The sequence below is a fragment of the Manihot esculenta genome, chromosome 10 (genome assembly GCF_001659605.2).
Source record: "Manihot esculenta cultivar AM560-2 chromosome 10, M.esculenta_v8, whole genome shotgun sequence".
NCBI classification, from domain to species: domain Eukaryota; kingdom Viridiplantae; phylum Streptophyta; class Magnoliopsida; order Malpighiales; family Euphorbiaceae; genus Manihot; species Manihot esculenta.
The window spans coordinates 27,619,549-27,763,727 of record NC_035170.2 but is presented as its reverse complement, the minus strand read 5'-3'; the positions used below and the strand labels follow the sequence as shown (position 1 = coordinate 27,763,727).

Sequence of the window (144,179 nt, the reverse complement as noted above, 5' to 3'; positions counted from 1 at the left end):
ACTACTGGTAAACCCACTACAAAATCCATGGCTATGTTCTCCCATTTCCACTCTGGAATCGGTAATGGGTTAAGCATTCCTGCTGGTTTCTGATGCTCTAATTTCACCCTCTGACAAACCTCACAGGCTGTCACGAACTGTGCCACTTCTTTCTTCATGGCTGGCCACCAATAGACCCTTTTCAGATCCTGATACATCTTGGTGGTTCCTGGGTGAACACTATACCTCGCATTATGAGCTTCCCTCATAATGTCTTCCTTCACACTGCCCCTATCTGGTACACAAAGTCGACTCCCATAGCGAAGGATCCCTTTGCTGTCAAATCTGAACTCTGCACTATTGCCTGACTGAACAGTCCTGGCAATTTTCATCAACTCAGGGTCCTCATGCTGTCTCTGAGCTATCTGCTCCAGAAACACAGGTGTCACTCTCATCTGTGCTATCAACGCACCTGTACCAGACAACTCTAGCTGTAATCCCTCGTCAAAGAGCTTATAAAGCTCCATCACAACTGGTCTCCGCTCTGCTGCTATATGGGATAAACTGCCTAGTGACTTCCGGCTTAGGGCGTCTGCGACAACATTCGCCTTACCCGGATGATACTGGATTTTACAATCATAATCACTGAGCAATTCAACCCACCTTCTCTGCCGCAAATTCAGCTCTTTCTGACTTAAGATGTACTGTAAACTCTTGTGATCGGTGAAGATCTCGCATTTAACTCCGTAGAGGTAATGTCGCCACATCTTAAGTGCAAAGATAACTGCTGCCATCTCTAGGTCATGGGTAGGGTAATTCAACTCGTGCTTCTTCAACTGTCTAGAAGCATAAGCTATTACTCTATCATTCTGCATCAATACACAACCCAATCCCACTCGAGATGCATCACAGAATACTGTGAAGTCCTCATTACTCACAGGCAGAGCTAACACTGGTGCTGTGGTCAATCTCCTTTTGAGCTCCTCAAAGCTCTCTTCACACTGGTCTGACCAGATAAACTTCTGGTTTTTCTGAGTCAATTTGGTCATAGGAGCGGCTATCTTTGAGAAGTTCTGAACGAACCTCCTATAGTAACCTGCCAGTCCCAGAAAGCTTTTAATCTCAGTCACTGTCGTGGGTCTGGGCCAGTTAGCTACAGCCTCTATCTTCTTGGGGTCTACCTCAATACCCTCTGCTGATACCACATGTCCCAAGAAGGCAATGCTCCGTAACCAAAACTCGCACTTCGAGAACTTGGCATATAAACCATGCTCTCTCAGTGTCTGCAACACAATCCTCAGATGCTGGGCATGCTCTTCTGCATCTCTGGAATACACTAAGATATCATCGATAAACACAATGACAAAGTGATCCAGAAACTCACTGAATACCCTGTTCATGAGATCCATAAATGCTGCAGGGGCGTTAGTCAACCCGAACGGCATCACTAAGAACTCATAATGCCCATACCTGGTCCGGAAAGCTGTCTTAGGCACATCTGCCTCTCTGACTCTCAACTGATGATACCCAGATCTCAGATCTATTTTCGAGAAACAACCTGCTCCAGCTAGCTGGTCAAATAGATCATCAATCCGTGGTAAGGGATACCTATTCTTGATAGTGACCTTGTTCAACTGTCTGTAGTCGATACAAAGTCTAAGGGATCCATCCTTCTTTCTGACAAAGAGCACTGGAGCACCCCAAGGTGAGGTACTAGGGCGGATGAAACCCTTATCTACCAAGTCCTGCAACTGTTCTTTCAACTCTGTTAACTCAGCTGGCGCCATCCTGTAGGGAGGAATAGAGATAGGTCTGGTACCTGGCAGTAATTCAATTTCAAACCCTATCTCCCTATCAGGTGGTAGTCCTGGCAAATCGTCTGGGAACACATCGAGAAACTCTCGGACTACTGGTACTGTGGCTGGTTCCCTCACCTGACTGTCTAGCTCTCTCACATGAGCTAGAAACCCCTGACAACCCCTCATAAGCAAACGACGAGCCTGAAGGGCTGAAATCATACCTCTAGGTGTACCTCTCCTGTCTCCTCTGAAGACACACTCTGACCCATCCTGGTCTCTGAGACTCACTAGCTTCTCTCGACAGTCCAACGTAGCACTATATGCAGATAGCCAATCCATCCCTAGAATGACATCAAAATCTGTCAAATCTAGAACCACAAGGTCAGCTGGAAGGCATCTACCCTCTATGAATACTGGACTGAATCGACAGACTGACACTGCCACTGATGGGTCACATCTAGGTCCACTGACCCAGAGAGGATACTCTAACTCAGAACTGATCAAACCCAATCTCTCTATGGCTCTCGAAGCAATAAAGGAATGAGAAGCACCGGGGTCCATCAAAGCATACACATCTGAACACCCAATGATGAGATTACCTGACACCACTGTGTTCGACGTGTTAGCCTCCTCCTGTGTCACTGTGAAAATCCGTGCTGGGGCTACCGGATTTCCACCTCGGGAACCTGCTGCTGAAGTAGAGGCTACCCCTCTACCTCTGCCTCTGCCACTAGTCTGAGGCATGACTGGAGCTGCTGGCCGTACAACTGGCTGTACCACACTGCCTGAACTCATCTGCTGGGATGGTACAAAAGTCATCTGCGGACAATCCCGAGCAATATGCCCTTCCTGTCCACATCGAAAACAAGCTGTAGATCCCAACCGACAAACTCCTCCATGTGGTTTTCCGCATCGTCTGCAGACTGGAGCTGTGCCAGAGCTTGAGCCATTACCTATTCCCAGACCTGACTTGACTTTACTCCAGAACTTACTCTTTGTTCCTTTTGCTCTATCCCATCTTTTACCGCTTGGTGTGGGGGCTTTAGAACCCGAAGCCTGTGCCTTTGACTGTTTCTGAATATTGGCACTAGCTTCCATCTTCCTGGCTGCGTCTACTATTGTATGGAAACTCTCCTTTTCTGCTGGAAGAATCAAGGAAGCATACCTGGGATGCAGTCTCATAGTATATCTCCTTGCTTTCTTCTGATCAGTATCATAGGCTTGACCCACATACTGAAGCAGATCCAAGAACTTATCTGTAAATTCATCAACACTCATCTCATCTGTCTGTCTTAACTGTTCAAATTCAATTACTTTCATCTCCCTCGAACTGTCAGGAAAAGCCCACCCTGCAAACTCATTGGCGAACTCTCCCCATGACATGCTGTCCATTCTAGGCTCCACATAATTCTTAAACCATTCTCTGGCTTTCTTGCATTTTATTGTGAAACCTGCCATCTCAATGGCTCTCCTATCATCGGCTCCCAATTCACTGGTGATCATCCTAACTGCTCTGAGGTAATCAAATGGATCATCTCCCGTATTATATTTAGGAGCATCCAATTTCAAGTACTCCATCATTTGGACTTTACCTCCAGATGAGCTAGGGTCATGTCTGTCAACAATAGGGGCTACTGGTTCTGGTGGTAGTACTAGTTCATTTGGTTCATTTGGCTCTAGGTGTGCTGCACTTGGATGTATAGGGGAAGAGGGATACATAGGATATGGTGGATATGATGGGTAATAGTGAGGATATGGCATATATGGCATGTATGTAGGATATGGGTCAAATCGAGAGTACTCCGACATCCCCTCCATCGGATACTCTGGCTCCTGAAACAAGGATGGATAGCCAAAACCTGAGGCCTGAGCACCTCCCTGCGACTCTCCCATACCTTCCTCAAAACTGCCTATACCCATGCTGTCATCTCTCGACTGATCAATCTCCATAGCTTCCCTCCTTTCCTCTGATCTTCCTCCCCTAACTGTTCCTCTTCTGCTCTCGTCGACAGACCTTCTAGGGTCTATTGACGTACCTTCCCTGCTAGATCTCTGAGACCTTGCCCTTGGCAATGCAGGAGGACGAGCAGCTGGTCTCTCACTCTCTGGTGGGACTCCAGTCAATCGAGCTGATCGACGAGTTCCTCGCATCTTTACTCTCTGGAAACACAACATATAACATACCACTTTAGCACATAGCACATAAATATCACATATCACTCATACACATGCAACACTCATGGCATATCATAGCAGATAGGACTCAAGACCCTATCCTAGTGGACATGATTTTTCCTATTGTGCTTGACCACTTCTACCCTGTCTGAGCCCAACACTGACTCTCTAGGTCCGATCATGTGAACCAGGCTCTGATACCAATCTGTAACGACCCCAAAAGGACCGTCACCGGCGCTAGGATTCAGGTCGGCTTAAGGCCGCCAGAACCCGTAGCAAGCCTGCTATACTCTCTGTGTACCTGTAAATCTCATACATGATCATACATTTTCTGTGAAAATAAAACTCTTTTCTGAACCAAGGCTTAACCTGTGCATGCACTATCTCTGTACTCTGTACTCATGTACTCTGTACTCTGTATCCCTGACTAGAGCTTGCTCTAGATGGGTTAACTCATACCTGTTAAGCCTGGTTTTCACATACAAGAAAACATATATACATATACAGATCATGTACAATACATACATCACTAGGTCAAGCAACAACTATTACATCTCGTTAATATTACATGTCCACTCTAAGCTATTACAGATCTCTTTACTTTTCTTGTACTCTACTGGACTGTCCCTGTACACTGTACACTGAATACTGAACCTGCAAAACTGGGGTTAAGGGAATGGGATGAGCTCTATAGCCCAGTGAGTAGAACAGTAAAACATCTCAGTAAAATATGATCTCATGGAATGCACCATATCACAGACAAGCCACATCAAGAGTAAACCTGTCACCACATAGTCCCAGTAACTCTGTGCCAGGGCGTAGAATCGAGCACCTGGTCTTCCTGTCATATATGTATATGTGTATATAACACCTGTGTACTTACCATTGCCAGGGCGTAGTCAAAGGCTCCTGGACTTTGCTATACCTGCCAGGGCGTAGTCAAAGGCTCCTGGACTTTGCTATACGTGCCAGGGCGTAGTCAAAGGCTCCTGGACTTCCTGTCTGAGACTATTGGATCATTCAGCATTCACTCACATCACCAAATAACAATGCAATGCAACATATTCGTGTATACTAATGCAATCAACCTATGGCTTAATCATGATGCATGAGATATGCGAAAAACAGTTTATGGTTCAATTAAAAGTCATAAGTTTAGTTCCACTCACCTCTGGCTATCTGGACTGACTGACTCTGCAGGCTCTGAAACTCTGGAGCAGTACTCACTGCTGCTCTCTCTGGTTCCTCTGGTCTGTACCTATACAGATAGACTCAAATGAGGGACCAAACTAACTGATTAATACCTCTATTAAACTCCCCAAGAATCCCCTGACACTCACTTAACTATCCATGCAAAGCATGCAAAAGAAAGCTGGACAGGACACTTTCGGCGGCAGGTTCGGCGGCCGAATGTCCTCTCCAGAGACGAAACTCAAGCACCTTCGGCGGCACCTTCGGCGGCCGAATCCCCCAAACAGAGCCGAACATGCAAAAACACTCGGGGGCAAGCTGTGGCAATCAAGCCACCATGCAGGAGGTTCGGCGGCCGAATGAACTTTCGGCTGCCGAACCTGAGTTCATCCAGAACTCAGCTTCAACGGCAAACCATCTCCTCCTTCCCTTCAATAACTCCAAACAGGCATATACCAACTCCTCAACACACATATACACATAAGTATATGATCACAGGGGTCCAAAACTAACTAATAACCCCAAACAACAAATCAAACATAACACATAAACATGTAGACATGCATAACTCATCAAAACTATCATTAAGAACCTAAACATGCATCTCCTTCCACAAATCCCCCTAAAACCTTCAGAAAACATATTCAAGAACATCACTTACCTCCTGTAGTAAGAAGCTACACACTCTGAACAAGGGAAAACGGATCACCTCCTCTCACACTCTCAAACTCTCTCAAACTCACTTTTTGCTTCACAACCGTTCAAAACTTGGTGAATGAGCAAACTCCTGCATGAGCTGCTCAAAACACTTGCAGATGAGTCATAGAAGACGTGGCTAATTCATGGCAAGAATCTGAGGCCAACATCTGTCAAAAGCCATGACTCAGCTGGCTGGCCAACTCATCGTCGGCTGCCCAATCACATGCAAGACCATGCAACGTTCGGGGGCCGAACTTACCTTTGGAAGCCGAACACTTTCGGCGGCCGAACTTACCTTCGGCGGCCGAACTTGGCTCAACTGCCTTAGGTCATTTCAACTCAAAACTCACTTCAAGTATTCTACCACATCAACACAAATCACACTACTTGAGTAAAACATAACTCCTACCCTTAGATAGAGTCCCAACACCCCGAATTCCACCAGACAATAGGAATTCCGGTGCCGGATTCTAGCCGGGTATTACAATCTCTGTACTCTGTACTCATGTACTCTGTACTCTGTATCCCTGACTAGAGCTTGCTCTAGATGGGTTAACTCATACCTGTTAAGCCTGGTTTTCACATACAGGAAAACATATATACATATACAGATCATGTACAAAACATACATCTCTAGGTCAAGCAACAACTATTACATCTCTTTAATATTACATGTCCACTCTAAGCTATTACAGATCTCTTTACTCTTCCTGTACTCTGCTGGACTGTCCCTGTACACTGTACACTGAACCTGCAAAACTGGGGTTAAGGGAGTGGGATGAGCTCTATAGCCCAGTGAGTAGAACAGTAAAACATCTCAGTAAAATATGATCTCATGGAATGCACCATATCACAGACAAGCCACATCAAGAGTAAACCTGTCACCACATAGTCCCAGTAACTCTGTGCCAGGGCGTAGAATCGAGCACCTGGTCTTCCTGTCATATATGTATATGTGTATATAACACCTGTGTACTTACCATGGCCAGGGCGTAGTCAAAGGCTCCTGGACTTTGCTATACCTGCCAGGGCGTAGTCAAAGGCTCCTGGACTTCTCTATACCTGCCAGGGCGTAGTCAAAGGCTCCTGGACTTCCTGTCTGAGACTATTGGATCATTCAGCATTCACTCACATCACCAAATAACGATGCAATGCAACAGATTCGTGAATACTAATGCAAGCAACCTATGGCATAAACATGATGCATGAGATATGCTAAAAGCAGTTTGTGGTTCAATTAAAAGTCATAAATTTAGTTCCACTCACCTCTGGCTATCTGGACTGACTGACTCTGCAGGCTCTGAACCTCTGGAGCAGTACTCACTACTGCTCTCTCTGGTTCCTCTGGTCTGTACCTATACAGATGGACTCAAATGAGGGACCAAACAAGCGTAGAAATAACTCTCTTAAACTTCCCCAAGAATCCCCTTAAACTCACTCAACTATCCATGCAAAGCATGCAAAAGAAAGCTGGATAGAACACTTTCGGCGGCAGGTTCGGCGGCCGAATGTCCTCTCCAGAGACGAAACTCAAGCACCTTCGGCGGCACCTTCGGCGGCCGAATCCCCTAAACAGAGCCGAACATGCAAAAACACTCGGGGGCAAGCTGTGGCAACCAAGCCACCATGCAGGAGGTTCGGCGGCCGAATGAACTTTCGGCTGCCGAACCTGAGTTCATCCAGAACTCAGTTTCAACGGCAAACCATTTCCTTCTTCCCTTCCACTTCTCCAAACATGCATATTTCAACTCCTCACCACACATATACTCAAGTATATGGTTACAGGGGTCCAAAACCATCTAATAACCCCAAACAACAAAGCAAACAGAACACATAAACATGTAGCCATGCATAAATCTGTAAAACGACCATTAATACCCTAAGCATGCATCTCCTTCCTTTATCCCCATAACAACCGTCAGAAAACAAAAACACATATTCAAGACCATCACTTACCTCCTGGAACAAGAAGATGAGTGATCGAAACAAAGGAAAACGGCTCAACTCTTCTTCACCCTCACTAACTCTCCAAAGCTCACTTTTTGCTTCAAACCATTCAAACCCTTGTGAAAGATCAAAACACTCTGCATGAGCTGCTCAAACCGAACAAATAAAGCATAGAAGACGTGGCCAAACTTCTGGCAACAAGTTGGACATAACACCTGTCCACAATGCTGACTCAGGATTGCTCAAAAGCTGGCTGACCAACTCAGCTTCGGCTGCCGAATCGCATGCAAAACCATGCAACATTCGGGGGCCGAACTTGAACTTCGGAAGCCGAACATTGGGCACTTTCGGCGGCCGAACTTATCTTCGGCGGCCGAACTTGGCTCCTCTGCCTTGGTTCATTTCAACTCAAAACTATAGAACTGTAACACCATAAAACACCTCATAACCCTTAGAAAACATAACTCCTACCCTTATATAGAATCCCAACACCCCGGATTCCGCCAGACAATAGGAATTCCGGTGCCGGATTCTAGCCGGGTATTACATTCTCCCCTCCTTAAGAACATTCGTCCTCGAAGGTTCCTAAAACACACAATTAACAAATGAAACGGAGAAAACTAACCTCAAAACAAATGTGGATACTGCTGGAGCATAGAGTCTCGCGTCTCCCACGTGCACTCTTCTAAGTTATGGTGGTTCCATAACACTTTCACCATCGGAATCTCCTTGTTCCTTAGCTGTCTGATCTGCGTGTCCAGAATCCGCACTGGCTGCTCTATATAGGTGAGATCCGTATGAATCTCCACCTCAGGCTCACTCAGAACCTGATTCGGATCTGACACAAACTGTCGTAGCATAGAAACATGAAATACCGGGTGAATTCTCTCCATCGAAGCAGGTAAATCCAGCTTATACGACACATTTCCGATCCTCTGCAACACCTCAAAGGGTCCAATGTACCGTGGAGCCAATTTACCTTTCTTTCCAAAACGAACCACTCCTTTCATTGGAGACACTTTTAGCAATACCCAATTACCCTCTTGAAACTCTAACTGCTTTCTGCGAACGTCTGCATAACTTTTCTGTCTACTCTGAGCTGTTCTGATTCTCTCTCTGATCATGGGCACCATTCTACTGGTAAGGTCTACTAACTCTGGCCCTGCAAGAGCCTTCTCTCCTACCTCTTCCCAGCAAACAGGGGATCTGCACTTCCTCCCATATAATGCTTCATAAGGAGCCATCCCAATGCTAGCATGATGACTGTTATTGTAGGCAAACTCCACCAAAGGTAGATGCTGCCTCCAAGAACCGCCAAAGTCTAATACACATAGTCGAAGCATATCCTCGATGGTCTGGATGGTCCTTTCTGACTGTCCATCAGTCTGTGGGTGGAAAGCAGTACTAAACTCTAATCTCGTGCCCATCGCACTTTGCAGACTCCGCCAAAAGCGGGAGGTAAACTGAGGTCCTCTGTCTGAAACTATAGACACTGGAACTCCATGTAATCTCACTATCTCATCCAGATAGACCTGTGCCAACTTATCCACAGAATAGTTACTCCGTACTGGAAGAAAATGAGCAGATTTCGTGAGTCTGTCCACAATCACCCATATCGAGTCTATCCTGTTGGACGCTACTGGTAAACCCACTACAAAATCCATGGCGATATTCTCCCATTTCCACTCTGGAATCGGTAATGGGTTAAGCATTCCAGCTGGTTTCTGATGCTCTAATTTCACCCTCTGACAAACCTCACAGGCTGTCACGAACTGCGCCACTTCTTTCTTCATGGCTGGCCACCAATAGACCCTTTTCAGATCCTGATACATCTTGGTGGCTCCTGGGTGAACACTATACCTCGCATTATGAGCTTCCCTCATAATGTCTTCCTTCACATTGCCCCTATCTGGTACACAAAGTCGACTCCCATAGCGAAGGATCCCTTTGCTGTCAAATTTGAACTCTACACTATTGCCTGACTGAACAGTCCTGGCAATTTTCATCAACTCAGGGTCCTCATGCTGTCTCTGAGCTATCTGCTCCAGAAATACAGGTGTCACTCTCATCTGTGCTATCAACGCACCTGTACCAGACAACTCTAGCTGTAATCCCTCATCAAAGAGCTTATAAAGCTCCATCACAACTGGTCTCCGCTCTGCTGCTATATGGGATAAACTGCCTAGTGACTTCCGGCTTAGGGCGTCTGCGACAACATTCGCCTTACCCGGATGATACTGGATTTTACAATCATAATCACTGAGCAATTCGACCCACCTTCTCTGCCGCAAATTCAGCTCTCTCTGACTTAAGATGTACTGTAAACTCTTGTGATCGGTGAAGATCTCGCATTTAACCCCATAGAGGTAATGCCGCCACATCTTAAGTGCAAAGATAACTGCTGCCATCTCTAGGTCATGGGTAGGGTAATTCACCTCGTGCTTCTTCAACTGTCTAGAAGCATAAGCTATTACTGTATCACTCTGCATCAATACACAACCCAATCCCACTCGAGATGCATCACAGAACACTGTGAACTCTTCATTACTGACAGGCAGAGCTAACACTGGTGCTGTTGTCAATCTCCTCTTGAGCTCCTCAAAGCTCTCTTCACACTGGTCTGACCAGATAAATTTCTGGTTCTTCTGAGTCAATTTGGTCATAGGAGTTGCTATTTTTGAGAAGTTCTGAACGAACCTCCTGTAGTAACCTGCCAGTCCCAGAAAGCTTTTAATCTCAGTCACTGTCGTGGGTCTGGGCCAGTTAGCTACAGCCTCTATCTTCTTGGGGTCTACCTCAATACCCTCTGCTGATACCACATGTCCCAAGAAGGCCATGCTCCGTAACCAAAACTCACACTTTGAGAACTTGGCATATAAACCATGCTCTCTCAGTGTCTGCAAAATGATCCTCAGATGTTGGGCATGCTCCTCTGCATCTCTGGAATACACTAAGATATCATCGATAAACACAATGACAAAGTGATCCAGAAACTCACTGAATACCCTGTTCATGAGATCCATAAATGCTGCAGGGGCGTTAGTCAACCCGAACGGCATCACTAAGAACTCATAATGCCCATATCTGGTCTGGAAAGCTGTCTTAGGCACATCTGCCTCTCTGACTCTCAACTGATGATACCCAGATCTCAGATCTATTTTCGAGAAACAACCTGCTCCAGCTAGCTGGTCAAATAGATCATCAATCCGTGGTAAGGGATATCTATTCTTGATAGTGACCTTGTTCAACTGTCTGTAGTCGATACAAAGTCTGAGGGATCCATCCTTCTTTCTGACAAAGAGCACTGGAGCACCCCAAGGTGAGGTACTAGGGCGGATGAAACCCTTATCTACCAAGTCCTGCAACTGTTCTTTCAACTCTGTTAACTCAGCTGGTGCCATCCTGTAGGGAGGAATAGAGATAGGTCTGGTACCTGGCAGTAATTCAATTTCAAACCCTATCTCCCTATCAGGTGGTAGTCCTGGCAAATCGTCTGGGAACACATCGAGAAACTCTCGGACTACTGGTACTGTGGCTGGTTCCCTCACCTGACTATCTAGCTCTCTCACAAGAGCTAGAAACCCCTGACAACCCCTCCTAAGCAAACGACGAGCCTGAAGGGCTGAAATCATACCTCTGGGTGTACCTCTCCTGTCTCCTCTGAAGACACACTCTGACCCATCCTGGTCTCTGAGACTCACTAGCTTCTCTCGACAGTCCAACGTAGCACTATATGTAGATAACCAATCCATCCCTAGAATGACATCAAAATCTGTCAAATCTAGAACCACAAGGTCAGCTGGAAGGTATCTACCCTCGATAAACACTGGACTGAAACGACAGACTGACACTGCCACTGATGGGTCACATCTAGGTCCACTGACCCAGAGAGGATACTCTAACTCAGAACTGATCAAACCCAATCGCTCTATGGCTCTCGAAGCAATAAAGGAATGAGAAGCACCGGGGTCCATCAACGCATACACATCTGAACACCCAATGATGAGATTACCTGACACCACTGTGTTCGACGTGTTAGCCTCCTCCTGTGTCACTGTGAAAATCCGTGCTGGGGCTACCGGATTTCCACCTTGGGAACCTGCTGCTGAAGTAGAGGCTACCCCTCTCCCTCTACCTCTGCCACTAGTCTGAGGCATGACTGGAGCTGCTGGCCGTACAACTGGCTGTACCACACTGCCTGAACTCATCTGCTGGGATGGTGCAAAAGTCATCTGCGGACAATCCCAAGCAATATGCCCTTCCTGTCCACATCGAAAACAAGCTGTAGATCCCAACCGACAAACTCCTCCATGTGGTTTTCCGCATCGTCTGCAGACTGGAGCTGTGCCAGAGCTTGAGCCACTACCTATTCCCAGACCTGACTTGACTTTACTCCAGAACCCTTTCCTTGTTCCTCTCGCTCTATCCCATCTTTTACCGCTTGGTGTGGGGGCTTTAGAACCCGAAGCCTGTGCCTTTGTCTGTTTCTGAATATTGGCACTAGCTTCCATTTTTCTGGCTGCGTCGACGATGGTATGGAAACTCTCCTTTTCTGCTGGAAGAATCAAGGAAGCATACCTGGGATGCAGTCTCATAGTATATCTCCTTGCTTTCTTCTGATCAGTATCATAGGCTTGACCCACGTACTGAAGCAGATCCAGGAACTTATCTGTGAATTCATCAACACTCATCTCCTCTGTCTGTCTCAACTGTTCAAATTCAATTACTTTCATCTCCCTCGAACTGTCAGGAAAAGCCCACCCTGCAAACTCATTGGCGAACTCTTCCCATGACATGCTGTCCATTCTAGGCTCCACATAATTCTTAAACCATTCTCTGGCTTTCTTGCATTTGAATGTGAAACCTGCCATCTCAATGGCTCTCCTATCATCTGCTCCCAATTCACTGGTTATCATCCTAACTGCTCTGAGGTAATCAAATGGATCATCTCCCGTGTTGTATTTAGGAGCATCCAATTTCAAGTACTCCGTCATTTGGACTTTACCTCCAGATGAGCTAGGTTCATGTTTGTCAACAATGGGGGCTACTGGTTCTGGTGGTAGTACTGGTTCATTTGGCTCTAGGTGTGCTGCACTTGGATGGGTAGGGGAAGAGGGATACATAGGATATGGGGGATAGTAAGGATAAGGCATATACGGCATATAAGGAGGATATGGCACAAAACTCGAGTACTCCGACATACCTCCCATCGGATACTCTGGATAGCCAAAACCTGAGGTCTGAGCACCTCCCTGCGACTCTCCCATACCTTCCTCAAAACTGCCTATACCCATGCTGTCATCTCTAGACTGATCAATCTCCATAGCTTCCCTCCTTTCCTCTGATCTTCCTCCCCTAGCTGTTCCTCTTCTGCTCTCGTCGACAGACCTTCTAGGGTCTATTGACGTACCTTCCCTGCTAGATCTCTGAGACCTTGCCCTTGGCAATGCAGGAGGACGAGCAGCTGGTCTCTCATTCTCTGGTGGGACTCCAGTCAATCGAGCTGATCGACGAGTTCCTCGCATCTTTACTCTGGAAACACAACATATAACATACCACTTTAGCACATAAACATCACATATCAAGCATACACATACAACACTCATGGCATATCATAGCAGATAGGACTCAAAACCCTATCCTAGTGGACATGATTTCCTATTGTGCTTGACCATTTCTAACCTGTCTGAGCCCAACACTGTCTCTATAGGTCCGATCATGTGAACCTAGGGCTCTGATACCAATCTGTAACGACCCCAAAATGGACTGTCACCGGCGCTAGGATTCAGGTCGGCTTAAGGCCGCCAGAACCCGTAGCAAACCTGCTATACTCTCTGTGTACCTGTAAACCTCATACATGATCATACATTTTCTGTGAAAATAAAACTCTTTTCTGAACCAAGGCTTAACCTGTGCATGCACTATCTCTGTACTCTGTACTCATGTACTCTGTACTCTGTATCCCTGACTAGAGCTTGCTCTAGATGGGTTAACTCATACCTGTTAAGCCTGGTTTTCACATACAGGAAAACATATATACATATACAGATCATGTACAAAACATACATCTCTAGGTCAAGCAACAACTATTACATCTCTTTAATATTACATGTCCACTCTAAGCTATTACAGATCTCTTTACTCTTCCTGTACTCTGCTGGACTGTCCCTGTACACTGTACACTGAACCTGCAAAACTGGGGTTAAGGGAGTGGGATGAGCTCTATAGCCCAGTGAGTAGAACAGTAAAACATCTCAGTAAAATATGATCTCATGGAATGCACCATATCACAGACAAGCCACATCAAGAGTAAACCTGTCACCACATAGTCCCAGTAACTCTGTGCCAGGGCGTAAAATCGAGCACCTGGTCTTCCTGTCATATATGTATATGTGTATATAACACCTGTGTACTTACCATGGCCAGGGCGTAGTCAAAGGCTCCTGGACTTTGCTATACCTGCCAGGGCGTAGTCAAAGGCTCCTGGACTTCTCTATACCTGCCAGGGCGTAGTCAAAGGCTCCTGGACTTCCTGTCTGAGACTATTGGATCATTCAGCATTCACTCACATCACCAAATAACGATGCAATGCAACAGATTCGTGAATACTAATGCAAGCAACCTATGGCATAAACATGATGCATGAGATATGCTAAAAGCAGTTTGTGGTTCAATTAAAAGTCATAAATTTAGTTCCACTCACCTCTGGCTATCTGGACTGACTGACTCTGCAGGCTCTGAACCTCTGGAGCAGTACTCACTGCTGCTCTCTCTGGTTCCTCTGGTCTGTACCTATACAGATGGACTCAAATGAGGGACCAAACAAGCGTAGAAATAACTCTCTTAAACTTCCCCAAGAATCCCCTTAAACTCACTCAACTATCCATGCAAAGCATGCAAAAGAAAGCTGGATAGAACACTTTCGGCGGCAGGTTCGGCGGCCGAATGTCCTCTCCAGAGACGAAACTCAAGCACCTTCGGCGGCACCTTCGGCGACCGAATCCCCTAAACAGAGCCGAACATGCAAAAACACTCGGGGGCAAGCTGTGGCAACCAAGCCACCATGCAGGAGGTTCGGCGGCCGAATGAACTTTCGGCTGCCGAACCTGAGTTCATCCAGAACTCAGTTTCAACGGCAAACCATTTCCTTCTTCCCTTCCACTTCTCCAAACATGCATATTTCAACTCCTCACCACACATATACTCAAGTATATGGTTACAGGGGTCCAAAACCATCTAATAACCCCAAACAACAAAGCAAACAGAACACATAAACATGTAGCCATGCATAAATCTGTAAAACGACCATTAATACCCTAAGCATGCATCTCCTTCCTTTATCCCCATAACAACCGTCAGAAAACAAAAACACATATTCAAGACCATCACTTACCTCCTGGAACAAGAAGATGAGTGATCGAAACAAAGGAAAACGGCTCAACTCTTCTTCACCCTCACTAACTCTCCAAAGCTCACTTTTTGCTTCAAACCATTCAAACCCTTGTGAAAGATCAAAACACTCTGCATGAGCTGCTCAAACCGAACAAATAAAGCATAGAAGACGTGGCCAAACTTCTGGCAACAAGTTGGACATAACACCTGTCCACAATGCTGACTCAGGATTGCTCAAAAGCTGGCTGACCAACTCAGCTTCGGCTGCCGAATCGCATGCAAAACCATGCAACATTCGGGGGCCGAACTTGAACTTCGGAAGCCGAACATTGGGCACTTTCGGCGGCCAAACTTATCTTCGGCGGCCGAACTTGGCTCCTCTGCCTTGGTTCATTTCAACTCAAAACTATAGAACTGTAACACCATAAAACACCTCATAACCCTTAGAAAACATAACTCCTACCCTTATATAGAATCCCAACACCCCGGATTCCGCCAGACAATAGGAATTCCGGTGCCGGATTCTAGCCGGGTATTACAGGAGAGATTCTGTAATACCCGGCTAGACCCCGGTATCGAAATTCCTACGTTCCGGCGGATTTTCCGTTGGAAGTCGGGATTCGAGGATGTCGGAGCTTGCCCTAAGGGTATAAGAAAGGTTTTTAAGATGTTTTTAAGTGTTTTTATCATGTTTGCATGTTTTGAGTTAAGAAAATTGAGTTTTGAAATGAAAAGGCCAAGGGGACAAAAGCCAGGTTCGGCCGCCGAAGGTGAAGTTCGGCCGCCGAAAGTTGCATGGTTTCGCATGCACGTTAGGCCGCCGAAGGAAGGGTCGGTTGGCCACTACAAAAGCCCCTTTTGCCCGAGACTTGAGTGTTAAACACTCTGTTTTTGGGTCAAAGGTAGGTTCAAGCTCTCCTTGGTGTGATTTCTCATGTTTTCCTCAAATCTTGCATGTTTTAACTTGATTTGAGCTTTGTTTTAGAGATTTGAGCAAAAGGAAGCAAAGTTGAGCACTTGGAGAGTTTGAGTGAGTTTTTCCCCATCTCCAAGCTTGGATCATCAATCCTCTAGTTCTGCAAGAGGTAAGCATGGATCCTCACCTCCCCTTATGTTTAAAGCAAGTTTTAGAAGTTTTGGAGAGGTTTATGGCATGTTTTGGGGTATAAGCATGAGTTTGAGCATATGTTGCTCATATGCGTTTTGTTGTGGTTTTTGGGGCTTGAACTAGTTTTTAGGCCTCTATATGCATGAGTTATGTTATATGTTAGTTGAGAAGTGTTGGTATGCATGTTATGGGTGTTTGCTAGGAGTTTGGAGGCTGAGAGCATGAGTTGTGCTCGGATTCTACCTTTCTGGAGAATCCAGGTTCGGCCGCCGAAGCAAGGTTCGGCCGCCGAACCCCTTGTGGAGGCAGTTTCGGCTGCCAAACCTTGCCCCCGAAAGCTAGGCTTTTGGGTGAGAAAGAGACTTTCGGCCGCCGAAAGAGGAAGTTCGGCCGCCGAAAGTGCATGAGTTTCGTCTCTGGATGAGACTTTCGGCCGCCGAAGGTGCCGCCGAACATGCATGAGTTTCGTCTCTGGAGGGAGGTTTCGGCCGCCGAACCAGCCGCCGAAAGTGCCCAGTCCAGCCTTCTTTTGCCCATTTTTCCATGCATGCCTATGATGTTGTAGAGGGGTTTTGGGGAGATAATAAGAGTTATGTTTAAGTAAGTTTGGTCCTCATTTGAGTCCACCTGTGTAGGTACGGACCCGAGAGACCAAGGAGGCCCACAGAGTTAGGGTTTCAGAGACTGCTCAGCAGTTGACAGAGGTGAGTGGAACAGAACTTTATTTTAAAAGTTAAGCACTGTTTAAGCATGATTCATGCATCATTAATGCCATGTTTATGTAGGATGTTTTGCATTAGTATACACCAAGTTGATGTATTGCATTATTACTTGTATATGTGGATTGGACCGAGGCGATCTCAATAGCCCATAAGTCTGTCATTCTTGTATGACCTGTGTGAGCTCCTTTGGGGCCGGGCATTTACCTTGGATGAGTCCTGTGTGAGCCCTTATAGGGTCGGGCACCATGAGTAGTTAGTGAAAGACCTGTGTGAGCTCCTTTGGGGGCCGGGCACTGACAGAGGGAGTTTTGGGATCATGTCCAATCCGAGATGTGAAATGTTTGTGCAGTGATCGCATCATATGACAGCATGTTTTAAATGTGATTTTTTATAGATTCCGCTCACTGGGCTTTAGCAGCTCATCCCTCTCCCTAACCCCATTTTACAGGGCCTCAGAGAAGAGAAAGAGAAAGAGATAGCAAGGGTAAAAGGCATATGTAATAGTATAGAGTAGTGGACATGATAATGATGTACAGTACAGAGTTTATGTTATGCAGAGAAATGATGTAATAGTAAGTTATGTACTGAGTTATAGAATTGTGCTTGGCCCTAGTGCTTGTTATTCCTTTATACATGATCCTTTTATGTTATGTATGTTTGAGATAATGATGTTATGAGAGCTAGGCTTGGTGCATGGTAGTATCTCTATCTCTGTAGTTACTGTATGGTACCATAGCAGGTATCACTCTTCGAGTGCATACAGACAGAGCATGCATAGTCCAGGCTTAGTCGATTCAGTGGTACAGATAGTCAAGCAAAGAAAAAAAATACAAGAGAAGAGTAAGTAACAGTTTTAAGCTTAAGTTTGATCATGTATGGGATTTATCAGGTACTTAGAGTTGACAGTAGGCTTACTACGGGTCCCGGCGGCCTTAAGCCGATCTGGATCCTAGTGCCGGTGATGGTCCGGTAAGCGGGCTGTTACAGATTGGTATCAGAGCATAGGGCCTCTAAAGTACGGTGTGCTGAGCTAAGATGCTCAGGGATTAGAGATATCTCACATCGGAAAGAGGTTGTTTTAGAGGGCAAGCACAATAGGAGGATCATGTCCACTAGGATAGGATGTTGAGTCCTGTCTTGCTGTGTTATGCCATGACTTTATGCATGTGCATTTAATGATATGCTATGATATGTTATGTTATGAGTTGCGGGTTCATGTTGTTACATGGATCCTATGATGCTAAAGTTTATGTTATGTTTTCAGAAGCTAAGATGAGAGGAACCCGTCGATCAGCTAGATTGACTGGAGCTCCGCCCGAGAATGAGGGTATGGAAGGGCGTCCCCCTGCTTTGCCAAGAGCTATGTCCCAAAGGGCAGGCAGAGAAAGATCATCAAGGGACCCTAGAAGGTCTTTTGATGAAAGCAGGAGGGAGACAGAACAGAGAAGAAGATCTAGTGATACAAGGGAAGAGATGGATGTGGATCCAAGAAGGGATGGAGGGTTAGGTGTTGGCACTATGGAGGAGGATGTGGGATCATCACAGGGAGGCGGTCAGGCCTCGGGGTATGGTTATCCACCCCACTATCAGCCCTACCCACAGGGCCCAGGATATTCGATGGGAGGTACATCGGATTATCCTAGTTTTCACCCATATTCCACATATATGCCTTATCCACCGTATTACCCCCCATATCCACCATATCCCATGTATCCACCCTCGCCTTTTTACCCCAGTCCAGCATACTCTACACCAGAAAGTGCTGCACCTCCCCCACCACCACCAGTGGTACAACCAGAAGCCCCAGTTATCCAAACACCTCAACCTGGCCCATCTGTGAGGAGCAAGGTAAAGATGACTGATTACCTAAAGTTAGATGCTCCTAAGTATCAATCAGGAGATGATCCGTTTGAGTACATTAAAGCAGTCAAGATGATAGCAGATGAGCTAGGGGCAGATGATACCAGAGCCATTCAGATGGCAGGGTTCACGTTAAAATGTAAGAAGGCGAAGGAATGGTTTGGCGTCTATGTGGACCCTAGGTTGGATAACATGTCTTGGGAGGAGTTTGCTAATGAGTTTGCCGGATGGGCATTTCCAGATAGTTCGAAAGAGCTAAAGATGATAGAGTTTGAGCAGCTCAAGCAGACAGAGGATATGAGTATTGATGAGTTTACTGACAGGTTTCTGGAGTTGCTGCGGTATGCAGGACAGGCCTATGATACGGAACAGAAAAAGGCTAGGAGGTATGCTATGAAACTGCATTCCAGGTATTCCTCTTTGATCCATGCAGCCGAGAGGGAGAGTTTCCACACCGTGGTGGATTTAGCACGAAGAATGGAGGCTAGTGCCATTATACAGGGTACAGTGAAACAGCAGCCGGCACAGTCTTCTGGTTCTAAGACCCCAGGTAGGGGTAAGTCAGATCCCTCTTCACAGGGTGCAGCAACTTCCAGTGGTAAGAAGTGGAGTGGTTCCACGCAGAAGTCGAAGAAAAATAAGTTCTGGAATAAGATTAAAGCAGGTCTGGGATTAGGCAGTGGCATGAGTTCAGGTTCAGAGGTTCCAGTGTGTAATAGGTGCGGGAAAGCGCACAGAGGAGTTTGTCGCTTTGGGATTACAGGATGTTACAGGTGTGGCCAGGAGGGACACATGGCTCGTGAGTGCCCTCAGGCATCTTTCACGGCACCATCCCATCAGACAGCTCCAGCTAGCATGCCACAGCCACCAGTTTCAGGTATGACACAGGGCAGAGGCAGAGGGAGAGGGTCAGCCTCTTCATCTGCGGGTCCCAGAGGTGGAGGTCCGTCAGCTCCGGCGCGGATTTTCACGATGACACAGCAGGAGGCAAACACTTCTAACACCGTGGTGTCAGGTAACCTTCTCATTGGGTGTTCTGAGGTGTATGCTTTGTTAGACCCTGGTGCTTCGCATTCCTTTGTTGCTCCCAGAGCCATAGAGAGAGTGGGTTTGATGACGTCTGGGTTAGAGTGTCCCCTATGGGTCAGTGGCCCTAAGTGTGATCCATCGTTGGCAGAGACAGTCTGTCGACATAGTCCAGTATTTATAGATGGTAGATGCCTTCCAGCTGACCTTGTGGTTCTAGAGTTGACAGATTTTGACGTCATTCTAGGGATGGATTGGCTATCTGCATATGGTGCTACCTTGGACTGCAGAGACAAGGTAGTGAGATTCAGAGATGAGGATGGATCTGAGTTTGTCTTCAGAGGAGACAGGAGGGGCACGCCTAGAGGTCTGATATCAGCCCTACAGGCTCGTAGGTTGCTCAGGAGGGGATGTCAGGGGTATCTAGTTCATGTGAGAGAGCTAGACAGTCAGGTTAGGGACCCCAGTTCAGTGCCCGTAGTCAGAGAGTTCCCAGATGTGTTTCCAGATGAGCTTCCAGGACTACCACCTGATAGGGAAATAGAGTTCGAGATCGAGTTAGTGCCTGGTACCAGACCGATCTCTATTCCTCCCTACAGGATGGCACCAGCAGAGCTTAAGGAGTTGAAAGAGCAGCTACAGGAGTTGGTAGATAAGGGTTTCATCCGTCCAAGTACCTCACCCTGGGGTGCTCCAGTGTTGTTTGTCAAGAAAAAGGATGGATCCCTTAGACTTTGTATCGACTACAGGCAGTTGAACAAAGTCACTACCAAGAATAAGTATCCTCTACCCAGGATCGATGATCTATTCGACCAGCTAGCAGGAGCAGGTTGTTTTTCTAAGATAGATCTGAGATCGGGCTATCATCAGCTGAGAATCAGGGAAGAGGATGTACCTAAGACAGCTTTCAGGACCAGATATGGGCATTATGAGTTCTTAGTGATGCCGTTCGGGTTGACTAACGCCCCTGCAGCATTCATGGATCTCATGAACCGAGTTTTCAGAGAATACCTGGATCACTTTGTTATTGTCTTCATAGATGATATCTTGGTGTATTCCAGGAATGCAGAGGAGCATGCCCATCATCTGAGGATAGTCCTGCAGACCTTGAGAGAGCATGGTTTATATGCCAAGTTCTCCAAGTGTGAGTTCTGGCTAAGGAGCATTTCATTCTTGGGGCATGTAGTGTCAGATCAAGGTATAGCAGTGGACCCCAAGAAGATAGAAGCTGTAGCCAATTGGCCTAGACCCACCACAGTGACAGAGGTCAAGAGTTTCTTGGGTTTGGCAGGCTACTACAGGAGGTTCGTTCAGGACTTCTCTAAGATAGCGGCTCCTATGACCAGATTAACTAGAAAGAACCAGAGAGTCACATGGTCTGACCAATGTGAAGAGAGCTTTGAAGAGTTAAAGAGAAGATTAACTTCAGCACCGGTGTTAGCTCTGCCTACTAGTGATGAAGACTTCACAGTGTTCTGTGATGCGTCCCGAGTGGGATTGGGTTGTGTGTTAATGCAGAATGACAGAGTAATAGCTTATGCTTCTAGACAGCTGAAGAAGCACGAGCTGAACTATCCAACACACGATCTTGAGATGGCAGCTGTTATATTTGCACTCAAGATGTGGAGGCATTACCTCTATGGGGTGAAATGTGAGATCTTTACCGATCATAAGAGCCTACAGCACATCCTGAGTCAGAGAGAGTTAAACTTGAGGCAGAGACGGTGGGTAGAATTGCTTAGTGATTATGATTGCAGGATCCAGTATCATCCGGGAAAGGCAAATGTTGTAGCCGATGCCTTAAGCCGGAAATCACTAGGCAGTTTATCTCACATTACCGCAGAAAGGAGGCCGGTGGTGAAGGACTTCTACAGGTTAGTTGAGGAAGGGCTACAGTTAGAGTTAACTGGTACAGGTGTTTTGATTGCACAGATGAAAGTTACACCCGTGTTTCTGGAGCAAGTGGCTCAGAAACAACATGAGGATCCAGCGTTGATCAAGATTGCCAGGACTGTTCAGTCAGGCAAGAGCGAAGAGTTCAGATTCGACGACCAAGGGATTCTCCGATACGGGCATAGACTATGTGTACCAGACGACATCAGTTTGAAAGGAGACATTATGAGGGAAGCTCATAATGCGAGATATAGCATTCACCCTGGAGCCACCAAGATGTATCAAGATTTGAAGAAAGTGTATTGGTGGCCAGCAATGAAGAGAGAAGTGGCACAGTTTGTGTCAGCCTGCGAGATATGTCAAAGAGTGAAGCTAGAGCACCAGAAGCCGGCTGGAATGCTTAACCCACTGCCGATTCCAGAATGGAAATGGGAGAATATAGCCATGGATTTTGTAGTGGGGTTACCGGCGACGTCCAACAGACTAGACTCTATATGGGTGATTGTGGATAGACTGACTAAATCTGCTCACTTCATTCCTGTCAGGAGTGGCTACTCTGTGGACAAGCTAGCGCAGGTATATGTTGAGGAAGTTGTGAGGTTACATGGGGCTCCTGTTTCTATAGTGTCTGACAGAGGACCCCAGTTTACCTCCAGGTTTTGGCGAAGTCTGCAAGAGGCTATGGGCACAAGATTAGACTTTAGCACTGCTTTCCATCCACAGACTGACGGACAGTCAGAGAGGACCATCCAGACCATAGAAGATATGCTTCGAATGTGTGTGCTAGATTTTGGCGGATCTTGGAGGCAACATCTACCCTTAGTGGAGTTTGCCTACAACAATAGTCATCATGCTAGCATAGGGATGGCCCCATATGAAGCTCTGTATGGGAGGAAGTGCAGGTCACCAGTTTGTTGGGAAGAGGTTGGAGAAGGGTCCCTAGCAGGGCCTGAGTTAGTAGAGATCACGAACCGGGTGGTGCCCATCATCAGAGAGAGGCTCAAGACTGCTGTTAGTCGGCAGAAGAGCTATGCAGACATGCGCAGAAAGCACATAGAGTTTGAGGAGGGGGATCTGGTCTTGTTGAAGGTGTCTCCAATGAAAGGGGTGGTTCGTTTTGGGAGGAAAGGTAAACTGGCTCCGCGGTACATTGGACCTTTTGAGATTTTGCAGAAGGTCGGAAATGTGTCGTATAAGCTTGATTTGCCTAGGTCTATGGAAAGAATCCATCCAGTCTTCCATGTTTCGATGCTAAGAAAGTTTGTGTCAGATCCGAATAAGGTTCTCAGCGAACCAGATGTGGAGATCCTAGGTGATCTCACGTATGTAGAACAACCAGTGCGGATCATTGACACCCAGATCAGAAAGCTAAGGAACAAGGAGATCCCGATGGTAAAAGTCCTCTGGAACCACCATAATATCGAAGAGTGCACCTGGGAGACAAGGGAGTCTATGCTCCGACAGTACCCCCATCTCTTTTGAGGTTAGTTCGAGTTTCTTTTGTTCTTCATGTACCTTATGTTATGTTTGGAGTATGTTTGAGTTCGAGAGGAACATTCGGGGACGAATGTTCTTAAGGGGGGGAGAATGTAATACCCGGCTAGACCCCGGTATCGGAATTCCTACGTTCCGGCGGATTTTCCGTTGGAAGTCGGGATTCGAGGATGTCGGAGCTTGCCCTAAGGGTATAAGAAAGGTTTTTAAGATGTTTTTAAGTGTTTTTATCATGTTTGCATGTTTTGAGTTAAGAAAATTGAGTTTTGAAATGAAAAGGCCAAGGGGACAAAAGCCAGGTTCGGCCGCCGAAGGTGAAGTTCGGCCGCCGAAAGTTGCATGGTTTCGCATGCACGTTAGGCCGCCGAAGGAAGGGTCGGTTGGCCACTACAAAAGCCCCTTTTGCCCGAGACTTGAGTGTTAAACACTCTGTTTTTGGGTCAAAGGTAGGTTCAAGCTCTCCTTGGTGTGATTTCTCATGTTTTCCTCAAATCTTGCATGTTTTAACTTGATTTGAGCTTTGTTTTAGAGATTTGAGCAAAAGGAAGCAAAGTTGAGCACTTGGAGAGTTTGAGTGAGTTTTTCCCCATCTCCAAGCTTGGATCATCAATCCTCTAGTTCTGCAAGAGGTAAGCATGGATCCTCACCTCCCCTTATGTTTAAAGCAAGTTTTAGAAGTTTTGGAGAGGTTTATGGCATGTTTTGGGGTATAAGCATGAGTTTGAGCATATGTTGCTCATATGCGTTTTGTTGTGGTTTTTGGGGCTTGAACTAGTTTTTAGGCCTCTATATGCATGAGTTATGTTATATGTTAGTTGAGAAGTGTTGGTATGCATGTTATGGGTGTTTGCTAGGAGTTTGGAGGCTGAGAGCATGAGTTGTGCTCGGATTCTACCTTTCTGGAGAATCCAGGTTCGGCCGCCGAAGCAAGGTTCGGCCGCCGAACCCCTTGTGGAGGCAGTTTCGGCTGCCAAACCTTGCCCCCGAAAGCTAGGCTTTTGGGTGAGAAAGAGACTTTCGGCCGCCGAAAGAGGAAGTTCGGCCGCCGAAAGTGCATGAGTTTCGTCTCTGGATGAGACTTTCGGCCGCCGAAGGTGCCGCCGAACATGCATGAGTTTCGTCTCTGGAGGGAGGTTTCGGCCGCCGAACCAGCCGCCGAAAGTGCCCAGTCCAGCCTTCTTTTGCCCATTTTTCCATGCATGCCTATGATGTTGTAGAGGGGTTTTGGGGAGATAATAAGAGTTATGTTTAAGTAAGTTTGGTCCTCATTTGAGTCCACCTGTGTAGGTACGGACCCGAGAGACCAAGGAGGCCCACAGAGTTAGGGTTTCAGAGACTGCTCAGCAGTTGACAGAGGTGAGTGGAACAGAACTTTATTTTAAAAGTTAAGCACTGTTTAAGCATGATTCATGCATCATTAATGCCATGTTTATGTAGGATGTTTTGCATTAGTATACACCAAGTTGATGTATTGCATTATTACTTGTATATGTGGATTGGACCGAGGCGATCTCAATAGCCCATAAGTCTGTCATTCTTGTATGACCTGTGTGAGCTCCTTTGGGGCCGGGCATTTACCTTGGATGAGTCCTGTGTGAGCCCTTATAGGGTCGGGCACCATGAGTAGTTAGTGAAAGACCTGTGTGAGCTCCTTTGGGGGCCGGGCACTGACAGAGGGAGTTTTGGGATCATGTCCAATCCGAGATGTGAAATGTTTGTGCAGTGATCGCATCATATGACAGCATGTTTTAAATGTGATTTTTTATAGATTCCGCTCACTGGGCTTTAGCAGCTCATCCCTCTCCCTAACCCCATTTTACAGGGCCTCAGAGAAGAGAAAGAGAAAGAGATAGCAAGGGTAAAAGGCATATGTAATAGTATAGAGTAGTGGACATGATAATGATGTACAGTACAGAGTTTATGTTATGCAGAGAAATGATGTAATAGTAAGTTATGTACTGAGTTATAGAATTGTGCTTGGCCCTAGTGCTTGTTATTCCTTTATACATGATCCTTTTATGTTATGTATGTTTGAGATAATGATGTTATGAGAGCTAGGCTTGGTGCATGGTAGTATCTCTATCTCTGTAGTTACTGTATGGTACCATAGCAGGTATCACTCTTCGAGTGCATACAGACAGAGCATGCATAGTCCAGGCTTAGTCGATTCAGTGGTACAGATAGTCAAGCAAAGAAAAAAAATACAAGAGAAGAGTAAGTAACAGTTTTAAGCTTAAGTTTGATCATGTATGGGATTTATCAGGTACTTAGAGTTGACAGTAGGCTTACTACGGGTCCCGGCGGCCTTAAGCCGATCTGGATCCTAGTGCCGGTGATGGTCCGGTAAGCGGGCTGTTACAGATTCACATCACTTGTCCCTGCAAGTTTGGCACTCGCTTCTCTCTTCTGTGCCATATCGACTATATCATGGAACCTCTTCCTTGCGCTCTCTGGAAAAGCCCCTTCGGCAAACGCTGTTGCAAACTGCTCCCAGGATAAGCTTTCTACCCTCGGGTTCACATACTGGTTGAACCATTCCCTTGCCTTTTCACATTTCAATGTGACCCCTGCCATCTGAATGGCTCTACTCTCACTGGCTCCCAACTCATCAGTTATCAGCTTGACCGTTCTGAGATACTCAAAAGGGTCATCACCAGTCTCAAACTTGGGAACATCTAATCGCAAATAGTCTGTCATCTGTACCCTACTTCCTCCAGGTGAACTAGGCTTCGGTATTTGGACAATTGGGGCTACTGGTTCTCTTGGTGGTGGAGGAGGTGCAACATTCCCTGAGGTAGGGTTTGCTAAACTTGGATAACCAAAGAAGGGTGGAAACATGGTATACTGTGGATGTGGCAGTGGATATGGTGGACAAAAGGAAGGATAGGGCATAAAGGTGGGATATGGGGGATAACTAGGAAACTCTGATGTACCTCTCATCGGGTACTCTGCCCCCCACTGGTAGGGCGGATACTGAGGTGGAACAAATCTCGAGGCCTGAGTGCCTCCTTGTGACTCACCCATATCTCCTCCTAACCTACTCCTGCCAAAGCTACCATCTCTGCTCTGCACATCCTCCTCTACGACTCTCATAAACCCTGACATACCACTCTGCACAACTCCCCTTCTACTCTCATCACTAGACCTTCTAGGGTCCCTTGATGTACCGTCTCTGCTGAAACTATCTGATGTTGCCTTTTGCAGAACTGGGAGTTGGGCATCCATGCCCTCATTCTCCGGCGGAGCTCCAGTTAATCGAGCAGATCGACGAGTTCCTCTCATCCTGCCTCTGACAAGCACAACATCACACAAAAATATCATCAAATGATCCATGTGAGAACACATGAATCCGCAGCACATATCAAACATAACAATAATGCACATGCAGCTCATCATGGCATTTCACATCATCATGCAAAACAGGACTCCACATCCTATACTCGTGGACATGATTTTACCTATTGTGCTTCCCTTCCTATACCAGACAACACCTCTTTCCGATGTGGAATATCTCTAGTCCTTGAGCAAAGATGCTCAGCACACCGTACTCTTGAGGCCCTAAGCTCTGATACCAATCTGTAACGACCCGGAAACCGGTACCCCTTAGTAACGGTCCGAACCATCACTGGCACTAGGATCCAGATCGGCTTAAGGCCGCCGGGACCCGTAGTCAGCCAACTATACTCTCTGTGTACCTGATAAATCCCATACATGATACAAAACGACTCAACAATCCTGTAAAACTCTGTAGGCTTAACTGCTGCGACTCAGATATGTCAATCTGAAATGGCCCTCAGGGCCTATACCAGGGACTACTATCTGCTGTGGATCAAGGGATTGAAACCCTTTTAATCTGTAACACATCCCATTGGTATCTCATCAAAGCCATACGTTAAGCCCAACTCACACATTTCTCATCAAGAAACGTAAAACAGGATGCCTGTACCAAGGGAGAAATCATACATCACACTATGGCAAAGACACTAGAGAAAGCACAAGTCTATCCCGTAAATGACAGTACATATCGCTACATTACATGACAACTAATCTTTTAATTACATCATGTCCACTATGCTATTACAAACATACATTCATGCATCAATGTTCTCTGTACTCTTGCTGACTTTGACTTCCCATAGCTATCTCAGAACCTGCAAAACTGGGGTTAAGGGAGTGGGATGAGCTACTACAGCCCAGTGAGAAGGAACAGTAAACAGTTCATTAATTACATGCGTTCATGAAATGTATCACATCACAAACATATCACCTCAAGGATGAACTTGTCACCAATAGCCCTTTACTGTATACATATAACAATATGTCCAACTTGCCAGGGGCGATTAGGCCTCACCTGGACTTCTCTTTCCTGACTTTATCACAAGGCCAACTGTGCCAGGGGCGATTAGGCCTCACCTGGACTTCTCTATCCGAGTCAGGTCAAACTGTCTATCTCATAGTACCAGGAGCGACCTGGACTATCCAGGAGCGACCTGGTATGGCTACCTCATGCCATAACTCTGTATCTGTACTCTGTGCTCTATCAAGGGCTAAGGATCATCCAACATTCATCCATACAAATATCATCTTATGCAATGCATCAAATTCGTGAAACGAATGCAATACAACCTAATATAAAACATGGCATTTTATGATGCATGGAACATGCTAGAAGCGTGTCATTTCTGAATTGAACATATACAGATTAGTTCCACTCACCTGTAGCCTCTGCTTGGCTAACTCTGGGCTAACTAGCTCTGGACCAACTCTAACTCTGAAGACTGCTAAACACCTCGTTTTCTCGGGTCCAATCCTACAATGGAGGACTTAAATGAGGTACCAAACATACTCTAGTCAACAGATAAACATCTCTTAGACAACTTCCCAAAACCCCTCTAAACCATCTCAAAACATGCATGCAAAACAAGCAAAGGAAGGCTGGACAGGGCACCTTCGGCAGCACCTTCGGCGGCCGAATGTCTCCTCCAGAGATGAAAGTCAGGCATGTTCGGCGGCCTAACTTGGACTTTCAGCGGCCGAACCTGAGTTCATCCAGAACTCAGTTTCGTGCACAAGGACGCCTGCCAGTCCCTCCATCATCTGCTCAGCCCTCAATACATGCATTTAACCCCTCTAAAACATGCATAAACACTTGAACAAGCATAAAGGAGCTTAAAACAACGTAAACTCCAACAAAACAAGCTCACAAGGCACACATCAAACATAAAGGATTCATACACTCTATTATGCCCATCTCATGCAAACTCATGCCTAGCTCCCTTTTCCCTTTACAAAACTCATATAAACCATCATAAAAACCATGGATCAACACTTACCTTTTGAAGAACAAAGGCTGGTATGATTCCAACTCAAAGATATGGAGAAACCAAGCTTCAAATGCATCAAACTCCAAAACCTTGTTTAAAGCTCATCACTTTTCAAAACAAGGGGAAAACTCATTAAAACCTTGAAAGAGGTGAAGAAAAAACCATGAAAACACTTCAAGGAGATCAAGAACTTACCTAGGCCAGAAGGAGAGAAGAAGTCTCCCCCTTTTTCTACCACTCGGTGCCCTTATAGATGAGCAACCGCCTCAAGTTCGGCGGCCAAACCTGCATGCAAAACCATGCAACGTTCGGCGGCCAAACATTGCCTTCGGGGGCCGAAACTAGGGGACTTTCGGCGGCCGAACTTTAACTTTCGGGGGCCGAACCTGCATTCTGCCTCCTTGGCCTTTTCTCTTCAAAACTCAATCATTTTCACTCTACACCTTTAAAATACTTGAAAATATTTTAGAAAACCTTTCTCTTACCCTTTTAGAACCCTCTGACATCCTCGAATTCCACCGGACGGTAGAAATGCCGATGTCTGAATCTGCCGGGTATTACAGGTGCCATCCTGTAGGGAGAAATAGAGATCGGTCTGGTACCAGGCATCAACTCTATCTCGAACTCTATTTCCCTATCAGGTGGAAGTCCTGGAAGCTCTTCTGGAAACATGTCTGGGAATTCTCTAACCACTGGTACTGAGGACGGTTCCCTAACCCGACTATCTAGCTCTCTCACATGAGCTAGGAACCCCTGACAACCCCTCCTCAACAACCTACGAGCCTGGAGGGCTGATATCATACCTCTAGGTGTCCCCCTCCTGTCTCCTCTGAAGACACACTCTAAACCATCCTGGTCTCTGAAACTGACTACCTTGTCCCTGCAGTTCAAGGTAGCATCCCATGTAGATAACCAATCCATCCCTAGAATGACATCAAAATCTGTCAACTCTGGAACCACAGGGTCAGCTGGAAGGTATCTACTCTCTATGCACACTGGACTGAACCGACAGACTGACTCTGCCAACGATGGGTCACATCTGGGTCCACTAACCCAAAGAGGACACTCTAACTCGGAAACTATCAAACCCAACCTCTCTGCGGCTCTAGAAGCAATAAAAGAGTGAGAAGCACCGGGGTCCATCAAAGCATACACCTCTGAACACCCAATGATGAGATTACCTGACACCACGGTGTTAGACGTGTCTGCCTCCTGCTGAGTCATGGTGAAAATCCGTGCTGGGGCTGACGGACCTGCACCTCGGGAACCCATCCCTGATGAAGAGGCTGCCCCTCTTCCTCTTCCCCTGCCACTGCTCTTTGGTACGGCCGAAGCTGCTGGCTGTGCAACACTGCCTGAGGTCATCTGCTGGGATGGTGCAACCAAAGTCGCCTGAGGACATTCCCGCGCATAATGTCCCTCCTGCCCACATCTGTAGCAAGCTGTAGATCCCATCAGACAAGCTCCTTTATGCAGTCTCCCACACCTCTTGCAAACTGGATTATCTGTGCTAGAACTGGAGCCGCTACCCATTCCCAGACTAGATCTGATCTTGTTCCAGAACTTGCCCTTTTTACCCCTCACTTTATCCCATCTCCTCTTGCCCATACCTGCTGTACTCTATGAGGAAGAAGCTGGCTTAGAACCAGAAGACTGTGCCTTAGGCTGTTTAACTATTCCCTGTATAATGGCACTGGCCTCCATCTTCCGAGCTGCATCCACAATTGAGTGGAAACTCTCCTTCTCTGCTGGAAGGATCAAGGAGAAATACCTGGGGTGTAGTATGGTGGCATATCTCCTTGCCTTCTTCTGATCCGTGTCATACGCCTGACCCACGTATGGCAGCAATTCCAGGAACTTATCTGTATATTCATCAACTGTCATCTCCTCTGTTTGTCTCAACTGTTCGAACTCCACAACCTTCATTTCCTTGGAACTGTCAGGAAAAGCCCACCCTGCGAACTCATTGGCGAACTCTTCCCATGTCTTACTGTCTATTCTGGGGTCCACATAGTTTTTAAACCATTCTCTGGCTTTCTTGTACTTCAATGTGAACCCTGCCATTTCAATGGCCCTGCTATCATCCGCTCCCAACTCACTTGTTATCATTCTAACCGCACTGAGATACTCAAAGGGATCATCTCCTGTATTGAATTTAGGAGCATCCAACTTTAAGTACTCTGTCATCTTCATCTTATGTCCCCCTGAAGAACTGGGTTGCTGTGCTTCAACAACAGGGGCTACAGGTTCAGGTGGTGGTGGTGGAGGTACTGTTTCTCTAGGTTCTGGTTGTGCTGGACTTTGTTGAGAAGGTGGGGGTGGATACATGTGGTAAGGTGGATAAAAGGAAGGATAAGGCATATAAGGCATATATGGAGGATATGGGGCAAAGCTGGAGAAATCTGACGTACCTCCCATCGGATACCCCGGGCCCTGTGGAAAGGGTGGATAGCTATACCCCGAGGCCTGTGCGCCTCCCTGGGACTCCCCCATACCTTCTTCAGACCTTCCCACACCCATACTTTCATCCCTGTTCTGACTAACATCCATAGCTTCTCTCGTTTCTTCTGATCTTCCTCCTCTATCCATTCCCCTTCTGCTCTCATTAGAAGACCTTCTAGGGTCTCGTGATGTTCCCTCCCTGCCTGACCTGTGAGATCTTGCCCTTGGTAATGCAGGAGGACGAGCAGCTGTACCCTCACTTTTAGGTGGGACTCCAGTCAATCTTACGGATCGACGAGTTCCTCGCATCTTAACTCTCTGGAAAACAGCACATAACATAACACATCAGCACATATAGTCCATGTGGAAACACATGAACCTCAAGCATACATCACATATAAAAGAATGCACATGCATGAATCATGGCATTTCACATCATCATAAAGACAGGACTGACAATCCTATCCTAGTGGACATGTTTTCCTATGGTGCTTGACTTACTAGAACCTCTATGAGCCCGACTCTACCTCTATAGGTCCGATCATATGAACCTAGGGCTCTGATACCAATCTGTAACAGCCCGGAAACCGAACTGCTACCGGCACTAGGATCCAGATCGACTTAAGGTCACTGGGACCCGTAGTAAGCCTCCTATGAACTCTGTGTACCTGTGAAATCCCATACATGATCATACATTTTCTGTAAAAATTTAAAACTTTCTCTTGTACCAAGGCTTAACCTGTGCATACTCTATCTCTGAACTGTAAACCCCTACTAGAGCTCTCATCTATGCTCTAGGCGGGTCATAAACATATAATGTCAAGCCTGGTTTTATCATACATAAACATCATAAAATTATTTTCATAAAAGACCATGTATAAACAAAAGGGATTACAACTCTTATAAATCAAGCACCAATCTATACACCGTACATAACATTATCTCTTTACAAATACATGTCCACTCTATCTATTACAAGCCCTTCTCCTCATCTGTACCCTGCTGACACCTCTGGACTCTGAAGACTGAACCTGCAAAACTGGGGTTAAGGGAGAGGGATGAGCTATACTAGCCCAGTGAGCAGAACTATAAAACAGGTCATCAAATCATGATCTCATGGAATGCATCACATCACAAGTAAATCATAGCAAGGATGTAATACCCGGCTAGTTCAGACATCGGAATTCCTACCGTCCGGTGGAGTTTTGAATGTCGGAGTGTCCTAGAAGGGTATAACATGGGTAAAACTATGTTTTAACAAAGGTTTTAAGATGTATTTTATGTGTTTTAATGGTTTTGAAAGGAAAAGGATTTGAGTTTTGAAGAGAAAAGGCCAAGGAGAGTTTTGCCAGGTTCGGCCGCCGACGTGAAGTTCGGCCGCCGAAGGTGCTTTAGGTTTGGCTTTCGAAACTCCAAGTTTGGCCGCCGAACGTTGCATGGTTTCGCATGCAGGTTAGGCTGCCGAAGGTGAGGCGGTTGGCCACCTATAAAAGGCCCGTTGACAGGAAATTTAGGGAGTTTTCTCTCTCTTTTCTGGCCTAGGTGAGTTTATGCTCTCCTTTGGTGATTTTATGAATGTTTCTCCAAATCTTCCAAGGTTTTCATGAGTTTTGCTTTGTTTTGAAGAGTTTTGGGTTTTAAGCAAGGTTTTGGAGCTTGGAGTTTGTAAAGCTTGGATCTCCATATTTTGAAGCTAGGATCACATCAACTCTAGTTCTTCAAGAGGTAAGTGTTGATCCCTATGTTTTATGATGTTTTAAGCAAGTTTTATGAAGTGTTTTGGGAGTTTAGAGGTTGAGTTGCATGGATGTGCATGAAGGGGTTTATGCACCCTTTTTGCCTTTGAGGTTATTTGATGTTGAGTGTTGTAGTTTAAGGTTGTTTTTAGGCTCTTTTATGCATGTTTAAGGGTTTATGCATTGTTTCAAGAGGTTATATGCATGTTAGAAGGGTTTAGAAGGTTTAGGAGGCTTGTTTGTGCATGAATCTGGGTTCTGGAGGAACTCAGGTTCGGCCGCCGAAAGGGTTTTCGGCCGCCGAACCCCTTGTGGAGGTAGTTTCGGCTGCCTAAGCCTGCTTCCGAAAATTGGGACTTTCGTCTCTGGAGGCAAGGTTCGACCGCCGAAAGTGCCGCCGAAGGTTGAGTTTCGTCTCTGGACGAGACTTTCGGCTGCCGAAGGTGCTGCCGAACATGCATGAGTTTCGTCTCTGGAGAGGACTTTCGGCCGCCGAACCTGCCACCGAAAGTGCCATGTCCAGCCTTCCTTTGCATGTTTTTCCATGCATGTCTATGATGTTTTAGAGGGTTTATGGGGAGATGTTTTAGGACTATGCTAGGGTTGTTTGGCACCTCATGTACGTCCACCTGTGTAGGATCAGACCAGAGGCGAGGTGTTTAGCTCCAGTGTTAGTCGGCCCAACAGTGTAAGTCGAGCAGTGCTTCAGGTGAGTGGAACTAACTATGCATGTTTTAAAGTTAATGACTAAAGGAAATGAATGTATGAGCATGAGACATGCATCATGAATGCCATGTTGTACTAGGATTTATTGCATTAGATATCACGAATATGTTGCATTGCATTGCATATTTATTGTTGATGGGATGGACCAAGGCGCTTCCAGTAGCCCGCGAATCTATTATGCCTAGGTAAGACCTGTGAGAGCTCCATAGAAGGGAGTCGGGCACTAGAGCATGTAAGTGACCTTGTGAGCTCCTCAGGGGGCCGGACACCGGCAGAGGGAATCCTGGGATCATGTCCAATCCGAATTGTGTATTGTTTGTGCTGTGACGCATTCCATGAAAGCATGCTATGAATGAATGAATTGTTTTTATGGTTCCTACTCACTGGGCTTTATAGCTCACCCCCCTCCCTCATCACTCAGTTTTGCAGGGCCAGAGTTCTGTTAGAGCGAGCTATGGGATAAGCAGGATCTAAGCATGGATTGCTATGTTTGATGTAATAGTATAGTTTGAGTTATGTTTGAACAATATGTATATGTATGAGAGTATCTTGAGGTGTATGTATGAAAGTGATGTAAAGTTTAAAGAGATGTTATGTTTGTTATGTATGCTTGTATAGTATAGTTGTGGACATGATATATGGACATGATGTAAGAATAATGTTTAATGAAATGATGAAAGGATATGATGATATATGGAAATGATGCATAGCAAGGTATAATGTAATGAGTTTGAGGTGTTGATGTATAGATATGGTGATGATGTAAAAATATGATGTTACAGATTATATGTTGAGGTTATGTATGATATGAGTATGTAAAAAGAGATAGAGTAAAGTTAAGAAATATATGAGATAAGGTATAGAGGTGTGCTTTGCCTAAGGTTGGCTAATCCCTTTGTTTTACATGATCAAATGCTTTTAAGATAAATGTTTTCATCTTTGTATGAAATGTTTTCATGATGTTTTATGTTAACCAAGCTTATATGTTCATGTACCCCAAAAGGGCGGGTTGTGGGAAGAGAGGGTTTCATTCCCTTGACTCACAGAAGGAGACCGTGAGGGGTTGACGCTGGGCGTAACCCTAAGAACGGTTAGGTAAGCTTGGTAATCTGGAGAGAAAAGAAGTCTTTTCAGTTACAGTTTTTATGAACAGTCGATCATGTATGGGATTAGACCAGATGTCTAGAGAGTATAGAGGCTTACTACGGGTCCCGGCGGCCTTAAGCCGATCTGGATCCTAGTGCCGGTGGCAGTTTGGGCCGTTACAGAAGGGTACCGGTTCCGGGCTGTTACAGAGTGGTATCAGAGCAGTTGGTTCATATGATCGGACCTATAGGGTATGGAGAGCCCTAGGTTGTGATCGGACCTACAGAGTGGTATCAGAGCATAGGGCCTCATGAGTACGGTGTGTTGAGCAAGGTATCTCACATCGGAATGAGGTTGCTTTAGTAAGGCAAGCACAATAAGAAAGATCAAGAGTAAGATTAAGAATGAGATCAAGAGTAAGATAAGGGATAAGAAAGATCAAGAGTAAGATCATGTCCACTAGGATAGGATGAGGAGTCTTGTTTTGCATGATGATGTGTAATGACATGTTTGATGCATGTGCATTTATGTTGTATTATGGATGTTGACTGATCCCTTAGTTCTCAATATGCTATGTTATGATATGAGATGAGCTGAGAGACCAGGTATAGCCTTTAGCACAGTTAGTCATGGCATGTTATGCTAGGTTGAGGACTTTTGGTGACAGGTTTATCCATGATACATATGTTATGCATGAGGTTCACGTGTTTGTCACATGGACCATATGATATGATGCTATGCTATGTGTTGTGAGTTCATGTGTTTTTCATGGACCACATGATATGATGTGATGCTTATGTGTGCCTGTTGTGTTTCAAAAAGCTGAGATGCAAGGTGCTAGTAGCTCGGTAGAGTCAGACCCCTCTGAGTGGGAAGGTACAGATACCTTGTCCCCTGTTCTGCCAGGAGTGCAGCCAGGCAGAGTTGAGTCTTTTGAGGTAAGCAGAGAGAGGATGGATCTGAGAAGGTCTGAGGATGTAAGAGATATGGAGGTAGATGCCCGGAGGAGGGATGTTGGTGTGCAAGTGAACATGGATGAAGAAAGCATGGGAAGGTCTCAAGATGACGCCCAGGCTAAGGATTCTAAGATTTCAAGTTCAGGAGAAGTTGATCCCTCCATTTTGAGTACAGCTGCCAAGAGAGGTAAGCAGAAGGTTAGAGGCCTTAGAAGGTCGAAGAAGGGCAAGTTTTGGCAGAGGCTGAAGGCTGGTCTAGATGCTGGTGGTGGCCCGAGTTCTGGCTTAGGCCTTACAAGATGTATGAGGTGCGGGAGGTCGCACAAAGGAGTTAGTCTGCATGGGACTACGGTTTGTTTTAGGTGTGGACAGGAAGGGCACTTTGCACGTGAGTGTCCTACTGCGCCCAGGGTAGTACGATCCCAGCAGTTGGCTGCAAGGAATGTGGCTCAGGCAAGTCATCAAGGGAGGAGAGGAGCAGACACATCGGACACAGTGATGCCAGGTACGCTCACTTGTTCATGTTCTGTTGTTTTGTGAGCTTTAGTGTTTCTTTTTCTTTGGTTGCTCTAGGAGTCTTTGAGAGGTTGAGTTGATAGCTTCTGGGCTTAGAGTGTTCTCTTTGAGTTAGTAGACCCGGGTAGGATTCATCTGAGCAGAGATCAGTCCAGTGTCATTGAGGGTAGATGCTTTCCACCCAATTCTGAGGTCCTAGACTTGAGTGTCTGGATGTCTTTCGGGGAATGGATTGGCTTTCTCCTTATGGTGCTGGTGCTACCTGCGTCTGCAGCGTAAGGTAGTCAGGATCGGAGTTCACGATGGATCCGAGGTAGATTTCAGAGAGGACGGAATAGGTTGCCTTGAAGCTGGATGTCAGCCCATTAGGCTCGTATGGTGCATAGGTGAGGTTGTAAGGAGTTGTGGCTCGGGTTTGACAGGTTAGCAGGCAGGTCAGGGAACTAGCCTTTGTGCCCGATGCTACTAGAGAGAGGTGTTTAGAGGTGTCGCAGGTTAGTGTCAGGTTTACCATCGGTCAGGAAGATAGAGTTTGGTTTAGAAGTGGTACGCGGTACCAGAACCATTTCTATCTTTCCTCACAAGATGGCACCTGCGGAGTTATAAGTGATAGGAAGAGTGGTAAGAGCGTAGGAGTGTAAGAGTTATAGGAAGGATGGAGTTCTTGATAGACAAGGGTTTTATCCGACCTAGTACTTCACCCTGGAATGCTCCAGTGTGGTGCGGGAAAAGTAGGATGGATCCTTGAGCCTTGTAACGACTGTAAGCAGTTGTCCAAAGTCACTATCAGGAATAGGTAACCTCTACCGTGGATTGAAGATCTACCGGATCAGCTAGCGGAAGCCAGTTGTTTCCTAGGATAGATCGGAGATTCGGGTTCAGGTAATGAAAGGCTAGAGCAGAGGTTAGATTAGTACAGAGGGTAGTAAAGAGTAAGAGTAGAAAAGAAGGCAGGAGAAGATATGTAAGTGACCCAGAACCAAGAGTAAAAGAAGGAGTATGGTAGGCTAGAACAGAATGAAAGAGAAAAAGAAGAGTTTTTTAGAGTGGGCTACAGAAGCCTGATGAGAGTTAGAGAAGAAGTCAAGATAGATAAGATGAAGAGAGAAGGGCAAGGATCAGAGTAGCGCAGCAGAAGCCTGCGAAGTTCAGGAGTAAGTTTGAGGTTTATGTGTTTGTTTGTTTGTTGTTGAACATTCGGGGACGAATGTTCTATAAGGGGCGTAGAATGTAATACCCGGCTAGTTCAGACATCGGAATTCCTACCGTCCGGTGGAGTTTCGAATGTCGGAGTGTCCTAGAAGGGTATAACATGGGTAAAACTATGTTTTAACAAAGGTTTTAAGATGTATTTTATGTGTTTTAATGGTTTTGAAAGGAAAAGGATTTGAGTTTTGAAGAGAAAAGGCCAAGGAGAGTTTTGCCAGGTTCGGCCGCCGAAGTGAAGTTCGGCCACCGAAGGTGCTTTAGGTTTGGCTTCCGAAACTCCAAGTTTGGCCACCAAACGTTGCATGGTTTCGCATGCAGGTTAGGCTGCCGAAGTGAGGCGGTTGGCCACCTATAAAAGGCCCGTTGACCGGAAATTTGGGGAGTTTTCTCTCTCTTTTCTGGCCTAGGTGAGTTTATGCTCTCATTTGGTGATTTTATGAATGTTTCTCCAAATCTTCCAAGGTTTTCATGAGTTTTGCTTTGTTTTGAAGAGTTTTGGGTTTTAAGCAAGGTTTTGGAGCTTGGAGTTTGTAAAGCTTGGATCTCCATATTTTGAAGCTAGGATCACATCAACTCTAGTTCTTCAAGAGGTAAGTGTTGATCCCTATGTTTTATGATGTTTTAAGCAAGTTTTATGAAGTGTTTTGGGAGTTTAGAGGTTGAGTTGCATGGTTGTGCATGAAGGGGTTTATGCACCCTTTTTGCCTTTGAGGTTATTTGATGTTGAGTGTTGTAGTTTAAGGTTGATTTTAGGCTCTTTTATGCATGTTTAAGGGTTTATGCATTGTTTTAAGAGGTTATATGCATATTAGAAGGGTTTGGAAGGTTTAGGAGGCTTGTTTGTGCATGAATCTGGGTTCTGGAGGAACTCAGGTTCGGCCGCCGAACCCCTTGTGGAGGTAGTTTCGGTTGCCTAAGCCTGCTTCCGAAAATTGGGACTTTCGTCTCTGGAGGCAAGGTTCGGCCGCCGAAAGTGCCGCCGAAGGTTGAGTTTCGTCTCTGGACGAGACTTTCGGCTGCCGAAGGTGCTGCCGAACATGCATGAGTTTCATCTCTGGAGAGGACTTTCGGCCGCCGAACCTGCCGCCGAAAGTGCCCTGTCCAGCCTTCCTTTGCATGTTTTTCCATGCATGTCTATGATGTTTTAGAGGGTTTATGGGGAGATGTTTTAGGACTATGCTAGAGTTGTTTGGCACCTCATGTACGTCCACCTGTGTAAGATCGGACCAGAGGCGAGGTGTTTAGCTCCAGTGTTAGTCGGCCCAACAGTGTAAGTCGAGCAGTGCTTCAGGTGAGTGGAACTAACTATGCATGTTTTAAAGTTAATGACTAAAGGAAATGAATGTATGAGCATGAGACATGCATCATGAATGCCATGTTGTACTAGGATTTATTGCATTAGAGATCACGAATATGTTGCATTGCATTGCATATTTATTGTTGATGGGATGGACCAAGGCGCTCCCAGTAGCCCGCGAATCTGTTATGCCTAGATAAGACCTGTGAGAGCTCCATAGAAGGGAGTCGGGCACTAGAGCATGTAAGTGACCTTGTGAGCTCCTCAGGGGGCCGGACACCGGCAGAGGGAATCCTGGGATCATGTCCAATCCGAATTGTGTATTGTTTGTGCTGTGACGCATTCCATGAAAGCATGCTATGAATGAATGAATTGTTTTTATGGTTCCTACTCACTGGGCTTTATAGCTCACCCCCCTCCCTCATCACTCAGTTTTGCAGGGCCAGAGTTCTGTTAGAGCGAGCTATGGGATAAGCAGGGTCTAAGCATGGATTGCTATGTTTGATGTAATAGTATAGTTTGAGTTATGTTTGAACAATATGTATATGTATGAGAGTATCTTGAGGTGTATGTATGAAAGTGATGTAAAGTTTAAAGAGATGTTATGTTTGTTATGTATGATTGTATAGTATAGTTGTGGACATGATATATGGACATGATGTAAGAATAATGTTTAATGAAATGATGAAAGGATATGATGATATATGGAAATGATGCATAGCAAGGTATAATGTAATGAGTTTGAGGTGTTGATGTATAGATATGGTGATGATGTAAAAATATGATGTTACAGATTATATGTTGAGGTTATGTATGATATGAGTATGTAAAAAGAGATAGAGTAAAGTTAAGAAATATATGAGATAAGGTATAGAGGTGTGCTTTGCCTAAGGTTGGCTAATCCCTTTGTTTTACATGATCAAATGCTTTTAAGATAAATGTGTTCATCTTTGTATGAAATGTTTTCATGATGTTTTATGTTAACCAAGCTTATATGTTCATGTACCACAAAAGGGCGGGTTGTGGGAAGAGAGGGTTTCATTCCCTTGACTCACAGGAGACCGTGAGGGGTTGACGCTGGGCGTAACCCTAAGAACGGTTAGGTAAGCTTGGTAATCTGGAGAGAAAAGAAGTCTTTTCAGTTACAGTTTTTATGAACAGTCGATCATGTATGGGATTAGACCAGATGTCTAGAGAGTATAGAGGCTTACTACGGGTCCCGGCGGCCTTAAGCCGATCTGGATCCTAGTGCCGGTGGCAGTTTGGGCCGTTATAGAAGGGTACCGGTTCCGGGCTGTTACAAAGGATAGTATTGTCACTAATAGTCCTCAAACTCTCCAATAGTGCCAGGGGCGTAGAATGGGTCTCGACCTGGTCTTTCTCTTCCATAACATAACATAACATAACCTGTGCCAGGGGCGTAGAATGGGCCTCGACCTGGACTTCTGTACCGTATCATCATATCTCATGAAAACTATTAGATCATTCAATAACCATCCACAACAACATCATAAAATGCAATGCAACATCTTCGTGAGGACTAATGTACTAATGCACACATCCTATAACATAATCATGATGCGTGGAACATGCTAAAAATATTTAAGTTCTCATATTAAAATATTAAGTTTAGTTCCACTCACCTCTGGCTGACTCTGTGCTAACTCTGCAGGTTCTGAAGCAGTGCTCGCTGCTGACTTCCCTGATTCCTCTGGTCCGTTCCTACACAGGTGGACACAAATGAGGGACCAAACTAACTCAAAAACATCTCTAAAAACTCCCCCAAAAGCCCTCTAAAAGATCCTAAAACTATCACATAAAACATGCAAAAGAAGGCTGGACAGGGCACTTTCGGCGGCAGGTTCGGCGGCCGAAACCCCCCTCCAGAGACGAAACTCATGCATGTTCGGCGGCACCTTCGGCAGCCGAAAGTCTCGTCCAGAGACGAAACTCAAACCTTCGGCGGCACTTTCGGCGGCCGAACCTTGCCTCCAGAGACGAAAGTCCAAATTTTCGGAAGCAAGCTTTGGCAGCCGAAACTGCCTCCACAAGGGGTTCGGCGGCCGAACCTTCCTTCGGCGGCCGAACCTGGCTTTGCCCGTTGGGCAGAAGCCTGTTTTGTTTCATGCAAAACTCACCCAAAACTTACCCAACATGCATATCAACTACTCCCAACTAGCACATGCCATATAACATGCACAAAGGGGTCTAAAACTAACCTATAACCCCAACAAACATAGCAAACAACACTTAAACATGCATAAACACACAAATCACCAAAAACCTCCATAAAACCTAATCATGCATACTACCCATAAAACTCCCTTAAAACCTTCAAAAATCAAGAAAGGAAGTTCAGGATCTTCACTTACCTCTATCAAACAAGAGTATGAACGATCCTAACGTGGAGTTATGAAGAAATCTCTCACAAAACCTCCAAGCTTCCAAACTTGCTCTTTTTGCTCAAAACCTTCAAAACCCCATGAAAACCATTCAAAACCATGAAAGATTTGAGAAAACACATGAATCACTCAAGGAGGATCAGGTCTCACCTCAGCTCGTGGAAATGGAAAGGAAACCTTATCCATTTGACCGACCTAGGGCCTTTTATAGGTGGCTGGCCAGACCACCTTCGGCGGCCAAACGTGAAACCCGAAAGCCATGCAAGTTCGGCGGCCGAAAGTGACCTTCGGCGGCCGAACCTTGGCTGTTCTGCCTTGGTGCATTTCTTTCAAAAACTCACTCCTTTAAAACACTTTAAAACCTTAAAACTTGTTGAAAACATATAAAAACATACCCCGGACCCTTCTAGGGCATTCTGACATCAGAATCCACCGGACTACAGGAATTTCGACGCCGTACTCTAGCCGGGTATTACAAGAAGCTTCAACAAGTGTTGTTTGGACAGCAACTGGTGCAGCTTCAAGTGCAGTGGCGATTTGTGCAGCAGACTCAACAGCTTGTTCTGTTTCTTAGGAACTTTCGTCATCATCCCATAGATCTTGAAGCTCTTCCTCTCTTCTTAATATGTACGTGTTCACTGAGACCGCTTGATCCACTTGCTGTTGGAGAATTTTTCCAGAAATTTCCAACCTCCTCACCATCTCTTCAAGTTGCATATTGGAGTTTTGAGGTGTTGCTTGCGCTTGATAGTTTTGGTAGTAGTTGGCCCTTGCATTGCCATAATTCGGATGGTCCCTCCAACATGAATTGTAGGTATCAAGGTAGGGATCATGTCTTGGCTGGCTATTGAATCCTCCAACGAAATGTACTTGCTGGTAATCCTCATAAAGTGTAGGACATCGATCAGTTGGATGTCCTACATATGTGCAAATCCCGCATGGTCTGATTCGCTGAAGTTGTTGAACTTGTTGAGCTTGACCTATACCATAATTTCTCACAATATAGGTTAGTTCAGAAATTTGAGAAGAGAGAAAAGACATACTTACCGTACCCATGCTTGTAAGGTCTTGGCAGTGCGTTCAATTTTAGGATCGTAAAGAAGAGCTTCTTTACGATCAGCCCTGGTCATAAAAAGGAAAATACGTTAGTTAGATCAAATCCCCGGCAACGGCGCCAATTTTTGATAGCGGTTGTCGAAGCCGTTAAAAATAAACCTATTAAACAATCAACAATTAACTTGTAGATAGTGGCAATAGGGTCGAACCACAGGGATTTGACACCAAAGATCTTCCTAATAATGACTAAGGCAAACAATTAACAAATAAATAAAAGAGGGGGGTTTTGTTTCGAAGATGTACTAAAGCTAATTAACAATAGAAAGCAAATAATTTAAAGATGAGTAAATCAATAAGAGAAAAGCTTCTAGTTGAAGTATGGATCTATTTCAGATTGTTTAGAATTGATCATTGATTCTTTAACACTCCTATTTATTTCAATAAATTAGTTTAGGATGTGGAAGACGCTTCTCACAATCCAAATTCCTCCTTAGTTCTAGTTTGATTAGGAAACGTTCGCTAATCAAACACTAGTTAACAAGTTGCCCAGGAACGTCCTTGGGGCTTTTAGCATCGAACAACTGTTAATTGCATTAAGACTTAGAGAAACCTAATTCTAACCTTGTCAACCGCGTGGTCAAGTTTAGATTATGCAACTTGATTAAATGTGTGTTTAAATAATCTAAGCAATTACGGACCCAAATTATTCAAACAATTGTTACTCAAGCAATTAAAAGCAATAGGCCTAAATTGATTCTAAAAGCAAAGCAACAATTATAGAAAGATCAAATTGCATAAATATTGAAAATAAATAGAAGTTTAACAATGGAGATTTAAATCTCCCAATTCATCACAAATATGAATTTTCCAACTTCAACTAGAAAAGATGGAAATTAGCCACTCATGGTGGACAAAATCACAAAAGAAAGAAGAAAGAAAAGAAGGAGACAAGCTGCTGTGTTTTCTGCAGAATTGCTAAAGATGAGATGCCCCTGCTGGTTTAGATGTAGTCCCCTTTTATAGCTGGAGAATTTTAATCCCATTAGGGTTTGAAAATCCCCATCTTGACTTGGTCTTTTGTGGTCTTTGATTCTCCTTTTGCCTTTAAATTTTGTTGTAGATTGAATTCTTTTGGTAGAAGGACATCCTTGTGACTTTTGGAATTGAGTTGGTGGTGTTTGAAGTGGATTTGGACATCTTTTCTTTGAATTTGGATTTTCTGCTCCTTTCCCGCCTCTGCTGTCAATTTCTTCTATCAATGTGATTGGGGCGGTGATTTGGGCAGATCGCTACCCCAATCGCTTTCTGTGAGTCAGTCTAGTTTTTAGCTTTCTGACTCTGCTTCCTCCGCTTGATTTGGGCAGTGATTTGGGCAAATCGTCATGCCCAAATCATTTCTGCGTGTTGCCTCCGGGTTTCTATTTCTGCGGGTGACTTGGCCAATTCATTGACCCAATCAGTCTCCTGTGAGATAGTTCAGGTTTCTGCTTTAGCTTGATCTGGGCAGTGATTTGGCCAAGTTACTGACCCAATCACTTTTCTATCATTTTCTGCATTTTTTCTCCAGTTTTCTAATTTCTTCATTTTCTGTAAAAACAAGTTAAAAACCATAAATTAAGCTAAAAAATGTGTAAATAAACAATAATAAAGATAATAAAAATGTGGCTAATTTATGTTTGATCACTTAGACACAAAACAAACTTTTGTTAATAGAGATGTTCTTTTTCATGAATCCACTTTCCCTTTTCGACATAATCCCTCTCAGGAGTCTTCCTTTTCAAATATTATTCTTCCTGTTAATTTAGTTGATGACGAATCAAGCTCTTCCTCTAATGTTCAGGTTCCACCACATCTGGGTTCTGTTTCCCAATCACATTCCCAGGAACAGGTCTCTTTTCCCACTCTTCCTTTAAGAAAGAGTACCAGAATTCATAGTAAACCCACTTGGATGCAAGATTTTGTTGTAAATCATCTATCCACTGCTCCTAACATCGGTTTGTCTGTTTGCTTTATACCTTCACATCACATTTATGTTAATACAATTTCTCACATTCATAAACCCTGCACTTACACTCAAGCCTCCAATGACCCTAATTGGATTGAAGCCATGGACCATGAACTTTCATCTCTTGAAAAAAATGGAACATGGATTCTCACTGATCTTCCAAAAGAAAAAAAGGCCATTGGTTCTAAATGGGTATACAAGGTTAAAACCAAGCCCAATAGGGAAGTTGATAGATATAAAGTTCGTTTAGTGGCTAAAGGATATAATCAAATAGAGGGATTAGATTTTAAAGATCGGTTTTCTCCTGTAGCTAAAGTCGTCACCATTCGGATCTTTATTGCCTTAGCTACTTCTAAAAACTGGCCTATCTTTCAAATTGACATTAATAATGCCTTTTTACATGGTTTCTTGGAAGAAGAAGTATACATGCATCCTCCTGCAAGTTACTCCAAAGCTAGTCCGGGACAAGTTTGTTTGTTAAAACGATCACTCTATGGTTTAAGGCAGGCTTCTCAGCAATGGAACTTGGAGTTCACATCTTTTATACAGTTCTTGGGCTTTGTTCGGTCAGTACATGATAATTTTCTTTTCACACGGGATGACAATGGGTACATTCACTATCCTGCTAATCTATGTAGATGATGTCATTATAAGTGGTAATTCTGTACCTACCATTGATCAGATTAAAAGTGTCTTACATTGCAAATTTACTATTAAAGATCTTGGTCATTTGAAATATTTCCTTAGTTTAGAAATTGCTAGATCTGCTTCTGGTACTCTCATCAGTCAAAGGAAATTTATCTCTGATGTTTTAGGTGACACCGGCATGTTACATGCTAAGAATGCTTCTATTCCTCTACCCAAAGGTTTGAATCTTGATCCTTCTACTGGTGATTTGCTTTCTGAGCCTGATAAATATAGGCGGCTAATTGGTAGGTTGTTATACATTAACATTACTAGACCTGACATTAGCTTTGCAGTTCATTATCTCAATCAGTATATGTCAAATCCTAGAAAGCCCCATTGGGACGCCGCCTGCCATGTCTTAAGATATCTTAAGACTTACCCAGCTAAGGGATTATATTTTTCTGCTACGTCCGACTTGTCTAATCTTTCCGCTTATTGTGATGCAAATTAGGCCACTTGTTCTTTCTCTAGGAAATCTGTTACTAGTTTTTGTATTTTTTTAGGAGATTCTCTTATCAGCTGGAAAACCAAGAAACAGAAGACAGTTTTCAAATCCTCTGCCGAAGCTGAATATCGAAGCATGGGAGCTATCGTGTGTGAGCTTTTATGGATTTCATAGATATTAAAAGACTTACAAGTTAATGTGCAATTTTCTGTTTCTTTGCAGTGTGATAATCAAGCAGCCATTCATATAGCTAACAATCCCGTTTTTCATGAAAGAACAACGCATCTTGACATAGATTGTCATCTGGTCAAGGAACAACTCCAAAAAGGCTTTGTTGCTCCTATTCACGTGTCATCCACTTCTCAGCTTGCGGATGTCTTTACTAAACCATTGGCCACTCCACAGCACCATTTTTTTGTCTCCAAGTTGCATCTGGTTGCTTTGCCTCCTGATCCAACTTGAGGGGGGATGATAGTATAGAGATTTTTCTAGTAGGTTCTAGTAGGTTCTTGTATTTTCTAGTAAATACCTTGTAGACTTGGATCACCTATAAATAGGTGAGGTATGTATACTGGAAAGATACTTCAGAATATACAATACCATTACATGTCAAGATACTATCATCAAGATACTATCATTTAATCAAGAGAAAGATCTTGGATTCCTCTAAAGAGAAAATCTTCGATTTGAACCTTTCAGGAAGGGTCACTATAACTTTTTCCATAATTTTGCTATCAGGAAAATCCACACCCATCATCTAAATTTGGTTAATAATTAAAGAAATTCGATTGAAGGATTTGATGATGGATTCATCTTCTTTCATGCTTAGGGTGTCAAAGTCTCTTTTCAGATTTAATTGCATTTAACGAGTTCAAAATTCTACCTTCAATCTGTCTCAAGCTTCTTTAGCCTTCTTCCAAGCTATGATTTGAAGGAAAATTGAATCTGATACAAAATTTTGAATAACAGTCTTGGCTTTAGATCACTTGGCCTTTTCTTTATTATGTTTTCTGATTTGTGCCACGGTAGGATTTGTTGGGAGTGGAAGCATAGGCCTGTCTTCATCAATGATCTCCTAAAGATCAAATGCTTCCAAATAAGACTGCATTTTGACAAACCAGATTTGATAATTTTCTCCCATACAAGTTTGTGGCACTTACAAGGAAGGGCTAATGTTGGTTGATACTTTTGAGTTTAAAAGTATGAACTTCTATTGATTTTTTCCACAAATCGTCAAAGACCAATTGTGGCTCTTATACAACTTGTTGGATCAAAACACAAATGGAAAAGATGTAGAGAGTGTCAAGACTAGCTATCAAGTTTATAATTATTGTAAACATATTACTTTCATTTAATATGATCTGTTGTAATTAGAGAATGATTTGTTGTCCAAATTAAAGAGATGAATTTGTTGTAATTAAGGGATATTATATTGTACCATTAGTATATATTTACAGAGAATAGAAGCCAAAGGACACACAAGTTTTACTGCAAAATATTCTTGTTTTGTTATAGTATCAGAGCCTAATTGATTATTTTATTTTTTTTATTCTTGTTCTTCTTTCTGTTTGAATTCTTAGTTCATCAACTGTGAGAGATTTTGACACTTTATGGCTTTCTACTTATGAAAAAAATCAGAAATGGCTTGTATAAACTTTTCAGGCAAGAATTATTTTGCTTGGGAATTCCAATTCCAAATTTATGTTCAGGGAAACGAATTATGCAGAATTGTGGATGGCACAGACAATAAGCCTACGGATCAGATCAAAGCTATTGAGTGGGAAACAAAGGATGCTCGTGCGGAAAGTTGGCTACTCCAAACAATGGATCCTTCCATTCTTGTCAATCTAAGACCATACAAAACAACAAAAGCAATGTGGGATTATCTCAAGAAAGTGTATGATTAGAACAGTTTCGCCCAACAGTTTCAACTTGAATACAAGATGTCGAATTACACACAAGAAAATTTGTCAATCCAGGAGTATAACACAGGTTTTGTTTTATTATGGACCGAGTATACTAACATCATATATGCTTCTGTTCCTGATACATCTTTAGAAGCCGTTATAACTCTTTATCAAACCAGACAAAACATCAATTTTTTATGAAACTTAGACCTGAATTTAAGGTTGTCAAATCAAATTTGTTGGCAAGGACTCCTTCTCCATCCTTATATGATTGTTTGAATGAACTTATCAGGAAAGAGCAACGCCACATGATGCAAAAAATCTTAGAGCAATAAGGAATCCTCCAATGTTCTCAACATTGTATACGCTGCACAAGGCAAACCAAGAAATAACCTTCAATGCTATAGTTGCAAAGGATTTGGCCATATCGCAAGTCAATGTTCTAAAAAATTTTGCAACTATTGCAAAATTACGGGCCATATCATTTCTGAATGTAGAAAGTGTCCACAAAATCGTAATCCTCGTGCTTTTCACGCCTCAATATGTAACATCCTCAAACCCATAGGTAGAGTAGTGCCATCTTTAGGCTATTTCATTCCTAGAGTAAGTGGCATTAGGGGAGGTGCTAGCTTAACTCTAATATGCTAATAACTGAATCATATAAAACTCAAATAAAGAAACAAACATATCCAGAAATAAAGCAGACAGTGTGATTAGCGAGTCGGGAACGAGTCACTTACGGGAGGTGCTTAGGGTTTCCCGACGTGCTTGCTTGAGGTGCTTGTTCACATCCGTCATGCTTGCTTAAGTGAAAAGGACTTTTAAAGGCTAAATGTATAGTTTAGTAGGTCAATCTATGAATATTGAAAGTTTGAAAACTAAATTGAAACAGGGTAAAGAGTTTAGTAGGTCAAAGTATAAATATGGAAAGTTAAAGGATGATGTGTCACCTAATTATGCATGAAAGAATGACAAAGCAAAATAGAAAAAGTGGCTGTCTTCTTTCTTCCTTCCCATTGCCGTAGGTCATCCATTTTGTTAAAAGAAAATGCTTTGCTTTTCTTTCTCCCACCAAAGCTAAGCTAAACCTCACCAAAGCCAAACCAAACCTCACCAAATCAGCTTCTTTCTTTAACCAAAATTCATCCTAAGATTAAGAGCTAAAGGAACAGCCATATAGTGAAAGAATTGAAGAAGAAAAGTTTAGGGTTCCATATGCACCAAGCTTGAAAATCAAAGGTGAGCTTAGAAATGAGTAGGAAATAGCATCATCTCATTTCTTCATGCATGAATTTGAATTATAAAGCTTTAATTTACAATTTATTCAATCCTTCCCTAAGATATAAATTGGCATAGGTGAAGGAACATCAAAGGGAAAGGAGATAGCTAGAGATTAGAAGAGGAAAAGAAAAGAAGAATTCAAGAAAGGTTTGGTGTTTTAATGATTTTCTGTTTTCCTTTGATTCTGCCATGAATAAGTGAAATTAGGGGTTGATTTTACTTGCTGGAAATGTTGATTTGATTGTATAAATATGTTATATGAATGTTAAAATGATGTTTGAAAGGCTTAGAGTAAAGAAATTTAACATGGGAGCTAAAAGTGTAAATCTGGCAGAATAGGTTGTAACAGGACAGCTTGTGTTACTAACTTCATAACTTATTGTGTATATATTGAAATTAGGCCTAAGATATACCAAATGAAAGCTAAGACAAATATCTAAAACTTTCATGAATTGACAAAATTCTGAATCTGTAGTTAAAATGATGAAAATTGCAAGTGAACCTAAAATGGACACAGTGGTAGTGCATCCGGAACAGAGTCTATTGATTATACCATAACTAATTACATACTCAGTGAAATTTGTTAAGATCAGTGCCAAATGAATCTTAAGAAGTATACCTAAAACTTTTTAGAAGACACTTAAGCTTGAATTTGTATGGAAATGCATGAATCTGATAAGTTTTGTGATACTATAAACAAGTACCAATACTGGACTGATTAAGACCTTATTGAGCAGTTTGTAAAGAAAAATTCATAACTTAAGCTAGGATGATCAGATTTGCATGAACCATACCTTGTTGGAAAGATAAGACATAAATGTATATTTCTTATGAAGAAACTGAAGTCAAATTGTAACTCTAAACTGCTTGAAAAGTTTATGCACTATATGGCAGAATGTAGTTTTCTATATTGAAATGCTAAGTCAATAAAGTTTTGCACTATTTGCCATGAGTTTTCCATATTGTAAACCTTGGCATATGATATATGTACTTTGGAAACAGAAATCAAATAGCTTCAAATGACATGCATTTATATTGATACATTGAGTTAATGATACTTGGCCCTGGTAAACGTAATAGGAGTCGAGGTTAGCTTAAGGGTATGGCATGCCATATAAACATACAGAGTGCGCAGTACTGCTACCGATACATGATCTATATTAGAGGTTACATATTTGGTACCTCATAAGCATGGCCACAAAGCCCTGCTATCACAGTTTTGGCCTCTGAGCCTACCGTTCGGCACCCTGTGCCTACCGTTATAACTCCTTATCTACCTAGTCGATCCTACTATGTGGTTATAAGGGCTAAGATCTTAATTAAGATTAATACTTGATTTTGTGAACTTATTGGTGAATGTTAACATGTTTACATCTACTAGCTTGTAATTGTTTACTTGATTATCTATTTATGCGAGCTTGTTTGTTTTACTCTGTTATTTGTTGTTATCACCTACTGAGCATTAGCTCAGCGTGTTGGTTTTTACCTCACGCAGGCTGTAGATAACGTAGGCACGTGAAGTTCATCAGAGATCTACATCAGATACCAAGGCCATTATCATAGCTGGTTGTTTTGAGTCTCTGAGTCATAGTGCAGTTATATTTTGGCATGTACATATTTAATAGAGTGAGTTGTAACGGTTATGTTGTAAAGGTTATGTAATCAAAGAATAGTAAGATGTCAAATATCAGTTGATAATTTTTCATGTGTGTTTTTCATGTGCTACAGTTTGAAATATTAATGAAACAGATGAGACTCTGTTAACTTTTTGGTTTAAAATCTCACATTTATTTGATGAAATTTACATGCATTACCTTAAAACTTGGTATTTACAGATAAAGGTAATTGATTAGTTGTGATATATCTAAAAAGGTATAGTTTGTGACATTCCTTGCTCTGTCTACTCTTTGATAGGGTAAGGGGTGTTACAATTAGTGGTATCAGAGCATAGGTTGAGGCGGTTCTAGGTCATAGTATGTATGTGTATATGCATAGTATATGTACATGCCAAAATGAGTTACAGCTATGATATGGTTCTGATGTAAATCTCTTCTTTTTGTGTTTAGGTCGTCTATAAGATGTCATCTGACTCACAGAGAGCAATAGATGAGGAGGTAGAGAGTCATGCTCCCTCTGAGGCAGCTGCACCTGCTGCTATTCCTCCACTTGCTGCTGCTGGCGGACTAGGGCAGGATGCATTATTTCAGCAAATAGCTGAGTTGCTTAGGAGGGTTACACAAAATGTACCAGAGGTACCACCACCACCACCTGTAGCAGTCCAGGTTCCCCCACCTGTGGTAGCTAGGCCTCCAATAGAAAAACTCAGAAAGTATGGTGCAACAGATTTTAGAGGTAAAAAGGAAGATGATCCTTCAGCTGCAGAATTCTGGTTAGAAAGTACAGAAAGGGTTTTACAGCAGCTACAGTGTTCACCAGTAGATAGCTTGATGTGTGCAGTATCATTGCTAAAAGATGAAGCGTATCGATGGTGGACAACTTTAACACAGATGGTTCGACCAGAGCGCCAGACTTGGGAATTCTTTTTGTCAGAGTTTAAGAAGAAGTATGTTGGGGCCTTATATATAGAGGAGAGAAGGAGGGAGTTCTTATACCTCAGACAGGGCAGGCTTACAGTAACTGAGTACGAGCGAGAATTTGTCAGACTTAGTAAGTATGCCACAAAGATAGTTCCTACAGAGGAAGAAAGATGTAAACGCTTTGAGCAGGGATTACATGCTGATATCAGGATGTACCTCACAGCTATGCATATCAGGGAACTTTCAGTTTTAGTAGAGACGGCCCACAGCCTGGAGCGAATTAAAGAAGAAGAGCAAAGTAGAAGGCAGAAAGGGCAGCAGAAGAGGAGTCAGAGCCAGTATCAGGGACAATCCTCTGCATCTCAGACAAGTAGTAAAAGACAGAGGGAATTTCAGCAGACAGGGCAGAGAGGACCACCTAGGCAGATTCAGAGACCTGGGCAGAGTTCAGTAGTAAGGTCTGGACAGCAGACTACCTCAGTATCCAGTACAGGAGGACCAGGCAGAGGGTTGCCACCAGTATGTGAGCATTGTGGCAGGAGACATGGTGGAGTATGTAGGAGATTAACTGGGGCTTGCTACTTATGTGGAAGCTCAGACCACTTTATGAGGGATTGTCCTAGAGGCCAGTCAGTGCAGCCTATGCAGACAGAGAGATCCATGCCGATAGGGTCTAGAGGCAGAGGTAGAGGTAGAGGTGAATCTAGTAGTGCTCAGAGTCACAGAGTATCAGAGACAGTAGATAGACCAGACACTAGAGCACCTGCCAGAGCATATGCCATTCGTGCAAAGGAAGACCAGGACAAACCCGATGTTATTGCTGGTAAATTTTCTATCTTTGGCAAATATGTTTATGCATTAATTGATCCTGGTTCCACACATTCATACATCAGCATACCCATCAGTAATGAGAAGGGAATTCAAGTAGAACCCTTAGAACATGACATAGCAGTGACCAATCCCTTAGGACATCTTGTGATTGTGAATAGAGTTTATAGAGATTGTCCTATATGTGTGCAAGGTCATACCTTTTTAGGTGACTTAATAGAGTTACCTTTTAGAGAGTTTGATGTGATTTTGGGTATGGATTGGTTGTCTAGACATCATGTCATAGTTGACTGTAAGTTAAAACGAGTTACACTCAAAACATTAGAGGGTTCTGAGGTTATAGTTGTGGGCGAGAGGTCAGATTACCTCTCTAATGTCATATCTGCTACTACAGCTAGGAGGTTGATTAGAAAAGGCTGTACAGCCTATCTGGCTAGTGTAACTGAAACTAAGAAGGAAGGGCCTAATGTGTCAAACCTACCCACAGTATGTCATTTTCCAGATGTATTCCCTGAAGAGTTGCCAGGGTTACCTCCAGAAAGGGAAGTGGATTTTGCTATAGAAGTTGTGCCAGGCACCGCACCTATTTCAATTGCTCCTTACAGAATGGCTCCTACAGAATTGAAAGAGTTGAAAATACAGTTGCAAGAGTTACTTGATAAGGGCTTTATTCGACCTAGTGTTTCACCATGGGGTGCACCAGTGTTGTTCGTGAAAAAGAAAGATGGATCTCTTCGATTGTGCATTGATTACAAACAGTTGAATAAGGTAACTATAAAGAATAAATATCCACTGCCCAGAATAGATGATTTGTTTGATCAGTTAAAAGGGGCCAGCATTTTCTCTAAAATAGATTTGAGATCGGGTTACCATCAGTTGAGAGTTAAAGGGGCAGATGTGCCTAAGACTGCATTCCGGACACGATATGGACATTATGAGTTTTTAGTTATGCCATTTGGGTTAACAAATGCACCTGCATCATTCATGGATCTCATGAACCGTATCTTCCATCCATATTTAGACCAGTTTGTTGTAGTATTCATTGATGATATTCTGATATACTCTAAAACTAGGGAAGACCATGACAGACATCTGAGGGTAGTATTGCAGACTCTGAGAGAAAAGCAACTTTATGCCAAGTTCAGTAAATGTGATTTTTGGCTCAATGAAATAGCATTTTTGGGACATGTTGTATCAGCAGAGGGAATCAGGGTAGATCCTCAGAAGATTAATGCTGTTCTGGAATGGAAGCCACCAAAGCATGTTGCAGAGGTCAGAAGTTTCTTGGGTCTAGCTGGGTACTACAGACGGTTTGTGAAAGGGTTTTCACTTATAGCAGCTCCATTGACTAAATTACTACATAAGGATGTTAAGTATGTTTGGGATGATAGATGTCAAGCAAGCTTTGATAGATTGAAGACTATGCTCACTGAAGCACCTATACTTACACAACCTGTTTCTGGCAAGGAATTTGTGATATACAGTGATGCTTCTCACAATGGACTTGGGTGTGTTTTGATGCAAGAAGGTAAAGTGATTGCCTATGCTTCCAGACAATTGAAGCCACACGAGAAGAACTATCCTACCCATGATCTAGAGTTGGCGGCCATAGTTTTTGCACTAAAGATATGGAGACATTACTTATATGGTGAGAAATGTTACATCTATACAGATCATAAAAGCCTGAAATACTTGCCCACACAAAAGGAGCTAAACCTGAGACAGAGAAGATGGATGGAGTTACTGAAAGATTATGATTGCATTATAGATTATCACCCAGGCAAAGCTAATCTGGTAGCAGATGCACTCAGCAGGAAATCCTTATTTGCATTAAGAGCAATGAATGCGCAGTTGACTATAGCAGATGATGGAGCTATCGTAGCAGAATTGAAAGTTAGACCCAACTTACTGCAACAAATTAAAGAAGCACAGAAAGAAGATACAGAGATAGCCTTATGGACTAGACAGGTACAAGAGGGGAAGAAGCAGAAGCATGTGATAAGTGATGATGGTTACTTGTACTATGGTAACAGAGTATGTGTACCTAACATTGGAGAGTTGAAACAGAGTATTCTTACAGAGGCACACAATAGTCCATATGTTATGCATCCAGGTAGCACTAAGATGTATCAAGATCTGAAGATGCACTATTGGTGGCCAGGTATGAAAAGAGATATAGCTGAATTTGTAACAAAATGTTTGACATGTCAACGGGTAAAAGCAGAGCATCAGGTTCCATCAGGGTTATTGCAGCCTATCGCTATACCAGAATGGAAATGGGATAGAATTACCATGGATTTTGTGACAGGATTGCCACTCACACCAAGGAAGAAAGATGCCATATGGGTAATAGTTGATAAGTTAACTAAATCAGTGCATTTCTTGCCAATCAGAATGGATTATACATTGGAAAAGTATGCAGAATTGTACATTGATGAAATTGTGAGACTACATGGTGTCCCTATCTCTATCATCTCAGACAGAGACCCAAGATTCACATCCAGATTTTGGGAAAAACTACATGAAGCTTTAGGGACAAGATTGAATTTTAGTACAGCTTTTCATCCTCAAACAGATGGCCAGTCAGAGAGAGTAATTCAAGTTTTGGAAGATATGCTCAGAAGTTGTGTAATTGAATTTGAAGGAAGCTGGGAAAGATATCTCCCACTAGTGGAATTTGCTTACAACAACAGTTATCAGGCTAGTATTAAAATGGCCCCTTATGAAGCATTGTACGGCAGAAAATGTAGAACCCCATTGTGCTGGACAGAACTCAGTGAAGCTAAACTTGTAGGTCCAGAGTTGATAAGACAGACTGAGGAGAAAGTGAAGATTATCAAAGAAAGATTGAAAGCTGCAACAGATAGGCAAAAATCATATGCAGATTTGAAAAGAAAAGATATAGAATTTGCTATTGGGGATAAAGTGTTTTTGAAAGTTTCTCCGTGGAAGAAAGTGCTAAGATTTGGCAAGAAAGGTAAGCTAAGCCCTCGGTTTATTGGTCCATATGAAATAGTTGAGCGTGTGGGTCCAGTAGCCTATAGGCTAGCTTTACCTCCAGAGTTAGACAGAATACACAATGTCTTCCATGTATCCATGTTAAGAAGATACAGATCTGATCCTTCACATGTCATTCCAACTGAAACCATTGATGTACAATCTGACCTAACTTATGAAGAGGAACCAGTGAAAATTTTAGCAAGGGAAATGAAAGAGTTAAGAAATAAGAAGATTCCCTTAGTGAAAGTGTTGTGGAGAGATCACAAGGCAGAAGAAGCTACATGGGAAAGTGAAGAAGTGATGAAGCAACAATATCCCCAGCTATTTACAGCAGGTAAAATTTCGAGGTCGAAATTTCTTAAGAGGGGAAGAGTTGTAACATCCTCAAACCCATAGGTAGAGTAGTGCCATCTTTAGGCTATTTCATTCCTAGAGTAAGTGGCATTAGGGGAGGTGCTAGCTTAACTCTAATATGCTAATAACTGAATCATATAAAACTCAAATAAAGAAACAAACATATCCAGAAATAAAGCAGACAGTGTGATTAGCGAGTCGGGAACGAGTCACTTACGGGAGGTGCTTAGGGTTTCCCGACGTGCTTGCTTGAGGTGCTTGTTCACATCCGTCATGCTTGCTTAAGTGAAAAGGACTTTTAAAGGCTAAATGTATAGTTTAGTAGGTCAATCTATGAATATTGAAAGTTTGAAAACTAAATTGAAACAGGGTAAAGAGTTTAGTAGGTCAAAGTATAAATATGGAAAGTTAAAGGATGATGTGTCACCTAATTATGCATGAAAGAATGACAAAGCAAAATAGAAAAAGTGGCTGTCTTCTTTCTTCCTTCCCATTGCCGTAGGTCATCCATTTTGTTAAAAGAAAATGCTTTGCTTTTCTTTCTCCCACCAAAGCTAAGCTAAACCTCACCAAAGCCAAACCAAACCTCACCAAATCAGCTTCTTTCTTTAACCAAAATTCATCCTAAGATTAAGAGCTAAAGGAACAGCCATATAGTGAAAGAATTGAAGAAGAAAAGTTTAGGGTTCCATATGCACCAAGCTTGAAAATCAAAGGTGAGCTTAGAAATGAGTAGGAAATAGCATCATCTCATTTCTTCATGCATGAATTTGAATTATAAAGCTTTAATTTACAATTTATTCAATCCTTCCCTAAGATATAAATTGGCATAGGTGAAGGAACATCAAAGGGAAAGGAGATAGCTAGAGATTAGAAGAGGAAAAGAAAAGAAGAATTCAAGAAAGGTTTGGTGTTTTAATGATTTTCTGTTTTCCTTTGATTCTGCCATGAATAAGTGAAATTAGGGGTTGATTTTACTTGCTGGAAATGTTGCTTTGATTGTATAAATATGTTATATGAATGTTAAAATGATGTTTGAAAGGCTTAGAGTAAAGAAATTTAACATGGGAGCTAAAAGTGTAAATCTGGCAGAATAGGTTGTAACAGGACAGCTTGTGTTACTAACTTCATAACTTATTGTGTATATATTGAAATTAGGCCTAAGATATACCAAATGAAAGCTAAGACAAATATCTAAAACTTTCATGAATTGACAAAATTCTGAATCTGTAGTTAAAATGATGAAAATTGCAAGTGAACCTAAAATGGACACAGTGGTAGTGCATCCGGAACAGAGTCTATTGATTATACCATAACTAATTACATACTCAGTGAAATTTGTTAAGATCAGTGCCAAATGAATCTTAAGAAGTATACCTAAAACTTTTTAGAAGACACTTAAGCTTGAATTTGTATGGAAATGCATGAATCTGATAAGTTTTGTGATACTATAAACAAGTACCAATACTGGACTGATTAAGACCTTATTGAGCAGTTTGTAAAGAAAAATTCATAACTTAAGCTAGGATGATCAGATTTGCATGAACCATACCTTGTTGGAAAGATAAGACATAAATGTATATTTCTTATGAAGAAACTGAAGTCAAATTGTAACTCTAAACTGCTTGAAAAGTTTATGCACTATATGGCAGAATGTAGTTTTCTATATTGAAATGCTAAGTCAATAAAGTTTTGCACTATTTGCCATGAGTTTTCCATATTGTAAACCTTGGCATATGATATATGTACTTTGGAAACAGAAATCAAATAGCTTCAAATGACATGCATTTATATTGATACATTGAGTTAATGATACTTGGCCCTGGTAAACGTAATAGGAGTCGAGGTTAGCTTAAGGGTATGGCATGCCATATAAACATACAGAGTGCGCAGTACTGCTACCGATACATGATCTATATTAGAGGTTACATATTTGGTACCTCATAAGCATGGCCACAAAGCCCTGCTATCACAGTTTTGGCCTCTGAGCCTACCGTTCGGCACCCTGTGCCTACCGTTATAACTCCTTATCTACCTAGTCGATCCTACTATGTGGTTATAAGGGCTAAGATCTTAATTAAGATTAATACTTGATTTTGTGAACTTATTGGTGAATGTTAACATGTTTACATCTACTAGCTTGTAATTGTTTACTTGATTATCTATTTATGCGAGCTTGTTTGTTTTACTCTGTTATTTGTTGTTATCACCCACTGAGCATTAGCTCAGCGTGTTGGTTTTTACCTCACGCAGGCTGTAGATAACGTAGGCACGTGAAGTTCATCAGAGATCTACATCAGATACCAAGGCCATTATCATAGCTGGTTGTTTTGAGTCTCTGAGTCATAGTGCAGTTATATTTTGGCATGTACATATTTAATAGAGTGAGTTGTAACGGTTATGTTGTAAAGGTTATGTAATCAAAGAATAGTAAGATGTCAAATATCAGTTGATAATTTTTCATGTGTGTTTTTCATGTGCTACAGTTTGAAATATTAATGAAACAGATGAGACTCTGTTAACTTTTTGGTTTAAAATCTCACATTTATTTGATGAAATTTACATGCATTACCTTAAAACTTGGTATTTACAGATAAAGGTAATTGATTAGTTGTGATATATCTAAAAAGGTATAGTTTGTGACATTCCTTGCTCTGTCTACTCTTTGATAGGGTAAGGGGTGTTACACAATAACTAATGTTGTGACTGAATCAACTTTAGTTATTGCTCCTCAACAAGCAGCCCTAGCACTAAATCTAGAGACTGTTCAACAAATAGTTCTCTTTCAGCTCTTTCTATACTCGGTATTACTGGTAAAAACAAAGCCTTTTCTAAAATTTGGCCTTTTGACTCAACTACTTCAAATCATATGACTCCATCATTTGATAATCTTCATAATGTTAAAAAATATGATAGGAACTTGAAAATTGAGACTGCTAGTGGGAATCATATTCCTATTGTCACTACTGGTGATATTTCTTCCTCTCCATCTATGAAAAATGCTTTTATTGCTTCTGATATCACTGCTAATTTATTATCGATTGGACAAATGGTTGAAAATAATTGCCAAGTTATTTTCTCTTCTTCTGGTTGTGTTGTGCGGGAGGTGGTGACAAGGAAGACGGTGGCAAAGGGACCTAAATGGGGCATACTTTTTCCCCTTTAACTTAATAAACCAGAACAATCTTCAGAGTGTGTCTTCATTTTTTACCACTTCTTTTTGGGATGAATATAGGTTATGGCATATGAAGTTAGGTCACCCAAATAATAGGACTCTTTCATCTTTGTTAAAATCTAGTATGTCGGGACATAAAATTTCATCTAAAGATGTCAGTTTTGATTGTTCTAGTTGCAAAATGTGTAAAAGCAATACTTTACATTTTCCTTCTCATGCTACTCATGCCTCTCATTGTTTTGATTTAATCCACGGTGATGTTTAGGAAATTTCACCTGTTATTTCTCATGCTCAATATAAATATTTTATAACCTTCATTGACGATCATAGCCATTTCACTTGGATTTATTTTTTGCACTGCAAATCTGAAGTTTTTGATGCTTTTCAAAAATTTTTAGTCTTGGTCGAAAATCAATATTCTAAAACTATCAAAATTTTACGATCAAATTTTGGTGGGAAATACATGCCTAAAAAATTTCAAGTTTTCCTTCAAACCAATGGTATTCTCTCTCAAAGGAGTTGTCCATATACTCTCCAGTAAAATAGTGTTGCTGAGCACAAAAATTGCCACCTACTTGATGTGGTGCAATCTTTACTCATTGAATCATTTGTTCCACCAAAATTCTAGGTTGAAGATTTTTCCACTATTGTCCACCTCATAAATCGTCTCCCTCCACCTCATAAATCATCTCCCTTCACCTACACTCAATAACCAAACACCATATTTTATGCTTCATTACAATCCACCTAGTTATAATCATTTGCATCCTTTTAGGTGTGTGTTTTATTTTTCCTCCTCGTCAAGAACGCACCAAACTTTCTCCATAATCACTAAAATGTGCTTTCGCTATGCATAAAATCAAAAGGATTTTATGTGTTTTGATCCTACTGCCCAACGGATTTGTATTTCTCGTAATGTTATTTTTATTGATCACCAGAATTTTTACCTTTCTTCCACTGTTACTTCTAATGAATCCTATCATTCTCTTCTGCCAACCTTTGTGGAAACATCCATTAGTTCTCCACCAAACACTTCTACTCAAATCACACAGTTTCGATCGAATATTTTTTATATAGGACGAAGTAGTGATGATGGGCAAAGCCAGCAACATGTGGTTCATCCCTCTCTACTTGACGCTCCTGAAATTGGTACTCTTTCTTAGTCTTCTTTGCCACCGGCCCCTGACATTGCACCTCCACCACTCAGACAGTTTGCTCGCATCTCTAAAGACCCAGACAGGTATGGTTAATCTCTTGACAGATTTGATATTCACACATCTATGGTTGCTACATTATCCTCTATTACTATACCTAAATCATATTTAGAAGCTATAAAATATGATTGTTGGAAGCAGCCATTGCAGATGAACTTGATGCTCTCAGAGTAAATCACACTTGGCAACTTGAACCATGCCCATCGGATATTACGTTGGCTGTATGGGTTTTTATTGTTAAACTAAAAGCTGATGGGTCATTTGACTGTTATAAAGCTTGCTTGGTTGCTCTTGGAAATCAACAAGAATATGGGATCGACTATGAGGAGACATTTGCCCCAGTTGCTTAAATGATCATAGTTCACACAATCTTGGCTATTGCACCCTTTCAAGATTGGCATATTCATCAAATGGATGTTAAAAATACATTTTTTCATAGAGATCTTAAAGAGAATGTTTATATGCGCCCACCACCGGATTTGCAAACTAGTCTTAATGAGGCATGTAGGGATTTGCAAACTAGTCTTAATGAGGCATGTCATCTACAATGCTCTTTATATGAGCTAAAACAAGCTCCTCGTGCTTGTACAAATACTGGTTAATTTATCATTCCAATAAAGTCAGTATGATCCTTCATTGTTTTTGTACAAAACTTCTCAGGGCATAGTTTTGTTACATGTGTATGTAGATGACATTTTAATCACTGGTAGTGACAACGGCTGTCTTAAGGAACTCAAAGCATATTTACTTGATTCTTTCCATATGAAAGATCTGGGGTCTCTTACTTATTTTTTGGGCTTGGAAGTTCATAGAAGCAACAAAGGCATTTTTGTTAATCAACACAATTACATCACTGACATAATCCAATTAGCAAGATTGTAAAACACTATGCCTCTCAATACTCCTATGGAAACCAATGTCAAATTCCGGAGGGAGGAGCGTGAACTTCTTCCAGACTCCACCCTATATCGGCGCCTATTAGAGAGTCGTATTTACTTGACAGTTACAAGACCTGATATATCTTTTGTTGTCAATTTGATGAGCCAATTCATGGCATCCCCAAGGCTCTTACATATGACTGTTGTAAAATACATTATATGGTATCTTTATGGTACTCCTCACCATTGTAATACCCGGCTAGAATCCGGCACCGGAATTCCTATTGTCTGGTGGAATTCGGGGTGTTGGGACTCTATCTAAGGGTAGGAGTTATGTTTTACTCAAGTAGTGTGATTTGTGTTGATGTGGTAGAATACTTGAAGTGAGTTTTGAGTTGAAATGACCTAAGGCAGTTGAGCCAAGTTCGGCCGCCGAAGGTAAGTTCGGCCGCCGAAAGTGTTCGGCTTCCAAAGGTAAGTTCGGCCCCCGAACGTTGCATGGTCTTGCATGTGATTGGGCAGCCGAAGCTGAGTTGGCTAGTGAGCTGAGTCATGTTTGTTTTGACAGATGTTGGCCTCAGATTCTTGCCATGAATTAGCCACGTCTTCTATGACTCATCTGCAAGTGTTTTGAGCAGCTCATGCAGGAGTTTGCTCATTCACCAAGTTTTGAACGGTTGTGAAGCAAAAAGTGAGTTTGAGAGAGTTTGAGAGTGTGAGAGGAGGTGATCCGTTTTCCCTTGTTCAGAGTGTGTAGCTTCTTACTACAGGAGGTAAGTGATGTTCTTGAATATGTTTTCTGAAGGTTTTAGGGGGATTTGTGGAAGGAGATGCATGTTTAGGTTCTTAATGATAGTTTTGATGAGTTATGCATGTCTACATGTTTATGTGTTATGTTTGATTTGTTGTTTGGGGTTATTAGATAGTTTTGGACCCCTGTGATCATATACTTATGTATATGTGTGTTGAGGAGTTGGTATATGCATGTTTGGAGTTATTGAAGGGAAGGAGAAGATGGTTTGCCATTGAAGCTGAGTTCTGGATGAACTCAGGTTCGGCAGCCGAAAGTTCATTCGGCCGCCGAACCTCTTGCATGGTAGCTTAGGCTGCCACAGCTTGCCCCCGCGAGCTTTGCATGTTCGGCTCTGTTTGGGGGATTCGGCCGCCGAAGGTGCCGCCGAAGGTGCTTGAGTTTCGTCTCTGGAGAGGACATTCGGCCGCCGAACCTGCCGCCGAAAGTGTCCTGTTCAGCTTTCTTTTGCATGCTTTGCATGGATAGTTAAGTGAGTGTCAGGGGATTCTTGGGGAGTTTAATAGAGGTATTAATAAGTTAGTTTGGTCCCTCATTTGAGTCTATCTGTATAGGTACAGACTAGAGGAACCAGAGAGAGCAGCAGTGAGTACTGCTCCAGAGTTTCAGAGCCTGCAGAGTCAGTCAGTCCAGATAGCCAGAGGTGAGTGGAACTAAATTTATGACTTTTAATTGACCCACAAACTGCTTTTAGCATATCTCATGCATCATGTTTATGCCATAGGTTGATTGCATTAGTATTCACGAATATGTTGCATTGCATCGTTATTTGGTGATGTGAGTGAATGCTGAATGATCCAATAGTCTCAGACAGGAAGTCCAGGAGCCTTTGACTACGCCCTGGCACGTATAGCAAAGTCCAGGAGCCTTTGACTACGCCCTGGCAATGGTAAGTTCACAGGTGTTATATACACATATACATATATGACAGGAAGACCAGGTGCTCGATTCTACGCCCTGGCACAGAGTTACTGGGACTATGTGGTGACAGGTTTACTCTTGATGTGGCTTGTCTGTGATATGGTGCATTCCATGAGATCATATTTTACTGAGATGTTTTACTGTTCTACTCACTGGGCTATAGAGCTCATCCCACTCCCTTAACCCCAGTTTTGCAGGTTCAGTATTCAGTGTACAGTGTACAGGGACAGTCCAGCAGAGTACAAGAAAAGTAAAGAGATCTGTAATAGCTTAGAGTGGACATGTAATATTAACGAGATGTAATAGTTGTTGCTTGACCTAGTGATGTATGTGTTGTACATGATCTGTATATGTATATATGTTTTCCTGTATGTGAAAACCAGGCTTAATAGGTATGAGTTAACCCATCTAGAGCAAGCTCTAGTCAGGGATACAGAGTACAGAGTACATGAGTACAGAGTACAGAGATAGTGCATGCACAGGTTAAGCCTTGGTTCAGAAAAGAGTTTTATTTTCACAGAAAATGTATGATCATGTATGAGATTTACAGGTACACAGAGAGTATAGCAGGCTTGCTACGGGTTCTGGCGGCCTTAAGCCGACCTGAATCCTAGCGCCGGTGACGGTCCTTTTTGGGGTCGTTACAGATTGGTATCAGAGCCCTAGGTTCACATGATCGGACCTATAGAGTCAGTGTTGGGCTCAGACAGGCTAGAAGTGGTCAAGCACAATAGGAAATTATGTCCACTAGGATAGGGTCTTGAGTCCTATCTGCTATGATATGCCATGAGTGTTGCATGTGTATGAGTGAGATGTGATGTTTATGTGCTAAAGTGGTATGTTATATGTTGTGTTTCCAGAGTAAAGATGCGAGGAACTCGTCGATCAGCTCGATTGACTGGAGTCCCACCAGAGAGTGAGAGACCAGCTGCTCGTCCTCCTGCATTGCCTAGGGCAAGGTCTCAGAGATCTAGCAGGGAAGGTACGTCAATAGACCCAAGAAGGTCTGTCGACGAGAGCAGAAGAGGAACAGTTAGGGGAGGAAGATCAGAGGAGAGGAGGGAAGCTATGGAGATTGATCAGTCTAGAGATGACAGCATGGGTATAGGCAGTTTTGAGGAAGGTATGGGAGAGTCGCAGGGAGGTGCTCAGGCCTCAGGTTTTGGCTATCCATCCTTGTTTCAGGAGCCAGAGTATCCGATGGAGGGGATGTCGGAGTACTCTCGATTTGACCCATATCCTACATACATGCCATATATGCCATATCCTCATTATTACCCATCATATCCACCATATCCTATGTATCCCTCTTCCCCTATACATCCAAGTGCAGCACACCTAGAGCCAAATGAACCAAATGAACCAGTACTACCACCAGAACCAGTAGCCCCTGTTGTTGACAGACATGAACCTAGCTCATCTGGAGGTAAAGTCCAAATGACGGAGTACTTGAAATTGGATGCTCCTAAATATAATACGGGAGATGATCCATTTGATTACCTCAGAGCAGTTAGGATGATTACTAGTGAATTGGGAGCATATGATAGGAGAGCCATTGAGATGGCAGGTTTCACAATCAAATGCAAGAAAGCCAGAGAATGGTTTAAGAATTATATGGAGCCGAGAATGGACAGCATGTCATGGGGAGAGTTCGCCAATGAGTTTGCAGGGTGGGCTTTTCCTGACAGTTCGAGGGAGATGAAAGTAATTGAATTTGAACAGTTAAGACAGACAGATGAGATGAGTGTTGATGAATTCACAGATAAGTTCCTGGATCTGCTTCAGTACGTGGGTCAAGCCTATGATACTGATCAGAAGAAAGCAAGGAGATATACTATGAGACTGCATCCCAGGTATGCTTCCTTGAGTCTTCCAGCAGAAAAGGAGAGTTTCCATACGATAGTAGACGCAGCCAGGAAAATGGAAGCTAGTGCCAATATTCAGAAACAGTCACAGGCACAGGCTTCGGGTGCTAAGGCCCCCAGTTCAGGTTCACCAAGCAGTAAAAGATGGGATAGAGCAAAAGGAACAAAGAGTAAGTTCTGGAGTAAAGTCAAGTCAGGTCTGGGAATAGGTAGTGGCTCAAGCTCTGGCACAGCTCCAGTCTGCAAACGATGCGGAAAACCACATGGAGGAGTTTGTCGGTTGGGATCTACAGCTTGTTTTCGATGTGGACAGGAAGGGCATATTGCTCGGGATTGTCCGCAGATGACTTTTGTACCATCCCAGCAGATGAGTTCAAGCAGTGTGGTACAGCCAGTTGTACGGCCAGCAGCTCCAGTCACGCCTCAGACTAGTGGCAGAGGTAGAGGGAGAGGGGTAGCCTCTACTTCAGCAGCAGGTTCCCGAGGTGGAAATCCGGTAGCCCCAGCACGGATTTTTACAGTGACACAGGAGGAGGCTAACACGTCGAACACAGTGGTGTCAGGTAATCTCATCATTGGGTGTTCAGATGTGTATGCTTTGATGGACCCCGGTGCTTCTCATTCCTTTATTGCTTCGAGAGCCATAGAGAGATTGGGTTTGATCAGTTCTGAGTTAGAGTATCCTCTCTGGGTCAGTGGACCTAGATGTGACCCATCAGTGGCAGTGTCAGTCTGTCGGTTCAGTCCAGTATTCATAGAGGGTAGATGCCTTCCAGCTGACCTTGTGGTTCTAGATTTGACAGATTTTGATGTCATTCTAGGGATGGATTGGTTATCTACATACAGTGCTACGTTGGACTGTCGAGAGAAGCTAGTGAGTCTCAGAGACCAGGATGGGTCAGAGTGTGTCTTCAGAGGAGACAGGAGAGGTACACCCAGAGGTATGATTTCAGCCCTTCAGGCTCGTCGTTTGCTTAGGAGGGGTTGTCAGGGGTTTCTAGCTCATGTGAGAGAGCTAGACAGTCAGGTGAGGGAACCAGCCACAGTACCAGTAGTCCGAGAGTTTCTCGATGTGTTCCCAGACGATTTGCCAGGACTACCACCTGATAGGGAGATAGGGTTTGAAATTGAATTACTGCCAGGTACTAGACCTATCTCTATACCTCCCTACAGGATGGCGCTAGCTGAGTTAACAGAGTTGAAAGCACAGTTGCAGGACTTGGTAGATAAGGGTTTCATCCGCCCTAGTACCTCACCTTGGGGTGCTCCAGTGCTTTTTGTCAGAAAGAAGGATGGATCCCTCAGACTTTGTGTCGACTACAGACAGTTGAACAAGGTCACTATCAAGAATAGGTATCCCCTACCACGGATTGATGATCTATTTGACCAGCTAGCTGGAGCAGGTTGTTTCTCAAAAATAGATCTGAGATCTGGGTATCATCAGTTGAGAGTCAGAGAGGCAGATGTGCCTAAGACAGCTTTCCGGACCAGATATGGGCATTATGAGTTCTTAGTGATGCCATTCGGGTTGACTAACGCCCCTGCAGCATTTATGGATCTCATGAACAGGGTATTCAGTAAGTTTCTGGATCACTTTGTCATTGTGTTTATCGATGATATTTTAGTGTATTCCAGAGATGCAGAGGAGCATGCCCAGCATCTGAGGATCGTTTTGCAGACACTGAGAGAGCATGGTTTATATGCCAAGTTCTCGAAGTGCGAGTTTTGGTTACGGAGCATTGCCTTCTTGGGACATGTGGTATCAGCAGAGGGTATTGAGGTAGACCCCAAGAAGATAGAGGCTGTAGCTAACTGGCCCAGACCCACGACAGTGACTGAGATTAAAAGCTTTCTGGGACTGGCAGGTTACTACAGGAGGTTCGTTCAGAACTTCTCAAAGATAGCAGCTCCTATGACCAAATTGACTCAGAAGAACCAGAAGTTTATCTGGTCAGACCAGTGTGAAGAGAGCTTTGAAGAGCTCAAGAGGAGATTGACCACAGCACCAGTGTTAGCTCTGCCTGTGAGTAATGAGGACTTCACAGTGTTCTGTGATGCATCTCGAGTGGGATTGGGTTGTGTATTGATGCAGAGTGATAGAGTAATAGCTTATGCTTCTAGACAGTTGAAGAAGCACGAGTTGAATTACCCTACCCATGACCTAGAGATGGCAGCAGTTATCTTTGCACTTAAGATGTGGCGGCATTACCTCTACGGGGTTAAATGCGAGATCTTCACCGATCACAAGAGTTTACAGTACATCTTAAGTCAGAGAGAGCTGAATTTGAGGCAGCGAAGATGGGTAGAATTGCTCAGTGATTATGATTGTAAGATCCAGTATCATCCGGGTAAGGCGAATGTTGTCGCAGACGCCCTAAGCCGGAAGTCACTAGGCAGTTTATCCCATATAGCAGCAGAGCGGAGACCAGTTGTGATGGAGCTTTATAAGCTCTTTGATGAGGGATTACAGCTAGAGTTGTCTGGTACAGGTGCATTGATAGCACAGATGAGAGTGACACCTGTGTTTCTAGAGCAGATAGCTCAGAGACAGCATGAGGACCCTGAGTTGATGAAAATTGCCAGGACTGTTCAGTCAGGCAATAGTGCAGAGTTCAGATTTGACAGTAAAGGGATCCTTCGCTATGGGAGTCGACTTTGTGTACCAGATAGGGGCAGTGTGAAGGAAGACATTATGAGGGAAGCTCATAATGCGAGATATAGTGTTCACCCAGGAACCACCAAGATGTATCAGGATCTGAAAAGGGTCTATTGGTGGCCAGCCATGAAGAAAGAAGTGGCGCAGTTCGTGACAGCCTGTGAGGTTTGTCAGAGGGTGAAATTAGAGCATCAGAAACCAGCAGGAATGCTTAACCCATTACCGATTCCAGAGTGGAAATGGGAGAACATAGCTATGGATTTTGTAGTGGGTTTACCAGTAGCGTCCAACAGGATAGACTCGATATGGGTGATTGTGGACAGACTCACGAAATCTGCTCATTTTCTTCCAGTACGGAGTAACTATTCTGTGGATAAGTTGGCACAGGTCTATCTGGATGAGATAGTGAGATTACATGGAGTGCCAGTGTCTATAGTTTCAGACAGAGGACCTCAGTTTACCTCTCGCTTTTGGCGGAGTCTGCAAAGTGCGATGGGCACGAGATTAGAGTTTAGTACTGCTTTCCACCCACAGACTGATGGACAGTCAGAAAGGACCATCCAGACCATAGAGGATATGCTTCGCCTGTGTGTTAGACTTTGGCGGTTCTTGGCGGCAGCATCTACCTTTGGTGGAGTTTGCCTACAATAACAGTCATCATGCTAGCATTGGGATGGCTCCTTATGAAGCATTATATGGGAGGAAGTGCAGATCACCTGTTTGCTGGGAAGAGGTAGGAGAGAAAGCTCTTGCAGGGCCAGAGTTAGTAGACCTTACCAGTAGAATGGTGCCCATGATCAGAGAAAGAATCAGAACAGCTCAGAGTAGACAGAAAAGTTATGCAGACGTGCGCAGAAAGCAGTTAGAGTTTCAAGAGGGTAATTGGGTATTGCTGAAAGTGTCTCCAATGAAAGGAGTGGTTCGTTTTGGGAAGAAAGGTAAATTAGCTCCACGGTACATTAGACCCTTTGAGGTGTTGCAGAGAATCGGAAATGTGTCGTATAAGCTGGATTTACCTGCTTCGATGGAGAGAATTCACCCGGTATTTCATGTTTCTATGCTACGACAGTTTGTGTCAGATCCGAATCAGGTTCTAAGTGAGCCTGAAGTGGAGACTCATACAGATCTCACCTATATAGAGCAGCCAGTGCGGATTCTAGACACGCAGATCAGACAGCTAAGGAACAAGGAGAGTCCGATGGTAAAAGTGTTATGGAACCACCATAACTTAGAAGAGTGCACGTGGGAGACGCGAGACTCTATGCTCCAGCAGTATCCATATTTGTTTTGAGGTTCGTTTCCTCCTTTTGTTGTGATTGTTATTTGTTTTAGGAACATCCGAGGACGAATGTTCTTAAGGAGGGGAGAATGTAATACCCGGCTAGAATCCGGCACCGGAATTCCTATTGTCTGGTGGAATTCGGGGTGTTGGGACTCTATCTAAGGGTAGGAGTTATGTTTTACTCAAGTAGTGTGATTTGTGTTGATGTGGTAGAATACTTGAAGTGAGTTTTGAGTTGAAATGACCTAAGGCAGTTGAGCCAAGTTCGGCCGCCGAAGGTAAGTTCGGCCGCCGAAAGTGTTCGGCTTCCAAAGGTAAGTTCGGCCCCCGAACGTTGCATGGTCTTGCATGTGATTGGGCAGCCGAAGCTGAGTTGGCTAGTGAGCTGAGTCATGTTTGTTTTGACAGATGTTGGCCTCAGATTCTTGCCATGAATTAGCCACGTCTTCTATGACTCATCTGCAAGTGTTTTGAGCAGCTCATGCAGGAGTTTGCTCATTCACCAAGTTTTGAACGGTTGTGAAGCAAAAAGTGAGTTTGAGAGAGTTTGAGAGTGTGAGAGGAGGTGATCCGTTTTCCCTTGTTCAGAGTGTGTAGCTTCTTACTACAGGAGGTAAGTGATGTTCTTGAATATGTTTTCTGAAGGTTTTAGGGGGATTTGTGGAAGGAGATGCATGTTTAGGTTCTTAATGATAGTTTTGATGAGTTATGCATGTCTACATGTTTATGTGTTATGTTTGATTTGTTGTTTGGGGTTATTAGATAGTTTTGGACCCCTGTGATCATATACTTATGTATATGTGTGTTGAGGAGTTGGTATATGCATGTTTGGAGTTATTGAAGGGAAGGAGAAGATGGTTTGCCATTGAAGCTGAGTTCTGGATGAACTCAGGTTCGGCAGCCGAAAGTTCATTCGGCCGCCGAACCTCTTGCATGGTAGCTTAGGCTGCCACAGCTTGCCCTCGCGAGCTTTGCATGTTCGGCTCTGTTTTGGGGATTCGGCCGCCGAAGGTGCCGCCGAAGGTGCTTGAGTTTCGTCTCTGGAGAGGACATTCGGCCGCCGAACCTGCCGCCGAAAGTGTCCTGTTCAGCTTTCTTTTGCATGCTTTGCATGGATAGTTAAGTGAGTGTCAGGGGATTCTTGGGGAGTTTAATAGAGGTATTAATAAGTTAGTTTGGTCCCTCATTTGAGTCTATCTGTATAGGTACAGACCAGAGGAACCAGAGAGAGCAGCAGTGAGTACTGCTCCAGAGTTTCAGAGCCTGCAGAGTCAGTCAGTCCAGATAGCCAGAGGTGAGTGGAACTAAATTTATGACTTTTAATTGACCCACAAACTGCTTTTAGCATATCTCATGCATCATGTTTATGCCATAGGTTGATTGCATTAGTATTCACGAATATGTTGCATTGCATCGTTATTTGGTGATGTGAGTGAATGCTGAATGATCCAATAGTCTCAGACAGGAAGTCCAGGAGCCTTTGACTACGCCCTGGCACGTATAGCAAAGTCCAGGAGCCTTTGACTACGCCCTGGCAATGGTAAGTTCACAGGTGTTATATACACATATACATATATGACAGGAAGACCAGGTGCTCGATTCTACGCCCTGGCACAGAGTTACTGGGACTATGTGGTGACAGGTTTACTCTTGATGTGGCTTGTCTGTGATATGGTGCATTCCATGAGATCATATTTTACTGAGATGTTTTACTGTTCTACTCACTGGGCTATAGAGCTCATCCCACTCCCTTAACCCCAGTTTTGCAGGTTCAGTATTCAGTGTACAGTGTACAGGGACAGTCCAGCAGAGTACAAGAAAAGTAAAGAGATCTGTAATAGCTTAGAGTGGACATGTAATATTAACGAGATGTAATAGTTGTTGCTTGACCTAGTGATGTATGTGTTGTACATGATCTGTATATGTATATATGTTTTCCTGTATGTGAAAACCAGGCTTAACAGGTATGAGTTAACCCATCTAGAGCAAGCTCTAGTCAGGGATACAGAGTACAGAGTACATGAGTACAGAGTACAGAGATAGTGCATGCACAGGTTAAGCCTTGGTTCAGAAAAGAGTTTTATTTTCACAGAAAATGTATGATCATGTATGAGATTTACAGGTACACAGAGAGTATAGCAGGCTTGCTACGGGTTCTGGCGGCCTTAAGCCGACCTGAATCCTAGCGCCGGTGACGGTCCTTTTTGGGGTCGTTACAACCATGGTCTTTTTTTTTTCCAACTGGTTAATCTCTTAATCTTGTTGCTTATAGTAACTTAGATTGGGCGGGATGTCCGGATATATGTCGCTCTACAACAAGATGGTGTGTATACTTAGGCAAGCTTCGATCTCTTAGAAATGCAAGAAATAAGACAGAGTTTCCAAGTCTTCAACTGAAGTGAAATATCGGGCCATGTCCACAACATGTTTGGAAATTACATGATTACGTGGTTTGCTTTCTGAATTGGGTTATACACAATTTGATCCTACGCCTCTCCATGTTGATAATAGTGCTATTCAGATTATCGCAAATTCTGTCTATCATGAGTGTACCAAACACATTGAAATCGTTTGCCATTCAATTCGAGAATCTTTTGATAATGGTTTTATTATTCTTCTACACATTTTTACAAATCAACAGATTGTAGATATTCTCACCAAGCCTCTCCCAACTGCTCGACATCTTTTTTTTATAAACAAATTGATGCTGCTTGAATTGCCAGCATCAATTTGAGGGGGAAGGTGTCAAGACCAGTTGTCAAGTTTATAATTATTGTAAATATATAATTGTCATTTAATAGGATCTGCTGTAATTAGGAAACTGATTTGCTGTCTAAATTAGGGAGATTGATTTGCTGTAATTAAGGATATTATATTGTACCATTAATATATATATATATATATAGAGAGAGAGAGAGAATAGAAGCCAAAGGACACAAGTTTTACTGCAAAATATTCTTGTTTTATTAGAGAAGTGTATTCTTTTGGTAGGAAACTAATCTAAATTGATATGATATATTTCAATGAAAAATTATCTTATATAGTTAAAGAGAGAAAATAGCAACAGTAACGGTCTATTTTTTTTGGACTTGATATAGCTGAAAATAAAATACAAAATAAGAGATAAATATCTCTAATTTATTTCATGATTATCTGCTAAAAATCTGGAACAAAAAAATGCCAGCTCTTCAACAAAAACTAAACTTCCCTCACATCTGCTCTTATTAAAGGCATCGTTAATGCTCTAGCAATTGTAGTTTCAATCTTTGTTGTTGACAAAGTTGGCAGAAGAGCTCTCTACATAGAAGGAAGCTTGCAATTGTTCATCTGTCAGATAAATTACAGTTATAAAATTATTTACTCAACCCACTTGACTAATGACTTGATTTTTCATAATAATCAGCTTATTGTAGCACTTGCAATTGAGCTGAAGTATAGAGTGAATGGCGACCCAAGAGACTTACCAACATGGTATGCAGTGATTGTGGTGATTCTAATATGCATATTTGTTGCTAGATTTGCATGGTCATGGGGTCCTCTCAGGTGGTTAGTGCCGAGCGAAATCTTCCCATTGGAAATCAGATCAGCTGCTCAGAGTATCAATGTCTCTCTGAACATGATCTTCACTTTCATTATTGCTCAATTCTTCACAGCAATGCTTTGCCATATGAAGTATATATGGCTTGTTTGTTTTCTTTGTTTTCTTCGTTATGATCATAGAAATCTTCATTTACTATCTCTTGCCTGAGACTAAAGGCGTCCCTATTCAAGAAATTATCATTGTGTGGAAGAATCATCCTTACTGGAGGAAATATTTTGATCAAGATTTGCCTAGCACCAAGTAGAACTAGTTTAATTAGTTATTTTCAAGTCATACACAAATAGTTTATCCTATTTTTGTGTATTTCTTTTTATTTTTAAAGTATGTTAGTTTATTTATTTAATCATTTAATTGCAGTTGTAGATTTATAGCTGATCAAGCATAATTTAGCCACATTTTTATCATAATTATTATTGTTTATTTACACATTTTTTTAGTTTAACTTATGGTTTTTATCTTGTTTTTACAAAAAAGGAAGAAATTGGAAAATTGGAGAAAAAGTGCAGAAAATTGACAGAAAAGTGATTGGGTCAGTGATTTGCCCAAAACACTCAAATCATCGGGCAAATCACTTTGACAGCAGAAACCTGGAGGCAACAGGCAGAAGTGATATGGGCAAGTGATTTGCCCAAGACACTCGAAGACACTGGCCAAATCACTCGTAGAAGACAGAGAGCAAAAATAACTGGACTGACTCACAGAGAAGTGATTGGGTCAGTGATTTGCCCAAAACACTCAAATCACCGGGCAAATCACTTTGACAGCAGAAACTGACAGAAGAGCGGGAAATTGGGCAGAAAACAGAAATCCGAATTTTCAGAAGTCCAAATCCAACCCAATCACTACCAACATAAAACCAAGAGCCACGAAAGAGCTTCTCATCCAAGGAATTCCAATTGCAATTAAATTCAACATCAAAGGAGGAGTCAAACACCAAATCAAAAAGGGATTTTGAAACCCTAGATAGATGGAATTCTGCAGCTATAAAAGGAGAGCCTCCAAACCAGCAAATGCATCATCTGATCAGCCTCTCTCAGCTTCAGAAACTCTCCAAAAATTCTCTTCTCTTCTTTTCTTCTTTTCTTTGTGTATTTTAGTCCACCATGAGTGGCTAAACACTTTTCTTTCTAGTTGAAGTTGAGGAAAATTCAGAATTGTTATGAATTGGGAGATTTAAAACTCCATTGTTGAACTCTTGTTTGCTTTCAATATTTATGCAACTTGATCTTTTCTTTAATTATTACTTTGCATTTAGAATCAATAAGGGCCCATTGCTTTTAAATTGCTTGAGTGATAAATTGCTTGAATGATTTAGGTCCGTAATTGCTTTGATTATTTGAGCAAATATTTAATCAGGTTGTATAATCTAGACTTGACCACGCGGTTGGCAAGAATAGAATTGGGTTCCCCTAAGTCTTAAAGCAATCAACGGTTGTTCGATGCTAAATGCCCCAAGGACGTTCCTTGGCAACTTGTTGATTAGTGTTTGAATAGCGAACGTTTCCTAATCAAACTAGAATTAAGGGGGAATTTGGATTGTGAGAAGCGTTTTCCACCACCAAAACTAATTTATTGAAATAAAATAGGAGACTTAGATAATCAATGATCAATTCTAAACAAGCTGAAATTAGACTCATACTTCAACTAGAATCCTTTTTCCATTGAAATTCTCATCTATTTTATTGCTTTCTTTTGTTGTTTAATATTAATTCATCAAATCAAATCCCCCCTCTTTTAATTATTTGTTATTTACTTATCTTGGTCTTTATTAGGAAGGTCTTTAGTGTCAATTCCCTGTGGTTCGACCCTATTGCCACTATCTGCAAGTTAATTGTTGATTGTTTAATAGGTTTATTTTTTACGGCTTCGACAACCGCCTATCAAAAATTGGCGCCGTTGCCGGGGAATTGATCTAAACTAACGTATTTTCCCTTTATGACCAGGTCTGGCCGTAAAGACACTCTGCTTTACGACCCGGAGATTGAAAAAACTACCAAGAGCTTAAGGAAGCAAGCAAATTTGATGAATCAAGCCTCAAAAGCATCTTCATCAGCAACACCATCTCACAGATCACCTACTACCCCTAATGCAGAAATTTCTACACCAGCAGAAACTTTCATCACCGCACCTGCTACCACTGAATTTGCACCAGGAACTGAATTTCTGGTTATGGCAGAAAATCCAGCAATGGCGGCACCACCTGCTGCACATGTAGAAGCTGAAATACAAGCTGGAAACGTGCCCATCCAAGTTCCACAGCCACGGGAAAGAACTTTCGGAGAGCTAACCGAACCAGCAGGAGACCAAGCACCCTTATGCATTGAATATCCCCTATTGACAGCACCATTCGAGCTAAAGACAGGTCTAATTCATCTCCTTCCCAAATTCAGAGGCCTAGAAAATGAAGATCCTCACAAGCATTTGAAGGCATTCCACGTTGTGTGCTCAACCATGAGACCCCAAGGTATTCCAAAAGAAGATATCAAACTTAGAGCCTTCCCTTTTTCCCTTGAAGACTATGCCAAAGAGTGGTCATTCTACTTGCCACCTGGATCCATCACATCATGGGCTGATATGGTAAGAGCATTCTTGCGAAAATTCTTCCCAACTTCAAAAGCCATAGGCATCCGTCGAGAAATAAGTGGCATAAGGCAAAAGCACTCTGAAGGCTTGTATGAGTACTGGGAGAGGTTCAAAAAGTTGTGCACAAGCTGCCCTTGGCATGATATTTCTGACCAATCTCTCATTGAGTACTTCTATGGAGGTTTGCTACCCTCAGAAAGAAAATTTATTGACGCAGCATGTGGAGGAACAATTGAAAAAAAATCACCTCGAGAGATGAGGGACTTAATTTCTGTAATACCCGGCAGATTCAGACATCGGAATTTCTACCGTCCGGTGGAATTCGAGGATGTCAGAGGTTTCTAGAAGGGTAAGAGAAAGGTTTTCTAAAATATTTTCAAGTATTTTAAAGGTTTTGAATCAAACCGGATTGAGTTTGGAAGAGAAAGGGCAAAGGAGACATTTGCCAGGTTCGGCCCCCGAATGTTAAAGTTCGGCCGCCGAAAGTGCCCAATGTTCGGCCCCCGAAGGTTAAGTTCGGCCCCCGAAAGTTGCATGGTTTTGCATGCAGTTTCGGCAGCCGAAGCTGAGGAAGTCGGCTAGTTGTGCATGCTCCTCAGTCCGTGATTTGGCCAGGTGTTTGCCTCCAGATCAAGGCTAGAGGATAAGGCCACGTCTCCCATGACTCATCTGCAAGCTTTTATCAGCTTAGGCAGAAGGTTGGTCGTGATTTGAGTGAGTTGAATGTTTTTGAGAGAAAATAAGAGTTGTGAGGGTTTGAAGCTTTGGAGGAGGAGTTGCTGAGTTTGCTTGTTCCTCTTCTGATTTCAGGAGGTAAGGGACGTCTTGAAGTTGTTTTAATGAGTTTTTTAAGCGGTTATGGGAGTGTATGCATGAGTTGCATGCTTAGGTTAGTTTTGATGTTTTAATGGTGAAAGCATGATTATATGTTGTGTTAGTTGTTTTGTTGGAGTTTAAGTTGTTTTAAGCTCCTTTATGCTTGTTAAAGTGTTTATGCACGTTTTAGAGAGGGGTTAACTGCATGTGTTGAGGGCTGAGCAGGTGATGGAGGGACTGGCAGGCGTCTTTGTGCACGAAACTGAGTTCTGGATGAACTCAGGTTCGGCCGCCGAAAGTCCAAGTTAGGCCGCCGAACATGCCTGACTTTCGTCTCTGGAGGAGACATTCGGCCGCCGAAGGTGCTGCCGAAGGTGCCCTGTCCAGCTTTCCTTTGCTTGTTTTGCATGCATGTTTTGAAGTGTTTTAGAGGGGTTTTGGGAAGTTGTCTAAGAGATGTTTATCTGTTGACTAGAGTATGTTTGGTACCTCATTTAAGTCCTCCATTGTAGGATTGGACCCGAGAAAACGAGGTATTTAGCAGTAGTAGCTGCTTCAGAGTTAGAGTTGGTCCAGAGCTAGTTAGCCCAGAGTTAGCCAAGCAGAGGCTACAGGTGAGTGGAACTAATCTGTATATTTTCAATTCAGAAATGACACGCTTCTAGCATGTTTCATGCATCATAAAATGCCATGTTTTATATTAGGTTGTATTGCATTAGTTTCACGAATTTGATGCATTGCATAAGATGATATTTGTATGGATGAATGTTGGATGATCCTTAGCCCTTGATAGAGCACAGAGTACAGATACAGAGTTATGGCATGAGGTAGCCATACCAGGTCGCTCCTGGATAGTCCAGGTCGCTCCTGGTACTATGAGATAGACAGTTTGACCTGACTCAGATAGAGAAGTCCAGGTGAGGCCTAATCGCCCCTGGCACAGTTGGCCTTGTGATAGAGACAGGGAAGAGAAGTCCAGGTGAGGCCTAATCGCCCCTGGCAAGTTGGACATATTGTTATATGTATACAGTAAAGGGCTATTGGTGACAAGTTCATCCTTGAGGTGATATGCTTGTGATGTGATACATTTCATGAAAGCATGTAATTAATGAACTGTTTTGCCTGTTCCTTCCCACTGGGCTGTAGTAGCTCATCCCACTCCCTTAACCCCAGTTTTGTAGGTTCTGAGATAGCTATGGGAAGTCAAAGTCAGCAAGAGTACAGAGAACAATGATGCATGAATGTATGTTTGTAATAGCATAGTGGACATGATGTAATTAAAAGATTAGTTGTCATGTAATGTATCGATATGTACTGTCAGTTACTGGATAGACTTGTGCTTTCTCTAGTGTCTTTGCCATAGTATGATGTATGATTAATCCCTTTGTACATGCATCCTGTTTTACGTTTCTTGATGAGAAATGTGTGAGTTGGGCTTAACGTATGGCTTTGATGAGATACCAATGGGATGTGTTACAGATTAAAAGGGTTTCAATCCCTTGACCCACAGCAGATAGTAGTCCCTGGTATAGGCCCTGAGGGCCATTTCAGATTGACATATCTGAGTAGCAGCAGTTAAGCCTACAGAGTTTTACAGGATTGTTGAGTCGTTTTGTATCATGTATGGGATTTATCAGGTACACAGAGAGTATAGTTGGCTGACTACGGGTCCCGGCGGCCTTAAGCCGATCTGGATCCTAGTGCCAGTGATGGTTCGGACCGTTACGAAGGGGTACCGGTTTCCGGGTCGTTACAGATTGGTATCAGAGCATAGGGCCTCTAGAGTACGATGTGCTGAGTCAGTATACTCAGGGATCAGAGCTATCTCACATCGGAAAGAGGTTAAGATGTCAGACTTTTAGCTCTTCGAGTACGGTGTGTTGAGCAAAGATGCTCAAGGATCAGATTCCCACATCGGAAAGAGGTGTTGTCTTGTCTAGGAAGGAAAGCACAATAAGTAAACTCATGTCCACTAGGATAGGATGTGGAGTCCTGTTCTGCATGATGATGTGAAATGCCATGATAAGCTGCATGTGCATTATTGCTATGTTTGATATGTGCATTAGTGGTATGCTTGATATGTGTTGTGGATTCATGTGTTCTCACATGGATCAGTTGATGATATTTTTGTGTGATGTTGTGCTTGTCAGAGGCAGGATGAGAGGAACTCGTCGATCTGCTCGATTGACTGGAGCTCCGTCGGAGGATGAGGACATGGATGCTCATCTCCCTGTTCTGCAAAAGGCAACATCAGATAGTTTAAGCAGAGAAGGTACATCAAGGGACCCTAGCAGGTCTAGTGATGAAAGTAGAAGGGGAGTTGTGCAGAGTGGTATGTCAGGGTTTAGGAGAGTCCTAGAGGAGGATGTGCAGAGCAGAGATGGTAGTTTTGGCAGGAGCAGGTTAGGAGGAGATATGGGTGAGTCTCAAGGAGGCACTCAGGCCTCGAGATTTGTTCCACCTCAGTATCCACCCTACCAGTGGGGGGCAGAGTACCCGATGAGAGGTACATCAGAGTTTCCTAGTTATCACCCATATCCCACTTTTATGCCCTATCCTTCCTTTTATCCGCCATATCCACCGCCACATGCACAGTATACCATGTTTCCACCCTTCTTTGGTTATCCAAGTTTAGCAAACCCTACCTCAGGGAATGTTGCACCTCCTCCACCACTAATAGAACCAGTAGCCCCAGTTGTCCAAATACCTGAGCCTAGTTCACCTGGAGGAAGTAGGGTACAGATGACAGACTATTTGCGGTTAGATGTTCCCAAGTTTGAGACTGGTGATGACCCTTTTGAGTATCTCAGAATGGTTAAGATGATAACTGATGAGTTGGGAGCCAGTGAGAGTAGAGCCATTCAGATGGCAGGGGTCACATTGAAATGTGACAAGGCAAGGGAATGGTTCAACCAGTATGTGAACCCGAGGGTCGAAAGCTTATCCTGGGAGCAGTTTGCAACAGAGTTTGCTGAAGGGGCTTTTCCAGATAGCACAAGGAAGAGGTTCCACGATATAGTAGATATGGCACAGAAGAGAGAAGCTAGTGCCAAACTTGTAGGGACAAGTGATGTGAATCTCTCCCCTCTACATGAGGCTGGTATAGAAAGGAAGAAGGGAGGTAGAGGCCTCAGACGATCAAAGAAGAACAAGTTCTGGAAGCAGATCAAGTCTGGTCTGGGAATAGGTGAGGGATCGAGCTCTGGTTTGAACAACTCCAAATGTCCGAGGTGCGGTAGGCCGCACAAGGGAGTCTGTTTAGTAGGGACAACAACATGTTTCAGGTGCGGACAAGAGGGGCACATAGCACGTGAGTGTTCCACCGCGACTTTGATAACACAGTCCCAGCAGACAGCCTCAGACAGAGTGACTCAGCCAGGAGCTTTAGCCTTGGCGTTGGGCAGAGGAAGCGAGATCACTCCTTCTTCCACAGGTTCCCCAGGTGACGGTCCATCAGTACCAGCACGGATCTTCGCTTTGACACATCGGCCATGGCGGTGACAGGTACGTTTCACTTCCATATGTTTTGATGTGTCTACTCTTAGAGACTCTGATGCTTTGTTTTCCTTTGTGCTGTGAGGGATTAGACTGTCCTCTTTAGGTCAATAGACCCAGGTGTGAGCCATCAGCGGCAGAGTTAGTCTGCCAATTGAGTTCAGTGTTAGTTCAGTGCTAGTTGTGAGTAGGTGCCTTCCAACTGACCTAGTGGTTCTAGAGTGATTGATTGACATCATTCTAGGGGTGGATGGGCTAGCTACTCCTAGTCTTGCTTGGGATAGCAGAGACAGAGTCGTCAGGCTTAGAGATCAGGGTGGCTCACAAGTGGTATGTTGAGGGGACAGTGTAGAGATGTCTGAAATGTAATATCAGCCCTCTAGGCTCGTAAACTGATTAGGCGAGGTTATCAGAGGTTTCTTGCTTGTGTCAGAGAGCATAGCAGTTAATCAGATTAGGAGGGGAACCAGGTTGAGTGCCCACAGCCAGAGAAAAGTTTTAGATGTTGTTCCAAACAAGCCGTCGGGTTTACCACCTGCTAAGAGACTAGAATGGGATATAGGACTGATGTCTAAACCCAGAACCATTCTTAGTCTTCTCTGCAGGATGACACCAGAGAGAGATAGAAAAAGCCAAACGAGTAAGTAACTAGAGTTGGTAAGATAGCTGCTTGAGAATGTTGCTATGAGATGCTAGGGCCTTGGATTTTATCCAGGTATAGGGAGAATGATCTCTCATCTCCGAGTGCAGCCCTCAAGGATAATCAATAAGTCAGAGAACAAAAGAAGAAAGAAAAGAATAAGAATAAGTGTACGTGTAGGAGGAGCTTTCAGTTTACTCTGGGATTAGGTGGTAGTTGAGACAGAGAAAAGAGTCAGTCTTTTCTGCAGTAGATTCCTGAGGGAAAATTCATTAGCTTTAGCTTGGATCTTCATCCTGACTCAGTAGGAGGCTTACACATCGAACACGGTGACGTCAGATACGTGCACTTGAGGGTGTTCAGATGTGTAGGTTATCGTGGACCCTGATGTTTCTTTCCCTGTTGTGAGCCGTAGATAGAGAGGGGTTTGATGACTTCTGGGCTTCGAGTGTTTTCTCTGGGTTAGTGGACCCGAGTATGATCCATCTGAGGCAGCGTCAGTCAGTTCAGCTTAGAGTTTGTGGTGAGTAGATGCAATCCAGCTGACCTTATGGTTCTAGAGTTGACTGGTGATGTCAATCTAGGGCGGATTGGCTAACTACTCATGGTACTACCTATGTCTGCAGAGACAAGATAGGAGCGTTTAGAGTGCCTAGGCTAAGATGGATCAGAGGCAGTCCGTTAGAGGGACAGTATAGGGGTGCCTAGAAGTTAATGTCAGCCCATTAGGCTCATCGTTTACACAGGAAAGGTTGTCAAAGGGTTCTAGCTCTTGTGCACATGTTAAGAGTCAGGTCAGGGAATCAGTCTCAATGCCCGTTGCTACTGAGTTCTAGATGTTTTTGCCCAGACGAGCTGTCAGGTTTACCATCTGTCAGGGAGTCAGAGTGTGGAATAGAAATGGTGTCTGGACGCGGAACTATTTCTTTCCTTCTACCCTACAGGATGGCACCTGCAGAGAGAGCATAGTCATAGTAGTATAGAAAAGCTTGGTAGATAAAGGTTCTATTCGACCTAGTACCTCACCCTGAAATGTTCCAGTGTTGGTGTGAGAAACGAAGGATGAAACCTGGAGATTTTGTAACGACTGTGAGCAGTTGATGCAAAATCACTACCAAGGATAGGTGTTCTCATGTCGAATTGATGATGATAGATCTGAGATTCGGACACTATGTGCTGAGAGGTAGAGAAAAGCAATTGAATAGAGCTGAGATCAGAGTTGTAGTGAAACGTCTAAAACAGAGGTAAGGGGTAAAACTGCTCAACGACTCTGGGTGAGGCAGAGTAGATGTTAGCTGCACTCAATCAAAAGTCATTGACTAGTGTAGTTACAAGTCCTTACTTCAGACTGACGATCGGTTGGATCAGCTGGCAGAAACCAGTTGTTTTCCAAGGTAGGTCTGATGTCTGAGTGCTAGAATAGTCCAGTGTAGGTAGAAAGGAATCAAAAGAGAGAAAGCCAGGATACAAAAAAAAAAAAGAGAAGACGGGCAAGGATCAAAATGCACAGCAAAAGCAAATAAATAGAGAAGCATGCCCCTTATCTATGACGTAGTGTAGACTTTATGAGAATTCTATCAGACAAGTTCGGTTAAAATAGATAGACAGGTAAAGCTAGAGGCAAGGACAGAAGAGTATAAAGACAGCGAAGAAGAATCAAAGAGAAAGAAACGTTAGCAATCAGTGTAAAGTGTGAACACAGAGTAAGTAGTTCAGGGCAACAGAGTTAGGAAGTATAGATAACCCGAGAGGGTTTCCGTCAGTAATCTCTGTGTCTCTTTGCAGAGGAAGGTGTTAAGCTTTTCTTACTTTCTTATTTGCATATGTGTTTATTGTGTGAACAATCGAGGACGAATGTTCTTAAAGGGGGGAAGAATGTAATACCCGGCAGATTCAGACATCGGAATTTCTACCGTCCGGTGGAATTCGAGGATGTCAGAGGTTTCTAGAAGGGTAAGAGAAAGGTTTTCTAAAATATTTTCAAGTATTTTAAAGGTTTTGAATCAAACCGGATTGAGTTTGGAAGAGAAAGGGCAAAGGAGACATTTGCCAGGTTCGGCCCCCGAATGTTAAAGTTCGGCCGCCGAAAGTGCCCAATGTTCGGCCCCCGAAGGTTAAGTTCGGCCCCCGAAAGTTGCATGGTTTTGCATGCAGTTTCGGCAGCCGAAGCTGAGGAAGTCGGCTAGTTGTGCATGCTCCTCAGTCCTTGATTTGGCCAGGTGTTTGCCTCCAGATCAAGGCTAGAGGATAAGGCCACGTCTCCCATGACTCATCTGCAAGCTTTTATCAGCTTAGGCAGAAGGTTGGTCGTGATTTGAGTGAGTTGAATGTTTTTGAGAGAAAATAAGAGTTGTGAGGGTTTGAAGCTTTGGAGGAGGAGTTGCTGAGTTTGCTTGTTCCTCTTCTGATTTCAGGAGGTAAGGGACGTCTTGAAGTTGTTTTAATGAGTTTTTTAAGCGGTTATGGGAGTGTATGCATGAGTTGCATGCTTAGGTTAGTTTTGATGTTTTAATGGTGAAAGCATGATTATATGTTGTGTTAGTTGTTTTGTTGGAGTTTAAGTTGTTTTAAGCTCCTTTATGCTTGTTAAAGTGTTTATGCACGTTTTAGAGAGGGGTTAACTGCATGTGTTGAGGGCTGAGCAGGTGATGGAGGGACTGGCAGGCGTCTTGTGCACGAAACTGAGTTCTGGATGAACTCAAGTTCGGCCGCCGAAAGTCCAAGTTAGGCCGCCGAACATGCCTGACTTTCGTCTCTGGAGGAGACATTCGGTCGCCGAAGGTGCTGCCGAAGGTGCCCTGTCCAGCTTTCCTTTGCTTGTTTTGCATGCATGTTTTGAAGTGTTTTAGAGGGGTTTTGGGAAGTTGTCTAAGAGATGTTTATCTGTTGACTAGAGTATGTTTGGTACCTCATTTAAGTCCTCCATTGTAGGATTGGACCCGAGAAAACGAGGTATTTAGCAGTAGTAGCTGCTTCAGAGTTAGAGTTGGTCCAGAGCTAGTTAGCCCAGAGTTAGCCAAGCAGAGGCTACAGGTGAGTGGAACTAATCTGTATATTTTCAATTCAGAAATGACACGCTTCTAGCATGTTTCATGCATCATAAAATGCCATGTTTTATATTAGGTTGTATTGCATTAGTTTCACGAATTTGATGCATTGCATAAGATGATATTTGTATGGATGAATGTTGGATGATCCTTAGCCCTTGATAGAGCACAGAGTACAGATACAGAGTTATGGCATGAGGTAGCCATACCAGGTCGCTCCTGGATAGTCCAGGTCGCTCCTGGTACTATGAGATAGACAGTTTGACCTGACTCAGATAGAGAAGTCCAGGTGAGGCCTAATCGCCCCTGGCACAGTTGGCCTTGTGATAGAGACAGGGAAGAGAAGTCCAGGTGAGGCCTAATCGCCCCTGGCAAGTTGGACATATTGTTATATGTATACAGTAAAGGGCTATTGGTGACAAGTTCATCCTTGAGGTGATATGCTTGTGATGTGATACATTTCATGAAAGCATGTAATTAATGAACTGTTTTGCCTGTTCCTTCTCACTGGGCTGTAGTAGCTCATCCCACTCCCTTAACCCCAGTTTTGTAGGTTCTGAGATAGCTATGGGAAGTCAAAGTCAGCAAGAGTACAGAGAACAATGATGCATGAATGTATGTTTGTAATAGCATAGTGGACATGATGTAATTAAAAGATTAGTTGTCATGTAATGTATCGATATGTACTGTCAGTTACTGGATAGACTTGTGCTTTCTCTAGTGTCTTTGCCATAGTATGATGTATGATTAATCCCTTTGTACATGCATCCTGTTTTACGTTTCTTGATGAGAAATGTGTGAGTTGGGCTTAACGTATGGCTTTGATGAGATACCAATGGGATGTGTTACAGATTAAAAGGGTTTCAATCCCTTGACCCACAGCAGATAGTAGTCCCTGGTATAGGCCCTGAGGGCCATTTCAGATTGACATATCTGAGTAGCAGCAGTTAAGCCTACAGAGTTTTACAGGATTGTTGAGTCGTTTTGTATCATGTATGGGATTTATCAGGTACACAGAGAGTATAGTTGGCTGACTACGGGTCCCGGCGGCCTTAAGCCGATCTGGATCCTAGTGCCAGTGATGGTTCGGACCGTTACGAAGGGGTACCGGTTTCCGGGTCGTTACAATTTCTTCCATGGCTGCAGCTTCTCAACAATTTGGAGACCAAGAGTTGCCATCAAGGAATGTAAATGAGGTGAGTACATCCATTTTAGCATCCCAAATTTTTGAACTCACCAATGCTGTCCGTAGCCTTGTTGTGGGTCAAACCCAACAAGTCCAGCAGATTCAGCAGCCCAAGACATGTGGAATATGTGCCAACAACCACCCAACTGATCTATGTCCTTCCCTTCAAGAGGAGGACCAGCAAGTCAATGCTGTTGGAGGCTTCAATGGGCAAAGAAGGTATGATCCCTATGCAAATACTTATAATCCAGGTTGGAGAGACCATCCAAATTTCAGTTATGCAAGGGGAAACCAATACCCAAGCTACCAGCAAAGGAACCAAGCTCAAGCTGCACCTCAGAACTCCAATGCATCTCTTGAAGAGATTGTGAAGAATTTAGCAAGTACCGTGCAAAATCTTGAGAAACAAGTGAGCCAAATGGCCACTTCAATGAGCAAATATGAGTCTCAAGGGAAGCTACCATCCCAAACTGAGATAAATCCAAGACAAAATGCTAGTGCCATCACATTGAGGAGTGGAAAGGAATTGCAAGACAATAGGGCTGAAAAATTGCAAAAACAGGCCATGGAAGAAATTCTGCCAGAAAGTGATCAGGGCAGTGATTTGCCCAATTCACTCGTAGGAACTGACCCGATCGCTGGGCAAACTGAGCTGTCCAGCAGTGATTTGCCCAAATCACCAGAGAAGGCAGAGAGTGATCTGCCCAAATCAACAGACCAGGAAGAATCCAGTCAAAGGCAGAAACAGCAACCTATGGAGAAATTCAAGGTACCTCCTCCCTTCCCAAAGAGATTTGCAAGGACCCAAAAGGAGAAAGAGGAAAAAGAGATTCTTGAGACACTTCGCAAAGTGGAAATCAACATTCCCCTACTTGATGCTGCGAAGCAAATTCCAAGGTATGCCAAATTTCTCAAAGAACTATGCACCGACCGAATGAAACTTGCTGAACGTGAAAAGGTAAGTGTGGGGGAGTGTGTTTCAGCTGTCATCCAAAGGAAACTACCAGTCAAATGCAAGGATAGAGGAATGTTTGCGGTTTCATGCAAAATAGGCAATGTGGGAATAAAGAAGGCCATGTGTGACCTTGGAGCTTCAATAAATGTCATGCCTTTTTCTATTTTTAACTTGTTGAATGCAGGTACACTCAAGGGCACCAGCATTGTGATCCAATTGGCTGACCGATCCATTGTCTACCACAAGGGAGTGCTTGAAGATGTGTTGGTGCAAGTGGACCAACTAGTATTCCCAGCTGATTTTTATGTCATTGACATGGAGGAAGATAAGAGCAACACCACCTCTGATATCTTACTTGGGAGACCATTCTTGAGCACAGCAAGAACAAAAATTGATGTGCATGATGGCACATTAACCATGGAGTTTGAAGGGGAAATTATCAAATTTAATGTTTATGATGCCATGAAATTCCCCAATGATGTTTCTCCTGTTTATGGCCTTGATGTTATTGATAATTTAAGTCAAGAAGTTTTTGATTTTGATCAAGAAAACTTACTTTATGAAGGTCTTTGCAGGAGAGAAGAAGTGGACAGCAACACCAAGACAGACCAGATGGAGTACTATTCACAGCTGGTTATAGGTGATTTGCCCAGTGATTTGCCCAAATCACTCGGACAATTTGCCCAAATCAGTGAGCAGACAGACTTAACAGAAAGTGATTTGACCAGTGATTTGCCCAAATCACTGGGCAAATCAGACAGCAAGCAGACAAAAAACCAGCAGACAGAGAATGCACCAGCTCTGAAACCCTTGCCTAGCCACCTCAAATATGCCTACTTGGGAGCTGGAAATACACTTCCAGTAATTATTTCCAACCAGCTCAGCCAAAAAGAAGAGGAAAAGCTCCTGGATGTGTTGAGGAAGCACAAGAAGGCAATTGGGTGGACATTGGAGGACATAAAGGGTATCTCACCCTCAACATGCATGCATCGGATACTTATGGAAGATGAGTGCAAACCTGTTTGTGAGGCACAAAGAAGGCTGAATCCACCAATGATGGAGGTTGTGAAGAAGGAGATTGTAAAGCTCCTAGACATTGGGGTAATCTACCCCATTTCTGACAGTAAATGGGTGAGTCCCATCCATGTGGTACCAAAGAAGACCGGGATTACCATTGTCCCTAATTCTGAAGGAGAGCTAGTGCCCACTCGTGTACAAAGTGGATGGAGAGTTTGCATGGACTACAGGAAGCTCAACACAGCCACAAGGAAGGACCACTTTCCCTTGCCCTTCATGGACCAAATGCTTGAGAGACTTGCTGGAAAAAGTCATTACTGCCTCCTAGATGGATATTCGAGATTTTATCAAATCCCCGTTGCACCTGAAGACCAAGAGAAGACCACTTTCACATGCCCATTTGGCACCTTCGCATTTAGGAGGATGCCCTTCGGTCTTTGCAATGCACCAGCCACTTTCCAAAGGTGCATGATGAGCATTTTTTCTGACTATGTGGAGAAGATCATTGAAGTCTTCATGGATGACTTTACGGTGTATGGCAACTCATTCCATGAATGCCTAGCCAACTTGGAGAAGATACTTCAAAGGTGTTTGGAGACAAACTTGGTTCTCAACTATGAGAAGTGCCACTTCATGGTCAGCCATGGCTTAATCTTAGGCCATATTGTTTCAGCAAAAGGGATTGAGGTGGACAAAGCCAAAATTGACACCATCAAAAATCTGCCCTACCCAACCAGCATTAGGGAGATTCGATCATTCCTTGGACATGCTGGTTTCTACAGGAGGTTTATCAAGGATTTTTCTAAAATAACTCAGCCTCTTTGCAGATTATTACAACAGGATGTACCCTTCAACTTTGATGATAGCTAAAAATCAGCTTTTGATTTGATCAAATCACTACTAATTTCTGCCCCAGTCATCCAGCCACCTGATTGGACCCTTCCATTTGAGATCATGTGTGATGCCAGCAACTTTGCTGTAGGTGCAGTATTGGGACAGCGTATAGGTAACTCTCCTCATGTCATTCACTACGCCTCACGCACCCTAGATGCTGCACAATGCAATTATTCAACCACGGAAAAAGAGTTGCTGGCTGTTGTGTTTGCATTGGAGAAGTTTAGACCCTATCTACTTGGGACAAAGGTGATTATATACTCAGATCATGCTGCACTAAGGTATTTAATCAAGAAAAGGGAGTCCAAACCTAGGCTGGTGCGATGGATCGATATTGCTGTTACAAGAGTTTGATTTGGAGATCCGTGACAAGAAAGGCAAGGAGAACCTTGTGGCTGATCACCTCAGCAGAATTCTGACCGAGATGGAGACATGCCCCATCAATGAGACCTTCCCTGATGAGCACCTCTTTGCTGTCCAAGAAGAGGAACCATGGTATGCTGATATTGTTAATTTCCTTGCCATAGGTGATTTGCCCACTGATTTGCCCAAACACATAAGAGACAAGATCAAGAAAGAGGCAAGGTATTATGTGTGGGATGAGCCTTACCTATGGAAGCATTGTGCAGACCAAGTCATAAGGAGATGCATCCCAAACCATGAGATCACTTCTGTCCTAACTTTCTGCCACTCTTACAGCTGTGGAGGTCACTTTGGGCCACGCAAGACAGCCTTGAAAGTTCTTGAAAGTGGGTTATTTTGGCCTAACATATTTAGAGATGCTTATTTATTTTGTAGGTCATGTGCAAGATGCCAACAAACAGGAAACCTTGGCAATAGAAGTGAAATGCCACAAGCTCCCATCATGGTGTGTGAAATCTTTGACATATGGGGCATTGACTTCATGGGACCATTCCCACCTTCCTTTGGCAACACCTACATACTTCTTGCTGTGGATTATGTGTCCAAGTGGATTGAGGCCAAGGCAACAAGGGCTGATGATGCAAAAACAGTGTGTGATTTTGTAAAATCCCACATTTTCTCAAGATTTGGACTGCCCAAGGCCATAATCAGTGACCGAGGCACCCATTTTTGCAACAAGGTAGTAGAAACTCTCCTAAAAAAGCACCATGTCATCCATAGAACCTCTACCGCCTATCATCCTCAAACAAATGGGCTGGCTGAAGTATCAAATAGGGAGATCAAGTCAATCTTAGAGAAAACAGTCTGCCCAAGTCGCAAGGACTGGAGTGTGCGCCTCAATGATGCCTTATGGGCATATAGAACAGCATACAAAACTCCAATTGGGATGTCTCCATATAGGCTGATTTATGGGAAAGCATGCCATCTACCTGTGGAACTTGAACACAAGGCCTATTGGGCTGTGAAGAGCTGCAATCTTGATGAAAAAGAGGCTGGAGTTCACAGAAAATTACAGATTCAAGAGCTTGAAGAGATTCGGCGTGATGCATATGAAGCTTCATGGGATTATAAAGCAAGGACCAAAGCCTTCCATGACAAAAACATCTCCAGAAAACACTTTCAGGTTGGTGATAAGGTTTTGCTTTTTGATTCAAGGTTCAAATTATTCCCTGGAAAGCTTCGGTCTAGGTGGATTGGGCCATTTTTGGTTGAGCATGTCTATCCACATGGAGCTGTTGACATACGGAGCCCACAAACAAGCAAAGTTTTCAAAGTTAATGGGCATCGTTTGAAGAGATTCTATGAAGATTTTACTGTTCATGTTGTGGAGAGGTTCCCTTGGATCCCCCTTCCCAAGACTGCTGAGCAAGACACTGAAGTCCAGCCCAAGACAGAAAACAGGGCGCTACTGGGAGGCAGCCTAGAGGCAGTGATTTGCCCAGTGATTTGCCCACTGCTTGCCCCAATCGCCGGGCAAATCGACTGAATGTACCACAATCACAAGTGATCGGGGCAGTGATTTGTCCAATTGCCCAGATAATTTGACCAGATCACCGGTCCAATCGCAAAATCAAGCACAGGGCGTGAACAGTACCAGCCCAGCAACTGCAAAGGAGGAGTGATCTGGCCAAGTGATTTGCCCAAATCACTGGTCAAATCACCCTGTCAAGAATCCAGAGGGCCAACATTAAATGATCAGGGCAGTTCACATACCCAAATCACTTTAAATAGTTCTTTTCTTTTATTCTTTTACTTTTTACGCTATCTATTGTTTTTATTTCTTCTTCTTCAAGATTTCTCTTCTCCGACCACCACTCACCCACCGGCAAACTCAAAACCACCATGGTAAGAATCAAGATGAAGGCCACCGGCGGACCATTCATGTGGAAGAAACTAGGGCTGCCGAGACCCATCCCCTCCGACAGTGATGACGAGGCGCAGGACACCCCTCCACCAGCCACCACCAGCACCGAAACGCCACCGGCTACAAGTACAGCAACAGGACGCACCGACTTACCGGCCGTCCAGACATATTGCCGGCAAAAGAAACGGCAAAGAACGCCGCCACCACCATCCACAACAGCCCCGACGGCAAACCCTGCGGGCGAAATGCTACCTGAAGCCACCACTTCCTCCGGCTACGGCCAGAAACGGCCAAGAACACAGTCTCCACCGAGATCAGAGCCAGAGCCAGAACCCACCATTGCCATACATCCCGCAGGACTCAAAGAAAGTGGTACGCCTACTGATTTCACCAGCGCTGTGCCCACTGATGTGCCCACTGATGCGTCCACGGACTTGCCAAGCGCTATGCCCAGCGATGTGCCTAGCGATGTGCCTACTAATTTCACTAGCGCTGTGCCCACTGATGTGCCCACGGACTTGCCAAGTGATATGCCCAGCGATGTGCCCAGTGACACACTCAGTGATATGCCCAGTGATCTGCCCAGCGATTTGCCCAAGCCAGCATACCCAGATCACATCGTTCAAGCCCTGACATTCAACAAAATTTCTGAGCGCACCAGGCTGATTAAAATTTCATCTCTACCCTATCACCCAGGTAAGTATATCCACCATAGCACCCTTGGAGCACTGAGACTCCATTCCCAGGTACGTTCCCTCATCTCTGCTATTGGCTGGGACACCTTTTTCTTCTTGCGCATGCCCTCTTTCCTTGAACTCACACATGAGTTCTTCACCACATTTTATTTTGATAAACCTGCCATGCACAACCTACACACACCAGGCACTATTGGATTTAGGTTATTGGGGAAGCGATTTCGCTTATCCCTGCAGGAATTCGGCATTGCCATGGGCTGTGAATGCCCTCAGTCCACCTGGGACTTCCCTGCTGAGTTTGATCCAAGCTCTGTGTACTTAGAATTAAGTGATAATCCCCCAGACTCATACTCACCCACTAGGTCCAAGGACCTATACCTCAGAAACCCCAGCCTGAAATACCTCCACAGATTCCTGGCTTATACATTTTCTGGAAGGAAGGATGCTTCCAACATCCTGACCAGAACTGAGTTGTATATCCTTTGGTGCATGCACAGGCAAAGGAAGATTCATCTTGGATATTGGGTTGCCACCCAACTATCCAGCATCATACAATATAAGAGGCCTTTGATTCTTGGTCCTTTGATCACTGCCATTGCAGTGAATCTCAAATTACTGCACCCTGCACATACCGACCTATCCCCCACCCCCAAAACAACCCCCTTGGACCTACGCACATTAGATGATATGGGGTTGCTTTGCAAAGTGGGGGATATTTTTTCCATTGCACCTGCAGGTCCAGTAACTCCACGCCATGAGCGTATTTTCAGGAGGAAGAAAGCCAAAAGCACTAGCACCCAACAGCCAGCCTCCACAGTAGACCCAGCAGATGGGACAACACAGGCAATAGGGCAGGAACCAGCAAATGAGCCACCTCCAGCAGCCCCCCAGCAGGATGCTCCGCAGCCACCTGAAGACGAAGCCCCCAACCAGACAGTAGAGGCTCGCCTCAGTAGGATTGAGGACCGAATGCAAAGGATGGAGCACTTGTTGGACCTGTTGGTGGACCATTTTCTGCCCCAGCACCGTGATAGATAGCGATTTGCCCAGTGATTTGCCCAGTGCTTGCCCAAGTCACTGGCCAAATCACCCACAGGCCAGGAAGTCCCTTTCCCTTTTCTCCTTCATTTCTCTATATATATATTCAAACATTGAGGACAATATTTGGGATAGGTGTGGGGGTACTGGAGAGTATTTATTCACTGATCACACCATCTTTTGATTTCTATTTGTTTCTATTTGTTTCTTTTATTTCTTTTTGCATTGTTCTTACCCCTTTTTGCACACACCAGAATTTTTTCACACTCCTAGCACACACACACAGAATTTTGTAGCTAATTGCTCTACTCAACATAGATAGCCTTGCTGAAAGAGTTTCCTTATCTCATGACCCCATTGATTTGCCACCCCTTTAAGCTTAAATTGAATCATTCATAGTATGTTACCTTCACTTAGGGAGTTTTTCTCTTGAATTGAATCCTTAAATTTGCTGTAGTCAAGGGAAATAAAAATACAAATGCATGCAAATAAAAAGCTAGTGTAACTCCCTATGAGTTGATTTGCCCAAACTATCATGAAAAAAAAAAAAAATCCAGCACAAAGCACAAATCATAAAACCTGTTCCTATGGTCTAGACTATGAACTGAGCCTAATAGCCACTTGGAGAAGTGACTAACTGAGTAACCGGGGGTGTATCACCCATGTACACAATCGCGTAAAAAGGTTAGTGACTTTTTCAGGAAAAAATGAGTTTCGATGGTCTAAGACTATGAGCAGAGCTAGTAGCCACTTGAACAAGTGACTAACTGAGTAACCGGGGGTGTAGCACCCATATGCACCTTCGTGTAAAAAGGTTGGTGACTTTTTCAGGCAAGGATAAAAATAAGTGCTGCTGAATAAATAAGGGCAAGTTACTCTTAGAGGGTTGCATTAAACCTAACATAAAAGAATAAGCATGATTGAATCAAAAACCTTTCTCTTGACCATGGTAGGTGGAAGGAAACAAGGAAAGGGGAGGGCAACCTTGGTACATGTATTCTATACTGTGATACTTCAATTTAGGAGTCTAGGGGGGGCTGATTAAGTGGTACTTAGGCTCAAAGGAAAAAGGGGCTTGATTGGCTAAGTTATTTGTTGCTTGAGGACAAGCAAAAAGCTAGGTGTGGGGGTATTTGATCAAGCATAATTTAGCCACATTTTTATCATAATTATTATTGTTTATTTACACATTTTTTTAGTTTAACTTATGGTTTTTATCTTGTTTTTACAGAAAAGGAAGAAATTGGAAAATTGGAGAAAAAGTGCAGAAAATTGACAGAAAAGTGATTGGGTCAGTGATTTGCCCAAAACACTCAAATCATCGGGCAAATCACTTTGACAGCAGAAACCTGGAGGCAACAGGCAGAAGTGATATGGGCAAGTGATTTGCCCAAGACACTCGAAGACACTGGCCAAATCACTCGCAGAAGACAGAGAGCAAAAATAACTGGACTGACTCACAGAGAAGTGATTGGGTCAGTGATTTGCCCAAAACACTCAAATTACCGGGCAAATCACTTTGACAACAGAAACTGACAGAAGAGCGGGAAATTGGGCAGAAAACAGAAATCCGAATTTTCAGAAGTCCAAATCCAACCCAATCACTACCAACATAAAACCAAGAGCCACGAAAGAGCTTCTCATCCAAGGAATTCCAATTGCAATTAAATTCAACATCAAAAGAGGAGTTAAACACCAAATCAAAAAGGGATTTTGAAACCCTAGATAGATGGAATTCTGCAGCTATAAAAGGAGAGCCTCCAAACCAACAAATGCATCATCTGATCAGCCTCTCTCAGCTTCAGAAACTCTCCAGAAATTCTCTTCTCTTCTTTTCTTCTTTTCTTTGTGTATTTTAGTCCACCATGAGTGGCTAAACACTTTTCTTTCTAGTTGAAGTTGAGGAAAATTCAGAATTGTTATGAATTGGGAGATTTAAAACTCCATTGTTGAACTCTTATTTGCTTTCAATATTTATGCAACTTGATCTTTTCTTTAATTATTACTTTGCATTTAGAATCAATAAGGGCCCATTGCTTTTAAATTGCTTGAGTGATAAATTGCTTGAATGATTTAGGTCCGTACTTGCTTTGATTGTTTGAGCAAATATTTAATCAGGTTGTATAATCTAGACTTGACCACGCGGTTGGCAAGAATAGAATTGGGTTCCCCTAAGTCTTAAAGCAATCAACAGTTGTTCGATGCTAAATGCCCCAAGGACGTTCCTTGGCAACTTGTTGATTAGTGTTTGAATAGCGAACGTTTCCTAATCAAACTAGAATTAAGGGGGAATTTGGATTGTGAGAAGCGTTTTCCACAACCAAAACTAATTTATTGAAATAAAATAGGAGACTTAGATAATCAATGATCAATTCTAAACAAGTTGAAATTAGACTCATACTTCAACTAGAATCCTTTTTCCATTGAAATTCTCATCTATTTTATTGCTTTCTTTTGTTGTTTAATATTAATTCATCAAATCAAATCCCCCCCTCTTTTAATTATTTGTTATTTACTTATCTTGGTCTTTATTAGGAAGGTCTTTAGTGTCAATTCCCTGTGGTTCGACCCTATTGCCACTATTTGCAAGTTAATTGTTGATTGTTTAATAGGTTTATTTTTGACGGCTTCGACAACCGCCTATCAATAGCTCATATAATATTATCATTATTTAATTTTTTTTTGCTTGATAAATGAAACAATATAATTATAATGGCTTTATTTCAAGTAGACCAACCTAATTACATTAATCAATGGGGACAAAAATATCATCGCCCGCAATGCCCTATAGATTCTTGATGTAACATATGTCATATATTAATTTTGAACAATTTGAAAAGAGACGAGCAAAAAATTGGCAGTAGTAGTTCTAGATAATTTAGAATATGGGGAGCTGGCATACTTTCAATAAGTTGTAGTTTCTTTCGAGAAACAACTTCAACTTGGATATTATAAGAATAGCTGTTGTAAGCTGTTATAAAAATTTTGAGATAATATAATTAAATTATAACAGTCAGATTTAATATTAAATTTAAATATCATACCTGTAACAGCAAAAAAATATCACAAATAAAATTTTCAACAACCACAAAATCTTTTGAAATCTAAATTCATTTTACAATATCACGAGGTTGATGAGGAATTTAATAATCTAATTGCAACTAGTGAAACAGCTAAGTTGGTTAAAATTTCCAAGAGAAATATCATCAAGAGACAAGATTGACCATATTTTATTATGGCAATTTGCATTCCAATGTTTCAACAGCTCACTGGCATGAACGTGATTGTGTTTTATGCTCTAGTTTTGTTCAGAACATTGGCTTTAAAAACCAAGCTTCCCTCATGTCTGCTCTCACTACAAGCATCGTTAATGCTCTAGCCACCATAGTTTCAATCTTTGTTGTTGACAAAGTTGGCAGAAGAGCTCTCTATATAGAAGGAAGCTTGCAATTATTCATCTGTCTGGTAAATTATAGTTGTAGAATTATTTACACAACCCACCTGACTAATAACTTGATTTTTCATAATAATCAGCTTGTTGTAGCACTTGCAATTGAGCTGAAGTTTGGAGTGAATGGTGACCCAGCAAACTTGCCAACATGGTATGCACTGATTGTGGTGATTCTGATATGCATATTTGTTGCTGGATTTGCATGGTCACGGGTCCTCTCGGGTGTTTAGTGCCGAGCGAAATCTTTCCATTGGAAATCAAATCAGCTGCTCAGAGTATCAATGTCTCTATGAACATGATCTTCACTTTCATTATTGCTCAAGTCTTCACACTAATGCTTTGCCATATGAAGTATGGCTTGTTTATTTTCTTTGCTTTCTTCGTTATGATAATCTTCATTTACTATCTCTTGCTTAGAGACTAAAGGTGTCCCATTAAAGAAATGATCATTGTGTGGAAGAATGTTTGCCACCATAGAATTCAATAGTTACACCTACTTGTTCGACACTGTACTTCAATTCTGCCCTTTAAAAAAGAACATAGACTCGAACAATTCCATCTCCGTCTACCAAAACAAATCCTTGCTAAAGAAAACATTTTGATCAAGATTTGCCTAACACCAAGGAAGTTGAATTAGTTATTTTTAAGTCATAGGCAAATAGTTTATCCTATTTTTTGTGTTTTTTTTTTAATTTTTAATTTTAGAGTAATAGATTTATAGCTCATGTAGTATTATCATTATTTAATTTTTTTTTCACTTGATTAATGAAATAATATAACTATAATGGCTTTATTTCAAGTAGACCAACCTAATTACATTAATCAATGGAGATAAAAATATCATCCCAAGAATTTCAATGGGTATCTGCATGCCCCATAGATTCTGTTAAAATTAAGATTTTTTTTAATTACCTTTTAAAAAATTTGAGCATTTAATATTCATTAGATATTTAAAAGACTTATTAAATATTCAAAAGTTATTTTCAGATAAGTTTTTCGTTTTTTGTATTTATTATTTATTATTTATGTTATACTTTTTCATGAAGTTTTCTATGTATTTAAATATAATTTCTATCAATGGAAATTTAAGAGATTTTTTAGCAAATTTAACAATTTTCTTCATCTTTCATTTATTTTCTTTCTATTTTTATCTATCGAACTCTATCAAATTCTTCATATTCTTCGTGTAATATATGTGCATATATTAATTTTGAATAATTTAAAAAGAGACAGAGTAAAAAATTCACTGGAATTATAAATAATTTAGAGAACATGGGAGCTAGCATATTGTCAATAACATTTAGTTTGATTATAGAAACAACTTCAACTTGGATATTAGGCAATTCAGATATGTAATTATCCAATAAAAAAATCTCAACTAAATCATCCCACACACGCAAGTAAGAAATACTTGATTTTCACGTAAAAATATTTTAAATTTGTTTTTTCTTCAAAAAGTAATCATTCAGCGGGGATAGCTCAGTTGGGAGAGCGTTAGACTGAAGATCTGAAGGTCGCGTGTTCGATCCACGCTCACAGCAAGTTTTGAATTTTGTTTTCCTTGAAATGCTTGATAGATGTGGGCCTGCGTGTACCTTGTATGTCTATTTTGAATTTGCTAGCGTAGGAAAACTTTGTAATTTTTTAAATTAAAATTTACCAACTTCTTCACTGGATAATGACCTTTTCTTGAAACTTGAAAGCCAATAATAATTTTAGTAATTATATATTAACTAAATGTCCATAAAAACTTCTAAACTTTATCTCAATACACGATTTGCGGTCAATACAACCCTCAACTTGAACTGCTGGTTTAAGGTTTGAAGAATCAGCAACTTCACCTTAATCCCCATGAAACAATTCTTAATATATAAATTTAAAGCCTTACCTACATGTCTATTCCATTGCATCTTCCTCAAATCCCGTTATTAGAACTACATTGCAACTATTATTAGGGATTGACTTTGAGATTTCAATTTTTTCCAACTAATAACCTGGCCAACAACCAATCTAAAATAAAAAAAAAAATCTTCATGCGTTTGTAACCCATTAATAGTTTCACCAGTAAAATACTTACAAGTGGATCTACAAGTGATAATTTCAGATTAAAATTTATCTAAGGAGATACATTATAGCATTTCTTTAAAAAGAATATTATAAATATATAATTAAACATATCTATATGTGGTCTATAATGGTCACACGTGGATATTTATTAACATCACAAACATGCGATATGGGAAAAAATGTTGTATTATTTTGAAGAATAGTTTTATTACCACTTCAATAACATGGTTAATTTTTAAAATTTTATTTTGAGTAGTTACAACATAAGAGTAAAAAATTTATTTTCTTACAAAATTTATAGTAATTATTTGGTAGAATGATGCAAAGCTCAAAATTCATTCCTAAGATGGGCAAAAGACATATTACAGTGGTTAATTTTATTGTTGCATTACAGAAAACCACTCATAACTTTTTTTTGACTCCATGCAAAATCGAGTTCTAGATTTCCATACCATAAAAAGTCAAAACGTTACCCTGTCCATTTTGCTACAAGCAGTCACATTGGATATCTACAAATGAGATCAAAGAAAAAGAATAACTTACATATTCAGTACTAGCATGAGAGTCCTGGTACAATCACCAAAATATGGTAGAACTTATACATCAATTATTTATTATGAGAATACCACACTTCAATTACTAAAATAGTAAATGTCATTATTCCATAACAATATCCTCAGAATTTTCTAAGCTGAACACAGCTATTAACCAGTAGTTCCTACACATATAGTCTATAATGGTAAATCATTATCTTTATTACATCACAACACACAAATCTAAGCTTTGATGCTAAACTAGTTGAGATCTTTGTTGCCATCATTGACCATTATTCCATTCAATGCCAGATTACTTTCTTTGTCTTGATCCGTTTTTGCAGCTATCCAGGTACTTCACTTGGCAAAAAGACCTGAAATTCAACACCATCATGCATGTAATAAAAAATTAGAAAACATTTAAAAGTTAACTGCGTAGGCTTAGTATTAGATAAAAGACTACCTCTCTTATATGCCATGTGATTTAATCCCATTCATCAACTGGAGTAAAAATGTCTTCCCAATTGGAATCTTGCTCATTGTTTTGCCACTCCAATGATTGCCACCAGCTCTCCTCACCCTTGATCTGCCTCAATTTTGTGTGGATAGCTTTGCTAATTGGGAGACTTTTGAGATTTGGGCAATAGTAAAAATCCATCCATTCTATTCTTGGCGCAATGGATACCACATCAGAGATACTATCCAATTCAGGTAAGAAATGAAAAGAAATCTTCTTTAAGGCCGGCAGAATATGCTTGATCTCATGTTCATTATCTTTACAGTGCACTAAACTCTTTACTTCGGAGCAATCATCAACTATTAACTCTTCAAGACTGGAAAGATTAACAAGCAACTCTGGCATGAAAATGATGGTCAGCTCTGGACACATGTGCAGAGTCAAATACTTTAGTTTTTTGAAACTACTATTATCCAGTCGCCCCTCACATATACTCCTCAAACTCTTAGCATAATATATATACAGATATTCAAGGGATTCAAGACCAAGTTCTACTTCTCCAGAAGCACTGGTTACCATTTGATCTCCCTCTATGATAGTTTGAAGCTTATCACATTCCCCTGCTACACAACATTTTAATTGCATCATATTTGAGATCTCAAATTCCGATAACTTCTCAACAGACATATTGCGGTCCAAGAAAAAGGCAGATGTGTGTCTAAGCACTTTCTTGATTTCTTCAGGTGCACCTTCACCATTGACATATTTTAAGCATTTATCATATCGTCCTAACTCAACGTCCACATCATGAGGAAGTCGACAAATGATGCGATTGGTATGATCACCAACAATAAATTTGAAATGTGATAATGGTGGAGATGTTGGTGTGGTATCCCAATTAATTTGGCTCAATAGTTTCACATTTGGAAAGTAAAACTGAAGTGTATCTAATGTTGTCAGTGTGCAAACCTCCAAAACAATACTTACCACTGATGCTTTCCACCGCCCATCTTCTGGACTCACATCAATGCGTAACTTTTTCAACTTAGATAGCTTTTTTATAACCCCATCAGGAATCATTTTCTTTGGATGATCAAAAATTACGGGTTCACGAAATGACACTTTTAAAGATGTGAGATTCTTTAGATGTTCAACTTCTCTTGGTAGAGCCACAATCGCTGTCCCTTCAAGATGAAGTACCTCAAGGCAACTGAGATCTCCAACTCTTGATGGTAGTAATTTCAACAGAACACATCTATTCAAAGAGAGCCTTTTGAGATTGACCAATCCGAAAAGAGAATCCGGCAAAAATTTAATAGAAGTTACAGACAAGTTAAGGATTTGTAGAGCAAGCATATCTTGAAAAAATGTGTCTGATATTTTCCTCAATTTAAGATTTCTTTGAAGGAACAATGCTTGGGCTTGGGAGCTCAGCTTCTCAGACAGCTCAGTTAGCTCGTTATCCATCAAGTAAATCTCATCTGAATTTTCCCAATTCTCGTCCATCAGTAGCTCAGTCAATGTACTACCTTTCCTCCTGAGAAACAATCTTGATGGAAAAACATGTTCCAGTAATAAAGAGCTATCTATCTCATGTAGCTTGAAAACTTGTCCATCCTCTGAACTCTCCAACAGGCCAGCAGTGACAAGAGTTTCAATAACTTTTTGGCCTTTCTGATACATATCCATCAGGTCATCAGATATCCAGTTGTCTATCAATGACTCTCTTGCAATCTCCTGCTTCTCGAAAAACAGTGCGCAATTTTTCAAGCATCTTCTAGTTGTATCATCAGGAAGACGATCATAGCTGAATTTTAAAATATTAACCATGATGTTTTCTATTTCTTGTTCTGGAGATGCAGGCTGCCTGCTCAACATGTCAACAGCATTCTTCCAAACCCTAACATCAGATTCATCTTTCAATGCCTTTGACATTAGAAAGATAGCATGCGAATGGTTACAGCATAAGTCAACAACTTTGGGAGCTAGTGGTTGAAGTTTGAAAGAATAAACAATTTCACCAACATTCTCACAAAATAATTCCCGAAACAAATCCTCCAGATTTATCTTCAAGTCGGCTGACATTCTATCGCATACTTCCGCTGATCTAGCTGTCAAAACTATCTTGGACCCATTTTCTGGGGTTGGCTCAGGAATTCCCACAATGTTCAAGCTAATAAACCCATTAACACCATCTAGGATTAGAATAAACTTCACGCTTTCTAAAAAACTCATAAGCGTGTATTTGTTTATGCGCTTTTTACCAGACAAAGGCAATTGTCTTCCAATTTGTAGCTGCACCTCTCTCAGATTCCAAACCTTGGGAACACTTACCCAAATGACAAAATGAAACATATCCCTTATGGCAGGCTGAATCTTCAAGGCTTCCGATAGAGTGGTTTTTCCAATTCCTTCTCCTCCATAAACTCCAATGGTGCTTACATTTGAATTTTTAATTCTGCTCACGATTTTGTTAAGAATATGATAAATCTTCATGAGCCTTGAAGGAGGGATTGCACTTTGAGCTGTAGCCTCAAGTGACGTCTCAGATAGCATAGCAGCCGGTTCCAAAGCAGAGTAATTACTTTCCGCAGGCATCTCCTGAATCTGCATAATCTTTGGTCCTGTTCCTTGTGATGGCGTTGCTTTGCTCCAAAGCTGGTTACTAACTTCAGTTATCTCCTTGTGCTCTGTAGAGTAATTACTTTCCGCAGGCATCTCCTGAATCAGCATAATATTTGGTTCTGTTCCTTGTGATGCCGTTGCTTTCCTCCAAAAAAGGTTACTAACTTTAGTTATCTCCTGGAGCTCTGTAAATTATTTTCAATCATCAGATTTTTATCTTATAAGTGGAGTTGCATTTGGCATTGACTTAAAACAGATAAGAAAGTGAAATTTTTACAAAGAAATAATAACGGCTAACTCTTAATCTCCTCTCTAAATATTGGCAAGTAAAGTAAACTAGTTCAAAACTCTGCTTGAGATGAGGTATTGTAAGTTTTATAAAATAAGACTTCTTATAGTTTCTTAAACCTTAATCATTTTTTTTCCTATCTTTCAACAAAAATAAATCTTTAATAATTTTTTAAGGTGATGGAAGTTTTTCAAGGTTTAATTATTTGAGTGGGAGTGAGGGTTTTCAAAGTAGGGTTTAAAAACCTTCAATTTCAACTCACTAAATTGGTGGATTGATAAGATTTTCCTTAAAAACTTTTAAATATTTGAAAAAAAAAATCTAAATAATAAAAAATTATTAAGATTTAAAAACCATAAAAATCTTATCTTATAAAACTATAAAAAATTTTAATTTATAAAATCATACTTTAAAAAATCTTATTTTACTCTATTTCCTCTCAAACAAAGTATTAATGTATTTAAAAAATTTTTAAATCTCGTCAATTCACTAATTTAATTGGTTAAAATTATAAGTTTTTTAATAAAATCTAAAAATCTTTGAAAAATACAACTCCCTCATAAACACAATCAAGTTTTTTAAACTTTTAAAAAACCTTCTATAATTTACAAAATCTCCTCCTAAGATAAAGGTAAATAGATTTACTTTATACACACAAATACGTAAATAATATGTTTGTGTAATGCTTTCCAGTAGGTGAATTTATTGAAAAAGTAGTTTCTGCAAAATATTCTTCTCAGGAAGAAAGTGTTCTCTTAGACATAAATTTGCAGTTTTTGTCTTTTGGTTTATAACGAACGAGATTGTGCATTCACATTGAAAGAGTATCCCTGTTTCTATTATAACTAGTTCTATTACATATGTATTCCGAGTCTTATTTATTTATTTTTCACTCTTAATGCTGCATTTTAATATTTATTTTTATATTTTAAATTCAAAGATTATAATATAAAATTTTATTAAGAATATAATTTTTAATTAATTATATTATTTGGTATCTGTTATTTAAATGGGTTCACGCTGCTTTATTGAGTGTTCTTTTTTAAACTGAGCTGAGGTTATTGTTTCTGAAGGACCTCCCTCCTCTAAAATTGTTTTGGATTCTGTGGTCGTCCCTGTACTCACCGCATTATTTAATTTTTCTATAATAAAAAATTATATGATCTACCAATATCAACGCTATAATAATCACTCATAAATAATAAATAAAATTTAAAATAATTTAATATAAATCTATTTTAAAATTAATTTATTGAGAAAAAATTAATTTACATTCATTAATTATTTTTCTCTTTTTTTTAAAATATTATTCAGATTATTCAATCACTCATAATTTAATTTTACTGGGGTCCACCTCCATTGGTCACTAGTTAAGAGTTTTAAATTTAACACTTAAATTATTATTTATTTCTAATAAGAACTTTACTTAAAACTTTCTAAACAAAATCTTAATAATAGTAGTCTTCCTGTTTTATTTTATTGGAGTTTTAATTAACAATCTAAGTTATACTATATGTTTAATTTGTAATTTATACTATTATAGTATATATATTTGCCATTACTTTTACTATTAATATTTATTTTATTTTATAATAACATTATTATGTTTTTATTAAAAACTAGTGAGATAAAAAATTAGTTTACATCAAAATGATAAAATTAAAATAAAATATAAAGTAAATAATAAAAAATTTAAAATATTATTTTATTTTACATATTAATATAACAAATATATAAATTAAAATTAAACAATAAGAATTCCTACTTTTTTTTAAATGAAAGCAGAGACACAACTATATATTTATAATTTAAAAGCTCAAGATTATAAATAATATGAAATTAAAAATTTTTAATATTATTTTATAAAATTACGATAATAATTAAAATTTTATAAATAATGTGATAGATTAAATTGAATTAAAAAATTTTAAGTTCTTAAATGAATTGATATCACAAAAATGGCAAACCTAACCATTTATATATAAGTTTCATGAGAAACAAACTTCTGGAAATAGATAGTAATTAATTTAAAATGTGGGGAAGTGTTAATTACCTTCCACAGCCCATAATTGCTGATGTGGTATTAATCCTTCAAGGGCTTCAAGTATCTGCATTAATTTCATAGTAGTGATACATTAATTATGTATAATCTCACAGTATGCTTTGAAAAGGTATATATATTCAGTGGATTTGAGATATTTTAAAAATTAGTTAACCAAAAATATTTTTTTTAGTTAATGAAAAAATTAAACCATTTTAAAGAAAATAATTTTTTTTCTTTTTGAGTAAAAAAAGTTATTTTTTGCAAAATTTTATTAATATTTTATATAAAAAATTTTTAATATATTTTATTTTAAAATTAAAATTATATAATAAAAAACAAATTATTTTATCAAAAAATATTTTCTACACGAAAAATAGTTTTGATAAAAAAAACTTTCAGAAAAATATTTTTTGTGCAAATACAGGGAACCTTAATCAAATAAAATCCAAGTATGATAAGTGAATCCATACCTGTCCCATTTTTGGCCGAAGCTTCGAGGATGGAGTATATATGCTAGCAGCTATACAATAAATTATTCGTTCCACTTCACTTTGATCATATTGTCCTTTCAATGTTGAATCAACGAGCCCATCGTAATCAACATTTATTGAATCTCCTTTGATTATTAGAGGTCTCGCCTGAATACGGCAATAATACAACAACCATAATAAAATTTACACAATATCCAATTCAAATCACACTTTTATTTTTTAAAAAATTGAGTCATTTTTAAGCCATTAAAATTATATTCAAACCTAGTCTGATATGATCTAGTAATGCTAGAGTGATCCTGTATCTTTTCATAATTAGCTATTTAGCCCATATTTTCTTTAAACTCTGTTGAAACATTAACTGAAAATGATATTCAATTTTTAATATGGATCAAAATAAGTAAAGCAAGAACTAAATAATATAAATAGTTTTTTTAAAGAATTATTAAAAATCTTTAAAATTATAAGGAGTAAATAATATAAATATTTAAAATTAAAATAAGTTTATTAATATTTTCTTTAATAGAATAGTTAACAAGTTTGATTTAGAAAATGTAGAAATGTTTTCCAAAAACTGAAAAATCAAAGCATTCAGAATTTTTTTAAGGACTCGATTTGGATATTATTTTACGTTAGTTTTTTTGTTTGAAATTATCTTGTTTTGTTTTTTTATCTTTTAGATGGAATAGAAATTTAGTATTGGTATATTGTTGTATAACACTTTTTTATTTATTATTTTGATTTTAATGAATCAAATTAATTGGAAAAATATAGTGATAAATGTAAATGAATTAAAAAATCAAAAAATAGTAAAATTATAATTATTGGGAAATATGGTTAAAGAAAAAGTAGATATTATTATAATCTTTCATAAAAATGGAAAGTCTACCAAAGAAGTCGAGATCAAAATTTGAGATATGCGATTTAAATAAAATGTTATTTCTCTTTCTCGGAAAATAGATGCAATATTATCATTTGCAAGAAGATTAATTGTTGTAAGACTCATATTTTATCTTCATTTAAGATATGTTAATTATTGGTTTTTGGAAGGAGATGAAAACAAGAATTGTTATTGAGATGAAATAGTCATGCTATTTTATTAATTGAAATATGAATATATAGATCCTGTTTTGCAATAATAGTTATTGCAGTAGTTATTAATAATTTTAATTATTCAATGAGCGGTTCATCAAATATTAAAAATAAACTTTATAATTGACTACTTCAACTATTAAAAGCTTGTGTTTGCAGCTGTATAAGACCACAGGTTGAAGGAACACTGAAGGTGCAGCTGATTTTATCATCTAAGCTGAGAATCACCTTGGATTGTTCTATTTCTTGCTTAGTTTAATGTTCATTTCATCCTACATTTTAATATTTATTGTATGCAACTATTTTAATGATTGAGTGATTAAATTATGAAAAACTATTTATTATAAAGTTTGATTAATCACTATTTGAACAACTATCACAGCTAAACAGTTAATAACTAATATTGCCGAACAGTACTATAATACTATATATTTAACTATGATATTGATCTTATTTTAATTAATGAAATGAATATTCGTGCTTTAATACTCTACCTCATGCCTTATTTACATTGTTTGGTATCAGAACTTACCCAATTCACGATATCTTTATTTCTTCTGCCGGTAATAAGCTCTAAAAGGACAACACCAAAAGAATAAATTTCCGATCTATCAAAAATTGATTGAGAATCGGAAATTTTTAGATCTGTATAACTGCATGTTGAAAAATAATAAAATAATCACTTAAGAATATTTCTAGAAATAGAAACTATAAATCTTTGCTAGCTGCACACGTACTTCGTTGTTGTTTTTTTCCCTTTAATCTATTTTGTAGAAGCAGATCACATATAATAACCATGATCAAGGAGCAAAAAGAATATACCAAATTAATAACTTACATGCTAGCTTCTTTTCGATCAGCGGAGATGCGTCTGGGATCAGTTTTTGGAAAAAATTCAGCATGCCAAAAATCAACAATCTGAACAAAAATGATCCAAATAAATCAGTAATTAACTCATTGTGAATCATAACACACTGTTTAATACCACATATATAATTTTGTGCCCTCAATATAATAAAAATGATGGGATTATATATATATATATATATATATATATATATATATATATATATTATAGAGGATGGTATAATTTGCCGTCTAAGCATTTCTTAAATAGGAACATTTATTATATATATTTTAATTAATTTCATACAAATTTCAATATTAATATTTAAGTTAACTGTCGAGCTTATTTGTTATCTTTTCAAATGATACAATTAAAATAAATTTATTAATTCTTGTAGTTTGCTAGTTATTGTTTTTTGTGATATTTTAACTATATTTCAGCAATTAAACATCAATAAATTAAATTGTTTTTTATTGACAAATAAACTAATCACAAAATTCCAAATTACAATTTTAAAATGTAAAATAATAAATAATAAAATTTAAACTCTACTATATTCTGAAATTTATGTAAAAATAAAAAAATAAAAAAAAAGGCGAATGGAGAAATAATACATTGCGATATATGTAAGGTTTCATATAGATAGAATGCCTAAACATATATACGTGTGATGATGAATACATGTAGAGAGAGTGGGCAAATGCCTAAACAAACTATATATGTGTATATAACATTATCAAAACATATATGCAAATGAAATGTTCTATTTTTTATTATTATACCTTTGGTGTAAAGTTCTCGTCTAAAAAAATATCATTTGCCTTAATTTGAGAGTGAGGATCTAAATATAAAAAAATGAGAAAGTGAAAATCTTAAAATAATAGAAAACATGTTAATGACATTAAAAAAGGAACAAAAAGTGAAAATAGATGAAGCCTTAATAGCAAAAAGAAGATAGAAAATTGGTTAATATAGAGTATTAATTACTTACAATGTTCATGTAGATATTCCAAACCTTTTGCAGATTCTATAGCAATTTTCATTCTTGTTGACCACTTCAAGTTTGATCTGCTCTCTGTATCTATGATGCCATTTGATAATTTGTAAAATCACAATCATAGAGTTAGAGCTGCCCAGATATCAATGTATAATAACAATCCAAAGGATTATGTCATGTGGAAGCGTTTCATATATGTGTATCTCAGATTCTCAGAGTACGGAATGGACTCACCACTTAAATGAAATCCCAAAGATTTATTGGGAATAAACTCTAAAACAAGAAATTTAAGGTATCCTTCACAGCAGTAGCCGATCAGCCTAACAAGATTTGGGTGACGAACCTTGCCAACTGCCATAATCTGATTCTCGAATTCTTCTTCCGGCTGTTCGTCAAAATATCTAAGTTTCTTAATAGCAACCATCTCACCGTTTGGAAGGATTCCCTCGTACACATTCCCAAAATCGCCAATGCGAATAAGATTTTTGTTGCTGAAATGATCAGTTGCAAATAGTAGCTCTCCAAATATAAATTTCCTGGGTCCATGTGCTTCAAAATCCTCAGATGAGCCTATGCCAAAACAATTAATAACACAATTATAACTATTAATTTTAAAAATGTATATTATATAATTTAAAATAATGAAGTTATTTTTATAGGCCTTTCCATAGTTAAAAATAATTATCCAATTTATAGTTCAAATATTTTTACTAATAGTTAAAAATTAAAATAATTAAAGGTATTTAGAAATTTTAATTATTCGTCCCTTCCCATATATATAGTTTATAGATATACAAATTTAAAATTATCATTTAAATAATCTTAAAAATTATCTAGTTTTACTATTATTTTAAAAATATAATTTTTTTTGTATTTGATTTCAATATAGTAAAAATTAACAACTACATGTTTATATACGTCTCACAATATTTCATAAAAATAAATTAATTTAGTAAATTCTTTTTAATTATATTTCATAAAATTTAATTAGTTTTGGAATAAAAGTGAAAACATTAATAATTTCTCTTCCCATTATTAATATATAATTTCATTTTTATTAAGAATCCAATTAATATAAAATGAAATTATTATTTTTTAAATTATGATTTTTTAAGTTTTATTTGTAATTTTATTCTTATATTAAGATCTAAGTTATAATATTCTATATAATTTCTCATCATTTCATTTATACTAAGAATCTTATTAATATGAAATATTTTTTTGTAATTTGGATGTAACAAATTAATATTTAATTAATTAAATAATAACTATATTTTAATTGTAAATTATATTTTTGGATTTAATAAATTAATATTTATATTATAGTATGATATTATGATAATATATCAATTTTATTATATTTTTGGATTTAATAAATTAATATTTATATTATAGTATGATATTATGATAATATATCAATTTTCAATAACTAATTTAATATAATCTTTAATTATCATAGTACCACAAAATTACTACAATATTTTACTTCTAATTATAATTAATTTGTATCTTACAAATTTTTTTTTCACTCATAGTGGTGTGTCTCTAAATTTTTTGCAGCAATGGAAAGAAGCTCGTGTCGATTCATCAGTAAGCACCATTGTCGACTCGGCTCGCCCGGTTTGGTCTCCTTCACCGCAAGGTTGGATCAAGGCGAACATTGATGCCTCTTTAAGCTTGCAACGAAGTTCGGTAGGCTTCGGTTGTGTAATCCGGAATGATGATGACAGTTTTATGGCTGCTAGAGCAAGCTCTTTTTATCCAGCTGGATGCAAAGTGTGCTGAAACTATGGCATTTCGGGAAGCATTGAGCTGGATTAAAGAGTGTAGATAGGATCAAGTCCTTTTCAAATTGGATGCTCAGGTACTTGTGATGTCAGTTAATTATGCTTTGTTGGATGATTTATCGTTTTTTGCCCTTTTGGTTCAAGATTGTAAACTGCTTCTATCTAGTTATGAGAAAGCAAAGTGTATTTTTGTTCATAGATCTGCAAATGATGTCGCTCATATTCTAGCAACATCGACTCATTCTGAGTCAGGTCAAAAAGTTTAGGTTGATGTCCCTCCTCTTCATATTGTTTCTCTGTTCTCTTTGAATTAATAAAAAATTTTTCTCCTTTCAAAAAAAAAAAAAATCTTAATAATAGTAGTCTTCCTGTTTTATTTTATTGAAGTTTTAATTAACAATCTAAGTTATACTATATTTTTAATTTGTAATTTATACTATTATAGTATATATATTTGCCATTACTTTTACTATTAATATTTATTTTATTTTATAATAACATTATTATGTTTTTATTAAAAACTAGTGAGATAAAAAATTAGTTTACATCAAAATGATAAAATTAAAATAAAATATAAAGTAAATAATAAAAAATTTAAAATATTATTTTATTTTACATATTAATATAACAAATATATAAATTAAAATTAAACAATAAGAATTCCTACTTTTTTTTAAATGAAAGCAGAGACACAACTATATATTTATAATTTAAAAGCTCAAGATTATAAATAATATGAAATTAAAAATTTTTAATATTATTTTATAAAATTACGATAATAATTAAAATTTTATAAATAATGTGATAGATTAAATTGAATTAAAAAATTTTAAGTTCTTAAATGAATTGATATCACAAAAATGGCAAACCTAACCATTTATATATAAGTTTCATGAGAAACAAACTTCTGGAAATAGATAGTAATTAATTTAAAATGTGGGGAAGTGTTAATTACCTTCCACAGCCCATAATTGCTGATGTGGTATTAATCCTTCAAGGGCTTCAAGTATCTGCATTAATTTCATAGTAGTGATACATTAATTATGTATAATCTCACAGTATGCTTTGAAAAGGTATATATATTCAGTGGATTTGAGATATTTTAAAAATTAGTTAACCAAAAATATTTTTTTTAGTTAATGAAAAAATTAAACCATTTTAAAGAAAATAATTTTTTTTCTTTTTGAGTAAAAAAAGTTATTTTTTGCAAAATTTTATTAATATTTTATATAAAAAATTTTTAATATATTTTATTTTAAAATTAAAATTATATAATAAAAAACAAATTATTTTATCAAAAAATATTTTCTACACGAAAAATAGTTTTGATAAAAAAAACTTTCAGAAAAATATTTTTTGTGCAAATACAGGGAACCTTAATCAAATAAAATCCAAGTATGATAAGTGAATCCATACCTGTCCCATTTTTGGCCGAAGCTTCGAGGATGGAGTATATATGCTAGCAGCTATACAATAAATTATTCGTTCCACTTCACTTTGATCATATTGTCCTTTCAATGTTGAATCAACGAGCCCATCGTAATCAACATTTATTGAATCTCCTTTGATTATTAGAGGTCTCGCCTGAATACGGCAATAATACAACAACCATAATAAAATTTACACAATATCCAATTCAAATCACACTTTTATTTTTTAAAAAATTGAGTCATTTTTAAGCCATTAAAATTATATTCAAACCTAGTCTGATATGATCTAGTAATGCTAGAGTGATCCTGTATCTTTTCATAATTAGCTATTTAGCCCATATTTTCTTTAAACTCTGTTGAAACATTAACTGAAAATGATATTCAATTTTTAATATGGATCAAAATAAGTAAAGCAAGAACTAAATAATATAAATAGTTTTTTTAAAGAATTATTAAAAATCTTTAAAATTATAAGGAGTAAATAATATAAATATTTAAAATTAAAATAAGTTTATTAATATTTTCTTTAATAGAATAGTTAACAAGTTTGATTTAGAAAATGTAGAAATGTTTTCCAAAAACTGAAAAATCAAAGCATTCAGAATTTTTTTAAGGACTCGATTTGGATATTATTTTACGTTAGTTTTTTTGTTTGAAATTATCTTGTTTTGTTTTTTTATCTTTTAGATGGAATAGAAATTTAGTATTGGTATATTGTTGTATAACACTTTTTTATTTATTATTTTGATTTTAATGAATCAAATTAATTGGAAAAATATAGTGATAAATGTAAATGAATTAAAAAATCAAAAAATAGTAAAATTATAATTATTGGGAAATATGGTTAAAGAAAAAGTAGATATTATTATAATCTTTCATAAAAATGGAAAGTCTACCAAAGAAGTCGAGATCAAAATTTGAGATATGCGATTTAAATAAAATGTTATTTCTCTTTCTCGGAAAATAGATGCAATATTATCATTTGCAAGAAGATTAATTGTTGTAAGACTCATATTTTATCTTCATTTAAGATATGTTAATTATTGGTTTTTGGAAGGAGATGAAAACAAGAATTGTTATTGAGATGAAATAGTCATGCTATTTTATTAATTGAAATATGAATATATAGATCCTGTTTTGCAATAATAGTTATTGCAGTAGTTATTAATAATTTTAATTATTCAATGAGCGGTTCATCAAATATTAAAAATAAACTTTATAATTGACTACTTCAACTATTAAAAGCTTGTGTTTGCAGCTGTATAAGACCACAGGTTGAAGGAACACTGAAGGTGCAGCTGATTTTATCATCTAAGCTGAGAATCACCTTGGATTGTTCTATTTCTTGCTTAGTTTAATGTTCATTTCATCCTACATTTTAATATTTATTGTATGCAACTATTTTAATGATTGAGTGATTAAATTATGAAAAACTATTTATTATAAAGTTTGATTAATCACTATTTGAACAACTATCACAGCTAAACAGTTAATAACTAATATTGCCGAACAGTACTATAATACTATATATTTAACTATGATATTGATCTTATTTTAATTAATGAAATGAATATTCGTGCTTTAATACTCTACCTCATGCCTTATTTACATTGTTTGGTATCAGAACTTACCCAATTCACGATATCTTTATTTCTTCTGCCGGTAATAAGCTCTAAAAGGACAACACCAAAAGAATAAATTTCCGATCTATCAAAAATTGATTGAGAATCGGAAATTTTTAGATCTGTATAACTGCATGTTGAAAAATAATAAAATAATCACTTAAGAATATTTCTAGAAATAGAAACTATAAATCTTTGCTAGCTGCACACGTACTTCGTTGTTGTTTTTTTCCCTTTAATCTATTTTGTAGAAGCAGATCACATATAATAACCATGATCAAGGAGCAAAAAGAATATACCAAATTAATAACTTACATGCTAGCTTCTTTTCGATCAGCGGAGATGCGTCTGGGATCAGTTTTTGGAAAAAATTCAGCATGCCAAAAATCAACAATCTGAACAAAAATGATCCAAATAAATCAGTAATTAACTCATTGTGAATCATAACACACTGTTTAATACCACATATATAATTTTGTGCCCTCAATATAATAAAAATGATGGGATTATATATATATATATATATATATATATATATATATATATATATATATTATAGAGGATGGTATAATTTGCCGTCTAAGCATTTCTTAAATAGGAACATTTATTATATATATTTTAATTAATTTCATACAAATTTCAATATTAATATTTAAGTTAACTGTCGAGCTTATTTGTTATCTTTTCAAATGATACAATTAAAATAAATTTATTAATTCTTGTAGTTTGCTAGTTATTGTTTTTTGTGATATTTTAACTATATTTCAGCAATTAAACATCAATAAATTAAATTGTTTTTTATTGACAAATAAACTAATCACAAAATTCCAAATTACAATTTTAAAATGTAAAATAATAAATAATAAAATTTAAACTCTACTATATTCTGAAATTTATGTAAAAATAAAAAAATAAAAAAAAAGGCGAATGGAGAAATAATACATTGCGATATATGTAAGGTTTCATATAGATAGAATGCCTAAACATATATACGTGTGATGATGAATACATGTAGAGAGAGTGGGCAAATGCCTAAACAAACTATATATGTGTATATAACATTATCAAAACATATATGCAAATGAAATGTTCTATTTTTTATTATTATACCTTTGGTGTAAAGTTCTCGTCTAAAAAAATATCATTTGCCTTAATTTGAGAGTGAGGATCTAAATATAAAAAAATGAGAAAGTGAAAATCTTAAAATAATAGAAAACATGTTAATGACATTAAAAAAGGAACAAAAAGTGAAAATAGATGAAGCCTTAATAGCAAAAAGAAGATAGAAAATTGGTTAATATAGAGTATTAATTACTTACAATGTTCATGTAGATATTCCAAACCTTTTGCAGATTCTATAGCAATTTTCATTCTTGTTGACCACTTCAAGTTTGATCTGCTCTCTGTATCTATGATGCCATTTGATAATTTGTAAAATCACAATCATAGAGTTAGAGCTGCCCAGATATCAATGTATAATAACAATCCAAAGGATTATGTCATGTGGAAGCGTTTCATATATGTGTATCTCAGATTCTCAGAGTACGGAATGGACTCACCACTTAAATGAAATCCCAAAGATTTATTGGGAATAAACTCTAAAACAAGAAATTTAAGGTATCCTTCACAGCAGTAGCCGATCAGCCTAACAAGATTTGGGTGACGAACCTTGCCAACTGCCATAATCTGATTCTCGAATTCTTCTTCCGGCTGTTCGTCAAAATATCTAAGTTTCTTAATAGCAACCATCTCACCGTTTGGAAGGATTCCCTCGTACACATTCCCAAAATCGCCAATGCGAATAAGATTTTTGTTGCTGAAATGATCAGTTGCAAATAGTAGCTCTCCAAATATAAATTTCCTGGGTCCATGTGCTTCAAAATCCTCAGATGAGCCTATGCCAAAACAATTAATAACACAATTATAACTATTAATTTTAAAAATGTATATTATATAATTTAAAATAATGAAGTTATTTTTATAGGCCTTTCCATAGTTAAAAATAATTATCCAATTTATAGTTCAAATATTTTTACTAATAGTTAAAAATTAAAATAATTAAAGGTATTTAGAAATTTTAATTATTCGTCCCTTCCCATATATATAGTTTATAGATATACAAATTTAAAATTATCATTTAAATAATCTTAAAAATTATCTAGTTTTACTATTATTTTAAAAATATAATTTTTTTTGTATTTGATTTCAATATAGTAAAAATTAACAACTACATGTTTATATACGTCTCACAATATTTCATAAAAATAAATTAATTTAGTAAATTCTTTTTAATTATATTTCATAAAATTTAATTAGTTTTGGAATAAAAGTGAAAACATTAATAATTTCTCTTCCCATTATTAATATATAATTTCATTTTTATTAAGAATCCAATTAATATAAAATGAAATTATTATTTTTTAAATTATGATTTTTTAAGTTTTATTTGTAATTTTATTCTTATATTAAGATCTAAGTTATAATATTCTATATAATTTCTCATCATTTCATTTATACTAAGAATCTTATTAATATGAAATATTTTTTTGTAATTTGGATGTAACAAATTAATATTTAATTAATTAAATAATAACTATATTTTAATTGTAAATTATATTTTTGGATTTAATAAATTAATATTTATATTATAGTATGATATTATGATAATATATCAATTTTATTATATTTTTGGATTTAATAAATTAATATTTATATTATAGTATGATATTATGATAATATATCAATTTTCAATAACTAATTTAATATAATCTTTAATTATCATAGTACCACAAAATTACTACAATATTTTACTTCTAATTATAATGAATTTGTATCTTACAAATTTTTTTTTCACTCATAGTGGTGTGTCTCTAAATTTTTTGCAGCAATGGAAAGAAGCTCGTGTCGATTTATCAGTAAGCACCATTGTCGACTCGGCTCGCCCGGTTTGGTCTCCTTCACCGCAAGGTTGGATCAAGGCGAACATTGATGCCTCTTTAAGCTTGCAACGAGGTTCGGTAGGCTTCGGTTGTGTAATCCGGAATGATGATGGGAGTTTTATGGCTGCTAGAGCAGGCTCTTTTTATCCAGCTGGATGCAAAGTGTGCTGAAACTATGGCATTTCGGGAAGTATTGAGCTGGATTAAAGAGTGTGGATAGGATCAAGTCCTTTTCAAATTGGATGCTCAGGTACTTGTGATGTCAGTTAATTATGCTTTGTTGGATGATTTATCGTTTTTTGCCCTTTTGGTTCAAGATTGTAAACTGCTTCTATCTAGTTATGAGAAAGCAAAGTGTATTTTTGTTCATAGATCTGCAAATGATGTCGCTCATATTCTAGCAACATCGACTCATTCTGAGTCAGGTCAAAAAGTTTAGGTTGATGTCCCTCCTCTTCATATTGTTTCTCTGTTCTCTTTGAATTAATAAAAAATTTTTCTCCTTTCAAAAAAAAAAAAAATCTTAATAATAGTAGTCTTCCTGTTTTATTTTATTGGAGTTTTAATTAACAATCTAAGTTATACTATATGTTTAATTTGTAATTTATACTATTATAGTATATATATTTGCCATTACTTTTACTATTAACATTTATTTTATTTTATAATAACATTATTATGTTTTTATTAAAAACTAGTGAGATAAAAAATTAGTTTACATCAAAATGATAAAATTAAAATAAAATATAAAGTAAATAATAAAAAATTTAAAATATTATTTTATTTTACATATTAATATAACAAATATATAAATTAAAATTAAACAATAAGAATTCCTACTTTTTTTTAAATGAAAGCGGAGACACAACTATATATTTATAATTTAAAAGTTCAAGATTATAAATAATATGAAATTAAAAATTTTTAATATTATTTTATAAAATTACGATAATAATTAAAATTTTATAAATAATGTGATAGATTAAATTGAATTAAAAAATTTCAAGTTCTTAAATGAATTGATATCACAAAAATGGCAAACCTAACCATTTATATATAATTTTCATGAGAATCAAACTTCTGGAAATAGATAGTAATTAATTTAAAATGTGGGGAAGTGTTAATTACCTTCCACAGCCCATAATTGCTGATGTGGTATTAATCCTTCAAGGGCTTTAAGTATCTGCATTAATTTCATAGTAGTGATACATTAATTATGTATAATCTCACAGTATGCTTTGAAAAGGTATATATATTCAGTGGATTTGAGATATTTTAAAAATTAGTTAACCAAAAATATTTTTTTAGTTAATGAAAAAATTAAACCATTTTAAAGAAAATAATTTTTTTCTTTTTCAGTTAAAAAAGTTATTTTTTGCAAAATTTTATTAATATTTTATATAAAAAGTTTTTAATATATTTTATTTTAAAATTAAAATTAAATAATAAAAAAATAAATTATTTTATCAAAAAATATTTTCTACACGAAAAATAGTTTTGATAAAAAAAAACTTTCAGAAAAATATTTTTTGTGCAAATACAGGGAACCTTAATCAAATAAAATCCAAGTATGATAAGTGAATCCATACCTGTCCCATTTTTGGCCGAAGCTTCGAGGATGGAGTATATATGCTAGCAGCTATACAATAAATTATTCGTTCCACTTCACTTTGATCATATTGTCCTTTCAATGTTGAATCAACGAGCCCATCGTAATCAACATTTATTGAATCTCCTTTGATCATTAGAGGTCTCGCCTGAATATGGCAATAATACAACACAAGCGTAATAAAATTTACACAATATTCAATTCAAATCACACTTTTATTTTTTTAAAAATTGAGTCATTTTTAAGCCATTAATATTATATTCAAATCTAGTCTGATATGATCTAGTAATGCTAGAGTGATCCTGTATCTTTTCATAATTAGCTATTTAGCCTATATTTTCTTTAAACTCTGTCGAAACATTAACTGAAAATGATATTCAATTTTTAATATGGATCAAAATAAGTAAAGCAAGAACTAAATAATATAAATAGTTTTTTTAAAGAATTATTAAAAATCTTTAAAATTATAAGGAGTAAATAATATAAATATTTAAAATTAAAAAAAGTTTATTAATATTTTCTTTAATAGAATAGTTAACAAGTTTGATTTAGAAAATGTAGAAATGTTTTACAAAAACTGAAAAATCAAAGCATTCAGAATTTTTTTTAGGACTCGATTTGGATATTATTTTAAGTTAGTTTTTTTTGTTTGAAATTATCTTGTTTTGTTTTTTTATCTTTTAGATGGAATAGAAATTTAGTATTGGTATATTGTTGTATAACACTTTTTTATTTATTATTTTGATTTTAATGAATCAAATTAATTGGGAAAATATAGTGATAAATGTAAATGAATTAAAAAATTAAAGAATAATAAAATTATAATTATTGGAAAATATGGTTAAAGAAAAAGTAGATATTATTATAATCTTTCATAAAAATGGAAAGTCTATCAAAGAAGTCGAGATCAAAACTTGAGATATGCGATTTAAATAAAATGTTATTTCACTTTCTCGGAAAATAAATTCAATATTATCATTTGCAAGAAGATTAATTGTGGTAAGACTCATATGTTATCTTCATTTAAGGTATGTTAATTATTGGTTTTTGGAAGGAGATGACAACAAGAATTGTGATTGAGATGAAATAGTCATGCTATTTTATTAATTGAAATATGAATATATAGGTCCTGTTTTGCAATAATAGTTATTGCAGTAGTTATTAATTATTGTAGTAGCAGATAATTATTCAATTAGCGGTTAATCAAATATTAAAAATAACCTTTATAATTGACTACTTCAACTATTAAAAGCTTGTGTTTGCAGCCGTATAAGACTGTAGGTTGAAGGAACACTGAAGGCTGCAGCTGATTTTATCATCTAAGCTGAGAATCACCTTGGATTGTTCTATTTCTTGCTTAGTTTAATGTTCATTTCATCCTACATTTTAATATTTATTGTATGCAACTATTTTAATGATTGAGTGATTAAATTATGAAAAACTATTTATTATAAAGTTTGATTAATCACTATTTGAGCAACTATCACAGCTAAACAGTTAATAACTAATATTGCCGAACAGTACTATAATACTATATATTTAACTATGATATTGATCTTATTTTAATTAATGAAATGAGTATTCGTGCTTTAATACTCTACCTCATGCCTTATTTACATTGTTTGGTATCAGAACTTACCCAATTCACGATATCTTTATTTCTTCTGCCGGTAATAAGCTCTAAAAGGACAACACCAAAAGAATAAATTTCCGATCTATCAAAAATTGATTGAGAATCGGAAATTTTTAGATCTGTATAACTGCATGTTGAAAAATAATAAAATAATCACTTAAGAATATTTCTAGAAATAGAAACTATAAATCTTTGCTAGCTGCACACGTACTTCGTTGTTGTTTTTTTCCCTTTAATCTATTTTGTAGAAGCAGATCACATATAATAACCATGATCAAGGAGCATAAAGAATATACCAAATTAATAACTTACATGCTAGCTTCTTTTCGATCAGCGGAGATGCGTCTGGGATCAGTTTTTGGAAAAAATTCAGCATGCCAAAAATCAACAATCTGAACAAAAATGATCCAAATAAATCAGTAATTAACTCATTGTGAATCATAACACACTGTTTAATACCACATATATAATTTTGTGCCCTCAATATAATAAAAATGATGGGATTATATATATATATATATATATATATATATATTATAGAGGATGGTATAATTTGCCGTCTAAGCATTTCTTAAATAGGAACATTTATTATATATATTTTAATTAATTTCATACAAATTTCAATATTAATATTTAAGTTAACTGTCGAGCTTATTTGTTATAAATAAATTCATTAATTCTTGTAGTTTGCTAGTTATTGTTTTTTGTGATATTTTAACTATATTTCAGCAATTAAACATCGATAAATTATTATTTTTTTATTTACAAATAAACTAATCACAAAATTCCAAGTTACAGTTTTAAAATGTAAAATAAAAAATAATAAAATTTAAACTCTATTATATTATGAAATTTATGCAAAAATTAAAAAAAAAGGCCAATGGAGAAATAATACATTGGGACATATGTAAGGTTTCATATAGGTAGAATGCCTAAACAAACAACTATATATGTGTATATAACATTATCAAAACATATATGCACATGAAATGTTCTATTTTTTATTATCATACCTTTGGTGTAAAGTTCTCGTCTAAAAAAATATCATCTGCCTTAATTTGAGAGTGACGATTTAAATATAAAAAATGAGAAAGTAAAAATCTTAAAATAATAGAAAACATGTTAATGACATTAAAAAGGAACAAAAAATGAAAATAGATGAAGCCTTAATAGCAAAAAGAGGATAGAAAATTGGTTAATATAGAGTATTAATTACTTACAATGTTCTAGATATTCCAAACCTTTTGCAGATTCTATAGCAATTTTCATTCTTGTTGACCACTTCAAGTTTGATCTGCTCTCTGTATCTATGATGCCATTTGATAATTTGTAAAATCACAATCATAGAGTTAGAGCTGCCCAGATATCAATGTATAATAACAATCCAAAGGATTATGTCATGTGGAAGCGTTTCATATATGTGTATCTCAGATTCTCAGGGTACGGAATGGACTCACCACTTAAATGAAATCCCAAAGATTTATTGGGAATAAACTCTAAAACAAGCAATTTATCGTATTCTTCACAGCAGTAGCCGATCAGGCTAACAAGATTTCGGTGACGAACCATGCCAACTGCCATAATCTGATTCTCGAATTCTTCCTTCAGCAGTCCGTCAACATATGTAAGTTTCTTAATAGCAACCATCTCACCGTTTGGAAGGATTCCCTTGTACACATTCCCAAAATGGCCAATGCCAATAACATTTTCGTTGGAGAAATGACATGTTGCAATTGCTAGCTCTTCAAATGTAAATTTCCTGGGTCCATGTGCTTCAAAATCCTCAGATGAGCCTATGCCAAAACAATGAATAACACAATTATAAATATTAATTTTAAAAATGTATATTATATAATTTAAAATAATGAAGTTATTTTTATAGGCCTTTCCATAGTTAAAAATAATTATCCAATTTATAGTTCAAATATATTTACTAATAGTTAAAAATTAAAGTAATTAAAGGCATTTAGAAATTTTAATTATTCGTCCCTTCCCATATATATAGGTTATAGATATATAAATTTAAAATTATCATTTAAATAATCTTAAAAATTATCTAGTTTTACTATTATTTTAAAAATATAATTTTTTTTGTATTTGATTTCAATATAGTAAAAATTAACAACTACATGTTTATATACGTCTCACAATATTTCATAAAAATAAATTAATTTAGTAAATTCTTTTTAATTATATTTCATAAAATTTAATTAGTTTTGGAATAAAAGTGAAAACATTAATAATTTCTCTTCCCATTATTAATATATAATTTCATTTTTATTAAGAATCCAATTAATATAAAATGAAATTATTATTTTTTAAATTATGATTTTTTAAGTTTTATTTGTAATTTTATTCTTATATTAAGATCTAAGTTATAATATTCTATATAATTTCTCATCATTTCATTTAGACTAAGAATCTTATTAATATGAAATATTTTTTTGTAATTTGGATGTAACAAATTAATATTTAATTAATTAAATAATAACTATATTTTAATTGTAAATTATATTTTTGGATTTAATAAATTAATGTTTATATTATAGTATGATATTATGATAATATATCAATTTTCAATAACTAATTTAATATAATCTTTAATTACATAGTACCACATAATTACTACAATATTTTACTTCTAATTATAATTAAAAATTTTCACTCATAGTTCATTATTCGTAAAGTGGTATATTAAAATTATTAAATAGCTATGTGCGAAGCAATGAGTATTCCCACCTTTAAAATGAAAAAGCAGAGTCACAACTATATATTCATAATTTAAAAAATTTCAAATTATAAATAGTATGAAATCTTATAAAATTATGATAATAATTAAAAATTTATAAATTATCCGATAGATCAAATTGAATAAAAAAAATTTTAAGATATATATATATATATATGAATGATTGCCATGAGAATCAAACTTCTGGAAATAAATAGTAATTGTGGAAAAAGTTAATTACCATACTCAATCCATAATTCCTTGTGTGATATTACTCCTTCGAGGGCTTTAAGTATCTGCATTAATTTCATAGTAATGATACATTAATTACATATAATCTCACAGAATGCTTTGAAATTAAAGAAAAATAATTTTTAATCAAATAAAATTAAGTCCGATAAGAGAATTCATACCTGTCTCATTCTTGGCCGAAGCTTCCATGGCCTATAAACGCTAGCAGCTATACAATAAATTATTCGTTCCATCTCACTTTGATCATACTCTCCTTTCAATGTGGAATCAACAAGACTATTGTAATCCACATTTATTGAACCTCTTTTGATTATTAGAGGCCTCGCCTGAATGTTGTCGCGTTTGTTATTGTTATAGTAGAAATAAATTTAAAGTACACATAACAATAATAATAGTATTCCTTAGAAATTGGAATGAAACATTTATGTAGATCAATTTAATTTTATCAAAAAATATGTTCTTATTAAGTGACATAAAAAATCAAACATGGAAGGTTTCATTCTTTTAATATAACCCTTAAACTCTATATATGTTCTAAAGTCTAACCAACTGCGGAAAAGTGATAATAGAGGAAAGTGAGAAAAAAATTTTGATTATGCTCTTTAAAGTCTCTCATTTAATCAAGTGTGTAGAGTATTTTGCTTCTGCAGCCAAAGCTACATATTTAATAGACATATTTTTGACTTGGTGGTGCTGTAATTTTTTATCCATTATTGCTTCACTCTTTTCTTCTTTCCATTCTTTATTCATGTATAAATACTTGTTTTTGTTCCTCCGCTGCATATTAGCAAAAAGCAAGTATTATTGTTATAAACTTTTCTTTCTTCAGTTAATTGTTCCTCCGTTGCATATAAGCAAAAAGCAAGTATTATTGTCAAACTTTTCTTTCTTCGGTTAAAATTACATATCACTCACTCACCTAATAAATCAAATTTGAGTTTTCACTTCCTAACTTCCTACTAAAAACCATATATATTGTAATAGTAATCCTTTTTCTCATAAAAGGAAAGAGTGATTTTGTACTTTTTTTTCATAATTAACTATTTAGCCTATATTTTTCTTTAATAAAAAAAAAACCTCCATTGGAACATTATTTTATTTTGTAAACTTAAACCCTTTAATCTTTCCATTGAATTTCCATCAATGAAATAATATTCAATTTATTTTAATAAAAAAATTGATTTTAACAGTAAGGCTAGAAAGTTTAATTTTAGAAAATACAGGAATGTTTTAGACCTCCGTTTGTTTATGAAAAAAGATTTGTATTTAAAAAATATTTTTTATGAAAAATATTTTAGACTTCTGTTTGTTTATGAAAAATAATTTATATTTAAAAAATATTTTTTATGAAAAATAATTTGTATTTAAAAAATATTTTTTATGAAAAATATTTTTTATGTAAAATATTTTTGTGACTTCTTCTATTCAAAATATTAGAAAATTTTCTATGTAAAATATTAGCAAATTTATATGTAGAGGCCTTAATAAGGAATTTAAAGTGTGAAAAATAATTTTTTTTTTTTAAAAAAAAGTTTTTTTTTTTTTGAAATGGCATTTTTTTTTTTCTTTAAATATTTTTCATTAATTAAATTTCTGAATGTTTCAAATGTCAGAAAATATAGAAAAATACACAGAACTTTAATTAATGAAAGTTGCATTCATATTTTTCTTTTAGGGACATGTTTGTTTATTTATTTACGTCCTTTTATTTGTATTTGTAACTTTTGTGATTTATGTATTTAATAGTATTTTGACTCTTATTTCATCTTAATTCGAAGGTTTCAACATTATATATAATAATATAATTAATAGAATATTTCACTTTTATCCGTGGTATAACAAATAGTATATAGTGAGTAACTCTTGTATTGTGGAGAGTGCTTTTGCCCATCATAATATAATACAATGCTGTCCCATAAAAGAGACGGACTTTACCAATGTCGTTAAAGGGTGAACTGCATTAAACTTTTGTAATAAATGATTTTACTGTATACAATGAAAAATAGATATATATAATATAGTCTTCTGTTGAAATTGTGAACTACATTAAAATTATATTTTATTTTTATTATTTATGATTAATTATAACGACATAATTAATGTAATGTATGAGTATTTGTACTTGATTCTATAATTTATGCCTTATTATTACTTCTATTAGACCTCTCAAAGTTTCATTTTAAATCATGGATCGCTGGACTAAAAAGTCAAACTTAATATGGAAAGATAGACTGTGGTTATGAAAGGATTCTTATGCATTAATTACAGATGTTATTTAAAATACATCTTTAATACCTTGATAGATAATCTTAATATTTTTAGAATTAATTTTCTGTAAAGCTATAGATGCACATTCTTTGATTAAGTTAGAATTGTGCGACCCCAAATCTGAAATTACTTTTATAAAATTCGATATCTATTTTAGTTAAATTCCTGGTTTGATTTAATTAGTCTTGCCTGATTTAAATTTAATTAATTTAGCACACAAATTATATTTTCATTAGTTTAAATAGTTTTTTCATACATAATTTTATAAACTAAACTCAAATTCCTCCCGAGACAAAAGTTAGAATGGCTAGAAAAAATGTCTATTATATATAATACTTTAAAGTGAATATATAGTTAACATAATTAAATTAAATTATTACTAATATCTGAAAGTGACGTAAAGTTATTAAAATTAAATTAATGGAATAAAATTGGAAACATTGGAAAACGTTTGTAGTTTTTGTTCTCTTACACCTTTAATAGAACATATTAAATATATGAAATTTTTTGTTGAGAAGACTAAACCTGAACTAACTTCCATTATTTATTTATTAAATAAAAAAGGAATGAAATGAAAATATACAGACAGACTTAGAGCCTTACCCATTTCACGATATATTCATCTTCGTAAATCTTTCTTCCAGTGATAAGCTCCAAAAGTGTGACACCAAAAGAATAAATATCCAATTCAGAAATTTTTTCAAGATCAGAAATGTTTGAATCTACGTAACTGCATGTTGAAACATAATAGAAGAATCACTCGAGAATTTTTCTACAAATAAAAATTAAAAATCTTTGCAAGCCATAAATGCACAAATATTTTATTGGTGGACAATTCTTACCAAGTCAATATCTAAGATTCATAGTTTAAATATATAAATTTTTATGTGAATTCTATTATTATTTTAGATTATAAATTTATGTAGATCTAATTTAAATAAATTTTATTCTCACTTTTTAATATTTATTTTTATCTATTTTGTAGAAGCATATCACATATAATAACTATGATCTAACGGCAAAAATAATAATAATAATAATAAATATATCAAATTGATGTCTTACATGCGAGCTGCATCATACCCTTCTAAAAGAATAGCAAGCCCAAAATCAGCAACCTGAACAAAAGTTATCCAAGTAAATTATTAAGATTAATTTATGGCAAAATAAATGCTTACACCAACGTATTAATTGAGATTAATCTATTGAAGGCTTAAATTCAAATTGTAACTCATTTAACATTTAAACTCATAAAAATCATAATCATTAAACATAAATTAATTATATTATTAATGATTTATCAAAAAATATTAAAAGTTAATGGTACATATTGTTTATTATCTTCTAAATTTTATTGATTATACTCTAAATTTTCATAAAATGGTTAAATTACTTTTATGTAACTTTTTCAATTTATTAAAGTTCAAAAAACAGTACAATTAATAATATGTGTCTAACTTTAACTTTTTTTTTAAATAAATCATTGAAATATAGCTAACTTGCTGTTAATTGTTATAATTTTTATAAATTTAAGTCTCAAATAAATTATAATTTTAGCTCAGTCATTCAATGGATTAATCTCAACTAACTTAGAAATATAAGTATATATTCAGCCATTAATTTATTGTGAATAGTAACACTATACATAGTAGGTCCTGCCACATGTATGCTTAGAGTGGAACAAAATAATTTCGTTAAAAAAAATTTTAATGAATTCCTGCATAATTTTCAATGATTTTTATTTCTTTTAAAATGAATTTTTTAAGTTAAAAAAATAGAACTTCATTTTAAATAAAAAAATTGATAAAAAAATCAAGTATATTGAATTTCTACAAAATCTTTGATTTTTAAAGGAATAAAATTTTTATACTCTAAAAATTAACATGAATCGGTATCCATCATCCGAGCTTGATATTTGTTGTTTAGTTTGGTACTTGTCACCTAGATCGATATTTGTCTTTTGGCTAAGTACTCATCATCCACATCAATATTTATCATAGTCAACTTTGGTACTTGTCGCCCGAGCTCAATACGTATCACTTAGACTCAACATTTGTTATTCAATTAGTCACTCAATTCACTCGAGTATTAAACCTTCGAATGACTCCACCTAGTCATCTGAGTAAATAAGCAACTAGCCGTTATTGACCAATGATAATGTCTAAGATATCCCATTGTTTTTGTATTTATAGGAATGATCATCTTTTTACACCACATAAATAAGGATCTAATACATTTCATATACACATTTCTCTAATACAAACACTCATACTCTATTGTTTATTAATCTCTTATTAACTTAAATGTCGAAATAGTTGTCATTAGGCGCCATCTACGCCATACTCTTCTTTCTCTTCTACACAGATCGATTATTTAGAACCACTTGGACATTCGATACCTAAACCATATATATTATTTGTTCCATTGTTAAAAGCCTAATAATTTCTCTTGGAATTTTCTTAGAATTGGCACTATTTTATTGATCCTCTATTGAATATTTCTTACTTATTTTTAGTATTAAATCTGAATTAATGACTGATACCTCATAAAATACCATCAATAGGCAACAATAGGAAATGGACCCAATGCACCTCTCTTGGCAAAGGAAGCACAGTTAACAACTATGACTTATTTTTAGTATTAAATCTGAATTAATGACTGATACCTCATAAAATAACATCAATAGGCAACAATAGAAAATGGACCCAATGCACCTCTCTTGGCAAAGGAAGCACAGTTAACAACTATGACTAACTCTCTTGGCAAAGGAAGCACAGTTAATAACTATGACTAACGAGCAAGTCGTTCAGTACGTTCGGAGGCTTCAAGCGATTGTTGAATAGTAAGCCCCGTGATCAAGCAATGACTCGAGTTAAACTCTAACAAGGTTATTGTGTCAAACGGAAAAAAAAGAATAAGTTTAAGATATCGACTCTAGATATGTATGATGGGACAACTAATCTTAGGAGTTATATTTAACCATGCAACTCCAAAAATACGAATGACGTTATTCTGTATTGGGTATTCCCATCGAATCTAATTGGGTTGTCAAAAATGGTAATCGATATTTGCCATCAAGTACCATCAAGTTTTATCCATAATTTTATAACTTGTATTCCTTCCGAGCAATTTTCATTTGATTTTTGAAATATCCATCAAAAAGAGGATCAGTCTTTAAGGACTTAAATTTCACATTTCGAGACAATGCAGATAAAAGACTTAAATTAAAAAAAAAAAGCCTATGAAGCCTCAAAGAAAGGTACAAGAAATATCAAGGTTATGGACATTGATCAAGAATCTATCTACTTACTACATACTAGTATCTTATGAGAAAGACTCAGAAGTACCTTTGTTAGATGATGAAATACAAGCATTTCGTGAAGATAAAAAGCTAATCAGTCTAAGATGAGAAGGCTACATAGGAGGGATTATGGATGAAGTGACAGAAGAGTATCATAGTAAATAATGGAATATTTTCACAGCAACACAAGTGCAAGTTAAGGGCCATAAAGTGAAGATTCACCAAACCTATTCTGGTGTTAGTTCCAAAATTTAATAATGCCATGAGGTAAAGATTTGTCAGGCTTATTCCATGTATTAGTCTAAAACTATTATGATAATGCTACAAGGCAGTGATCTTCCATGCTATTTATGAATGATAGTCCCAAAAAAAAGTTATCCTCACAAATGTGCTTGGTAGCAATAACCTTGGATGATAGTCCCAAATCTAAAATAATTATTCTGATATATGTAAAGAAAAAAAAGTATCCTCACAAGTGTGCTTGGTAGCAATAACCTTGTCATCTTTTAGGAGGATGAGCTTGTCCACAAAAAGACATGACCATAAATAAGCATGGCGACATTTGATAGGACTCCATATTTGTCACCCAAGCTCCACACTTGTCATTTGACTCAGTACTCATCACCCGAGTCGATGCTTATTATTTAGCTCAATACTCGTCCTCTCGAGTTGATACTCTTTGTTTGGCTCGATACTTGTCATCCGGATTGATACTCTTTGGTTAGCTCTATACTCGTCACCTGGGTTGATACTTGTCATTTAGTTAATTTAGCTACTTTTCACCCAGGCTCGACATTTATCACTCAAACTTGGTATCTATCACCCCGACTCTATACTTATCACCTAGACTTGATACGTATCACTCAGACTCAATATTGGTCATTTGATTAGTTAGCTGGGTATTGAACCTTCGGATGGCTCGCTTGGCCATACCTGAGTAAATAAGCAACTAGCCATTATGGACCAATCAGCCTTACATTAATGGTAATAGCTACGATATTCTATTATTTCCATATTTGTAGTAACAGTTATATAATTAGAAATGCATATCTCTAATATAAATTCTCAAGTATCTCTACACTCTCTTGTTTATTGATCTCTTACTGACTTGAATATTAGAATGGCTATCATCAGACACCATTAATACCTCACTCTTCTTCTACTATGTAAATTAACTATTCAATATCACGTGGACATCTAATCCCTAAACTGCATCATTCATGAACTTGTATAGTTTTCCCACTATATTTTAAAGGATGCTATAAAGATGCCCTAAGCATTCCCTGAGCTTGCTTTAACATTAAATTACGAGCTTCCCATAAAAAATTGTTTCCCTATCATTTTTTATTTCATAATAGGGTACCGCTATTAATCTCAAATTTATGTGCATGGGACTGAAATTAGTATATTTGTTATACACATTTTTATCAATTTTACACAAATTTTGATATGGAGCTAATATGTTATTATCGTTTTAATTGATACCAATTAAAATAAATTTATTAATTCTGGATTTTGATAGTGATTGTTTTTGTGATTAACTACATTTCAGCAATTAAAGCTCAATAAATTAAAATTTTTATTTACAAATAAACTAAATCACAAAATTCCAAGTTACATTTGCAAAATGTAAAATTGAAAATTCTAAACTTTAAACACTATTATATTCTTAAATTTACGCAGAAAATAAAGTTTGTTTTAAATAGAAATAAAAAAATAGAAAAAACAAATAGAAAAATAATATATAATTAATGATAAGGTTACATATATGTAGAATGCATGAATGCCTTAACAATTATATATATATATATATATATATATATATAAAAAATAGAAAACGTCATACCTTTGGTTCAAAATTGCGGTCTAAAAGAATATTATCTGATTTAATGCCTCCATGGATAATTTTGGGTTCACCTAAATATAAAGTAAAAAATCTTAAAACTCTGGAAAAAAAGTCTTAAAACAGAAAATAGCTTAATAACATTATCCTTTTATTTGGATCTATGAAAAATAAAGAGGAAAGAAAATAAGTTAAGGAAAATTGATTGATATTTTTCTCTTCGTTGGAAAGAGAGGAAATAAAAAGAAGGAAAATAGTTTTACTTTCCCTTGTTATTTTATCTTCAAAATTGTAGAGAAAATATCAATTTTTTTTTAAAAAAATGTAATTTATATATCAAAGTTATAAAATTACCCTTTGGAGTTTTTTTTTCTTTTTAACATATAGGATAAAATTGTAAGTGAACTATACTTTTTTCCCTATATTTTTTTATCTTCCAGGATAAGGTAAAATAACTTTATTTTTATTTATTTTTATCTATTTTTTTATTCAAATAAAAACAAAAAATAATAATAAAGAGAAAATACTTTTTATTTTCCATTATTTATTTCCCTTCCTAAAATTTTTCACAAACATAGTGTAAAAGAGGAAGAGAAAATGAAAATGGATGAAGCCTTAATTGCAAAAGAGAATAGCAAGCATCTGTTAATATAGATTATTAATTACTTACAGTATTCGTGTAGATATTTCAATCCTTTTGCAGAGCCTATAGCAATTTTCATCCTTTTTGACCACTTCAACTTTGATCTTCTCTCTGCATCTATGATTCCATTTTATCATTTGTAAAATCACAATCATATAGTTAGAGCTTCCCAGATACCAATATATAATAACAATCCAAAGGATTATGTGGAAGGGTTTCGTTTATATGTGCATCGAAAGGACTCACCTCTTAGATGAAATCTCAAAGATCTGTTGGGAACAAACTCTAAAACAAGCAATCTATCGTATTCTTCACAGCAGTAGCCAATCAGACTAACAAGATGTCGGTGACGCGCCATGCCGATTACATTAATCCGATTCTCAAATTCCTCTATATGCTGTCCATCCCCCGTATAATAAAGTTTCTTAACAGCGAAATCACCAATTGGAAGGCATCCCCTGTAGACAATACCAAAAGTACCACCGCCAAGACATACCGAGTTGGAGAAACTATTTGTTGCCTCTGCTAGTTCTGAATAACTAAATTTCCGGAGTGTATCTGCTTGAAAATTCTCAGATGAGGTAGATTCAGTCAGATCTGTGTGCTGTGATGGAGATACTGATTGCTTTTCTGCGAAAATTCGATCCATCAAGTGAGAGGAGAAAGAAAACGTATATGAAAAAGCAAGTTCTACCATTACCTCCTGGGGCAGATGGGCTATTTGACTCAGTACTGGCCATCTTGTCTTCGGCTATATTCATCAAAAGTTTTTGAGTTTCGCTAAGCTATGACCATTACAAGGGAAAGAACACAGCGGTCGGAGATGTTTAGAGAGAGAGAAAGAGAGAGAGGGGGGTTTAGTGCGGACAGTAGTCCTCACACTGAAAGAGATTAACTTCTAAATAACAATTACAAATTTATTTTTATTTTTAAATTTTAATTTAATTATATAATTATATTGGTGATTTATTTAAATTAAAATTGTTATATTAATACTTAATTAAAATTGTTGAGAGTTCATATTAATATTTAATTCTATTAAATTATATTTTTATCAATAGAATTAAAAAATCATGAGAGAAATTATTGTTGGCAGAGTTTGAAATGAATTATTAGTATCATTATAAATAACAAAATATGATACAAAATATTTAGTAATTTTAATAATTAAAAATTTTATTAATTTATTTTTTATTTATTATTTTATTATTTACAATTTTATTAAATTTATGATGATAATTTAAATAGTATAATAAATATAAATATTAAAATAATAACATTTATAGATTTAATCTAACGATAAATATATTTGAATAAATATAAAAGTCTCATATTTTAACTCTTTAATTTTTTATTTTTTATTTTAAAAAAACACTGAAATGATAATAATATTAAAAAGTTTTATAAATTTGTAATAATACAAATATTTTTAATATTATATTATATAGAAAAGTTAATAATAAATATATATTGTAAGCTAATTAACGTACGTATAAAATCAACTAATATATATATATATATATATATATATATATATATATATATATATATATATATTAGAAAGATTATTGAGATTAGAAACAATATTCATAGTCGAATTTGATAATAATAAATTGATATTTTATTGGCTGTAAACATAGTTAAGAATTTATTACTATTTTAAAACAAATAATTTAATAAGGTAAATTAGTTTTCTACCTAAATTTAAATTGGTTATATAATTTTTTAATACTTAAAATTCTATTTAATCAAATTTTTATTATAATTTAAAATAAAATTTACAAAAATAATTAATTAAAATAAAAAAAAAATTTTACTTAAATATCATAAAATATATATATATATATATATATATATATATATATATTTTACATAAAGAAGAACTGTGTAACACTAATTTGTTTCTAAATTGCTTTAACGAAGATACCCAACCCCACAATTATCATGCATCAACCAATTGCTTATTGCCTTAGGAGATCTCGCCAAAAAATGGACTCCACATCTCTAACTAATGAAGTTAGATAATTTGATGAGAAATTTGCCTCCCTCCACACGTGCTGCAAATGATAAGTGCTAAAACTCTTCAAACTCCTTCTAATTGAATGTATTAAAACCAAAATATTCCCCAACGAATCAATTTGGCCTGAAATTATCTAGATAGTTAGAAGATTATTACTTTCAATACATGTCTTCTCAATCTTTAGCCTTCCTGCTAATTTAATTCATTCTCAAATAGCTCAGAAGTTCTGCGGTAAGAACTGAGCACCTCTCCCAATAGGCTCTAAACCCTTAGACCCAACATCTATTGGCATCTCTAATAAATCCTCCACCAAAAGCCATTAAGCTTGTACCCAGCATCGAGCTATCAGTATTCAATTTAAACCAACCCATCTACAGAGGCCTCCAGCTCACCCAAACATTCCTCTTACTTCTTATAAACAACTAATTAATTATACACCACAAAAACATCATCCGCCATAGCATTAATTTCATTCACAATAGAGGAAAATCCAACAACTCCCTCCCCGAATAATATCAAATTACGACAATTTCAAATCTTCCAAGCTATCAAAGTAAACATTTCAGGCCAACTTCTCTTATAAGATAAGAGAACCAAAATACATAGATTATGTAGAATTTGATCTTTTATTCTAGAAAAGCTTTCAAAGAACCAACCTCTTACCATAGAAGGAATAAGATCATTCCACATAGAGTACACTCAAGAACAATCTCAAAGTACATGTATATTTGTTTCCTCATAGCTCAAACACATCGAACAAGCCCTAGATGAGCTCAAATGCCTCCTTCTTCTTTCCACATTCATCAACAGTCGATCATGAGAAGATAGCCATAGAAAAGATCTAACCCTTTGCTGGCACTTCAACTTTCAAATTTTTCTCCATACTGGATCTCTTGGAACACGTTTGTCTACAAGTATATTATATGCAGACTTAACAGAAAACTCACCTAAAGAGGTAAATTTCCAAAAAATTGTGTCTAGCCCTCCATCAGAAGAACGAACAGGGTAGCTACAATAGCCATTAGAGCATCAATGGAGAGAAAGCTGCTAAAACTCTCTCATTCCCAAACACCATCTGAGCTAACAAAATCAACAACCGACAAAGATCTCATAGAAAGAGGCACCTCACCCACAACCTTATTAATAAGCCTAAACCCTCCACTACACCAACAATCATACCAGAGTAAAGCTCTTCTTCCATCCCCCAATGCCCAAGCAATCCCAGATCTCAAAACTTTCTAATTCTCATGCAGGCCCCTCCAAAGCTTAGAACATCTGGCTGGTGATGAAGCCACTTCTAAGTAATCATTTTCAACTTTGTATTTTGAACGTAAAATCTGAGCCTAAAAAGCAAGAGACCCAGAATAAATAACCCACCCTAATTTCATAAGAAAAGCTCGATTCACTATCCTAGGACATGCAAGCCTAAATGCCCCGCATCCTTCTCCTGGCACACACAATCCCATTTAACCAAGGGAAATTTTCTCTTTCCATTACTGCATCCCCAAACAAAATTCCTGCAGATCGAGTCAATCTCCATGCAAACAAAAATGGGCAACTTTGCAGTTTGCATAGAATAAAACGGGATACTAGAGATCAATGAATGAGCCAAAGTGATTCTACCTGATAATTTCTTTCTAACCTTTTCCACAATATAAAGATAAGCAATACTAGTTACTCTTGGCTTGGATAATTGATGAGTTGCAAACTCACCACTTTTTCCTTATTTAATTTCATAATTTTGTTATGATTTTGGTATATAAATAATTAATTTTTACTTGGAATTTGATTTTGGACAGGTTTTTTATCAGAAAGTAAGAAAAGAAACAAAAAGATGCTGAATTGAAAGATTTTCAGACTAAGAGATTACAGTCTTAAGCAAGCCTGTAGCTCAAGGCGATAGACAACTCCAAATTTCAAAATTTGCCACCTCAGCAGATTTTGCCATCTAAGCAAGGATAATATCATATTCAAGTTGGATCAAACACAATCAGATTAGGATAGAGATAAATTAGAAGTAGTAGAGTTTATTTTAAATTATTAAATTTTATCTTTTTGTGCCTATATAAAAGCTCCTAGAATTAAATTTAAACATCACATATTTTCTTCTCTCTCTCTTCTCTTCTCTTGTGTCGCCGCCCCCCTCCCTTATTCTACATCTTCTTCTTTTCTTTTTCTTTTTCTTTTTCTTTTCTTCTTCTTTTTCTTTTCTTCTTCTTTTTCTTTTCTTCTTCTTTTTTTTAGCTTTTGCAATTTTATTATGACCCTTAAAGGCTAAACAAGTATTTTCAGTTGAACGTTAAATTAAATTGAGATTTTATTCAAGTTGTGAAGTTATGTGCTTCAATTCTCTGCATCTTATTTCTATTTTCTGTTAATTTCTGATTTCGAAAAATACCACCTCCATTGTTATTTTCTTAAGAATTTAAGAGGCCTATTGAATCTCTTGGGAAGATAATATATTGCTAATTAATCTAATTAAATCTGTAATTATTTAATTGGATTAATAACAAGTAACAATTAATATATTAGTTTATGTTAAGGAATTAGTAGATTTGATTTAAATAAATCGCGTGTTTTTATTGATCAAGTTTGGGTTTTTCTCTCTTAATGCAGTTGACTAATTAAATCTACACGAGTGTTGGGGTTGTTAGTTAACTAGAAATTAATTTAAGCGTAAAACAAATTAATTTAATTATAAAGTAGAATTGATGAGATTCGCGTGTTTGACCACTATAACCAAACAATAGATAATAAAATGAATTATTTTTCTAATCAATGATCAACTGCCAAATCCCTTAATTTGATTATTTTCAGCTGAATTCTAAACTAATTATTTATTTCTCAAATTTAATTGCATTGTTTACTTTTCTTTTAAGTTTTATTTTCTTAGCTTGCCCAAGGCAAAACTACTTTCACCAAAAACTCTCTTCTTCTCACTTTTTGTATTAAACTACTCTTCTATTTCAATTAGTCATCTAAATTAAACAGAGTTAAGGTCTCTGTAGGATCAATACTCACTTACTCTATCTACAAGTTCTTATTAATCAAGAAAATGGAAGTTAAATTAAATTGACGGATTTGACACCCGTTAAATTTTGGTGTTGTTGCTGAGGACCTTTAACAGTTTGTCTTTGTTTTTATAACTAGATCTGAAAATAGCAGAATTCAGTTTGATCCAGAAATCAAGAAGACTGCAAAAAGATTGAGGAAAGCAATCAAGTTGCAAAAATAGACCAATTCAGGAGCCTCTCAACCATATGCCCGATCACCTCTGCGCACCGATGAGATTTCATCTTCAACACCAATTGAGCCTCCAATTGATATAAACCAAAGAGACAATATGGTCGTAGCTGTTGCCGCTGAAGAGTAACCCCTTTGCATCACATACCCAATACTGAATGCACCCTTAGAATTGTGAACAGGTATGATTCATATGTTACCAAAATTCTAAGGTTTGGAGAATGAAGACCCCATCATCATCTCAAAGAGTTCTATGTAGTTTGTTCAAACATGAGATCATAGGGTATAACTGACGAACAAATAAGGTTAGTAACTTTTTCTTTCATTTTAATTGAATTCGCTAAGAATTGGCTCTACTTATAATGACCCGGAAACCGGACCGCTACCGGCGCTAGGATCCAGATCGACTTAAGGTCGTCAGGACCCATAGCAAGCCTAACATATAACCTGTATACCTGTTAAATCCCATACATGATCATACATAAACATGAAAATTGTAAACTTTTTTTTTTCGTTCACCAAGCTTAACATGTACATACACATACTCATAACATAAACCTCACACTGTAGCCCTCATCAAATGCTCCAATGGAGTAACATAACATACATTAAGCTTGGTCTATCATAAACATCATAAAACAATATATAGATCATGTATCCAAGGGATAACCATACATACTAGGGTCAAGCACAATTCTAATCCTCAAATACATCATTACATAACATTACTGTACTATCATTTACATTACATGTCAAATCATCATGTCCACTACTATTCTATTACATAGACCACTACTTTCTCTTAACATAGCATAACATAACATGACATTCCAATAGTGTCAGGGGCATAGAATGGGTCTCGACCTGGTCTTTCTCTTAACATAGTGCTAGAGGTGTAGAATGGGCCTCGACCTGGACTTCCATACCATACCATATCATCATCATATCATATCATACGAAGACTAAAAGATCATCCAATATCCATCCACATCATCATCATAATATGCAATGCAACCTATTCGTGAATTCTAATGCAAACAACCTACTATATCTCATGGTATTCGTGATGCATGAACATGCTCCAAAATTAATTTATTTACTTTAAAACATAAAGGTTTATTCTACTCACCTCAGGCTAACTCTGAAGCAGCTATCTCACTGCTTGGGTCCTTGGTTCCTCGGGTCCGAACCTACACAGGTGGACTCAAATGAGGGACCGAACAAAGACTAACATGACTCTAAACAACTCCCCAAAAACCCCCTAAAACACCTCAAAACAAACATAGAAATCATGCAAAGGAAGACTGAATAGGGCACTTTCGGCGGCAGGTTCGGCGGCCGAAAGTTCCTCCAGAGCCGAAACTCAGTCACTTTTGGCGGCACCTTCGGCGGCCGAAAGTCCCTTCCAGAGATGAAACTCATGTATGTTCGGCGGCACCTTCGGCGGCCGAAACTCCCCTCCAGAGCCAAAAGTCTACTTTCGGGGGCAGGGTTCGGTAGCCAAAAGCTTGCCTCCACAAGCAGGTTCGGCGGCCGAAAGTGCCTTCGGCTGCAGAACCTGAGTTCTTCCAGAAATGGCAGAACTCAGCTCTCTCATGCATACAAGCCTCCCAAACTTCACAACTCAACCAAATCATGCATACACACTTCCACAAGCATATAGGGGTCTCAAACTAACCTAAACCCCAACAAAACACAAAACATAAACACATACAACATACATTGTCCATAAACTCACATGAACCTTAACAACAAACAACCATCCTAAACATGCATTTCTACTCCAAAAACTTCATAAAACTTGTTTAAAACACATAAGAAGGGTAGGATCTAGGCTTACCTCTTGAAAATCGAGGGGAGAGACGATCCTAACTCGGAGATGGGGAGAAATCAACTCCTTGGTCTCCAAGTTCCCAAAACTTGTTCTTTGCTCAAAAATCTTCAAAACCAAGTTGAAAACTCATAAAAATCAGAAGAGACTTGAAGGAAGAAGACAAGATCGGCAAGGGGATGATGGAGACTCACCTTGGCCGGAAATGGGGAGGAAAAGCTCGTCCGTTTCGGACAGGGGACCCCTTTATAGGTGGTTGGCCAGGCCACTTTCAGGGGCCTAACGTGCCTCCGCATGCATGCCATGTTCGGTGGCCGAACCTGGGTTTTTCCTTCATTCTCTTTCTTTCTTTTCTTTAAAACTTTAACTCAAAAATAATCTCTAAAAACATGAAAAACATTTGTAAAAACATGATTATACCCTTCTAGAGGTTTCCGACATCCGAGATTCCACCGGACGGTAGGAATTCCGGTACCGGAGTCTAGCCGGGTATTACACTACTATTTGCCCCCAAGTTCAATCACCACTTGGGCGCAAATTAGAGACTTATTCTTAGAAAGATTTTTTTCAGCAACTAAAGCATCATCAATAAGAAAGGAAATAAGTGGAATTAAACAAAGAAAAAAATGAAACTTTACATGAATATTGAGAACGTTATAAGAAATTAATTGCAAGTTGTCCAAAATATAGAATCACTCCAAAACAGCTCAACCTTCACTTCTACGAAGGACTTTTGCCAATAGAAAGAAGGATGATAGATGCTGCTAGTGGAGGTGCGATTTCAGAAATGGAACCTGAAGAAGGTAAAACCTTAATCTCAAAAATGGTCGCCAATTCTAGACAGTATGGCCAAGAAGTGGACATTCCAAGAAACGCCAATAAAGTAAGTATTGTATTTTTAGATTCTAGAATTTCACAACTAACTGCTGCAATTCAACAATTGGCTGTAGGAAATAATGCATGAATTTGTGGTATTTGCAAACGAGCCGACCATCCCACAGATATGTGTCCTATCCTTCAGGAAAGAGAGTAATAAGTAAATGCCATTGGAGGGTTCAATGGATAATAAAAGAAGTATGACCCATTTTCAAGCACCTACAATCCGGGGTGGAGAGATCATCCAAACCTTAGTTATGGAAATAGACAGTAAAACTACCAGCCAAGAACCAACTATCAAACTGCAAAATCAAGTATGTCTCTAGAAGACATTATTCAATCCCTTGCTAATAGCACTCTTTCTTTTCAACACGAAACGAAATCAAGCATACAGAATTTAGAAAATCAAATGAGCCAACTTGCTACATCAGTAAGCAAGCTAGAATCTCAAGGGAAACTGCCCTCCCAAACCGTGCCCAATCCAAAATAGAAAGCAAGCGCAATCACGCTGCAAAGTGGGAAGGAGTTGGAATCTGTCAGCTCAAAGAGGCTTGCCCAAAGCAGTACGGCAAACCAGAAGGTAGAAGCAGAAATAGAGATTCCTGAAGAGAAACAATCCCAAAAATTTGAGGAAGAACAGCCCCTAATTTAGGTACTACGTCCGCCTTTTTCTAAAAGACTTACACAAACAAAAAGAGAAAAGGAAGAGAAAGAGATTTTAGAGATTTTTCACAAAGTCCAAATGAACATACCCCTTCTTAAAATCATAAAGCAAATACCCAAGTACGCAAAATTTCTAAAAGATCTTTGCACTAATAAAAGAAAATTATATGGATACAAAAAGATTAAAGTAGGAGAGAATGTATCAGCTGTACTTCAAAGAAAGTTTTCACAAAAATGTAAAGATAAAGGCATGTTTGCAATATCATGTAAAGTTGGAAACCTTAAAGTCAAAAAGGCAATGTGTGACTTAGGAGCTTTCATAAATATTATGCCTCTATCAATTTATTTGTCTTTGGATACACGTCCTTTAAAACCAACAGGAATCACACTCCAACTCACTGATATATCAATAGTTGATAGCGGTTGTCGAAGCGGTAAAAAATAACCTATTAATATTCAACAATTAAGAACCGCAAATAGTGGCAATAGGGTGGAATCCACAGGGAATCGATACTAAAGACTTTCCTAACAATGACTTGGACAAATCAACAATAAAAGTAAAATAAGGGGGGTTTTTTATGATGATGAACTAAGACTAAAACTAAAGTAGTAAAGAAAGCAATGATTAAAAGATGAGTAAATCAATAATAAAGAGACTCTAGTTGAAGCTCAGGATCCATTTCAATTTGGAATTGAACAGTGATACTTTGATTCTTCTATTTATTTCAATAAATTAGTTTAGATTGTGGAAGACGCTCCACACAATCAAATTTCTCCTTAAGTTTAGTTTGATTAGGAAACGTTCGCTAATTAAACACTAGTTAACAAGTTGCCAAGGAACGTCCTTGGAGTTCTTCACTTTTCAACTGTTAACTGCTTTAAGAAATAGAGAAACCTAACTCTAACTTTACCAACCACATAGTTTAGTTAGATCATGCAACTAATTGTCACTTGTGTTTAAACAATTTAAGCAATTACGGACCTAAATTATTCAAACTAATAATATATTACTTTGCAATTAAAAGCAACGAGCCCTATTGATTCTAATAGCAAGGCAATAATAACATGAAGAACACAGTTGCATAAATACTGAAAAGTAGAAGTTTGACAATGGAGTTTTTAGATCTCCCAATTCATAATTAAACTGAAATTTCTCCACTCCAACTAGAAGAAGATGTGTTTAGCCACTCATGGTCGGCAAAGAATACATAAAGAGAAAAGAAAGAAGAAAAGAAGAGAAACTCGGCGTTGTTGAAGGTCTCCAATCTGGTGCCTCTTGCTGCTACTGGTTGCTGTCTTTTTATAGATGAGAAACCCTATATCAGTCCTTTATGAGTTGTAATTCCTATTTGACTTGGTCTTTAATCCATTCCTTGCTTGTATTTCTTCATAAATAGACTTTCTTTGGTGAAGGAATTCTTTTTGCATAGTGTTGGATATGTTTAAATGAGTCTTGGCGTGTTTGAGATGGAAAAGGGCGCTTGAAATTTAAATTCTAGTGTTTCCCGCCTTTCTGCACTCTTCTGTCCTGTGGTGATTGATTTGCCCGGCTATTTGGGTGAATCGTTTGCTCTTATCGCGAGTCTGCGCTGTCACTTCCCTTCTCTGTTCTGCGACAGTTGATTTACTCAGTGATTTGGGCAAATCGCTTCTAGCAAATCAAGTTCTTGAGTTTCAGCTTCTTGCTTCCATCTATTCGTGCAACCTTCTTGGCTATTCTTAGGGGTGTTTTGCCCAAATTGCTTCGGCCAAATCAACTCTTCATGCATTTTAGACCATTTTTCACCAATTTTTTATTCTTCATCATTTTCTGCAAAATATTATAAAAAATACAAAATTAACTAGAAAATGTATAATTTAGCATCAATAATGATAGTAAAATGTGGCTAAATTATGTTTAATCAAATACCACATACCTACCTTTTTGCTTGTCCTCAAGTAATAAACAACTTAGTCAATCAAGCCCCTTTTTTTTTATTCCTATTCACCACTTCATCTACCACCCTAGACTCCTAATTTGAAGTATTGCAGTGTAATGTACATGCACTAAGATTACTCCTCATTTCCTTGTTTCCTTTCACCCACCGTGGTTAAGAGTTGTCTTCCTCAAGAGAGAGAAAGTTTACTTATTCATGCACAAATTTTAGTTTGATCATGCAATATCGGGAGTGATATGCCCTTCCTTTAAGCACTTTATTCAGCTTTATGTACTTTTATTCTTGCTTAAAAAAGTCACCAACCTTTTTATGCGAAGGTATATATTTGTGATACCCACCCCCAGTTACTCAGTTGGTCACCTGTTGAAGTGGCTACTAGTTCTGTTCAAAGTGTTTGATCATTGGAACAGGTTTTAAATTTATGTATTAGTGTATTTGTCCTAGGTCATTATCTTGGATCTTTTTGCATGTCATTTTGGTTATTAATAAAAGAGATTTTATTATCATTATTATTTGTTTGCATATTACATAATAATGATTAACATCCTTGGTTACTTATTATTACGTTGATAATAATAAAATATGACTAGTATGATTATTGATTGATAATCATGAGATGATTATGTATATGTTGATATGATTCAATAATCATAGATACTTGTTAGAGAACAAAGTATTGGATGAACTCATATTGAGATCACTACATGGGTTATTATTATAAGTGAATATCAAGATAGTTATGTTTTAATCCTTTGACTTGAGATTATCATAGTTTTCAAAATAAGGACTGTTATGTTTTGACATAATTGATAAGCGGTTGTCGAAGCCATAAAAAATAAACCTATTAAGCAATCAACAATTAACTTGTAGATAGTGGCAATAGGGTCGAACCATAGAGATTTGACACTACGAATTTTCCTATTAATGACTTGGACAAATAACAAAAGTAAATAAAAGAGGGGGGGTTTGATTTGATGATAATGAATTAAAACTAAATAGCAAGATAAAACAATAATTTAAAAGATAAGAATTTCAATAGGAAAATGATTCTAGTTGAAGCATGGATGAATTTCAGTATGTTTATAATTGATCATTGATTTTTATGATACTCCTATTTATTTCAATAAGTTAGTTGAGGATGTGGAAGACGCTTCTCACAATCCAAATTCCTCCTTAGTTTTAGCTTGATTAGGAAACGTTCGCTAATCAAACTCTAGCTAACAAGTTGCCAAGGAACGTCCTTGGGGCTTTTAGCATCGAACAACTGTTAACTGCATTAGGACTTAGAGAAATCTAATTCTAACCTTGCCAACCGCGTGGTCAAGTTTAGATTATGCAACTTGATTAAATGTGTGTTTAAATAATCTAAGCAATTACGGACTTAAATTATTCAAACAATTATTACTCAAGCAATTAAAAGCAATAGGCCTAAATTGATTCTAAAAGCAAAGCAACAATTATAGAAAGATCAAATTGCATAAATATTGAAAATAAATAGAAGTTTAACAATGGAGATTTAAATCTCCCAATTCATCACAAATCTGAATTTTCTAACTTCAACTAGAAAAGGGATGTTTAGCCACTCATGGTGGGCTAAAATACACAAAAGAAAGAAGAAAAGAAAGAAGGAGAATTTCTGCCAAGAATCTGCAGTGATCCAGAAGCTGGAGAGATGATATGTTTGCTGGTTTGGGCTGCCTCCTTTTATAGGTGAGGAATCCCAATCCAATTAGGTTTTGGAATCCTAAATTGGATTGGTCCTTATCTTTGATCTCTTCTTTAATTGTGAATAAATCTTCTTCTTGAGGAGGTCTATCTTGAGAGTGACTCTTTGAGATGCCCTAGGATTGATCTTGAAGTGTTTGAGAGGGGTTATGACTTCTTTATTTTAAATCTTCAATTTCTGCACTTTCCCGCTTCTGCTGTATTTTCTGCTGTCAACGTGATTGGGGCGGGTGATTTGGGCAGATCACTTGCCCCAATCGCTTTTTCGTGAGTCCGTCCAGTTTTCAGCTTTCTATCTCTGCGAGTGATTTGGGCGGGTGATTTGGGCAGATCGCTTGCCCAAATCACTTCTGACTGTTGCCTCCAGGTTTCTGCTTCAGCTTGATCTGGGCAATGATTTGGCCAAATCACTTTGACCCAATCACTTTTCCAGTTTTTTCTGCACTTTCTCTCCAACTTTCCATTTTCTTCCTTTTCTGTAAAAACAAGACAAAAACCATAAATTAAGCTGAAAAATGTGTAATTAAATAATAATAAAGCTAATAAAAATGTGGCTAAATTATGTTTGATCAATAATCAAACATTGTTTTTAAACGGAAAATCATAAAGGTTATGATTGAGCATAATAGAAATTATATAGAGGATATAGAACAATCAAGATAGAATTCATCCCTCTCTTTATGAAAAATATCTTCTGAGCCCCTCGATAAGTGAGACTGAGAAATGTATGACCATACTCAAATGAATTGATAGTATGATCAATATCATTTGGTTTTATTAGTCTATTTAGAGATCGAAAAATCATAAGTTTGAACATTATAAGTTTGACATTGACCATGACTTATGTTCAAACTAGATATCGTGTGACAAAGGGATTAATATATGTTCTATTTATTAGATTTTATCAGACTATCAATCCTCATATTAATTAGATAGTTATAATGTCTTGCTAGAGGCTGCTTATGATTTATGGGCCTTGTGGGACTGGGTCTATTGCCAATGAACGTGAGCCTATTGGGTCACACACAAAAGAGTGTTGTTGATGTGCTATGTTATATTAATGGACTAAAAGCCCATTAAGTATAATTAATAATAATAAAAATATTATTATTATTAATATTAAGCATTTATTATTATAAGATAATAATATTTAAAATATCTGCAGTCTATTTGTAACTGTTACAGATAAAAAAATTTTCTATTTTCTTTTTCAAAAAAGGACTTATCACATAGATATTCGAGTATCTGTGAGATTGTGATGATTGGTTATGAACACAACTCTTTTCCGAAAAGAAGTGTGAGAAAATGAAAAGAAGTGTGGGAAAACGAAAAGAATGAAAAATGAATAAAAGACCTTCTTTTAATCGCGGGAGAAAGTGTAATACCTGGCTAGATCTCGGCAGTAGAATTCCTACTTCTGGCGGAATCTCCGCTGGAATCCAGAAATTTACGGATGTCGGAGCCTTCTAGAAGGGTAAAATAAAGGTTTTCTAAAATGTTTTTACGTGTTTTTATGGTTTTGATTAAGAAAATTTGAGTTTTGAAAAGAAAAAACCAAGGAGGGAACATGCCAGGTTCGGCCACCGAAAGTAATGTTCAGCCACCGAAAGTGATGTTCAGCCACCGAAGGTGGCTTAGTTTTGCTGCCCCCGAAACCCATGTTTGGCCGCCGAACGTGGTGGAGATGGGGAAGCAGGTTTGGTCGCCGGAAATGGTTGATCAGGCCACCTATAAAAGGGCCCCTTATCCGGATTTGAGGTGAGTTTTCTCTCTCTTTTCTGGTATAGGTGAGTTCTTGATCTTCCTTGGTTGATTTCTTGGTTTTCTTGCAAGTTGAGCAAGTTTTAACTAGTTTTCATGTTGGTTTTGAAGTTTTTGAGTAAAGAAGCAAAGTTGTGAGGCTTGGAGGTTCTATATCTGTTTTTCTTGCATCTCCAAGTTTGGACCATCAATCCTCTCGATCTTTAAGAGGTAAGCATGGATCCTCACCTTTCTTGATGTCTTTAGTATGCTTTGAAGGGTTTTAAGTGAGTTTTGCATGGGAGTTGCATGGTTGTGCATGATAGGGTTTATGTACCCTTTATGCTATATGTGATGCTATGTGGTCGGTTGTTGGAGTTTAAGCTTGTTTTAAGCTCCTATATGCATGGATAAGGGTGTGTACATGTGTATACATCTTTTAAGGGGTAGGATGCATGTTTTGGGTGTTTGGAAAGTTTGGGAGGCTTGTATGCATGAGAGGCTGAGTTCTGGATGAACTCATGTTCGGCCGCCGAAGGTGGTTTCGGCTTCCGAACCTGCCTGTGGATGCATGGTTTGGCCGCCTAACCTTGCCCCCGAAATTTGAGTTTCGGCTCTGGAGCAGACTTTTGGCCGCCGAAGGTGCCGTCGAAAATGCTTGACTTTCGGATCTGGAGAGGGTGTTCGGCCGCCGAACCTGCCGTCGAAAGTGCCCTGTCCAGCCCTTTCATGAGTGTTTCGTACACATGTTTTGATGATGTTTAAGGGGGGTTTTTGGGGAGATGTTTAGAGTCATGATTAGAGTATGTTTAGTCCCTCATTTTATGTGTGTATAGGATCGGACCTGAGACACCGAGGTGATCAGCAATGAGCTAGCTACTACAGAGTCAGTAGAGCGTCAGCCAGAGGTGAGTAGAACACAACTCTTTTATTTTAAAAGTAAATAAACTTTTAAGCATGTTCATGCATCACGATTGCTATGTTTATAGGTTGTTGCATTAGAATTCACGAATATGTTGCATTGCATTATATGATGATGATGATGTGGATGGTTATTGGATGATGCTCTAGCCTTCACTATGATATGATATGAGATGGAAAGACCAGGTGAGGTCGTATCGCCCTGGCAATATGTTATATGTAAGAGAAGACCAGGTGAGGCCGTATCACCCTGGCCTAGTTGGACTGTAAGAGAAGACCAGGTGAGGCCGTATCGCCCCTGGCATAGTTGGACATGATACGACATGCAAAAGGGTTATTGGTGACAATTCCATCCTTGATGTGACTTGTTTGTAATGTGATGCATTTCATAACAGCATATGTTTTAATGAATTGTTTTATTGTTCTGCTCACTGGGCTTTTTAGCTCACCCCTTTCCCCTAACCCCAGTTTTGCAGGACCAGAGATAGCACAGGGAGTTGAAAAGAGTAATGGTTATGGGTATGTCATGTAATAGCATAGCAGTGGACATGTATTATGTACAGTGATGTAATGTAAAGTAAGATAATGAAGTTTAGTATTGTGCTTGGCTCTAATGTGTATGGTTAATCTCTGTGTTATACATGATCTATATGTATGTTTTATGATGAGTTATGTTGACCAGGCTTGACATATGTTATGATGACCCAACTGGAGCATTTGATGAGGGCTCCAGTGTAATGACCCCAAAATGGACCGTCACCAGCGCTAGGACTCAGGTCGGCTTAAGGCCGCCAGAACCCGTAGCAAGCCTGCTATACTCCCTGGGTACCTGTAAATCCCATACATGGTCAAATATTTTCTGTGAAAATAAAAACTTTCCTCTGAACCAAGGCTCAACCTGTGCATGCACTATCTATGTACACAGACTCCCTGACCAGAGCACTCCTCAAGCTCTAGTTGAGTCCACACAGTATGTTAAACCTGGTCATCCAGACTCATCAACTGGACATAGACATAAATACAGACCACGTTTACAAAAAGATTTACAATACAAAATAACTAAGTCAAGCACACTTTAATTGAATACACAACTAGTACATCTCTTTAAGATTACATGTCCACTCTAAGCTATTACAAAGCTCTTTTCTCTTTCTGTACTCTTCTGGACTTTCCCTGTACAACCTGAACCTGCAAAACTGGGGTTAAGGGAGTGGGATGAGCTCTATAGCCCAGTGAGTAGAACAGTAAAATAAGTCATTAAAACATGATCTTATGAAATGCATCATATCACAGACAATCCACATCAAGGGTAAACCCGTCACCACATAGTCCCAGTAAACCGTGCCAGGCCGTAGACTGGGGTCCTGGTCTTCCTGTCCTGTATATAACACCTGTACTTACCATTTTCCAGGACGTAGACTGGGCACTTGGTCTTTACTATACCTGCCAGGCCGTAGAATGGGGTCCTGGACTTCCTGTCTGGAACTATTGGATCATTCAGCATTTACCCACATCAACAAATAAGTATGCAATGCAACATCTGTGTGAAGTCTAATGCAATCAACCTATTGCATAATCATGGTGCATGAAATATGCTAAAAGCATTTACATCAAGTATTCAGTTTAGTTCCACTCACCTCTGGCTATCTGGACTGACTCTGCAGGCTCTGAAAACTCTGGAGCAGTACTCACTGCTGCTCTCTCTGGTTCCTCTGGTCTGTGCCTACACAGATGGACTCAAATGAGGGACCAAACTAGCTTATGATTAACTCTATTAAACTCCCAAGAATCCCCTTAAACTCACTCAAACATCCTTGCAAAGCATGCAAAGGAAAGCTGGACAGAACACTTTCGGCGGCAGATTCGGCGGCCGAAAGTCCTCTCCAGAGACGAAACTCATGCACCTTCGGCGGCCGAATCTCTACTTTCGGCAGCCGAACCCTTTCGAGGGCAAGTTTCGGAGGCTGAAAGGCACTCCAGAGACGAAAGTCTCTAACCTTCGGCGGCATCTTCGGCGGCCGAAACTCCCCTCCAGAGCCGAAAGTCCAAAGGCTCGGGGGCAAGCTTGGGCAGCCGAAGCCACCTCCTCAGGGGTTCGGCAGCCGAATGTACCTTCGGCTGCCGGACCTGAGTTCATCAG

General features: G+C 38.3%; 3 protein-coding genes, 1 long non-coding RNA gene, 1 other non-coding gene and 2 pseudogenes across 5 annotated transcripts; 4 read left to right on the top strand and 3 right to left on the bottom strand.

The window, feature by feature from the left end:
* The first annotated feature begins 60,356 nt into the window (after positions 1-60,356).
* Positions 60,357-71,726, top strand: LOC110624303 (annotated as a pseudogene).
* A 16,693-nt stretch (positions 71,727-88,419) lies between these two features.
* Positions 88,420-92,317, top strand: LOC122724839 (cell surface glycoprotein 1-like). The gene is made up of 3 exons (XM_043960725.1): positions 88,420-89,098; positions 89,834-90,033; positions 92,213-92,317. The coding sequence occupies exons 1-3, from the start codon at positions 88,420-88,422 to the stop codon at positions 92,315-92,317; spliced, it is 984 nt and encodes a 327-aa protein (XP_043816660.1).
* Positions 92,318-93,370: 1,053 nt separating this feature from the next.
* LOC110624302 lies at positions 93,371-94,032 on the top strand (annotated as a pseudogene).
* A 1,022-nt stretch (positions 94,033-95,054) lies between these two features.
* Positions 95,055-95,127, top strand: TRNAF-GAA. Its single transcript has one exon. It is a non-coding gene; the product is annotated as a tRNA-Phe (tRNA).
* A 1,047-nt stretch (positions 95,128-96,174) lies between these two features.
* LOC122724838 (disease resistance protein At4g27190-like) lies at positions 96,175-102,080 on the bottom strand. Its single transcript, XM_043960724.1, has 4 exons — positions 102,072-102,080; positions 101,611-101,665; positions 96,650-99,453; positions 96,175-96,560 (listed from the first exon to the last, which is right to left on the bottom strand). The coding sequence occupies exons 1-3, from the start codon at positions 102,078-102,080 to the stop codon at positions 96,671-96,673; spliced, it is 2,847 nt and encodes a 948-aa protein (XP_043816659.1). The 3' UTR covers positions 96,175-96,560; positions 96,650-96,670.
* LOC110624301 (proline-rich receptor-like protein kinase PERK15) lies at positions 101,611-127,951 on the bottom strand. The gene is made up of 17 exons (XM_043961331.1): positions 127,784-127,951; positions 127,330-127,713; positions 127,111-127,200; positions 126,444-126,514; positions 122,362-122,414; positions 121,900-122,026; positions 119,190-119,354; positions 119,018-119,072; positions 117,506-117,841; positions 111,187-111,276; positions 110,978-111,036; positions 110,183-110,262; positions 109,877-109,997; positions 108,232-108,399; positions 107,771-107,825; positions 102,072-102,239; positions 101,611-101,665 (listed from the first exon to the last, which is right to left on the bottom strand). The coding sequence occupies exons 1-16, from the start codon at positions 127,842-127,844 to the stop codon at positions 102,199-102,201; spliced, it is 1,956 nt and encodes a 651-aa protein (XP_043817266.1). The 5' UTR covers positions 127,845-127,951; the 3' UTR covers positions 101,611-101,665; positions 102,072-102,198.
* LOC122724948 lies at positions 104,902-105,318 on the bottom strand. The gene is made up of 2 exons (XR_006352394.1): positions 105,263-105,318; positions 104,902-105,112 (listed from the first exon to the last, which is right to left on the bottom strand). It is a non-coding gene; the product is annotated as an uncharacterized LOC122724948 (long non-coding RNA).
* Positions 127,952-144,179: the final 16,228 nt, after the last annotated feature.

Coding starts and splice junctions, on each gene's coding strand:
- LOC110624301 (XM_043961331.1), bottom strand. CDS start 127,844: ATGAATATAGCCGAAGACAAGATGGCCAGTACTGAGTCAAATAGCCCA. Junction 122,415..126,443: donor ACCGCAATTTTGAACCAAAG/GTATGACGTTTT, acceptor ACTTTTGTTCAG/GTTGCTGATTTTGGGCTTGC. Junction 111,037..111,186: donor GGAATATCTACATGAACATT/GTAAGTAATTAA, acceptor TTTTATATTTAG/ATCCTCACTCTCAAATTAAG.
- LOC122724838 (XM_043960724.1), bottom strand. Junction 99,454..101,610: donor GCAATTATGGGCTGTGGAAG/GTAATTAACACT, acceptor AATAATTTACAG/AGCTCCAGGAGATAACTAAA.
- LOC122724839 (XM_043960725.1), top strand. CDS start 88,420: ATGTGGAAGAAACTAGGGCTGCCGAGACCCATCCCCTCCGACAGTGAT. Junction 89,099..89,833: donor ATCTCTACCCTATCACCCAG/GTAAGTATATCC, acceptor TTGCACCTGCAG/GTCCAGTAACTCCACGCCAT. Junction 90,034..92,212: donor ACGAAGCCCCCAACCAGACA/GTAGAGGCTCGC, acceptor TGAATGATTTAG/GTCCGTACTTGCTTTGATTG.